This window comes from Medicago sativa, chromosome 3 (assembly GCF_051527215.1).
Source record: "Medicago sativa cultivar Bolivia chromosome 3, Bolivia_mono, whole genome shotgun sequence".
Taxonomy (NCBI): domain Eukaryota; kingdom Viridiplantae; phylum Streptophyta; class Magnoliopsida; order Fabales; family Fabaceae; genus Medicago; species Medicago sativa.
In genome coordinates, this window is record NC_140751.1 from 75007173 (window position 1) to 75151351 (window position 144179).

A 144179-nucleotide genomic window follows, 5' to 3' on the forward strand; every position below is an offset into this window, starting at 1 on the left:
ATCAAGACATTTTGAGCCAAGAATTAAAGGAAACAGGGTAGAGGAAATTCGCTAAGCAAACTAGAAGCTAGCTTGGCGAAGTAAATCTGAGAATTATTGAATTTTTGCAGAGCTAATTTCCTTAAAGAATCGACAATTTCTTAGCGAATTATGGCGGTTTAGTGACTCATGGGTAGAGCTGACAAAGACTTCAAGATGAAGTAAGGTCAATTAACCAAGTGAGCTACAATTTTGCTTAGTGAATTCTAGCTTACTCTACTACTATAAATAGAGCTCAAACCTCTCATTATCAGAGATACACTTCTGATACAAGTACAAAACATAGTGAAATACAAGGTGGAGTGTTGTCAATGCTTGAGGAATCAACACTTGATTGATGTTATTTCATCTTGGTTCTCATCAATTGTGTGAAGTTGGTTAATTTATCTTCTTTTTTTTTTTTTTTCAAGTAAATGTAACTAACTATGCTCTAATGTATTTCTTTACACCATGACGTTATATATAATCTAGTTATTAATTAATATCAGTGTAATTAACTATACTATGCTCTAACTATTTACCCCACTTTATAGTGAACAAGCATCGGTTGGCGATAGCAAAGCCACTCAAAAGTTTATATAAGAGATAATGTAGAGATACTTGGATAACTTAATTCAAAGGAAGGATATACTTAGAAGAAGACAAATGAGTAGTAACTAAAACTAATCTTTGTATCATAAGACTAAGACTTATTCATTTTGTGATCTATTTAAATTTAACAAAATTGTTTCACATATACGATAACCAATAACTAATAGAGAAAAAGAAAAACGACATATAAATTAATGCAGAAAACTGTGTATAATATTGAGTGCATAGCTATTGATGAAATGGCTAGTTATCTTGTATTCACTATATATAATGTGATTAAAAAAACCTGAAAAGTTAAAAATAATGAAATTTATAGTTGTACAAACAAATGTAAGATGAGGATGGAAAAAATAACATGACCAACTCTTTTACATTAGTGCTTGCTGATTTTCTATTTATAAGACTTGAAATAAATTTGATGAACCTTGACAGGGAAAACGAAATTCCACCATTTTCTTTTCTGATTCCTGTTGAAAGCTTTAAGAAGGAAAATCAACTGATCATATGGTCAACAAAATAGAAAAGACTCAAATCCTTCTCTAGATTGGCTTCCCTCAATGCTACTTGAGCTTCTTCTAGATTGGCTTCTGTAGAAGTTTTGTATTCCAGCATGAGGAGCTTTTGCTCTATCAAATCCTTCTCTAGCTTCTTGACATGCCTTTCCAAGACAATATTCCTCTGAACCAAAGCTAGATCAGGTGATGCAGTCTTCAGGTTGACATTGGTGAGGAAAGTCAGATCCAGATCCCTTGGATGAACTCCTGAGGGAATGAAGTCTGTAACTTCTCTTCCTTTGATACTTGGAGGATTTTGCACCCATGTTCTCAGGACCTTGACTTCCTGTAAACTTACATCAATACCCTTCAGCCAATCTTGAAGCTTCTGCTGAGCTTGATCTTGAATATCTATGCAAGTAGATTGGAATGCAGACAAAACATTGTCAACTCTATCCTTAAGTCTGCTCCATCTCTTCTCATAGCTCTCTGTATGCACCAGATCAGCTCTTGCTTGAATCAGCTGAACCAATTCATGTCCAATGCTCTCACACACATTTTGTAGTAATGTAGAATCAAGGAATATAGTAGGTGGGGGTATTTTTGTAGGTTTTGGTTTAGCTACAGGTACAATTGCTTGGTTTGATGATGATTGGCCATTTGTAGTTTGAAATTTTTTGGTTGAGGGTTGATCAAAGACAGTCTCAGCAACTTCAGAGGATAAGGAGTGATCAATCTCCATATCAGTTGCCTCTGATGTGGTTATGTTTGATGAAGATGGTTGATCAGGATTAGATTGTGGATTGATGTGATCATCTTCAGAGTCAGAATCCATAGATGTGGCTATGGAAACTAATTTGTCAGAGCATGTTGGTTTGATGAAGGTTTTATGTGAGAGTTGATTAGAGCTAGTTGAAGAGGCCATTTGTAGGTTAGGTTCTTGGTGTTGGGGGCTTTCTGAAGTAACTTCTTCATTAGCAACAGCTTCAGAAGCAACTTCAGAGGCTTTTTGCGAGCTTGGGCTAATCTCTGGTTGAGATGATGAGGCTTCAGCAGTAACCTCATCAGGCACAACCATGTTGAGTGGTTGAATAACCTGAGGTTGGAGAGGATGGTTTGGGGGTAGTTTGCTAAACTTGAGCTCTAATAGTTTACCTACTCTAACCCCAATAGGTTTGTTAGGTGATACAGGTTTAGCAGGCTTTGTGTGTAGTTTGGATGTTGTTGATTGGCTTTTTATGAGTTTTCAGCTTCTTTACGTTAATCATCGAAATTATTGTAGAAATTTGTTCTCAGCTTTATGTGTGAAGTTAATATCAAATTTCAGGAGGTGTCACAACTATGAAGCCATTTCTTAAAAAATTCTTCCCAGACATTCTTAGAAAGGCAGCTGGTACTAAAGTGAACATGTATTGTGTGTATGATAGTCAAATATTGACATTATTCACATCTTCTCTTTATCTAGCTGGATTTGTGTTGTCCCTCGTGGCTAGCAAAGCTACGGGGATGTTTGGTCGGAGAAACGTCATCATAATTGGTGGTATTGTCTTCCTTGCTGGTGGTGCCATTAATGGAGGTTCTGAAAATATCCCTATGCTTATCTTGGGTCGTGTTCTTCTTGGGTTAGGGGTCGGTTTCACTAATCAAGTAAGTCAATGGATATAAAGAAAATTGAGTGTCGTCTCTGTCCTAAATTTAGGAAATCGTTGACCAAATCACGTGAATTAAAAAAAGTTGATAGTACTATTAAATTTATTAATAGTTTATGTAATTTTTAGGAGTAGAAGTTAGTAGTACCATTATTTATCACAATAAATAAGTAAAATAAATAAGGATATTTTGCAAGGAAATGATTAACGCAATTAAAAATTAAGTCTATTATTCCCTCCTTGAAAAAAAAGTCTATTATTCCTTATAATCATATTATTATTGTTATATAAATGACATGTTGCAATTGGAAAAGGCTGCACCATTGTACCTATCTGAAATCGCTCCACCAAAATGGCGAGGCGCTTTGAGCACAAGATTTCCATTCTTTCTAGGATTTGGTATAATTGTTGCAGGTTGCATAAACTATGGCACTGCCAAGCACACATGGGGATGGAGACTCTCTGTTAGGAGTCCCACATCGAGTATATCAAAGTGCTTGATGTGGTACTTAAGCCTTGAGGTTCTCCCACCTATTGGACTAGTTTTTTAGGTTGGGCTCTCCTCACGGGCTTAAGTCCTAACAATTGGTGTTTTCATTGAGAGTTGGACCACGGAAAGGGCTACCTATAGGCTGGATTAAGGTGTTCAGCCGAATACTGATAGGTGAGTGAAGCCGCCAAAAAGGAAAGGGCTACCATCGGGTCAGTGCCGATAGAGTGAAAGCCGTGGTGGACGTCGGCTCTTAAAGGGCATGGCAATGTTAGGAGTCCCACATCGAGTATATCAAAGTGCTTGATGTGGTACTTAAGCCTTGAGGTTCTCCCACCTATTGGACTAGTTTTTGGGTTGGGCTCTCCTCACGGGCTTAAGTCCTAACAATTTCTCCTCTAGCAGTTTTGGACTGGAAACTTGGTGCTAATGCTGCTGATGCCGCCAAACAGGAAAGGGCTACCATCGGGTCAGTGCCGATAGAGTGAAAGCCGTCGTGGACGTCGGCTCTTAAAGGGCGTGGCAATGTTAGGAGTCCCACATCGAGTATATCAAAGTGTTTGATGTGGTACTTAAGCCTTGAGGTTCTCCCACCTATTGGACTAGTTTTTTGGGTTAGGCTCTCCTCACGGGCTTAAGTCCTAACAATTTCTCCTCTAGCAGTTTTGGACTGGAAACTTGGTGCTAATGCTGCTGATCACCAAGTCCTCATTCAGTGGCAGGGACTCTTTCCGGAAGATGCTACTTGGGAAGCTTTTGAAGACATTCAAACCACTTACCCTGAGTTTCACCTTGAGGACAAGGTGTTTTTTGAAGGTGAAGAGGATGTCATGGATCCGATAATTGGGACAGATATAAGTGATGATGAGAATGAGCCCCATACCACAACTCAGAGCAAAGAGGAACAGAAACAGGCCCAAGTATCTCAAGGACTACATTCTCCCGAAGAAGCTCTAGAAGGAACTAGATGACTCTCTCTGCTAGGTGGCATAGTTAGTTAGAATGAATGAAATGCATGTGATGTAATATGATAGACGTTTGGCAAGTGCACCAAATACTATCGAAGTAGTAAAAATATCGATCCCACGAAGACTGTTTTTAACTTCAATAATTCAATTGCGTTATAGAAATAGGATGTGTAAAGTTTATTTTGGTTTGCCACTAGGCAGTAGATTTGGTTTGATTTTATGAAATCAAATAAAAGAAAATAGATTTGATTAAGAAAATATGGAGAGAGATGAGATCAGGTCTGTCGAATCCTCTATGTTTCCCCTAATAGGTTACTGCACCTATTATTACTAATGATTCTCTAGTTTCACGATAGTTAACAAATTAGCCCTAATCAATCCCTTGAGTTAGGACCCTCTTCTTAAACTACAGCCCCTAATTCCTTAGGTGGTCTAATAATCCTTGAAGGTTTTATGAACATTAACCTAATATCACTAGCAAACGATTATCCATTCCTAGACTAACCATGTTTATTAGAACAATTCAATTAGGTCTAAGTCGAAAGCTATGGTCAGTAGTCATTCGTTCTCACAAAATCATGTTTATATTTGATCAGGATATAAAAAGCATTAAGAACAATTGAATTGAATAAAGACTAGAAATTCATTAATAACTAATAGAGTTTCACAGCAACATATGATCAATTAGGGTTACATAGATTCATCTCTGACCTAATCTCTAAGAGATTTAGCTACTCATAATTGAGTTTACAAATAGCATAATCAATGAAAGAATTAAAACATACATAAACTGGGTTAGAGATGATGAAATCCTCTCCGCTGCAGCCTTCTGGGTGTTAAAATTGCACTTTAGCTCTCCAAAATCGTAATCCCCTTTGTTTGAGACTGACTTCAGCTTAAATAGGCAAATCTGGATCGCCCAAAATCGTACCACGATGGCACAATCGTACCACGATGGCTTCATTAAACCCTAATTTACTTCAAAGCCCTTCTTGAAATCGTATCACATTGGATGGATCGTATTGCGATCCAGCTCCTTCAAAAACATGCTCTCTGACTTCAAGAAATCGTATTGTGATGGTGAAAATCGCAATACGATTGGCAGCTTGCAGTTGTTCCAATTTTCTTGCTCTTCTTGCTGCTTAAACTTGCTTGTGAACTCAAAAATATCTTGAAAAAGACTCTAAAAATAGTGCATGACTGACTGTCATCATAATATTCTGTATTGATCCGTATCTTTTGTGTAAGGACAGTACTATATATGTAATGATTGCATAATGAATGAAGGCAGAGAAAAGTATTAAGAAGTTCTTATCTTTTAGCATTGTTAGTTTATAGGGTTAATAGTGTTTTTCACCCCTGTAATATAGGTCATTTCCGGTTTTCGCCCATGTAAAATTTTCGGTTTGATTTGCATCCTTGTAAAACTTTTTTTTTGGGAAAACACCCCTCCTCCATCCAACTCAGCAAATTCGCTTACGTGGCGCTGATTTGGCAATTTTTTCATTTTTTATTTTTTTTAAATGGCCAGGTGTAAAAAAAAATTTCCACATCTGATTTTTATTTTAAAAATATTAAAAAATAATTTTTAAAAAATCCAAAAAATCATAAAAATATTCAGTTTTTTTTTCCAAAAAATTAAAAAATATAAAATAATTTTAAAAAAATAAAAAACATAAAAATATTCAGTTTTTTTTCCAAAAATAATTTTCAAAAACTAAAAAAAATCCAAAAAATCATAAAAATATTCAGTTCTTTTTCCAAAAGTTTAAAAAATCGAAAAAATAATTTTTATAAAATAAAAAAAATCAAAAAATTAAAAAAATCGAAAATAATTTTTAAAAAATAAAAATATTCAGTTTTTTTCCCAAATTCGAAAAATAATTTTTAAAAACTAAAAAAAATCCAAAAAATCATAAAAATATTCAGTTTTTTTTTCCAAAAAATTTAAAAAATCTAAAAATAATTTTTTAAGAATTCCAAAAAAATATTAAGATTTTTTTTCAAAATATAAAAAAAACAGAAAAATAGTCATATTTTTTTCCAAAAAATTTAAAAATCGAAAAAAAAAACTAGATTTTTTTCATAAATTTTAAAATTATAAAAAAACTATTAAGATTTTTTTTGGAAATTTAAAAAATTAGAAAAAAAATCAGAAAATATAATCATATTTTTTTAAAATTAAAAAGATTTTTAAAAATTCTGGAATTTAACTTTCAAAATTACAAGAGGTCAGATTTTTTGAAAAAAAATCTGAATGAAATGGAGGTTTTTATAAAAGTCGTGGAAATTCCATTTTGCCTATAATTAAGCTCTTCCTTAGAGGAGGTAGAAATCATAAATCATAAATCTTATAAAATCTTTCCACAACGATGGCAAAACCCTCTGATATTATTTGAGAATAAAAATTCTTATTATAGCCCCAAAATGGATTTTTGTTAGAATCATTAGGCAAAAAAAAATTTGTGGAATGAAATGATTTTTTTCCCAATATTTTATTAAAATTGTGGTATAAAATTTTCGAATAAAAAATCTGAATTTTTTCTATATTTGTATACAGATTTTTAAAAAAAATCAGATTTCAAAAAATCTGACCTCTTTTGTAATTTTGAAAATTAAATTCCAGAATTTTATAAAAAAATTTAATTTTAAAAAAATCTGATTATATTTTCTGATTTTTTCTAATTTTTTAAAAAAAAATTCGATTTTTAAATTTTTTGGAAACAAATATGACTATTTTTCTGTTTTTTTATATTTCTGAAAAAATCTTAAAATTTACTCTGAATTTTTTTAAAATTATTTTTCGATTTTTTTCATTTTTGGAAAAAAATTGAATATTTTTTGGATTTTTTTATTTTTTAAAATTTATTTTTAAATATTTTTAAAATAAAAATCTGATTTGGAAATAATAAAAAAATAAAAAATGAAAAAAAATGCCAAATCAGCGCCACGTAAGCGATTTTGCTGAGTTGGACGGGGGAGGGGTGTTTTCTGGAAAAAAAATTTTTACAAGGATGCAAATCAAACCGAAAATTTTACAGGGGCGAAAACCGGAAATGGCCTATATTACAGGGGTGAAAAACACTATTAACCCTAGTTTATATTATCTTATCCTTAGCCTTCTCATTCTCTGTCACGATCCAAACCCACAACACTCTAGCTTGGACTTGCAGTTGTGCCTGCAGCTGTAATAACCATTGGTGCCTTCCTCATAACTGACACGCCCAACAGCTAGAGCTGTCAATTTGATGGGGCTTGAAATTTTCAGCCCCAGCCCACATGTAGAGGGGGTTTAAAAAGAAGAAGAGAAAATTGGCCCCATTTTACATAGGCTCCAATACCAGTAAGCCCACATGGCCCACAAGCCCCAATTTTCAGATTTTTTTTTCATTTTTTTTTTTGGTAACCTGTTCCGGTCAACAGCAAGGTCAACGCCGAAGCTACAGTGGCCCGCGGCGGCTCCGGCGACCCATGGTGGTGGACCGGAATTTTCCGGCAAAAATGTGGTGGTTGACGGCGGCCGGCACAGTGGCTACCGGAGCTCCGGTGGTGGTTGGTCGGTGGCCGCCGGCGCCCCGGCAGTGCACAGTGGCTGTTTTTTTTTTACAGCACAAAAAAAAATTAGTTTTATTATTATTTTTTTGCTTCAAAAATCATAAATATAATTAGTGGGCCTTGAAACCCCTGACACTAAGCCCATAAAAAAAAATTAATTTAGTGGGCTAGGGCCAAACAAATCTATTTCAACATGGGGCCAACATTAAATGGGGCTTGGTGTAGGCTTTTTATGTGGGGCTTTGTATTTTGGGGCCTAATTGACAGCTCTACCAACAGCTTAGTCGAACGTGGTAAGATAGAGCAAGCCAAAAAAGCATTACACAAAATCAGAGGATCTTCCATTGATATTGAACCTGAGTTAGAAGAACTTATTAGGTCAACAAAAATTGCGAAGTCAGTGCAACAAGAGCCTTTTAAAACCATTTTCAAAAGGGAGTATCGACCTCACTTGGTAATGGCGATAGCAATCCCGTTTTTTCAACAAGTTACAGGGATCAACATTATTGCTTTCTATTCACCTAACCTCTTTAGATCTGTGGGTTTGGGACACAATGCTTCTTTACTTTCTGCCATTATACTTGGAATTGTTAACCTTGCATCTATCCTCGTCTCTTCTACTATTATTGATCGATTTGGTCGAAGATTCTTGTTCATTACCGGGGGTATTATCATGTTTGTCTGCTTGGTAAGTGAAATCATTAAGAATCTAACTATATATCCTTATTATGAGTCGTACCAACAATTGCGTTCATTTGTTAAGAAGTTAAAAAAAGAAATAAGTAACATGTTTTAAGATATAAAAAAAAAAAAAATCAATTTCTAAAATTTTAAGATATTGAATGCACCGTCTCCAAAATAAAAATTCTTTTTTAAGGCATTTGTTACATTTTCCTTTATTAATACTCTATCTGGAAGTGCTTGTATTTTTTGGTTCTAAATATAATTTATCAAAAAACATACTTTCATGACGTCTTTTCTAAAATACCTCTTTTGTATCCGCTACTAATTAAAATAATTTGTATGAACACAATGAAGCTTGCGGTGTCCATTGTGCTGGCAGTGGTAACTGGTATTCATGGTACAAATGACATATCAAAAGGCAATGCAATATTGGTATTGGTTTTACTATGTTTCTATGCTGCGGGTTTTGGTTTGTCGTCGAGTCCTCTAACATGGCTAATTCCAACTGAGATTTTTCCCGCAAATATAAGAAGCACTGGACAAAGCATAGCTGTTGCTGTGCATTTCATAATGGTATTTGTGTTATCGCAAACATTCTTGACTATGTTATGCCACTTTAAGTTCGGGGCATTTTTGTTCTATGCTGGTTGGGTTGTTGTGATGACTCTTTTCATTATATTTTTCTTGCCGGAGACTAAAGGAATTGCTTTGGAGTCAATGCACATCATATGGGGTAAACATTGGTTTTGGTATCGGTTTGTTAAAGGAGAAGATGGAGAAGGAAATCGTCCATGAAGTTTGTATGCAAAAATGAAAGAAAAAAAATGTTGATGTAGTTTTTGAAACATTATATACTATTTCTTATATTAGTGCTATATTTTTTTAAAAGTCAATGTTGTATAGATTTGATAAAATCCTATAACTCATAGTTGTTAGGAGTTCACTTCTGTTAAAAGTTAGGTAAGAAGTTTCCTATAACTCATACTTAGCATTTGTGAATGTATATAAGTTTAACACCGCAATGCAATTAGAATGTAATTTTCATAATTGAATAAACAGTTTTTCACTTTCAATAATATTCAATTCTCCCGCATGCATTTGCCTCGTTTGTTTATGACTGAATGCTTGTGTTCAATTTTACGAGGGGATCCAGGCGTGATCGATAATCATCACGTTGGGTATACATTAAAAGCATACACGTTCAAAAGATGTAATTCTGAACATGTGTTCAAAGATGTAATTCGATCAATAAAGGGTGGATGAACACAGACATTGTTTTAGTTCAATGCCCTAAGGCGCAAGGACGGATCTCTTTAGAGACCCACAGGTGCCATGGCATCCCCTAAGATTGGTATATATGTGATTTTAGGCATAGATATATCACAAATTTTCCTTGGTTGCAATGGAAGGGGTGCCAAACTTTCAGCGAAATTGTGCAAGTTTGAGTCCTGCCTCTGTCTACTTTTTAATAGTTGTACTGTAATTTTTATATTTTATTCAAATAAAACATTCCTATGGGGAATTGAACTAGCAACAACCACTAGACTGTTGGTTACTTATTGTTTCTTCATGAAACTGTTTAATTTATATTACATACAATTTTGGTACCCCCAACAAATTTACTCAAGATCAGCCACTGCTAAGGCGTGAATTTCCCATCGTGAGTTGGTATTCTGCCTAACATATCGAGAAGTGAAGTTGCGGTTGGAAGCAAACATACCGAGGAGTAAATGATTATGTTGTTTAGATTTCATTTAGCCGTTAGTGATTCTAGATTTAGAGTGGCATGAATTTCCACCTCCGTTTTAAGTGCTCGTTTGTTCGAGCGTATAGTTCGTTGGTCTGAACTTTTGTTTAATTACATGGAAAATATCAGGTAGAGAAAAGCAATATGTATATTTCTAGGATTTTGCTCGTAATCTGAATTCGAGGATTTACTTGTTAGTTTAACATTAGTACCTCTTTAGTTTTTCTGCATTTCATGTTCGTGGGACTGGAACGGCGTGGCTTTGCGGTTGTTGTGAGCGGTTGATTTGACTGTACCTGCAGACACTCAAGTCGGTATTGAGTTTCAAAGAGGGGGTTAAGACATTAGAGAGAATCTAACATTGGGGACTGCTGAGAATCCATTTTATACAGTGTGGAGGTGGAGGAGCCGTTGTAAGCCACACGTACGGCGTCGACGGTTACAGATTCATGGTAATGGTAATCGTCGAGCGAGATTCGCGGGAGCGTGGGGGAGACATTACCATTTAGGTTTGAATGGGTCTACGTCTTGCTACGAGCACCCCCCCCCCCCCCCCCCCCCCCACGAGGAGGGGGTGTGTTGTGAGTAGTCGCACAAATGATTGATTTGGATCATTTTGGATTGGGCCTCTGCAAATGGGCTTGGGAGCTCTTTCTGCTCAATATTTTCTTCTAATTTATAGTACCACCTTCCTTGTTTTGTGGCCAGACACAATTGTGATGAGTTAATTGCTATTCTTGATACCATCTGGACAATTTCTCTCTAGAAAAATAGCAGTGCTTCCCATTAATAGTCAATTTATAGCATATCAATTACCTTATTCGACACTTAATTATGACTTAATAATATAACATTGCTAAACTTTGATGTTAAAGAACTTTTATAGTTCCAGTGAGTATAGCTTAATTGAAGGATATTGTATTATATATGCTGAGGTTGGGGTTCAAACCCTAAATTTTTCACATATTCACTTTAAAATGTATGAATTCTAACTGTTAAGACTACTTTAAAAAAGAAAACTTCCCCACTTTTACTAAATAGAAAATAAAGACTTACACCCTCCGGTCACATATATAAGCAAAAAAAAGACATCAATCTTTGGTCACAAATATAAGCAAAAAAAACCACAAGCACACTTTTTAAGACTACTATTCCTAATATACCCCTTGTTGAAAATCACACCTTTTCCCATGACACGTTTTCATTATGCTTTTACGTCTTCCCCTTGCTGTTGCGGTACATTTTCCCATAACACCCAATATTATATTATAAAAACACATTTTCCTTTGAAGCCATTTACAGAGGTTTTTTTTGCTGTACACACATCTTCTTCTTTTCATCTTGGGTCCCTGGAACAAAAAGTTTATAAAAAATCAAGAAAGAAAGAAATAAAAAGAAAACTCATTTGAATCAATTTCAATGAAACTAACTAACTTACCTCTAAATATATCACCAGCTTCACTTCCAAAGATATCATGAATGTTGTTGTCTAAACCATGGCCACCAGTGACATTTCCAACATCATTTCCGCATTCATCTTCAAGTGACGGAGCAACGTTCAAGTCGAAAATGTATTCTTCATCGGAAGGCTGCACATTTAAGTCGATGGGTAACATAGCTCTGTTTTCATTTACCGGCGACCTATCGGCAACTCCGTCGGAATCATTATAAGGTTCGTTCAAGTCAATATCAAAAGCCATATTGAAGAACACTCATAGATGGTGATAGTGAACATGTTCATAAACTATTTATAGGAACATGATATGGAATGAAAATTAAAGTGTCATTCAAATGAAAATTTTGGCGCCTACACCAAATATTTGGTGTTTATAAATATGATTTGAAATTGTTTCAAAAATTGAAAATGGGTGAAGTTTGAAATAATTGTGTGGTTAACTTACGGCTCTGCATATTCTCATGTGTTTGAAATAACTCGTTCAAGTCTGATTAATTGATGTTTCCAACGGAAAATGAGTAGCTTACGGCTGTGCATATTCTCACGTGGGAAGGTGTAATAACAAGCTCCTGCAAAGTGTTAATTTTAAGAAAAGGGCAATATAGTCCATTTAACTTATGTTTTACACAAATTCTAGAAAATTAATTACACCTAACTGCATTTCTTAATCACCGTGCAAGCTGTTTTTTTTGCTTATATATCAGACCGGAGGGTGTATGCGTTATGAATTGTATTAGCATCAGGATATAATATATTACATGCATGTGCATATAATGAAGTGTCAACTACTACCAAACAAATGATTTATCAATAAAAGATTGAATGATTGCCATCACGGTGACACACAAAAAATGACATCACATATACATTGCGTGCCTGTACCATATAACGAGTAAAGCAAGGAATACTAAATTAATAGAAATGTTTGCTTGGTCGCAAATGTTGGATTAATTGTTTAATTAATCAATTATGGATTGACAATAATCAATTATTATAAGTTAATATTATAATATAAATAATGGTCTATTGTGTTGAGCACTAATTAGTTGATGAATATGTGTGATTGGGCTATTCTTTTCTAAATGGACCGTGATGGGTTGGACCATTTAGCTAAGCCCAATGAGAGGTCCCTGCCCTCAGCCGTTTAACTATTTAAACGTCATCCCATCAGACGGTTAAACACTGTTGACCATTCTGAACATTCTGGTGCTAAACGGAATGAGGGTAGTCATCAGGGGCGAATCCCTTTGTATTGGTGGGGTAGCTTTGGCTACCCCAAATGTTTTATTTTTATTCAATAATTAAGTGTATTAATATAGTTAGCTACCCCAATAATATATTTTTAGCTACCTCAAACAAATTCATTTACAAAAAATTAGCATAAATTAAAAGGCTAAAAAATTATTACTTGACTAATAAACTTATTTGTTTTATTTTGACATTCCGATCTCTAGAAACAACTATAGTAAACACATTATTAGCAATAAAAATTATCAATTGTCAAACAAAATGAACGATAGTTGAATACACATAGCTTATTTGTTTACGTCAAAAAAGAAATTGTAAGTCTATTTAGCAAATATTCAATTATGAATATATTCAATTATTAAACATATTTAACTCTTAAATTTAATATATAAATTTTTAAAAAAAAATCTTAGCCTCAAAAAATTTCTTTGTATTTGGCCCCCTCGTGAAAATTACTCTAGCTTCGCCGCTGGTAGTCATCCCTCTCATCCTTCCGACAACCATCCTTCATGAATCCTAAATCTTAAAAGGTACACAATCTCTTATTCCTTCTTTCTTGTCTTGATATGTTATATTTTGTATCTAATGATCCATGGCTAAATCCTTAAACTTTTATCAATTGGTATCAGAGCCAATTAGATACATTTTATGGCTATTTTGTTAAATTCTACGTTGTTGATTAAACATCTTGATCACGTCTGCTTTTTTGTTAATTGAACTGCACATGGCATGAACTCTGTAACACAAATCACTTTATTTTGTATTATATCATGAATTCCCTGTAATCTGATTTGTGATATGAATCATCAAAATTGAATCCTAAATTTTTTGATTCTTATGTTGTTGATTTAGTTTCAAAATATCGTTCTTTTATTTGAGACTGTTTTGAATCATGCGTAACTGCCATAAACCCAAATTTCAAACTAAGAATAATCAATTAAATTGAAAATTGATTAAGGGTTTTTTTTCTTCTTCTTCTTATGAGATGTATAGCTAACGTGCTGCTCTAAATCAAAGCGAATCGTTTGGTATTATATGCAAAACCACATCCAAACATTCTGAATTCGCTAAGAACCCTAATGTTGTAATTTTCGACTTGCTTTACGATTCACAAAAATGATATGTGTTTTCCCTTTGTCTATCAATCGTGATCAAAACGTATTTTGAATCGTCGAACTTCGCTGCGTAAATCACCATATTGTATCGGGTCCATTGGCGAGTCGTTTTGACCCGAATTCAACCCAGAGGGCGAAGAAGATTAGTGGCACGTATCAAGTCCAAATATTCCAAAATTTATTATTTTTATGCCAATTAAATACTAATTATTATTCTGATCAATTTGGCATAAATTTTGGAATTATTTTGACAACTATAAATATTTTATATATTATTATTATTATCTGGGAAAAAAAATTGATATCTATAATTTCATATTCGTGTGTTAATATTCCTTACTCTTTATGACGTTTATGAGAAATCTCATTCTCTTAAACTTGAATTCTCTTAAACTGAGATTGATGTGTCATTTGAGGAATGGAATTTTAAACCCATAACTGACTAGTAAATGTCGACATATTATTTTGAGATAAAAATATAATTTCTCTTGTACCCAAAATATTCGGAAGATTTGATTTATTCTATACCCTTAAAATTTGGGATTTAAATTACTTTATGAAATCTCTTAATATTTGATGTAAATTAATATGAGAATCATATACTCTTTTAAATTATATATTCTCTATATTTGAGTCTAAAATATTATATGTGAAAATACATTTTATAGTAATAACACATGAAAAATTATGAAAATTCTTAGACTCGATATTATATATTCTTGCATCAAATATTCTATATAAATTACTATATTGTGGGATTTGTTGATACCCTTAACTATTTATTAAGTAAAGAATAATTTGACTATTATAGCATATATATTCTTGATTTGTAGGTTTCAAAATTTTGTTAAATCTTGAAAAGATCGTATCAATTAAACTGAGAATATTTCTTTCAAAATCATATATTCTCAATATTTGAGCCTACACTATTTTGAAATTTCTCTCTTATATTAGTAACACTAACTATCTAATAAATTAAAATGTTGCTATTGTGAATTTATAGAAGGCTCAATTTTATTAATTCTAATGCCAAATATATTGAATTTAATATATTCTTTCTTGCATATTATCTTAGCATAAAAATTCAAGTTGTTTTAGTTGAACAATCTTCTGCGACACATACAAATCTTGACATAGTCTCTGATTCTTGTCACAAATTGATCTAAAGGATCCTAATAACAATTTATTTTTAAAATGAGTATAGTGAATTGTATATTATATATGCCATTCATTATATAAATCTGAAATTGGCATATTTCTCTTTAATATACATTATACTTTCTACTATACTCTCTAATCTAGACCCGTAATTTACTACTCTAAATTTTGTGACAAATATTATTAACACGTCTTGTTGCAATTAAGTACTTGGATCACAATAATATTATACTGAATATTTTATATATATTGAATGATGCATAGTTGCATTTTTTTTTTATGCTAAAATTCTAACTATGAATTATATTTGCACGCCTCTTTGTTGTTTATCCGTTAAATATTATCAAAACAACATATTAAGAATTGAGGCAATTTTAAAATATTTGTCATCCTTACATCTGAATTCTTATATAAATCATATTGATTTATAATTAGAGTCTCACATACGTTTATTTATAATTGCTTATTCTGTATTCATGAATATTTTGAGATGACTATATTATAAGATATTCTCATTAAGTCATCAAAAGTCATTGGCTCTAAGCATAAGGATGAATGTCACACACTGCGAGATAAATCGTGATTTAATTATTTTTATCCTCTTGTGACTTATCGTATATTATTGCACACATGAAGACATTTATTCATTTTTCTCTTTTATTGTGCAATTATGATATCCTATGTAGAAGTGAAATCCTTTTTCCAGAATATTCTAAATAGAACTCTATAATTATTATATATTATTACTATAATACTCCATGTTGTATTTATATTCTAATTCTAATTTATAGTGGGAGTATTGAAAAATTTATTCTAAGAGTTCTACTCTGGATATAATAGAAAACTAATTGACACACTTGTATTCTAAATAATAACTCTTGTTATTATACTATTTCAAATAAATAAATTCTAAAGTCATATTTATGATGTGCTAATTTAAAATATTGTTAAGCATGTCTTTCTATTATTTGAATTTGAATATGACCAAAGTTGAGTAAATTAAGTACAATTGTTTATGCATGATATTATTTTATCATATTCTCTTAAGCATAAACTTTATTGATTTGTGTAATTGTAATCTCACCTATCGTGGATACAATTATGCAAATTTTGTCAAATAGATTAGCATTATATTGGTGACAGTCATACCCTATCGGTGTGTTGTTATTAATATAATTGCTATTATTCAATGTACCTTAATTTTTATACTTATGTCAAATATAATTAGAGTACCCTATGAATATTTAAATTTTTTGTGACATAAGAATTGTACATTGTGAAGATATAGTTCTTACTTATTATCCTTAAGATCCTTGAATGAGATTAATATAAGTAAGTTACTCTATTAAAAGACATGTAGCAAACTATATAAATTTTGCAATCCAATGTTAGTCAAATTGAATTAAATTTCTACTTAAATGTTATTTTATATATATTTTGGATTGCTACTATCCCTTTGTTATGTGAGTGACGGACATACCCTATCGGTGTAACGTTACTTAACATATCATTATGTGATAGAGAAATAGTTGAATATTTTATTTAAAATATCTTTCAAACCTTTTAATTCAACTACCATTATCTATTCTCTATCAAGTGGGAGAATCCTTGATATGTATTGTGTAACGTGATGGACATACCCTATCTGTAACGCCCTCCTTTTTATTTAATTATTTTAATTAGTTTTAGAATATATTTATATATTTATATGATGTATATGAGGGATACATGATTTGTTGAGATTAGATGTCTTTTTATAATTTAGTTAATATATTTTGTTGAGCGATATTTTGTTATGTTATGTGTTGGTATTTACTAGCATAATATATTTGTTAATTGTTATAGATATATATTTATTATTTGGTGTATTATTATATATTTAGTAGAGAAATATTATTTATTAGAATATGAGGATTATTAGTGTGAGTAAAATTGGAGGTTAGAATAGAAAGAAGAATAAGTTGTTGGGCCTAAATAGATTTGGGAAGAATATTTTAGTATTATAAATAGAGAAGCTTAGGTTAGAAAGAGTTTACCAAAAACCGCTTTTTGGAAAAGAGGAGAACAAGAAAGAAGAGAAGAGAAGAGAAAAGTCAAGAGAAGAGGAGAAGACCTTAGGAAAGAAGAACGCTGCTGCTGATTCAGGAATTAATCTAAGGTGAGGGTGAGACTATCTTACATTAATATTAAGTTGTTAAATCATTAGATTACATCTAACAAGTTGGGGAGAGTTTGTGAGAATTTGAGAATTAGGGTTTTGAGAGAGATTTGATGATTAGATGATGAAAACTTGTTGAATTGATGTAGAAATTGTGTACAGACCTTAGATAATCTATAGGATGATTATTGGAAGTAGTTTTGAGGTTAGCACCATGAGATTAGGTGAAACTTGAAGAAAATCTGCATTCTGCCCGAATTTTGATATTAAAACTGATATTGATCGGTGCGGAATTAGTCTTAGGTGTAAACACGAAAGTTGTAGGTATGGATGTTAGCTTTCTAATGCCGTTGGTCTCAAGTCAAAACGATTTATAGAACTTGAGTTATGGTCAAATTACTGCACGTAGGTCACAGTGAATTTTTATGGACTTTCAGCACAACTTTTCCGAATTTAAAATGAAAACTGGTATTGATCAGTACAGAATTGGTCTTAGGAGTAAACATGAAAGTTTTAGATAATTTTGTTAGCTTTCTAGTGGCTTTGGTTTGACGTGAAAATGATGTTTGGTCTTTGAGTTATGATGAAAATACTACAGGGAGGTTGTAGCGAAATTGTACGGTGACAACATTCTCTGTTTCATGTTTTTGTGTTTTGTTCATATGTTTCTGTTTTGAATTGATCCTTGTTGTAAACATGAAAGTTGTTGATATTTGTGATATCTTTCCAATAACTTTGGTTTGACATGAAAATATGTTGTGGATAATTTATTATGTTTTTACAAAGATACATAGTGAATTATTGTTGATGTTTAAATACGATGTTATATGAAGTTGTTTATGATTGATGAATATGATGTTTTAAGATGTTGTTTATTATCATTTGATATTGTTATATTATGATATGACATGAATTATTTATGTGATCCATATGTTGTCAAGATGCTAAGATGTTAAAATGTTAAGACGTTAAGATGATAAGAGTTGTTAAGTCGTCGAGTCGTTATGAAGTCATCAAGTTGTTAAGATGTTATGTTGTCAAGATGTCAAGATGTTAGGATGTCATAGATGTTCATGAAGTTGTCTAAGTTGTACGAAAGTTATGTCGTTGCATTAGAGTTGTGTCGTTGCATAGTCAGAGATAGGGGCTTAATGCCCGACAGGTCCTTTATGACCTTAGAGATGGGGGCTCAATGCCCGACAGGTCCTTTATGACCTTAGAGAAGAGGGTTTAATGCCCTGGTGGTACCACATGCATAATGAAGATGTCTAAGATGATTTAAGATGATTTGAGAAGTAGAAGTTGCATAGTCGAGTCGAAGTTGTTAAGATGTTGAGATGTCAAGTTGTCATGTTGTTAAGATGTCAAGTTGATAAGTTATTAATGAAGTGCTATGATGAATGAAGACGAATGATTTATGATAAGATGTTACGTGAGTTATAATTATGTTGATATATGAAGTTGATTACGAATTTGATTATGAAGTTGTTTTCGGTAATGCTATGTTTTGATAATAATACTTATGTGAAATTACATGATGATGCTTATGATTATATTTGATATTAGGTGTTGATGCTTATAAATAATGTTTGATGAAATGTGGTGACGTTTGTGATTAATATTGATGTTATGTGATGAATGTTGGAGACTATTATTTGATGTTATATGATGATGTTAAGATTAGTAATTGATGTTATATGATGATGTTAAGATTAGTATTAAGATAGTTTTACGACCAATATAAGAAGATTAACGACACTAGTTAAGGAAGTTTAAGTTGTTAGATATGATTAATGAATTATAAGATGTTTAAGTTGTTGAATGTACTTTATATGATTTATATGCTTAATATTATTGTTTGAGAAATCTCACCCCTCTGCTTGGAAATGTTGCTCTTCGTATGGGTAACTTACAGGTAACCAGGATTAGTTGCCGTCGTGAGTGGACTCCTCACAAGTGTGTCTTAGGTGCTCTGATACGTAACAGGATGAGATTATGTCTTCTATTTCTATTCCTTACGTATTACTTATGGATTTTTATGAATAAATGTTGAACAAGACTTATGAGATTTTTATGTTGAGGCCTGCGTGCCAAAGATTATTTTTATTGTTGAACTAATTTCTGCTGCGAAGTTTTGAATTACTTATGTTAAATGATTTTGAAGAATAAATTGTTATTCATTCAGTTTATGAATTTTTAAGAAGTGTAGCATTCCGTTTAAAGTGAAATACTCTGATTTTTAATTATGAATTTTTTTTTACGTTGGGAAAACGGGGTGTTACACTATCGGTATGACATAATCCTTGATATGTATTGTGTAACGTGATGGACATACCCTATCGGTATGACGTTACTTAACATAATCATCCTTTTGTGGGTAAGAAAAATACCTTATTAGTTTAACTATCATTCTTCAACAAGCAAGGAAAATTCTACATGTCAATTAACTATATCTCATAAACAAATATATTTATTTGTTTTATAACTCTATATAAAATTATTGTAGAGACTTATATTGAGGATATTAATTATATTCTTTTCTCATAAATTATTATACACTTCCATATTATTTTATATCATTGTAAACTCATTTTGTAGAAGCAATATGTCAAAATCCCAAAATTCTAAACCATTATTCTAAATAATTATAAATGGTATATTTGGGATATTTAATTTTACTATATTTTGACATATTTTATATTATTGCTATTCTTTAATACTTATGGAAGCTTATGACTATTTTCTCTTATATCCTCAGTAACAATAAAATATAAGTCTTGTGTACTTCCGCTGCGTGTAACCTAATCTTTTCTCAAATGTGTGTAAGTATAATTGTAGCATTTGAGTTTTGAGTGAGTTACTAAAATTGTGAATAGAGTCTCATATCCTATTTTATAATACTAGAGACTTATCTCACTCACATGATGATAAACCTTTTATATATAATCATCATACTCAGTTGTATAAAGGTTACTATATTTATGAAATTCTTTGAAATTTTATTTGTGAAAGGGAGATTTTGTGTTATAAAATTCTTAAATGAAAATTTACATTCTCCTTAATATTCTAAAAGCAGAATATGTGGTTAACTACGAAACCCAATTCTTGATAGTATCTGTCATTGATAAAATATGTATTTATGGGGTTTCATATTATCCTTGAGTTACCACTTGTGTTAATAATTCTGTTATCCTCATGTGCAAAATATGTGGTTGAGTTCATGAAACTCTATTAGTTAAAATTATATAATCACTTATGTTGATAATCTTGCACTCAAGTATCCCACTGTTGAATTGAATATTACATTATTAAAATATTTTTATATATCAGTGATCACTAATGAGAATCCCACTTACTCTTTTTTTATATATATATGTGGGATCAGTGGGAGTGTGTACACAACACTATATACTATGAGCTCAAATAAGATAAATGTGCACACAATATTATACACATACAATTTAAAATTCTCATCATTGTCATATACTCTTGTGCACACTATAAAATATGGCATAGCTTAAGAGACTTTAAACTTTAGTCTCATTCTATTATATTGAGATATATATTAAAATTCTTTTAATATCAATAAGCATCATAATTGGATGCTTAAGTCAATTTTGTTGGAATATGCACAATAACCTCTTAGCATGCAAATATATATTGTGCTTCTCTTTTACCAACATTCTACATTTTATAAGGTCATAAATAATAAGTACAATGTATAATATCGATACTCCTATCGAGTATGATATTGTGTTCTTGAAGTACTTATAAACTGAGATAATCATAAATGTTCATTCATTATTGACATTCTAGTGGCCATATTAATCCACATTTTATTTTCTTTAAACTAAGTGTCTATGTTGATCCAATTGGGAGATTCTTGAATTTCCTATTTTCTTATGGATTTTCATAGTCACATTTTTTTTTTTTTGTTAAAACTTGGATTAATTGAATGTCGTAGAACATTTATTGATTTTGACTAAATGTAATTACTCTCTCTTTATAGGTTATCCCTATAAGTAATTACTATTCTTATACTTATATGGATATATGACTTTTATGGAATTGAAAACTCATTGGCAGAACCACTAACCACAGACTTATATAAATGAGTATTGTAACTCATAATGATTTGATTAAGTCTATGATATTTTGGGTTAGTGGGAGTTTGTTATAGCATTTTTTAAAATGCTTGGGCCATTTTTTAATGACACATTCTTTAAATTCAAACGTGTCACTATAAATTCATCATTTGTTAGAAAAGTGAGTCTTTGATCTGTATGATTTGTTTTCCCTATCGGATTCAATTTCTGCAGCATTAAAGCTTACTTCTATTTTGAATGATCAGTGTTTTGACCATACATATAATTTTAAAAGTTAAAATTCTTTATGACAAGTGAAATTCTATATTCTTTTAGTAATTGAGTATTGTCATCCAAGTGGGAGAATGTTGGATTAATTGTTTAATTAATCAATTATTGATTGACAATAATCAATTATTATAAGTTAATATTATAATATAAATTATGGTCTATTGTGTTGAGCACTAATTAGTTGATGAATATGTGTGATTGGACTATTCTTTTCTAAATGGACCGTGATGGGTTTGACCATTTAGCTAAGCCCAATGAGAGGTCCCTGCCCTCAGCCGTTTAGCTATTTAAACGTCATCCCATCAGACGGTTAAACACTGTTGACCATTCTGAACATTCTGGTGCTAAACGGAATGAGGGTAGTCATCTCTCTCATCCTTTCGACAACCATCCTTCATGAATCCTAAATCTTAAAAGGTACACAATCTCTTATTCCTTCTTTCTTGGCTTGATATGCTATATTTTGTATCTAATGATCCATGGCTAAATCCTTAAACTTTTATCACATATTCACTTTAAAATGTATGAATTCTAACTGTTAAGACTACTTAAAAAAAGAAGACTTCCACAATTTTACTCAATAGAAAATAAAGACTTATTCGCTATAAATTGTATTAGTATCAGGATATAATATATTACATGCATGTGCATATAATGAAGTGTCAACTACTACCAAACAAATGATTTATCAATAAAAGATTGAACGATTGCCATCATGGTGACACACAAAAAATGACATCACATATACATTGCGTGGGGTGGCACTTTGGTGACATAATGTCACCGTGACATTAAATCTGAGCAACACAACACACACATTTGTGTGGTCCAGATTTAATGTCACCCATACAACACATCTGGGCCACACAACACAACCCTTTGTGTGGCCCAGATTTAATGTCACGGTGACATTATGTCACCAAAGTATTATCCCATTGCGTGCCTGTACCATATAACGAGTAAAGCAAGGAATACTAAATTAATAGAAATGTTTGCTTGGTCGCAAACACAAATAAAATATGATTAAACACATACATAAATTGAAAAAATAAAGAAAAAAAGTAATTAAATGATGTGATTAAATTTTTTTTCGTATATTTTTCAACATTTATATAAATGTATCTAAACATTTTTTATTTGTATTTATGTGCAAGTAAGACTTGCTCCTAAATTGATGAAGTTGGTGCGTATGATTGACAAGAAGATATGAGTGTCCGTAACACACTTTCTAATATACTGTTTTCAACGAGAAACAATTCTTTAATAGATAAAATAATAATAATAATAACTCATCCTAATCTATTTCATTCACATAGGCTGATAGGCGCGTTTAGCAAGAGATAATGCAACCCCTTAGCCTATACATATACTCCTCCGGTCCTATTTATAAGAGAAATTTGAGTCAACAAAAGTGGATGTATTTGGTCCAATTTTTTAAGCAGATACATTAACTTTTGTTGACTAAAATTTCTCTTATAAATAGGACCGGAGGGAGTACATTATTTTCTCCACTTCTAATTATGATACCCAGCACAGAGTAAACTAATTCTGCGATTCATACATACAAGTCTAGTGCTATAATTAAGAACCTCTATATTTGGAAAATGGCTGGTGGAGGATTCTCTATGGATACACAAGTTACTGCTTCCAATTTTGGTGGCAAACTAACACTCTCAATCATCATTTCCTGCATAGTTGCTGCATCCAGTGGCCTTCTTTTTGGATATGACATCGGAATTTCAGGTTCTTTTGTTATATTCATGAACGTATAATCTTATATTTGAACTACGTTATCTATCTTATTGTAGAAATTTTTTCTCAGATTTGTGTGTGAAATTAATGTCAAATTTCAGGAGGTGTCACCACCATGAAGCCATTTCTTAAAAAATTCTTCCCAAACATTCTTAGAAAGGCAGCTGGTACTAAGGTGAACATGTATTGTGTGTATGATAGTCAAATATTGACATTATTCACATCTTCTCATTATCTAGCTGGATTTGTGTCGTCACTTGTGGCTAGCAAAGCTACGACGATGTTTGGTCGGAGAAACGTCATCATAATAGGTGGTATTGTCTTCCTTGCTGGTGGTGCCATTAACGGAGGTTCTGAAAATATTCCTATGCTTATCTTGGGCCGTGTTCTTCTTGGGTTAGGCGTCGGTTTCACTAATCAAGTAAGTCAATGGGTTTTAAATAAATTTGGTACCCCATCCGTTCTAAATTTAGGAAATCGTTGGTTAAATAAAAGACCCTTTTGAGAATTTTTTTGTTTTTTTTTATAAGACTCATTTGTTATTTCCAATTATATTAATTATTTCTTTACCTATATATACTCTTATTTATTATACTCCCTCCGTCCCATAATATAAGCAAAAAAATCATCATTTTCTTTATCCCAAAATATAAGCAAAAAAGACAAACTTTTATCCTATTTAATCTTGTTTTTTTAAAAAAATCTCTTTTCCTCAGATTTAATCTTATTTTTTTGTAACTTTTATCCTTAAAATTTGATGGGTCAAAAATACAATTAAATCTAAACTTTAAAATAGGGTACTTATAACTTTAAAAACTGGAAAAGAGATTTTTTTTTAAAATCAAGAATACAAAAAAAACTTTTATCCTTAAAAACTTTTAATCTGTCAAAAACAAGAATACAATAAGATTAAAATTTTAAGAAAAACTTTTATCCTATTTAATCTGTCAAAAAAAAAATAAGGTCTTATAAAAAGATACAAAAAAAAAACATTCTTAAGAGCTTCTTGTATCTATACTATATATATATATATATATATATATATATATATATATATATATATATATATATATATATATATATATATATATATATATATATAGACACACACACACAGAGAGAGAGAGAGAATACATAGTTTTTGGCTAATTTTTTCACTTTCAATTATACCCTTAAACAAATTTGACTATAAGAATGTTATTTTGTTGGTGTTATTCAAAAAAATAAAAATTTATATTATATGTGTTATATTGTTGATATCATTGAAAAAGATAAATATAGTTTCTACAATATGACAATAAAAATATTTATTATCTATACATATAATTTTAATCAAATCAAAATATTTTTAATCAAAATTTATAAAAAAAAATATTGTTCATAGTTTATATGGAATAACGTAATAAAAAAAGCGGAAAAACGGACACGGAATGTCCGTCTAAACTCTAGTTTAAGTATAAAGGTAGTATAATAGAATGTGATGTTTAGGTTATCCTTGAAGAATTACGGGTAATTTACACAACGACTAATTAAATTAGCCGCATTGGTAAATTTGAGAGTAGTACCCAACAACTACTTTTTACTCTATTCGCAAATTTATTTATGTGGCTAATTTTTATTAGTTGTTGAGTAAATTAGTCACACTTCTTCACGGTAATCTAGAAAAAACCATAAAAAGATAAAAGGAAATTAAACAATTATACTTTTGAAAATATGTCAAATAATTAAGATAAGAAAATCAAGTCTATTATTCCCCTCCTTAAAAAAAGTTTATTATTCCTTATAATTATTGTATTATTATTAGGGTTATGATAGGGCACTAGTTAAGGATTTAAAAATAGAAATAACCTATAAATTTTGATGACATATTGCAATTGGAAAAGGCTGCACCATTGTACCTATCTGAAGTTGCTCCACCAAAATGGCGAGGCGCTTTGAGCACAAGCTTCCCATTCTTTTTGGGAGTTGGTATAATCTTTGCAGGTTGCATAAACTATGGCACTGCCAAGCACACATGGGGATGGAGACTATCTCTTGGACTTGCAGTTGTGCCTGGAGCTGTAATTACCATTGGTGCCTTCCTCATAACTGACACGCCCAACAGCTTAGTCGAACGTGGTAAGATAGAGCAAGCCAAAAAAGCATTACATAAAATCAGAGGATCCTCCATTGATATTCAACCTGAGTTAGAAGAACTTATTAAGTCAACAAAAATTGCAAAATCAGTGCAGCAAGAACCCTTTAAAACCATATTAAAAAGGGAATATAGACCTCACTTGGTGATGGCATTTGCAATCCCCTTTTTCCAACAAGTTACAGGGATAAACGTAGTCACTTTCTATTCACCTAACCTCTTTAGATCTTTAGGTTTGGGACACAATGCTGCTTTACTTTCTGCCATTCTACTTGGAGTTGTTAAACTTGCATCTATCCTCATCTCTTCTAGTGTTATTGATCGATTTGGTCGAAGATTCTTGTTCGTTACTGGGGGTATTATCATGTCTATATGCTTGGTAAGTAATCATTAAGAATCTAACTATCTATTCTTATTATGAGTCGTACCAAAATTGCCCTAAATACATTTGTTAAGGAGTTAAAAAAAGAAATAAGTAATAAGTTTTAGATAGAAAATATCAATTTCTAAAATTTTAAGATGTTGAATGCATAATTTCTAAAATAAAAATTATTTCTTAAGCATTTGTTACATTTTCCTTTATAAATACTCTATCTGGAAGTGCTTGTATTTTTTGGTTTTGAATATAATTTATCAAAAAACAAACTTTCATGACGTCTTTTCTAAAATGCCCTTTCATTGATATAAATTTTCAATTATTCTTTTATTTTCATGGATCAAGTTCTTATGAAGTACACTTTTAAAAACGCTCTTATATTTTTATAAGATAATAAATTTTTAATAATTGTGAAAGTGGTTTTTTTATTTATAATCAAGACAAGAGGGAGTATATTTTTAGTGTTTAAAATTGTAATATACTTGTATCTGCTACTAATTAAAAATAATTTGTATGAACTCCATGAAGCTTGCGGTGTCCATTGTGCTGGCAGTGGTAGCTGGTGTTCATGGTACAAATGACATATCAAAAGGCAATGCAATATTGGTATTGATTTTACTATGTTTCTTTGCTGCGGGTTTTGGTTTATCATGGAGCCCTCTAGCATGGCTAATTCCAGCTGAGATTTTTCCCGTAAATATAAGAAGCACTGGACAAAGCATAGCTGTTGCTGTGCATTTCATAATGGAATTTGTGTTATCGCAAACATTCTTGACTATGTTATGCCACTTTAAGTTCGGGGCATTTTTGTTCTATGCTGGTTGGGTTGTTGTGATGACTCTTTTCATTATATTTTTCTTGCCGGAGACTAAAGGAATTGCTTTGGAGTCAATGCACATCATATGGGGTAAACATTGGTTTTGGTATCGGTTTGTTAAAGGAGAAGATGGAGAAGGAAATCGTCCATGAAGTTTGTAAGCAAAAATGAAAGAAAAAAAATGTTGATGTAGTTTTTGAAACATTATATACTATTTCTTATATTAGTGCTATATTTTTTTAAAATTCAGTGTTGTTTAGATTTGATAAAATCTATAATTCGTAGTTGTTAAGAGTTCACGTGTGTTGAAAGTTAGTTAAGAAGTTTGATAATAATTGAGAGGTTTTAACTAGTTAGCATGTGTGAGTGTATATAATAAGCTTAACACCACAATGCAATAAGAATGTAATCTTCATGATTGAATAAATAGTTTTTCACTGTCAATAATATTCAATTCTCTTTCCTTATTTTCCTTCTTTTCTTTCCTATACACATTCATTTTAGAATTCATCAATTAAGCAAGATTTATCCTAACAAATCAGTATCTAAGCACATTGGTTCGAATCAAGCTTTCGTCAATGGCAAATGAAAGCACATCCTCAAACGAATTCCCTGCAAATATGCTAGTTTTCAAAGAAGAAGAAGAACACTATGATAGATGGTGCGCACATATGAGAGTCATATTCACATTTCAAGATGTTCTTGAGATCGTGAATGATGGAAAACCTGCATCAGAAGCAAATGCAAATGATGCTTAGAGAACAACTCGTCGTGAACACGGGAAGAAAGATGGGAAGTGACTGTTTTTGATCCATTATGTGGATTCAAACATCTTTGAGAGGATCAGGGAAGAAACAACTAAGGGTGTGTGGGATACAATTTGAAACTATATGGTGATGACGAAAAGTTAAAGAAAGTGAAGTTGTAGGCATTGAGAAAACAATATGAGAATATGCATACGAATGAAGGAGAGATTGCAGATTTCTTCATAAGATCGGTGCCACTCGCAAATCAAATGAAGCCTTGTGGTGAAACTATCACAAAATTATAGAAAATTGAGAAGGTATTGAGAGCTCTAATTGCAAAGTTTGATTACATTATGGTGGTCATTGAAGAGTCAAAGAATCTATCTTGGATGAAACTTGAAGAGTTATAATTTTCATTAGAAGCTCATGACATGAGGCTGAAATCGAAAAATTCAGAAAAGGTCACAAAACAAACTTCAAGCTAAAATCTTCAAGAAGATGATGATGCATCAAAAGTTAACAAAGGAAAATAGAAGTGAAAAAAGAAGAAAAGCATTGATGAAGGTTCTAGCAAGAATCCAAAGAATCAAGGTGATTCAAGTAAAACTGGTACTTCTAATAACAAAAAGATTAAGGAGAAGATTGATATGAAGGAATTGGTGGCAAAAATTTGGTCATTGTGCAAGGGATTGCTACTGTAACAAAGATTCTAATGCAAGAGATAAATATGAAGCACCATTTGCACATGCTGGCAATAGTGATTCAGATGAAGTCTTGTTAATGGCTAATACACAGTTGGCACAAGATAATGCCAATGTGTGGTATCTTGACACATGTTCAATTACTCACATGACTAGGAACAAAGACTGATTCGTGGAGCTTGATAAATCAGTAAGAAAAGGAATTAGATTTGCATACAATATATAAGTTACATCTGAGGGTATTTGGAACATTCTTGTGAAGAGGAAAGATGAAGAAGAAGCCATCATTAGTAATGTGCTATATGTTCCTTCTATGTCAAGCAATCTGGCAAGTTAAGGTCAATTGCTTGATAAGAACTACACCATGAAGCTAGAGAATAAGGAACTTAAAGTACTTGATGCATATACAAGACTGATTTTGAAATCACCTTTGTCCACCAACTAAACTTTCAAAATCATGATCAATATTCTTAATCATCAGTGCCTTGCTTCGACAGTTACTAATGATCAGAACTGGATTTGGCATCAAAGATATGACCACTTGAATTTCATAAGCTTGAGCTTGATGCATAAGAAGAAAACGGTGTATGACCTTCCTCACATAAGGTACTAAAACAACGGTTGCGTTTTGGCTAATGAAATGTTGGGGGTGTGAAAATGAAAGCGTTAGGTTGGGGCTGTGAAAAGGAAATTATGTTGAGTTGTAAAAAAATGGGTGAAGGGCTGATGGACTGAAGTCTGATAAATGTTTAGGCCCTCTTTGTGCATTTACTATATCATCCCCCTGTAAAACAAATATTGCTATATACACCCCTGCCACACAAAAAATTGATCCCCCTACAGGCATGGGCCCTAGGTTGTCGCTCCTCCAGCCTATGCCTAGGGTCGGCCCTTTACGGAACATTGTTTTCATGGGCCATAGTCCTACATGTCTCAACTTTACGATCCAAGAAATTTATCAGGTTTCCTGCACAATTCAATTGAGCCACCCCACACTCGTCCATTCTGTAAACCTCCGAACTTGTCTCTGAACTTTGAGGACAAGATTTAAGTGAACCCGTCGGTAATGATAGGATCATGGACACTAGAATAATGAGTCTTCTAGTTTATTCTAGAAGGGGATCTTTTAAGTATACTCCATTTGTTTGTTTGGTAGTATTACTATTGTGTGGTTGATGTACTTATCTTACCATGTTATACGCATCAACTTATATAAGCATTGTATGTCTCATGATTTGGAAGTAAAAACAATGAATGAAAATATTATTTTATTTTATCTTAGTTTTATCTTCTTCTCCTTTAGCTTAGAACCCTAGTTTCTTATAGTTTTATTAATGAAGAAAAATGAATGAAAATGTTATTTTATTTTATCTTAGTTAGTTTCATCTTCTCCTTTAGATTAGAACCATAGTTTCTCATAGTTATGTTAATGATAGGTTTTAGATTCCTATCACTCAATACATTTAAAGGCGATGGTTGACTGTAAGGACTGAAATGGATGTTTACTTTAATAATTGACATGTTTGAATGAAATCATTTTTTTATCAAATTAACTACACTCTCCGGTCATTATTATAAGCAAAAAACAATATTGTAGGTTCATTCATTTAATGATGTATGCGGTCTTTATTATAGACCACATACATCATTAAATGAATGAATCCAAAATGGTGATTTTTGCTTATAATAGTGACGGAGGGTGTATATCTTTTTGAAAGTACAAATTAACTTTATCGAATATTGATGTATTTACCGCTACTAAATGAAATATATTGATTTAAGGGTGATGCAGACAATATATCCCCAATTTTCTCTTTTTGCAATTATTTTTACAAATGGATTTGATAGAAGAAATGTAATGTTTGCGTGGAGTCAGTACTACTAGAAGTATACTCCTTAGAGTAGTTCTCTTCATTAGTGTACATTGTGTTCATTTTTACTGGTCAAAGCCTTCTCCATAATACTAGTAGTGCTTAGTGCATAGTGATGGTAGATGTGGGAGGAAGAGAAATAAGTGTGGATTTGAGCTTTGTAGATTCTGACAGATTATTGTACCAAAAAATAAAATCTGACAGATTCTAGTACTCTTAGAAGTGATTGAAACGGAAAAGAAGGGTGGGAACATAAATAATGGAAGGCAAGGTGGGTTGGGGGCATTTAACTGGACAAACCTGTCGATGAGAATGAAGAAAAAAGGATGATCAAGAAATCAATTTTGTTTTAATTTGGTATATATATTGAAGTTTGCATTTAAGTGAATTTAAGGTGGTTTAATGAAGATAGGTAGCCTTACCTGAAACTGAAGCCCCATCTCTCTCTTAATGCCTTTAATGGCATGGTAGTTGGATCCATCAATTTTTTTCCTACTACTGCAATTTCTATTAAGAAAATAATGCTTTGGATCATTAGTTAAAGAAATAAATATAATAAGAAGTTTTTAGAATTTGTGTTATTAAATGTTTAAAAATGTGAAAATGTTGCTTTTAATGTAAAACATAATTTATTGTGTCTCGGAGGCACCAGTTAACATTATACTCAATCCGTTTTAAAATGAGTGTCGCTTTAGCCAAAAAATTTGTTTCAAAATGAATGTCGCTTTACATTCCAATACAACTTTAATTTTTTTCTTCCAACTTTACCCTCAATAATTACTCCAACTTTTCTCTCTCACACAATTTTCAATGCAACTTTAAGTTTGTCTTGTTCCTATAAAAGTAAGGTTATTTTAGTAAAATTACTATGATATTTGACTACTTTATTCCATTCTTTAATCCGTGTGCAATTGGCTAAAGCGACACTCATTTTGAAACGGAGGGAGTACTTTCTATTTATTCTATTTACGTGACCTAATAATTTTTTGCTAATTAATCTTGCATGGTTCCCTTAAAAAAAATTATTGCATGGTGTAATTTCCATTCTTTTTTTTTGTCAAGTAGCCTAGTGTAATTTCCATTCTATTCCACCTTGTTGTGAATTCGTTAAAAAATCATACCAATAAAATACTTAATGTGTGGAGCAAAGTAATCAAGCAACCAACATCAAAGTGGGTGACAGTTATAAACACAAGCAAAGGTAGAAAACAACGAGAGAAAGAAAGAGAGAACACAAAATTTGTTTACCTAGTTCGGTCCAATACTGACCTAGTCTGGGGAGGGATCAGTCTCCCGTTCCACTATAATGATGAATAACTTTGCAAAAGAAATATCAAAGGGTTACAAGAATAAGTTTTCAAACCTAATTATACCCAAAGTCTCAATCTCTTCACGTGACCAAAAGACTCAATTCTAATAGTGTTTTCCAAGGTGAATCAATCACAACCCTAGTGTTTGTTGCCAAGAGCAAAGTCTACAAACCCTAGTTTTCTTGTTGTCTTCTAAACCCTTGTTTTGTGGCTCTCTACCTTTCTCAAAGTTATCAGATACAAGATTTATATTTATAGAGAAATATAACTCATTTGGAACGGATATTACGCTGAAGATACGTTTCTTTTTTTTTCTTCAGTGAAAGAATATTTGCATCAAATCTTCCTTCATACGATACAAAAAAATATTTATTGTCCATAAATATATTTTCAGCACAAAATATATTTGAAACAAATCTTTTATATTTTAGCAACAATATTCTTCATCCAACAAATTTTGAGTCATACTACAACACACCTCATTAAATTAGTCTCCATCAAAGGAATGCGATGAATTCAATTGAGCCAATTTCTTTTTCCCTGTTTCATCATTAAAATATACCAACAGTTACTTGGCAGCTTTTCCATTTCATTCTTGTTTTTTAAATAAAAATTCTGTCTTTCAATCGAAAATTGCTACTCTCATGTTTCCACCTTATGTTTTGAAGTTGCAAGTTAGCAAGGTTAATTTGGTTCTTACCTACAAAAAAAGTAAGATTAATTTGTTTCTTTTACCCTTATGAACTCAAATCTTTTTTAAATTTAAATTTAATTCTACATTATAATTCTAGGAGATTTGAAAACTAACCATATACTACTTAAGTTAAATAAATTTTCTACATATTTTTTTAAATTTAAAAATATACAAATTGAATATTAAAAGTAAAATTTAAATGAATTTAAATAACATAAATATTACTAGTAGTTGTTTAAACCCAAAAGTTGCTTTCATTCAGTATTTGTTACTGGGTTCAGTTGCGTAAAAGAACATTGTATGATGTTACATACAATTAGGGACCTCATATTAAAGCAAAGTTGTCTGGTTCTTGTGAGGAAGTCAGCATATGGGCTTGATGAAGCTGATGTCGTGGGATGACAAATGGGCAACGGTTGTTTCCAAGATTTCAAATATCAGTAGTCCCCTAGTCCCTCCAGTCCTAAAGTGCATTTAATACTGAATTTTCATTTTAAATTAAAATACTCATTTAGTCCGGGCAGTCTACGACAATTCGGAGGTCCTGATATAATCTTGACAACTTTTAGTTAAAAAGAATTGAAGAAAAAAATCAAACACCGCATATAGGGATAGAAAACTAAGTTGTAATTAAATAGTGGGAAATGCTAAAGAATGCCCTTAAACATTGGTTAAGAGAATACAAATAGTAATATTGCATTGAAAAATGGTAAAAAGTAACGACTTTAACTTTTTTTAAAGTTGAAATATTGTTGAATCCATTGTAAATCTACTATTTTTTGTTTTCTTAACAAGTGTCTTGCACTTGTTAGCATAACCCTTAAATATATGACAAATGGTTCAAGCATGACTTTTACTTACAGATAAATAGACATTTTTATATGGGCAACACATAAATGAGTATTTAATTTAGTGACGAATTTTGTCTGTAAGTAAAAGTTTTTTTTTATGGACGATGCATAATATATGTAAGGTCCGGGGTTCAAACCTCGACAAAAAAAAAAAGGTATATTTGGTTTGTGTGAGTTGGTTGCACACTCATTTTTGTTATTTTGACATGAGACTCTGACTATTGAAGTGCTTTAATGTTAGAATTTTTTTTATATTTGACAAAGTTTTTAAATATTTTTGTACGTTTATTTTTAATGTACCCAATCAATCCAACCTAAATCGACTTGTTGTTTATCGGTTGGTTTGGTTTGAACTTTATCCCAAAAATGTGTAATCCAGCCCAAACCAATTCATATATTTTTTATCGGATTGGGCAACATGTTAACTCAAAACCAAACCAAATCAAACCGGTCATTGAAGGGCCCTAGGAGGAAATACAATTTAGTTGTAGTAATAAGAAGTATATTTTTTTAATACAAAAAGAAATATATTTAAAAAAAATGTTAAAGAGTGCCCTTATAGCACTTGTTAGCATAATCCATAAAAAAAAATTGTGCTTCACTCGTCCCTTTTTATACGAACGTATAACAAAAATCACAGATATTATATAAAATTGTTGGACTAAAATTTTTGTCTTAAATGTATATGAAGGGAGGGAATTGTCTCCCGTGATTTTTTCTCATGTGTGATCATGTCTCTCTATTAGGTGAGATAATGTGTTTTAATACTACATTCGTCCCTAAATATAAAACCATTTTGGCCAAATCACAAAAATTAAAGGGGGAGGTAGTGTAATTAATGGTTGGAATTTAGTGATTGCAGAAAACCAGAGAGGATCCTCTCCGGTATATGACTATTACTAATTGGGTCATGCTAACATGTACCATTAACGCACATGTTAAATATTCATCAAATAGTTATATTTATTGAGAAATACTAATTTTCAACTTTTAAAAAATAAATGGACACAATTTCCAATATATAATTTCTACAATTAGTATACTAATATGTGCCACCAGAGATGGAGTTAGAAGGGGGACCAACAGAGGGCACAACCCCCCGACCTTTTTAAAAAAAAATGCTAATATGCTATTACACTTTTCGGTCTATACATTTATTTTTTGTGAACTTTATATGATATTGTACATTGACCCTTTGTTTAGACTCAAGATAATGGTGACCCTTTGTTTAGACTCAAGATAATGGACCTTAAACAAGTAAGTTTATAAACTTAATTGCACTAATCCTTAACAACAAAACGGGAAGGTGTGGTTTTGTTTGCAATTTATAGAAGAACCATAATCATTAACTAGAATCCTAAATTATGATTCCTCATTGCGATTTCAATTAAAAATAATGAATCGCTACCCACAGTTTTATTTGCGCACTCTCAACCACTAACAACGATTCACTGGTGGTGATTTCGTTTTCCTTTGTTTTCATTTTCACTGTTTCATATTATTGTTCTATGCTATTCCAAAATCGCTTTAGTCTTATAATTCTTTAACAAGCCTCAAACTACTACTCAACTTTCTTATGTCTTTGAAATATATATTAATTTTGAATGTATCTTATAATCTCTTAAATATCTTGTATATGTTGTGCATTTAAAAATTTATTTTTCTTCACTAAATCATACTTTCAACTCGGTCCCCCCAAAGTTTAATTCTCGGCTTCGTCCCTGCATTAGGTCATATGTTAAGATTTCTTATTAAATTAGTCTTTATATACAAATAGATGCATTCAATGTTACTTTTCATATTTCAAAAGACAAATTTATAATATTAATAAGAGATATATTTGAGGGAAAAAAAAGAGTAAATGTATATAAAAAATTTAGATGATCATATATTTAAAGACAAATAATTTTTTATAGAAATATACGTATCAAAAGTCGTACATTCAACTTTTTAAAATTGACATATTGTGTTTTCCAATGTAAAGTTGCTCTTTTTATGTTGTTTAACATGTGTCATTAGGGCACAAGTTAGCATGACCCATAGTTTTATAAACAAATAAAGGAAATATTTAGAGATGGAGTAATTTTTTCCTCAAAATCCATGGTGTAACTAGGACATGGAGAGAGAAAGAACAATAAATTTGCTTTCAGTATTTTCGGCAACTCATAGGACTTGGTTGGTTTAATGGGGGAGGGTGTTGAAAAGCATTTAAAGCTTTATGGGGTGTTTAATAGCATAGGTCATCTATGGGCGTGGTTCATTTTAATGGCTGAAGAGGGTGTTGAGAGCTTTAAAGATTTTAGTTTTATGAGAGATCTAATTGGGGAAGTTGGAGTTATTATCAGCATTAAAGTACCATTGCATTCAAAACTTCCCCTTCATCTATCTGCTTACACACCCACAACATTAATGACTATGTCATCCCTCTTCACTTCTCACCGCCTTTCATAAGTGTCCAACCTTGCCCTTTCGGCTTTCTAGCACGTACCCTCTCTCAACTAAGGATGTACGGATGCTTATATTGCGTTTTATTTCGGTTTTGAGTGAAAAACGTTTGAATAATGTTAACAAATGTCTTTAGGGCATTGGTTAATCATATAAAAGTGGGGGTTTAAGGGTAATAGTCACTTTGGTCTCTGAAATTGTACTCCCTCTGGTCACTATTATAAGCAAATTTTAACTTTTCAGATTCATTCAGTAAATGATATATGTGGTCTACAATATAGACGACATACATCATTTAGTGAATGAATCTAAAAAGTCCAAATTTGCTTATAATAGTGACCGGAGGGAGTAATGAGTAGTCAAAATAGTCCTTCAATGTATCAAAACTTCAAAGTAGTCCATGATTGTGCATTTTGTTAGTCAAAATAGTCCTTAACAAAATGCACAATATACTTACTTATTGTCATATTGTCATATTAGTCCTTATTAGTACATGTTTATTGTCATTTTAGTCCATATATGAAAAGAGTTATTGTGAACATTGAGAGATTATTTTAGTGTCAATGACTATTTTGACTAACATAATGCACAATCAGGGACTATTTTGAAATTTTGATACAATGAATGACTAAAATGACTAATCATTACATATTCAGGGACTAAAGTGACTATTATCCCTATAAAAGTAGTAGTAACTTTTATATTGAATATTGTGTATTTATGATTTTTATATGTGTTTGAATTGTACTTTAATAATAAAATTTCTTTTCGTGAGTTCCTTAAACAATATCTTTAAAGCACTTGTTAGCAAAGTCCAAAAACATTTTATGATCTAAAGATTAGAAGCATGTACAGTTAAATTTGGTTTAGATAGCTTATGTGATAATGGTTTTGTTAATGAATGTTTTCGGTGCAGTCTTTAAACACTTCAAGTTTAGAAATTATCTTCTAAAAATAAAATATGTCAATTTTTAATGCATTGAATATACAAATTTACATATAAATTTATAATTTAAGGTCCTTAAATACTTTCGGGGGCATTCGTTAGCATTTCTTATATGAGAAATATAATCTGCTCCAATTACGTTTAGTCTAGATTTGATTAGTTTTTAGTCGATTTTTTTTTTAAGAAGCAAAATGAACCCACTTAAATTGGTATCAATGAGAATCGAATATGAGACCTTGAAGAGAAACATATTTCAAGATCACAAGCTAACACAACGATCAGCCCAAATGGGTTAATTTTTAGTTGATCTAATTTACAATTGTAAAAAGTCTACTAATACAAATATCATAGAAGTGGTTTTCATAAATAAAAAATTAAATACTATGATATGATAGATAAATTAACCCCCCGGTAGGAGTAGGAGGGTCATTTAATATAGACCCGGTTCAAAGGTAAACCTTACTATTTATAGTATATTTAATAAAATATTATTTTGTTTTTCATTTTTTGTTACTAATAATGGTAAAGGTTCACCTTTGGTCCATTTTTCAGAGGTTCATATTAAACAAATCTTAGGAGTAATTTTATTCTAATATACTCTCTTTACCCCCAAACCAACTGACCTATTTGAAAATAATAATTTGAAAATGATCAATACATTTCAATTTTCAATATAATATTAATTACATTTTTTTTTCAATTGTATTAGTTGTTCAGAGTTAAGCTCTTTTTTCCATTTTTCCTCTCCATTACTATAGTTTGGAAGAATTTAAAAGTGTATATTTTATAATTGAACCCACAAAATGTCACATTATTGTATTTATATTTCATAAACTTTGATAATATAAAAAATGGAGAGGATCTTGATTCCTCTGTTCAACACCACCCAGATAACTCTAATTTGATATCTTCTGCTTCACATTTATAATAAAGGTGAATACACAATACATGACAGTAAAATTTTAGTAAAAATAATATTTCATCTCTTTAATTTGTACGTTTTTCTTAACATGTGTCAATTGGTCAACTTTGTAAATTCTTGTCGGATAGACAAAGTATATGATGTAGTATATAATGTAATGCTTTTTCTTTGTTGCCCATGGTATCCTTAACCAAAAGCCAAAGACTAATCCTTCGAGGTATGAAGATCACTTAAAGGTTAATTTCTTTGGACCCAGTATAATGTTCATTTGAGAAATGTGGATGAATCATCTCCTGATTTTTACGGACAAAAAATGCTTATTTATTTAGTAGGAAAAAAAAAAACCACATCTAAGACTTTCCCTCGAAGCTTAGTAAATTAATTAATCCTGAGCCAACATGGGAAAATACGTTATAGTACGTAAGCAAAGGCCTTCTATTTGGACTTTCAACTTTTACGCACATTAAATTCTCCTTTGCAGTTATACCAGTCCAAGGGATAGACACATTAAATCCTATATAAACACCCAAGTATTGTGCTACATTTGATCACCAACAAATAAACACACACACAACCACTATCCACCATTTGTTCAAGCCATGGTATCCTTATTCAAAGCACTGTCCATGACTCCAAGAACTGAAGTTAAAGAAGAATTTGAAGCATCAAAGAAAAGAAAGTTTGAGGAACCATTTACTGAAGAATTCTTCAAGGATCAAACAAATTTAGAGAAAAGGAAATCCACCTTTGATACAAAGCCTCCCCTAGAGACCATGTTTCCTTCAAATAATTGGTGTCAATACCTTGGTATTCAGGTATATGTTGTATAGTATATATATTGTCAAACTTTATACAAAATTCCAATGATACCATATCTTATGATCAATCTTTAATTTTTTTTATGTGCAGTCAGGGAAGATACAGTTGTGTAACACAAGACCCGATCGGACAACGATAGAAACCTCGAAACGAAGCCTGCGACAACCTTCTTCTGATCACATGAGCTTAGACCTTGAGCTAAACTTGACATGTGAATCACAAAGGAAAAACAAAAACAGTGATCAGAAGAAGAATTCTGGTAATTCTCCCAAGAGTTTGACAGAACATGATGATCTTTGTATTGAATCAAGCAAGTTTAAGAAAGATTCGGGTGGTTTAAACGGTTCTCAGTCGTGGTTGTCGACAACCGAAGGAGATTACAAAGAGATGGTTGCAACAGTTTGCATGCAGTGTCACATGTTGGTTATGATATGCAAGTCATCTCCTGCTTGTCCTAACTGCAAATTCATGCACTCACCAGACCAGAACCCTTCAAAATTCTTGAAGAGCAGATGCAGCTTCTTCTGCTCTAGTTAGGAACCTGCAGTGCAGAATGCAGATACTGCTCATGTAGAAAATTTCAGCTTTATATACATCATGGCATGGACCAATCCTATGTTATCTATCTAGTTCTTTTCTCCTTATTCCCTGTTAAATAGATGAAGTTTTCTTAGTGTATAATCATATCATATTGTACTCGATCATCTACATTAATCCACGTTGACAGAGCAGAATATTAGTAGATTCTTCCAAGATTTGAAACTAACCAAGACATTTTTGTTAATCCTTAAAATATTAATTGTTACTCAAGCAACAAAATGTTCAATTTGATTAAATGGAAAAAAAATGTCACGTATGAAGCAGGTAGTGTGACAGATCAGAACTAAGTGTTGCGATATTATTAAAACATTTAATTATAAGGACCACTTCTACATTTTGCGGGTGACGATTCTTCAAATAAGTAGTTTTGATTACGTGTTGTTATGGTCCTCATGTATAGTTTGATTATTTTCTAGCAAAATGAAATTATTTTCACATCTCCATAGTGCATCAAAACACACTAACTTCATTTGCAATATTGCAAGCTTCTGCCAGGACAATAATACTAGAGAAATATTGAGAAAATGTGCTTCTGTATTCTAAAGCATCTTCTGTACAATAATACCTATAATATACTGATTTAAGTTTCAGTAAATTAACCAAGATTATCACAACGATCCAAAGTCCCTACAGAATACAGATACTAAAGGACAGCAAAATTTAACAATATGGCAAATGGTAGGTTTGAAACAGAAAAGTTAGAAGTTAGTGCTATTATTATGGAGTAATATCTACACATAAAGATGGTCACAAGTGCTCTGATTTATGAAACATTCACATTAATATTTTGATAAGTCTATATAAAAAAAAAATTGTCAAATATTTCCAGTGGTGTGAGTTACTTTACTTCCAAGTTCCAACCACCCAACTATTGACCACTCTCCAAACTTTAATAATGGCTTTGCTTAAATCTACTACCTCTAGTACATTTACATCCACATTGAATGCATATTGGATGTGTAGCCTCATGCTCATTTATGTTCTTTGCTCCATAAATGCTGAGGGAAAGGAATTGAAGAAGGGAAGAGGGATACACAATCCATAATCCTTACGTTATCCACTTGAAAAGCCATATTTATGTGAGATATACATCAAAATCTCATGTTGGAACCACCATGTCAGCTGCATTTATGAATTGTTTCATCTCATGAGTATATGGTTGAAGAGAAGAGATAATATTTTGCTGTAATTAGACTTTCCTTCTGTTTCAATTAACCTAAGGTAATTCCACGTAAATATGGCCGGGGATGCTTGCAGCTAAAGCAATCATTACTAGTACTTGGAAATTTATGTGTAAATTATGTCACATCTCTTGTTTGCCCATGGTTTTTAAATCAATTTATTGGTTATGTACATGTTTATAAATGATAAAATTGAGAAAATGTGTTCAATTTGGTTTCGGTTTTCAAAATTTGATTAGAAAACCAGCAAAATGTGTAAGGATGCATTTTGTTTGTAAGTTGTCTTCATTTTACTTGATATGATTTTAGTAATAATAACACAAATTAACCCACTTGGGTTGGTCTGGTGGTATTGATTTGGAACCTAGGAGTGTGCTCCTCCTCAAAGTCTTAGGTTCGATTCTCCTTGGTGTCAGTTTGAGTGGGCTAATTTAGCTTTCATATTGTTTACAGCCTATACTCAACATTAGCTTTCATATTGTTTACAGCCTATACTCAACATCAACTATTGCATATAAAGTCCAATGATGAGACCTAAGTAATAAAAATATGAAAGAATCATAAAACGTGACCCAAATATCAAAGATTTCTAAAATAGACAAGAGTATTAGCCGTACCTTTTTATTAGTGTTCTTGTTGAGAACTTCAGATGATGGACCACTGCAAGAAGGCTCCTTGGACGGTGGCGCATGACTGGAATCTCCGTCTTCAATCCCAGGTGTAGGGGTGTACCCGCAAACACCCCGACACTCAAGTTAGTATGTGTTTGAGGCGTGGTGGCTAGGTTTAAAATGTAGAATACCTTGGTGATAAAGTAAGACATATATTTCAAAAAGAAAAAAGAAAAAAACTAAGACTTATACACCTTCCGGTCATTATTACAAATAAAAAATTTCTTTTCAGATTTATTGAATAACTGATGTATCTGACCTATATATAAATCAGATACATCAATTATTCAATGAATCTAAAAAAGAAATTTTTCTTATAATAGTGGGATGTATAGTCTAAGAGATGTGTAAATGGCATCAACCATAAGTTGGACTTCATAGTATGATGATTATGGTGTTAGCGTCCAAACTTGTACCTTAGACAATAGTCTCTATGGACCACCATAGACATCGTGATTTGCTCTATATCAAACGGTTCTAACTTGATCATACGGTCCTAGTATGTTCTTCAAGAATGCCTCTCGGGCAAGTTCATATGATTGTCCACCTTTGAGTGAGTGACTTAGGCTTTGTTTACGAGTTTGGGGGGGGGGGGGGGGGGGGGGGGGGGGTGCAGGAGCAAGTGGAAGAAATAGGGGATATTGGAAGGGGAGGAGTTTGGGTTTATAATACAAAACCCTCATCATTTGGGGAACTAAAAAATTGTATCGGATGAAGGTTTATATGAATTCTTTAAATTTAATTTATGTTGTTATAATATTCTTAATATTAAAAATATATGAATCATAAGCAATAATTTATCATTCTCTAAAAATATACTCTAATGCGAAAAATTTCTCCATTTTTCTCTATATTTCTCACCCTTGAAAGTCCTCCCTTCCTCTTCCCTCCAAACTCTCAAACAAAGTCTTAGGTGATCCGATGGGATGATGGATTGGGCATTGGCCTTGTTCGAAACAATCAGGTAGAGGTTTCAAATCCTGCAAAATCATGTGAAATGTCATTCTTTTAAACAAATAATCTTGCCGGTGGTAATAGAAATCTACTATCTTTTTTTTTTTTGGTACAAAGAAATCTACTATCTATCACCCACAAATCTAATGGTGGTATATAGGCTCAACCAATTGTGTATCTGTTAATGCAATCTCCCCATCCGTATACAAGATTCTCAAAATCTAGAAAAAAAATGTTACATTCATAATCAAAATCTAAAACATTGCAATAGATACCATTAGATGTCCACCTGGGTTTGCAGTGTTCATTCTTAGTGATAACTTACATAATCTTGAATAATTGAATCTACCAAGATAGAGTAGACTTTGGACCCACAATTATAAAGATCATAACTTTGTGTTTTTAACTTTGTACCAATAAATCATTGAAGATGTACTTGAGATAGTAGGTAGACACAGTTACCAAATATCAAAGCATCTACATTTGAAATTTAGAATGTCGGTTCCTATATCAAGATCCTCTTAACTTGCAGAGTACTACTTTACAATTACAATGAAAAGGAGTTAGAGAAATTTGACATAGGAATCACCAAGTAGTTATTGCATAATTTTTAAATAAAGCAAGATGAGTAACAAAGATATGCGTCCCAGATATTGGACAAGGGGTATGAATCTATTAATAAAGCAATCAAGCCCTGAACTCACAACCAGCAGAAAAACAATTGAAAGTTTTCTTACGGGATTTGGTTCCTCTAAAATCAGCACATAGTAAAGTGAGAAAATGAAAACACACTCAGGAGTTGTTCTACACACGTGCATGTAATATCAGCTTTTGATTTATTTAACAATGGTTGATATTACACACTTTACACTCTAATTACGTGTGTGGTTTAGCTTTTACAATCATAGACGCACGTTTGCAATGCCTTTATGCTGTATATTTATGAAGCTAAAAATCTTAGCTTCTATTAGACGTGTGTCTACGAAGCACGGACGCTTCTCAGATTAGACGTGTTGCGGTGTCCACATGTGTCGTGTCCGACACCGACACATAATTACACTGAATTATGTGATTTTCTCAAATTATTAGCAGTGTCGGCGTGTCCATGTCGTGTTCGGTGTATGTGTTTGTATATGTGCTTCATATGTCTACTCTCATTCGAGCCGTGAAAAGAAACAATCGTTAAATTGAGTTGCTAACTTTAGAAAAACCGGAACCACAAATCGTATACTCGATCAAGTGAAACTTAACATACCACTGTCATTGTCTTACTCCTATTTCCAAGTCAGCAACCATAAAATCTCCCAAGAAAATAATGCAATCAGCATCTCTTATAAAAATCTTTCAATTCAAACACAAAGGGCACACCACCAAACAGACAATTAATTAGTTATCATATAAGTTTAGTACTAAATAAATCCGAAAAATTATAGTTGGAGAACAAATAGAAATGCATTTATTTGGCAAATCATCAAGTCTTTTCGGTGTACAGTAACAAACTCCTTATATATTAATTGATAGGTCCCAAACTCAACTCCATTTTTTGACACTAAAATGAAAGTGACATACACAAATGGATATGGAGTAACGTTTTGATCCCTAAATGTGTAAGAGGGTGTATCAATTCACTACAGTCCTTAAATGCGTTGAAATAGCAAAAACAGAGTAAGTTTTTTGTTAGTGGTTTTGTGGACTAATTTGACTAATGGAGTTGACATTCAAGGATTAAATTAATTAACGAAAGATAGATAAATCAAATTCACTAAGGACAAATACATCCAGGGGTGTTTTTAAAATTATGATACATTCAAGGATTATATATCAAGAGCGCTTGACATATTCAAAGACCAAAATGATTGTTTCCTCGATAAATATGCAATCAAGGACAAAGGAGGAATAAAAGAAAGTTCTAATTCAAAAAAAGAAAAGAAAGTAGTGTATTGATATTGATTTTATACATATAGAAGGGAAAAGCATCATCCCATAAATGATCTTCGTGATAATAATCTCTTCTGTGCACAGAGAGAAAGTAAGAAAATGAATGAAGAACAGGTATTGCAGTTCAATTCCGAACCATTAAGCAGTATCTGTTCAATGATAACAATCTCTAAACAATTTCTGTACATCACCTAATTATTTAACAAGTTTTTTTTTTTATCAAAACTAAGTTTTTGCTCCTTATACTATTGGTTTCTAATTATTAAATATAAAAGACTTGGCTAAAAAAAGGCATTTAACATCAATCTTAAAATTCCTCAAAAAAAAAAACATCAATCTTAAAAAAAAAAAATTCTTCACCATACAATCCAAGTATATCGTAGGAGAAATACTTGCGTTGTCATAATAATTTGGACACATTATTTAGACACACATACATCAAAATACATGTATTATTTAATTATTTTCTTTCTCTACCTTTTTTAAATATGTAATTGTGTCCAAATGGTTGTGGCAGTCAATGACTTCCTCCTATTATAGAAGCTTTTAGGCTAAATTGATCCGCCGGTCCCTTAACTTAATTCTTTTATTCATTTTGGTCTCATAAGTTTAAAGTCTATCAAACAAGTCCTTAACTTATTTCTTTTATTCAATTTGATCCAATTTTAATAATTTTTATCCCCTAAAAAAAGAGACCGTTGGATTACGAAGGTCTATGAGATTTTACGGTGCATCACCAGCACCTAATTTATTTACTTTCTTCTTCTTCCCTTATCTTCATCTACATTCATCCTTCCTCAATAAAACCCAGGAAAAAAAATTAAACCTGCTATTTAATCACTACACCACCATCATTGTCATCTTCATCTATCATCATCAACATCTTCCAATCACTCCACCATAACCATCCCATAATCAAAAGAAGAACTTGGATCCTTAATTCAATTTTTCCTCCATTACAACACAACAGCACAACAACACTCGAATCTGTAGATGATAACAGTGAGTTACCAGAATTATTTCATAAATTACTACCTTGGTACTAAAATCACAAAAGGGCAAAACTTCAAAACACAAACATTGAGCAGAATAAAGAATTATCAAACGGAATCTATGGTTCTAGGAGACAGAGAAGTTATGAGGAAGTTGTGGATTTGAGGACACTATTAATCGTATGTGCACAATCCATTTCTTGTAATGATACTTCAAATGCTAACCAATTATTAAACCAGATTAAGAAACATTCTTCTACAACAGGCGATGGAACTCAAAGACTGGCACATTTCGTTGGAAACACACGTGAAGCATATCAAGAATGTTTCTTAATCTGTGGAAGACCCATTAATCCGCAGAATTCAAAAACTTGTGGAATACCCATTAATCAACAAGCAATTCTCAACAGACAACACTGGTTCCAATCCAAATCACACATCAAAATTTCACATAACTATGGTTCCAATCCAAAAACAGAATTGAACAAAACTGACAACAACATCGCCAGATTCAAGCCTCCTAGCATACTCCTCACCATCAATCATAGCAACAACACCTTTTTGATAAAAGTTTGAAGGATTTAGCCATGGATCATTACATACAAATTATAGCATATCAAAGCAACAAAGAAGGAATAAGAGATTGTGTGATTCACGAAGGATAGCTGTTAGAAGGATGAGAGGGATGACTACCCTCATTCTGTTTTGCAGCAGAGTGTTTAGAATGGTCAACAGTGTTTAAACGTCTGATGGGATGACGTTTAAATAGCAAAACGGCTGAGGGCAGCGACCTCTCATTGGGCTTAGCTAAATGGTCCAACCCATCACGGTCCATTTAAAAAAGAATAGCCCAATCACACATATTCATCAACTAATTAGTGCTCAACACAATAGACCATAATTTATATTATAATATTAACTTATAATAATTGATTATTGTCAATCCATAATTGATTAATTAAATAATTAATCCAACATTCTCCCACTTGGATGACAATACTCAATTACTAAAAGAATATAAAATTTCACTTGTCATAAAGAATTTAACTTTTAAAATTATATGTATGGTCAAAGCACTAATCATTCAAAAGAGAAGTAAGCTTTAATGCTGCAGAAATTGAATCCGATAGGGAAAACAAATCATACTGATCAAAGACTCACTTTTCTAACAAATGATGAATTTATACTGACACTTTGAATTAAAAAGAATGTGTCATTAAAGAATGGCCCAAGCATTAAAAATGTTGTAACAAACTCCCACTAACCCAAAATATCATTGACTTAATCAAATCATTATGAGTTACAATACTCATTTATATAAGTCTGTGGTTAGTGGTTCTGTCAATGAGTTTTCAATTCTATAAAAGTCATATATCCACATAGGTATAAGAATAGTAATTACTTATAGGGATAGCCTATAAAGAGAGAGTAATTACATTTAATCAAAATCGATAAATGTTCTTTGACATTCAATTAATCCAAGTTTTAGAAAAAATGTGACTATGAAAATCCATAAAGAAATAGGAAATTCAAGAATCTCCAAAATGGATTAACATATACACTTAGTTTAAAGAAAACGAGATGTGGATTAATGTGGCCACTAAAATGTCAATAATGAATGAACATTTATGATTATCTCAGTTTATAAGTACTTCAAGAACACAATATCATACTCGATAGCAGTATTGATATTATACATTGTACTTATTATTTATGACCTCATAAAATGTGGAATGTTGGTAAAAGAGAAGCACAATATATATTTGCATGCTAAGAAGTTATTGTGCATATTCCAACAAAATTGACTTAAGCATCCAATTATGATGCTTATTGAGATTGATAGAATTTTAATATATATCTCAATATAATAGAATGAGACTAAAATTTAAAGTCTCTTAAATTATGCCATATTTTATAGTGTGCACAAGAGTATATGGCAATGACGAGAATTTTAAATTGTATGTATATAATATTGTGTACACATTTCTCTTGATCTCACATATATATAAACAAGAGTGAGATTTCTCATTTGAGCTCATAATATATAGTGTTGTGTACACACTCCCACTGATCCCACATATATATAAACAAGAGTAAGTGGGATACTCATTAGTGATCACTGATATATAAAAATATTTTAATAATGTAATATTCAATTCAACAGTGGGATACTTGAGTGCAAGATTATCAACATAAGTGGTTATATAATTTTAAATGATAGACTTTCATGAACTCAACCACATATTTTGCACATGAGTATAGCAGAATTATTAACACAAATGGTAACTCAATGATAGTATGAAACCCTATGTATATATAATTTATTAATGGCAGATATTATTAAGAATTGGGTTTCGTAGTTAACCACATATTCTGCATTTAGAATTAAGGAGAATGTAAATTTTCATTTAAGAATTGTATAACACAAAATCTCCCTTTTTTTTCACAAATAAAATTTTCAAGAATTTTACAAATATAGTAACCTTTACATGATAGAGTGTGGTGATTATATAAAAAATTTATCATCATTCATGTGAGATTAAGTCTCTAGTCTTATAAAATAGGATTGAGACTCATATGAGTGAGATTTAGTCTCTAAAATCATAAAATAGGATATGAGACTATACAATTTTAGTAACTCACTCAAAATTTAAATGCTACAATTATAATTACACACATTTGAGAAAAGATTAGGTTACACGCAGCGGAAGTACACGAGACTTATACTTTATTATTATTGAGGATATAAGAGAAAATTGTCATAAACTTCCATAAGTATTAAAGAATAACAATAATATAAAATATATCAAAATATAGTAAATTAAATATCCCAAATATACCATTTATAATTATTTAGAATAATGGTTTAGAATTTTGGGATTTTGACATATTGCTTTTACAAAAATGAGTTTACAATGATATAAAATAATATGGAAGTGTATAATAATAATATAATTAATATCCTCAATATAAGTCTCTACAATTTTATATCTAAAGTTATTAAACAAATAAATATATTTGTTTATGAGATATAGTTAATTGACATGTAGAATTTTCCTTACTTGTTGAAGAATTATATGTTCTCCACTTGGTGAGAATGATAGTTAAACTAATAAGGTATTTTTATTACCCACAAAAGGATGATTATGTTAAGTAATGTCATACCGATAGGGTATGTCCATCACGTTACACAATACATAGCAATGATTCTCCCACTTGATAGAGAATAGATAATGATAGTTGAATTAAAAGGTTTTGAAAGATATTTTAAATAAAATATTCACCTATTTCTCTATCACAGAATGATATGTTAAGTAACGTCACACCGATAGGGTATGTCCGTCACTCACATAACAAAGGCATAGTAGCAATCCAAAATATTTTTGTATATAAAAAAAAAACATTTGTGTATAAATTTAATTCCAAATTAGAATAATATTGGATTGCATAATTTATATAGTTTTCTACATGACTTTTAACAAAGTAACTTACTTATATTAATCCCATTCAAGGATCTTAAGGATAATAAGTAAGAACTATATCTTCACAATGTACAATTCTTATGTCACAAAAAATTTAAATATTTATAGGGTACTCTAATTATATTTGACAGAAGTATAAAAATTAAGGTACATTGAATAATAGCAATTATATTAATAACAACACACCGATAGGGTATGACTGCCACCGATATAATGCTAATCTATTTAACAAAATTTGCATAATTGTATCCACGATAGGTGAGATTACAATTACACAAATCAATAAAATTTATGCTTAAGAGAATATGATAAAATAATATCATGCATAAACAATTGTACTTAATTTACTCAACTTCGGTCATATTCAAATAATAGAAAGACATGCTTAATAATATTTTTAAATTAGCACATCATAAATATGACTTTAGAATTTATTTATATGAAATAGTATAATACCAAAGGGTTATTATTTAGAATACAGGTGTGTCAATTAGTTTTATATTTTATCCAGAGTAGAACTCTTAGAATAAATTTTTTTTTTCCAATACTTTCACTATAAATTAGAATTAGAATATAAATACAACATTGAGTATTGTAGTAATACTATATAATAATTATAGAGTTCTATTTAGAATATTTTGGAAAAAGGATTTCACTTTTATATATAGGATATTATAATTGCACAACAAAGAGTAGAATGAATAACTGTTTTCATATGTGCAATAATATACGATAAGTCACAAGAGGATAAAAAAATAATTAAATCACGACTTACCTCGCAGTGTGTGACATTCATCCTTATACTTAGAGCCAATAACCTTTGATGACTTAACAAGAATATCTTATAATATAGTCATCTCAAAATATTCATTAATAGAGAATAAGCAATTATAAATAAACAAAGGTGAGACTCTAATTATAAATCAGTATGATTTATATAAGAATTCAGATGTAAGGATGATAAGTATTATAAAATTGCCTCAATTCTTAATAAGTTATTTTGATAATATTTAACGGATAAACAACAAAGAGGCATACAAATTTTAATTCATAATTAGAATTTTCGCATAAAAAATGCAACTATGCATCATTCAATATATATAAAATATTTAATATAATATTATTGTGATCCAAGTACTTGATTGCGACAAGACATATTAATAGTATTTGTCACAAAAATTTGTCACAAAATTTAGAGTAGTAAATTACGGGTCTAGATTAGAGAGTATAGTAGAAAGTATAATGTATATTAAAGAGAAATATGTCAATTTTAGATTCAATTAATATAAATGGCATATATAATATACAACTCACTATACTCATTTTGAAAACAGAATATTATTAGGACCCTTTAAATTAATTTGTGACAAGAATCAGGGACAAGTGTCTTAGTTTATATATGTCGCAAAAAGAATGATCAATTAGAAATTTTTGGATATTTATACTAATACAATATGAAAGAAAGAATATATTAAATTCAATATATTTGGCATTAGAATTAATAAAATTGAGCCTTCTAGAAATTCACAATATGAAAGAAAGAATATATTAAATTCAATATATTTGGCATTAGAATTAATAAAATTGAGCCTTCTAGAAATTCACAATAGTAACATTTTATTTTATTAGATAGTTAGTGTTACTAATATAAGAGAGAAATTTCAAAAAATAGTTTAGGCTCAAATATTGAGAATATATGATTTTAAGAGAAATTATTCTCAACGATCCTTTTAAGATTTGACAAAATTTTGAAACCCACAAATCAAGAATATATATCCTATAATAGTCAAATTATTCTTTACTTAATAAATAGTTGAGGGCATCGACAAATCCCAAAATATAATAATTTATATAGAACATTTGATGAAAGAATATATAAGATCGAGTCTAAGAATTTTCATAATCATAACACTTTAAAAGAATATTTTTCATAAGTGTTATTACTATAAAAAGTATTTTCACATAGAATATTTTAGACTCAAATATAGAGAATGCATGATTTAAAAGAGTATATGATTCTCATATTAATTTGCATCAAATATTTAACGATTTCATAAATCAAATCCAAGATACTAAGGGTATGAATTAAAACAAATCTCCTTAATAATATTTTGGGATGAGTAATTCCTTATTGACACAAAGGAGTAAAATTTATCTTCAAAAGAATAATTTAAAAGAGTAAGATTTATTTATTATTTAGAAGGGTGAGATTTATCCGATGAATCATATGAGAGTAAGGAATGTTCATAGAATTTATACACAACAAATATGAGAATATAATGTTTTAGAATATATTTTCATTGTCCCCATATAAAACATCTAGTGTCATAAAATTCCATAAAATAATGCCAAGAATAAGAGTATTAAATAATAACTATTTGGCATTAAAAGGATAGATAAATATGGAATTATTTCCTTCACGCGGCTTAGACACAGTTTTTTTTTCTTTTTAAGTGAGCGCGTGAATACCACGCGCGTGCATCTTCTTTGCTAGGAAAAGGAAAACGGGTCGATATACGACCCGGAATGAAACCCGATTCATTCTCTCGTTACAGGCATCGAAAACACAACGATCGTACATGAGTTTGGTTTAGAATCGATCGATTAAGAGAAGCCCTCGTTCAATTTCACGAAATATTTAAGCCAATGGTGAGAAATCTTTGATTTGAAAATTGAGGGGTTTTAAAAAAAATCGAAAAACTAGATTTCTCATGAATCCGGCAACTCGTTATTGAGGGGTTTTAAAAAAAAATCGAAAAACTAGATTTCTCATGAATCCGGCAACTCGTTATTGTTGTTGAAATTTGGGGCCTAACTCATCATCACAAAACCGGCTTGTAAGGTGAGGATTGCCTCATCTATATAAACTCTTATCAAGAGTCTTATCTATCCGACTTATCTATCCGATGTGGGACTTGGGTTTTTCCTAATACACCCCCGTCACGCCCAGCACTCTTTGGGTTTGGTGCGTGCCGGCTTGTAAGGTTTATCTATCCGACACGCCCAGCACTCTTTGGGTTTGGTGCGTGCCGGCTTGTAAGGTTTATCTATCCGACTTATCTATCCGATGTGGGACTTGGGTTTTTCCTAATACACCCCCGTCACGCCCAGCACTCTTTGGGTTTGGTGCGTGAATCGGTAGGTGGCCCTTGAATTCGACAAGCTCTGATACCATGTTAATTCGACAAGCTCTGATACCATGTTGAAATTTGGGGCCTAACTCATCATCACAAACCGGCTTGTAAGGTGAGGATTGCCTCATCTATATAAACTCTTATCAAGAGTCTTATCTATCCGATGTGGGACTTGGGTTTTTCCCAATAATTGTGATTCTAAAGGTTTGATTGCCAAACAAATAGAATATTTGGAACATGAAAATAGAATTGCTTAGGATACGTTATTCATAAAACCCTTTAAACAATTCTGGCATTTAGATTGAGAATTAAAGCCATATATTAGGGATTAAAAGGAATACACACAGCAACTTACAACACCACAAAAGATCGTTTGAATTGTGGATTTCTTGAAAGAGTCACAACATGCTTTCTTGATAGGATTCAAAATAATTAGAAGCACGTACCAAAAGAAACGTTTACTGTCATGTATTTCTAAGAGAGAACAATAATCAATGTTTATATTTGTTCAAAGAATAGCAATCAAAGAATGATTATAATGAACTGGTTCATACGTTTCAACCAAAATCATGTTTCGATGATAGATTGATGACTACTCAATGTTAAATCAAGCAATAGCCATAAATTGTATCTATTTGGCTCTGATACCAATTGATAAAAGTTTGAAGGATTTAGCCATGGATCATTAGATACAAATTATAGCATATCAAAGCAACAAAGAAGGAATAAAAGATTGTGTACCTTATTTAGGATTCACGAAGGATAGCTGTTAGAAGGATGAGAGGGATGGCTACTCTCATTCTGTTTTGCAGCAGAGTGTTTAGAATGGTTAACAGTGTTTAACCGTCTGATGGGATGACGTTTAAATAGCAAAACGGCTGAGGGCAGGGACCTCTCATTGGGCTTAGCTAAATGGTCCAACCCATCACGGTCCATTTAGAAAAGAATAGCCCAATCACACATATTCATCAACTAATTAGTGCTCAACACAATAACTCATAATTTATATTATAATATTAACTTATAATAATTGATTATTGTCAATCCATAATTGATTAATTAAATAATTAATCCAACACTTTTCTCTTAGGAGCATCACACACCACCACCGCTAACAGCAACAATTTCAGGCGGCGGAGGTACCACTTTCGGCACCGCAACTTGAATCGTTCCACCATCTTCCTTCCGTGAATCACTGATAAGTGTTTAAAAGTGATATATTTCATATAGGAGTTTAGGCATTTTAGTGACTTTTTTTGCAAGATTCTCCATGGAAAACTCCAAATATTATGCAAATATGTCATTTATGCTTTTGAGCCTTATTCTACCCTTTTTGTGCAGGAAAATACAAGCAAGGAGCAAGAAACGTCAAAGTTCAAAGTCATACGCTATTAGCGTGTTCTACGCTATTAGCGTGATCAAGAAATGCCTAAGTCCAGAGAGATACGCCAATAGCGTACCTGGGGCGTGAATCTGGAGCACTTGTGAAGAATACGCCATTAGCGTAAGATACGCTATTAGCGTAATCACTCCAGAGAGATACGCTAATAGCGTACCTGGAGCGAAGCAAAGGAGAAAGCTGTCAAGAAACACGCTATTAGCGTAATTACTCCAGAGAGCCACGCCATTAGCGTGGTTTGGGCGAAGCAGGGCAAATTGTACCAACGTGGCACACTCCTATTGGCCAGATTATAGGCCGACTTACCACGCTATTAGCGTGAATTGCGCTATTAGCGCAGGTACAAAAACACAGGCCCTTTAAATAGCATTCTTACCTCTCTTTTAGGTGACTCACTATTCCATTGATATTTTCATACATTCTAAGAGAGAGGTCAGAGCTATTTCCAAGAGAGAAACACAAAGCAAGTGGTTTATGAGTAGATTCAACTCAAGATCACTTTGGACACGAAGGATCTTGACATAGAATCTTCATCTTTCCTTCATCCTTTGCATAGTATACATGTCTATGTGTAACTATCATCTTCTTTGTAGTATTGAGGTAACAAACAAGCTATTATGTAATCTTTTGATCTTTTAATATATAAGGTTCTAGCTTAATGATTCAATATTGTTGTTATTCTTATGTTTAATGCTTTCAATGAGATTCAAGATGATTTGGACACGAACTCTTGAATCTAGAACTAGAATAACAATCTATCTTATGTTATATCACTCTTGACAAGTTTGTAAACCTTTGATAATTGCTTTTAATCAAGAATTTAATGCTTTCGGATACTTAATCAGGCTGGACACGGTCGATTAAGTTATCCGATCGACTTTGTTATCGTTTAAGGGATTTGGACACGAATGTTTAAACGATAATTTAGAAATAACGATATCGCTTTGGACACGAAGGATGTTGTAGAAATGATTGTGATAATATTGGTTATAAAGCTAGAGTCTGTTAATCGATCGAGAGATTGCTGCTGTTATGCTTGCTTGTTATCTTATACCGCAAGAGAAATAGTTCGATCTCCTCTCGTTTTTACTTTTATGTCATCTTTGGATATAGTGTTACAAACAAACATTTTATAAAGGATACCTTAATGTGAAAGATTGTGAAAACGCTTATGATTTAACGCAACTCCCTGCGGAAAACGATCCTATATATACTCACGTGTACATAGTTATATGACATGTAGAAATTCTACATCAATCACCGAGGACAGAGCAGGTGTAGGGTTGACGGTGGCGATGACTCCGATTTGGGCTCCGACAGCAGTGTTGCTTCCGTTTGGAATGGAATTCGTTTCCATTGTGAGAAGGAAAAGAATGGAATCTCAATTCTCACATGTTGTTGTTGTACGATCTTGGTGGTGATGGTTGTTCTACCTCACTGATTTTACTATTTTGGGTTATGTTTGTAAATGAATCTTATATTTGTTGTGTGTTGAATGTGGATTTTATTTTTGGTTAAATGTTGAATTTTGGGTTATGTTTGTAAATGAATCTCATTGGGTTTTTTAATTTTATTTTATGAAATGATTGAAGGATGAATGAAGATGAAGATGAAGAAGAAGAAGAAGGTAAATAAATTAGGTGTTGGTGATACACCGTAAAATTTCATAGACCTTCGTAATTCAACGGTCTCTTTTTTTAGGGGATAGAAATTATCAAAATTGGATCAAATTGAATAAAAGAAATAAGTTAAGGACTTGTTTGACAGACTTTAAACTTATGGGACCAAAATGAATAAAAGAATTAAGTTAAGGGACCGGCGGATCAATTTAGCCAAGCTTTTAAGCAATAGCTTGCTTTACGAGTCATTGTCAAATTGACATGTATTTGTTTTGGTGAGTGAAAATGATATATATGAAGGTGTATGTTTGTCCACTTCCCTAATGTGATTTGTTATGTATATGTATATATATTTTATTCTATAATGTATGTTTTAATCTAATTCATTTTTTTTATTACAAAACGGAAAAGAGAAGAAGAAAAGAAAAAACTAAAAAAGTTAATTCCTAACAAAAGAGATGTCTAACGCAACAACAAGCAACATGGAGAATAAATCCGGAGGTACTGTATCTTAAAGTACTAATTTTTCTGAACTTCTAGCACCTAACTTAGCCAAACAATCAACAACATAGTTGTCTTCTCGAAAAGTATGACATAAATCAACAATCCAATCTCGACTCAAGAGCTTTTTAATTAAGCTAATCAAGTTACCAAATCTATGAAACATATTAAGTGGATCCTGAACCCACTGAATCACATGCAAAGAATCTGAATAGCAAATAACTCGTCGACAACCAGTCGATCAGCACAAATCAAGACCATGATAAAGTGCAAGAATCTCATCATGTAAAATAGAAGAGGGATTAATATTACTATAGAAACTACGTACAAGAGTCTTCATGATCTCGAATAAGACCATCAAACACTGTTAAACCTAAATTCGTAAACACGCTACCATGCACATTAAGAGAAACCGAGCCAAGAGGGAGGGCTTCCAAGATACACACCTAACTACATCTTGGATGTGAATCAGAGTTCCCAAATGCCATCGAAATATGTCGCAACATGCATGGATACAATTTGAGCTGAGATATCCAACCTGAATGCTTTTAGTTTTATAATCTAATTCATTTGTTTTAGTTTTATAATCAATATGTTTTTGAATTTATCTAAATTTTAGCATTTAATATCCATGTTATTTTTTTTTGAAAGAAATATAGCCACATGTTTTGGGCTTAGTGTTTTCAACTAATTAATGAATGGAAAATGCTACTTCTCAAGAAAAATAGCTTCAAGAATTTTTCAAGAAATAGTTGGCAAATTTTAATTGGATGATTTATTTGTCCACTTCCTATTTTTCAGCCACACCTCCTTGAATTGTGGCAAATAGTGCATTGTGATTGGCTATTCTTTATTCTTGAAGAATTCTTGATGTTATTTTTCTAGAGATATAACATTGCTCTTAATGAATATGTGCCATTAATTTTAATTGATTTTTTTATTAAAAAAAACTCAAATAATATGAACTCTAAATATTAATCTTTAATCCTTTGAAAGAACAGAAAAAACCACTACTCAAAAACATGCTAGACCAAATCAAATACGGCACAGACATATAATTTCAATCTAAAAACATTTATGAAGTAGTGAACCCCATTTCACAACTGCCACTTTGAACTTGAACCAATTTAACATCGACCACTCAAATGTTCCTAAATCATTGAAGTTATATGGCATCCACCAATATTAAATTGGATCAAGTGCAACATTGATGACACATCATTAAAAAGCCTTGGTCAAGCAACATGTGCATGTATTTTTAAAAACCGACAGAATTAGTTGTTTTGCAGCTAACCTTGAAATCTCAAATGCTTTCTTTGTTGAGTTTATGGGAATCATTTTAGCTTTGAAATGTGTCATTGATGGAAATTGGAGACAACTATGAATTGAAGGTGGCTTAAAGCTTGCTTACCTTGGCAATCAAGACACCAAGTATGGTTCCTTGGCAACTGAAGAATAGATGGCTTAACTGCATTCACATGATGAGCTTTATGACTTGCATTATTACACATATTTAAAGAACGGAACCATTGTGTTGATAAGTTAGCTATGTCTGGGTTGACTAATGTGTTCACTTAATGGACATCAACTCCTGTAACTATTAGAGAAGACTTTGTCAAGAATAGACCCGGTCTCCCTTATTATAGATTCTCTTAGTTTTGTCGAGGGTTTGGTTTGGCTCCCTCTATCCTTGTAATTCACTTTTTCTTTGATATATTTTAGACCATCTCTTTTATGGACGCACCAATTTTTATTTTTTTTTTTTAAAAAAATCATATCATATCTCATTTACTTTAATTTGTGAAATTTATAGATCTAATATTTAAAAAAATAGCTTTTACGAGATATAGGATTCGTCTCAATTGTACATTATAATGAAAACTAATTTGATTTTATTTATCCTATAATAATGAACCGTCATAATATTCCTAAAGGCTTAGAAGCCCTCCAGAAAGGCTCTAAGACCTCCAGAAAGGGTCAGGCGCCCTCAATAAGGGCTCTTGAGACCTTGGCGCTCTCGCCTCGAGGCACCTGCCCTTCTAAGCTTCTAGAAACCTCTAGAAACCGCCTAAAATACACAAATACCTCTGTTGCTTGGGAACCAAGCAACCGAAACCCAAGCCCATAGCAGGCTATAAATACTACTCTTGAGAGCATTCTCAGGGCATCCAATAATCAGTCTAAACCCTAGCATACGATTCTTAACCCTAGAATCCTTACCGTACTTTTTGCTAGTACAGTTGGCGCCGTCTGTGGGAAACCGGTAAAACTAACCCGGGCCACACCTTTTCAATCCCTCCAACTCTTCACAGCCTGGCGGTGATCCACTCCTCTTCGCTGATGAGACCAAGGATTATGGCAAAGACGAGAGCACGTTATCAGATCATCAATCGGTGGCCGGAACGGTCGAGATCAGGTTGTACCTTTCTAAACTCTATCATCCGTTAATCCTTTATCGAAGTCCTTATATTTAATAATCATTCCATCATGTTTTGTTGTGTATGGCACCGCATGTTTGGATTTAATTGACCTAGGTTTAATTTATCGCCAAAACTGTTATCGACTGATTTAGTGAACCTAGGTATAATTTCTCTCGAAACAGTTATTGACCTAATTGTAAGCTTTTGCGATGCATGGGAAAACTTTTGTTTTTTATTGGATAACTTTAACGGTTCTGCTTTAGTTTCGTGTATAGGGTCATGTAGCCTATGTTGTTTCTAATAACTATCAGTCTTTTATTGACTAATAACCTATGCACATGGAGCGATAGATTGCAGTGTTCTCTTATCATGTTTTTCAATAACTAGTCTTATGATGCTAGTTTGAATTAATTCCTATGCCTCTAGGATGTATTTAACTTCAGCACTTATGAATATTTTGTGTGCACAGTTCTCTTGTATTGCTCACCACTAACACATAAAAATCATAATAGTTGTTATTATATTTTCCACCATCCGGAACAAAACTTCACTGTTATTTTTGGCCTTATAATATTTATACGGAATAGCAATCTAAGTGCAACGACGACCTTCACTGTTTTTGTTCAGCCGCATAACAGAATTACTCTCGAACATATTTGTTATATTCACTTTACTGCACGCCATTCGATTTGAACTATATCTACTGTCTGTTTGTTAAATTTTTTAAGTAGTTTGTAAAATGTTTAGATGTGACCATACACCAGTTGTGCAAATCTCTTATGTTTCACCTATTTAATTAGTGTTTAGTGACTACGGCGTTTAAAGTATAATTCCCGGAACGGTCGATATCAACTCTTTGATACCACATGTCACGATTTCTTGGTTCCCTTGGCCTGCAACTTCTGCCAGCGATTCAGATGAAGGATCATTTTGGTGAACATGGACTGTAAAGAATTTTCCATTTCGTTTATCCAAGGAAAGCTTAGAGGCTACAGAGAAGAGTTTGTTGTTGTTCTCAAGGCAACGACCCCAAATGAGGATCGACGCGAGTAAGTAATCTAATAAGGAAGTAGGCGAGTTAGTAATCTAATAAAAAGTAGGCGAGTAAGTAATCTAATAAGGAAGTAGGCGAGTAAGTAATCTAATAAGGAAGTAGGCGAGTTAGTAATCTAATAAAAAGTAGGCGAGTAAGTAATCTAATAAGGTAGTAGGCGAGTTAGTTATCTAATAAGAAGTAGGCGAGCTAGTCCTAATTTGAGAGGAAAAGAAATAGAAAAATAACTTTGTATTATATTATAAAATAAGTTCTCATTAGGAAAATCGTTTAAACTACTCTAGGTACCCCGTGGCAGAAAGTAAAGTATAGCATTGTTAAAAGGTCACATGAGAAGGATTCTGGCAAGGAAAGCCTTGGTATTTAAGAGGTCCACGGACCCACCTCTCTTTCCTGGGAACCCCGTTTATGCACCATTTACTTTGCAAACTGAACTAACTGTTTAGTAGATACATAGGTAATGGAGAAATAGAGCTAGAGTAGACAAAATTGACCCACGTTAGAAGAATAAAAATGGGTAGAAGAACTAGTTTCCAGCTTTGTAGGAGAAATTTAAGATAGTGTAACAAAACTAATCAGGATAAACATAAAAACAAGAAAATGAATTGGGCGAGTTAGTTCGAATCTAAGAAGGGAATAGGTGAGTTTCGATTTAAGAGAAGCGACAAAAGTTGAATTGAAGAACTAATTCCAATCTAATAAGAAGAAGGAAAAATATCACAAGATAATTAAGAAAGTTGTGGAGTAAGAAAAGCGAAAAAGAATAGGAAGAGGAGTAAGAAATGTGGGCGAGTTAATAAGAGAAGAATAGTTAGTTCTCATTAAGTATGATGGCATATGATTAACGGCTCCTTTATTTACGATATTGATTTCTTGGAAGTATGGAAGAATTGTTATATTTCAGATAAATAAGGCTTGGGAGGCAAAACAAGCCCACCAAAGGCAAGATTAACGAAAGGAGAGTACTCGCCAAACAACACGACATAATGCATATGGATGCAATTGTCCCGCCATTAAGAACAGGAATATGAAACTCTAAGTTATCCTAACCTTTATCAAACTTTGAGATTTGCTTTGCAGGTTTTTAACGAGGATAAAAGCCTTCTCAGAGTGAAGCCTTCCCTCAGAGTGGGAAGCATGATTAAAGCCTTCTTAGAGAAAAGTCTTCCCTCAGAGTGGGAAGCAAAAGTCCTCCTTCAGAGTAGGAGGCGCCTTCCATCAGAGTTGGAAGGGTAAAATAAAAAGTCTTCCCTCAGAGTGGGAAGCAAAAGTCCTCCTTCAGAGTAGGAGGCGCCTTCCATCAGAGTTGGAAGTGTAAAATAAAAAGTCTTCCCTCAGAGTGGGAAGCAAAAGTCCTCCTTCAGAGTAGGAGGCGCCTTCCATCAGAGTTGGAAGTGTAAAATAAAAAGTCTTCCCTCAGAGTGGGAAGCAAAAGTCCTCCTTCAGAGTAGGAGGCGCCTTCCATCAGAGTTGGAAGTGTAAAATAAAAAGTCTTCCCTCAGAGTGGGAAGCAAAAGTCCTCCTTCAGAGTAGGAGGCGCCTTCCATCAGAGTTGGAAGTGTAAAATAAAAAGTCTTCCCTCAGAGTGGGAAGCAAAAGTCCTCCTTCAGAGTAGGAGGCGCCTTCCATCAGAGTTGGAAGTGTAAAATACAAAGTCTTCCTTCAGAGTAGGAAGCGCCTTCCATCAGAGTTGGAAGTGTAAAACAAAAAAGTCTTCCCTCAGAGTGGGAAGCAAAAGTCCTCCTTCAGAGTAGGAGGCGCCTTCCATCAGAGTTGGAAGTGTAAAATAAAATGTCTTCCCTCAGAGTGGGAAGCAAAAGTCCTCCTTCAGAGTAGGAGGCGCCTTCCATCAGAGTTGGAAGTGTAAAATAAAAAGTCTTCCCTCAGAGTGGGAAGCAAAAGTCCTCCTTCAGAGTAGGAGGCGCCTTTCATCAGAGTTGGAAGTGTAAAATACAAAGTCTTCCTTCAGAGTAGGAAGCGCCTTCCATCAGAGTTGGAAGTGTAAAACAAAAAAGTCTTCCCTCAGAGTGGGAAGCAAAAGTCTTCCCTCAGAGTGGGAAGCGCCTTCCATCAGAGTTGGAAGTGTAAACTAATCGGACAGCCCGCCATCCGGGTTTCTCTTGAAAACAAAAAATAAACGCCGAAAGAATAAACGCCAGGCGTCTCGACATGATCGCCGAAGTGCTTATGTCAACTTTTTAGGACGCCGAAAGGTACCAGTTGATTGATAAAGATTTAATCGGATCTACAAAAGAGACGTAGTCGCTGAAATGCTCACTTTTAAAGAAACGACTCCCGCATCCCATCAACAATCAACCAGGAGCACCAACATGCAGAATGAAATCAAAGCAACGTATAAAATCATTAAATTACTTAACATTCGTGGAAAAAACAAGCCACAGAAGAAAGGGATACCGCATCAAACATAGCTTGAATAAATATTCAAAGTCACAAACACCAAACAAAAGAAGATCAACCGACAAAAGTCGCCAGGACATCACGCCAAATGTTGAGAATCTGAGCCCGCACAGTCACCGGAGCATACGAGAAAATAAGCACGACAAAATTCAAATTGTTGCAAATCGCCGAAGCATCAAAAGTAATAAGATCGTTTATGTAGATCTCCAAAAGCGAATTCAGCAAACAAAACCGACACAAATTTAATGAGGAAACGCCATAAAAAAGTAAACTCGTCACAACGATACAAACCACTTCGCCTTGTTCCAAGACTCGTGCTTGGGGGGCTGTGAGTGATCAACCTATAAAAACAATTCGAATAGATACTCCATGGAGGTGTTTAAAGAAAACGTAAAATCACCCTAGGGGGTTTCTCCAAGTTCGGACGACAACGCCCAAAGGAAAAAAGCATTAAGAAATTCAAACACTTCGCCTTGTCCCAAGACTCGTGCTTGGGGGGCTGTGAACCACCGAAACCTTTCTAAAGACTTAATGATCTCTAGGAGATCCAGTCCCATGTTGTCATCACTTCGCCTTGTCCCAAGACTCGTGCTTGGGGGGCTGTGAACCGTCATAATATTCCTAAAGGCTTAGAAGCCCTCCAGAAATGCTCTAAGACCTCCAGAAAGGGTCAGGCGCCCTCAATAAGGGCTCTTGAGACCTTGGCGCTCTCGCCTCGAGGCACCTGCCCTTCTAAGCTTCTAGAAACCTCTAGAAACCGCCTAAAATACACAAATACCTCTGTTGCTTGGGAACCAAGCAACCGAAACCCAAGCCCATAGCAGGCTATAAATACTACTCTTGAGAGCATTCTCAGGGCATCCAATAATCAGTCTAAACCCTAGCATACGATTCTTAACCCTAGAATCCTTACCGTACTTTTTGCTAGTACAAATAAAAACTACTAGTAACTTTTATTGATAAAACTATTTTTTTCCGCGATTTCATGTCATATTTCACTTATGGTTGAAATTCAATTTGACTTAAAAATAAAAAGGGTTGAAATTCAAAGTTTACCCAAAAGTGGATAAAGTCACGAGGGAAGAATTTAGAGTGATGCTGATAATAGGGGATAATGCTAAAAAAAATTCTTTAATTATGGTAACTACACACTCTCAAAGAGAAAGTAACAAACAAACACTCGTGTCGTTATTCATCATATCTATGGAGTTTAGCACTTCTGAGTCGATGAGAACTCACAACCAGCTATTCATTTTCCATTTCCGATAAATCAAATCAAAGATATTTACTTTCAAGTTTTACTCTTCACAAAATGACGACAATTCTAGAAAGCAACATTTGCAACCACCATTCACATTCTCTTCCCATTTTCTTCAACCCCAATCCCGGAGGGGGAGGCTTATTTCTCGAACCCTCAATTCCCGATTCCTTTGTTCGTTTCATTTCGTTACGAATTCCTTCATCGGAATCAAATCTTCACCACCGGCAACGGCGAAGGGTTCCGCCGGTTGGTTGTTTTTTGTCGGTTAGTTTACCGAATAGTACTACTAATCTTCCCGCCGATTCAAAACCGTTTGTATTGCAAAATGGTGAAGATGTTTCTGATAAGGAGACGGTGTCAAACGGCGTCGTTTTGGATAAAAAGGTTAGGGCTAGAGAACGCGGTGCTGTTAATAATACTACTAAGCATCTTTGGTCTGGTGCTATATCTGCAATGGTTTCTAGGTATATTTATTGCAATTCAACTTACTATTGTTTGTTACTCAATTGTATTTGTGAGACTAGTTGGAAGAATGTATCAATAATAGAGCTTATGTTCATAAGTTGATTTCAACTTAGGCTCTGTTTGGTCAAAAATTGCGAATGCTGCAGCTGATAAACTAGCTTGTAGCGGATAGATGCAAAGCTAGCTTATTGAATTTGCAGTGTTTGGTAAAATTAGCAGTTGAACTAGTTTATATATTTGCAGTGTTTGGTCAAATTAACAATTGAACTAGCTTATAAATATGAGGTGACATAAAAATGATATATTTGATTGATAATTTTTTTTTTTCTTTCAATTCAGATAAATAATATAAGCTATAAGCTACTTGAATTAGCTTATCAAAAACCATTATAAGCTAGTAAAAATAAGTTACAAGTTCATGAGAAACTGATAGTTACCAAACGAGTTTTTTTTAGTCAAATGAGCTTACAAGACGTAAGGTATAAGCTCAAAAACATGTCTTATCAAAGAAACCCTTATTTTTATCGGCTTGCAGAAATAGCTTATGAAAACAGGTTATAGTTTATATGCAAAAAAATTAACTTTTTTTGTTTGTTATAGAAATAGCTTATAAATAAGCGCTTATGCTATAAGCTGCAAATTAAGTTGTTTATCTAAATAGGGCCATAGTCTATATGGGTCAATGCTTGTAAATTGTTTGAAACTCTTACGGTAGATGTTGGTCTTTCTAGGTAGAAGTTTATGGTATTACCTTCTCTTCATGATTGCGATACTAATCCAATGGGTGCGGGTTAGGCAAAAAAATAAGGAAAATGCATATTAGTGCCTCAAAACTCCACTTATATTTTTTCTGTGTTTTGTTGTAAAAAAAAAAAAAAAAAAAAAAAGAAACAAGAAACACAAGTTAGGTCACTGTCTTAGCTGTAAGGATAGGGAGAACCTTGAACTTCTTGTCGAATGTGGTGACGTTTGTTGTCGTTGAAGCTTTAGGCAAAATCTAAGTGTTGGTCCACCGTAGACCACATGAAACACTTCTCCATCCTAGTAATCATCTTGATTTAATGGTGAATATTCTTCCACATTTGATTATTTATTTAGAAGTACTATCTGAAATTCTGCTAAATGGTTTTTTTATTCAGAACTTGTGTTGCACCACTTGAAAGACTTAAGCTGGAATATATTGTTCGTGGTGAGAAGAGGAATATCTTTGAGCTTATTAAGTCAATTGCTACAACTCAAGGTTTGAGAGGTTTTTGGAAGGGGAACCTTCTAAATATTCTGCGAACCGCTCCGTTCAAAGCTGTTAATTTTAGTGCTTACGACACATATAGAAAACAACTACTTAGATTCTCTGGAAATGAGGAAACTACCAATTTTGAGAGGTTTATTGCTGGTGCTGCTGCTGGGGTTACTGCTACTATTATTTGCCTTCCACTTGATACTGTACGTGGTGATCATGATTTATAAATTTTTTTAATATCTTTTACTGCCCAATTGAATAAACTTGCACATGAACATGACTATTGATCTTGGTATGAAACTGTGAACAAATGAAAAATCAATTGAACATTTTAAGTTCTTTAACTTTCTTTAGTTAAGGAGACATTTGGAGTTTGGACTTTGAGTTCTTGTTGATAACTTCAGTGTTGTGCTTAACACTGTCCTTCAATAAAGCATGACGTTTCTTTCTCTCTGTCTATCTTGTTGTGCCCCCTTGTATCCATATATGTTCCTCTGTTTTGCATAAATAGTTTAATAAAAAAATAATAGGTATAATTTGTTTCATATGGACACAACAGTGAGTCCATGTGATTATGGGACCATGTTAGTAGCTGAAATCAGCAGGTCCAAATATGTTTGATATCCTGTTTGAAGTACTTCCATAATGGTATGTGTTGTAAGAAAATTGTTGTAACATGCATTTATTTGGTTCCTCCAACCAGTGTCAGAACCTGAATCATGTAACATGCATTTATTTGTTTTTGTTACTAATTAAAACAAGTGCACACATTCAGCATAATCACTTGGCAAATTTACTGTGTGTCTTATAGATTCGGACCAAGATAGTGGCACCTGGCGGAGAAACTTTGGGTGGTGTAATTGGTGCTTTCCAATACATGATTCAAACTGAAGGCATCTTTTCTCTATACAAGGGTTTAGTACCATCACTTATAAGCATGGCTCCTTCTAGTGCAGTCTTTTATGGTGTATACGATATGCTAAAATCATCTTATCTGCATTCACCCGAAGGAAAGCAAAGAATCAAGAATATGCATAAACATGGGCAGGAACTGAGTGCCTTTGATCAGCTAGAGTTGGGGCCAGTAAGGACATTGTTGCATGGGGCTATTGCTGGTGCATGTGCAGAAGCTGCTACATACCCATTTGAAGTGGTGAGGAGGCAGCTTCAATTGCAAGTCCAGTCTACTAAATTAAGTTCTTTAGCAACTTTTGTCAAAATTGTGGAACAAGGAGGCATTTCAGCCCTCTATGCAGGACTTATTCCCAGCTTATTACAGGTATTAAATTCTTAACTTCTTGTCATACTCTAGTTACTTGTGTTTTTACTGTATTTATATTTATCAATTTTGAATTCCTATTTGCTGAGGAATTATAACTATTATGTAGTAATCACCATTCTGTTCATATTGATTATTCATCACTACATTATAGTAGTAACTACTTAAGTTTTAGATGTAGAGAATGTGATTAATGTTCATATAGGGTATTGTTTCTTTTTTAAATCTCCATTTTACATTTTACCATGTGCTGATCACAGGCTAGCTCTATATGGTCTTTCTCTGATTTCCTCAACACAAGAATGTCATGTTTATGAGTTTTTTGACTATTGCTATTAGGATAATTTTCCCCGTAAAATTTCATAAGATCAATTATATATTCCAAAGCAAAAACCTTTTTATCATGGAAATGTATTTACTAGGGACCATGATATAAAATCTATGCGGCTTTATGATTGCCTTCCTCTGGTCTAAACTTCGATCTTAAATAGAAGCATGCTTCCATTTAGGCAAAATCGCTCTCATGGTCAAGGTAGTCGGAGTCTTTTTCCTACGTAGGATCAGGGAGGTGTCACAAGATTGCAAATCGCGGAATTGTAACATGGATCTTAAGATCCTACCAATTTCACAAACATATTTTATAGATAAACAAATCAAATAAAAAAAAACTTTAAATCACACCCAAAATACTATGATACTGAAACTTAATTAGGATCATAAGATTCATAACATAAAGCCATACAAAATTCATAAATGCCACAAACAAACTAAAGCCATGGATATAAAACGTCAAGGAGAGAGAATATAAATCAGAGCAGTGCAGAGAACAGAGGGAAAGGGTCACACATCAAACGGGTTGCTGCCTTGTGTGAGTCTATGCATGCCTGATGCAAAGGGTCGTGCATGCATGATGGGAAGGAAGCACGCAGCAGCAGTGACGGAAGACAAAAGCAGAACTCAAAACAGGGCAATTCAAACATGAGAGGGAGTACGACAAATGGACAGTTTTCACAAATTAATAGGCTTAGTGATTTAATTTTTTTCGACAAATTAAGCATAGTGACATGAAAACTAGCTGTGGCACCCTTTCATGTCTCGTGTGCTTAAAACATGATTTTTTAATGCTAATCTTCATTTTAAGGAACCAGGTTGTGGATCCGATCTGTGGATAACTGCTCTGTGCAAACGAAAAAACCTCAGCGAGCGCGCATGATTCCACCGGTTCTACGGCTCTCCATGACAACCCAGCCGCTCCTACCAATTTACATTTCTTAGCATGCACTATTTCACAAACACAGCGAAACCTAGCATGGTCGCAAAGTCGCACCATTCTACACTTTGACTTGCGATTTGACTACCACGATTGCGGTCCTTTAAGTAATTTAATTGCACTGGATCAGTCTTTTATGTTTTTTCCCAACTAGGTCCTTTAACTCTAATAACATGCACACCGTCAGCGGCGAAGCTAGCCAAAATTTTCTGAGGGGGCCAAATATATAGAAAAAATAAAAAACTTTTATGAATATTATCTTGACAATTTTCGTTGTTGACAAAGTTCTCTGTGTACTTACTATAAGGATTTAAAGTGCCAAAACAAGAAAAATAAATTTATCAATCAAGTGATAATGTGTTTTCTATCATATTTCTATTAATAATTTTCACAAATAAATTTATTTGGGGTGGCTAAATCTATATTATGAGAGTAGTTAAACACAAACACACTAACTTATAAAAAAATTAAAAAAAAAAAATGTTATAACTATGCTTCACCCGTGCACACCGTTGACATTTTTTGAGTTTCCGTCCATCTCCATTAAAGAAAAAGGTCTATTTAGTTGTTTGATGTTGATGGTTGATGTAGACGTTATGTATTTATGTGAACGTGACCACTAAATTATAATCTTGACTCGTTATTTTATTTATTTTTTACAAAAATAAAAATAATGCTTGTGGTTATTCCCCTTCAAAGAAGCCCAGTTTTATAATAGAAAAGCCTCCATCATTTTTATCCATTTCCACCCTTACACTCACCTCTAACCTAACCAATCAAAACCATCCACCTTGAAATTGAAACTACTCCATTATCCGCCTGTACTCCATAGTCATCAGCCCCAAAAATCGCTGGGAAGATGAATGAAAATGAGTATGATTTTACAAGGATATTCAGTGGAAGTTGGAGGGGATTGTTGGTGTTGCTAGTCACAAATTGCAGAGACTGGTGGTGAGATGGAATGTTTCACGATGGTGGCAGGGAGTTTGGACCCACGGGACACGGGGCTCCAATGCCGGACATGAACCTCCCTTTTTTCTCCATATTTCTCTGCTTCTTTCTAAAGCTATTGCTGTTGCGTTCACTCACTGTTTGTACCGATTCTTTCCGTGTAAAGGAGGATGATAGTTAGTGATGGAAGTTCACGGTGCATAGATGGTGGGCTATGGGTGAAGATGAAACTCCCTTCTAACAGTCTCGTCTATACCTCCCCGTATTTTGAGTTTTCTCTCTTTTTCCTCTTCTCTCTCTCTCAAACTCATATTTCTGTTTCTCAGTTTCTGTTTTTGGTAGGAGTATTGTGATGAGGAGTCAGGTCTGTTGGTTGCTTTCTTTGAAAAACCCCTCTTTGCTTCCCAGCGATGGGAAAAGAAGCAAAACTCTGATTTGGTTTTTATAATAAATTTTTTGGAAATGTTGGACTAGGATATGGTGTAGGAATAAGCACGTCGTCAAATCGTCAAATTAATAGTCACGTCAGCATCGTAACGTCCACATGGACACGTTTTTATTGGAGTTGGATGGAAACTCAAAAAGTCAATGCCGTGCATGTATTGAGAGTTAAGGACCTTCTTGCAAAAGAATATAAAAGACTAATTTGACACAATTAAATAACTTAGGACCACATGATGAATTTTTCCTTTCATTTATTTATTTTTCTGATTTCATGCTGCTTATGATTGCTTTCTTCTTAACCATAAAATTTTAATAAATTTGTTTTGATTTCTCTTTCTCAGGTACTTCCTTCAGCATCAATTAGTTACTTTGTGTATGAGTTTATGAAGATTGTTCTCAAAGTAGAGTAGGCACTGAATAGATGAGATCATCAGTTTTATACGGATAAGAAGTAGTAACCTGATTTATAAGCGAGAATATGATATTGTTGTTGGAATGGTAATTTTCAACTTGCATTGGCTATATTTGATGTTGGCCTTTGAGGTTGAAAACATAATTTTGGTCTACCACTCCATACTTCTGAGAAAGTCATCACGGTACGGACGCACAGACTCTACCAGCAGAAAGCTTTTGGACTGGCTTTACAGTCAATATACCCAGGCACATAAACTTAGTTGCACTCTGCCAGATCCTGATTCTAATGCTTATTCCGTCTACACATATTTGTTAACTTCTTTTCCCATTTGCAGTTGGTTTTTATCATTAGTATGGTCTGTCCAAGCAAGCAAGTTCCTTTGCTTTAGGTTTTAATTCTTAAAGTAGCTTATCGGTTATTCTTGGGCATTTTTTGCACCTAACTGGATACTCTACTTGTGAATGCACGTGATTTTGAAGTTTCATGAACAGAGAAGGTTTAGTAAAATCAGGTAAATAGATATCTCACTATACTGTTCTGTGCTTGCTACCGAGAAACTTATTCACATGTATGGTTGCCGAATACATGCCACTATATCACAATAAAGAAAGTTCAAAATGAACAGTTCTGTTTGGGAGAGGGAAGTGTTTAGGAGTTAGATACAATTTCATACTTTCTTGATTGTGATTGGTTTGTGTACGTACCCCCTCCAATCCATTCCATGTGAAACCAGAACATTTCAAAAAATGAATGTCGATTGAAATGCAATAAGAAAGAATTAAATAATGGAGTTGTTTTTAATATGGAAAATGGGGACACTTAAAAAATAAATGTTGATTATTGAAAAAGGAAAACATTTTATGCAGTTATTTTTGGAACAGTGATGTATGATGTAAGATCATGGTTGATACTTGACAGACTCCGGTGTAGTCACTCATATGTGAGAGTTGCATGTGTAAGATCAAAGATATATGTAACACAATCATGAAGAAGATGATAGTGTTTTGTATATGAGAATTGCATCAATTGTCCAGGTCAAAGCCTCAGGAAAGGGACGACGAAACTAGAATTCAGTCTTGTGATCTTGGAGATGGATTCAAGAATGAAGTGGATAGTATAGAAAACATTTAGGAGGACCAAATTGAATCTAAAGTTTTTATTTCAGTTTGTAGGAGTTTCATATTTTCCTTTTTCTCCAACTCTTTGGTAGAGTTTGTTAGAAAAGAAGCTCTTGTAATTAGTCATACATTAGTAGGGGCGTCTATATTTTGTTACCCTTCACAATTATGATGATGTTACTACTTTGTATTACTGTTCCAATCATGAAATATTTCATCTTTTATTTAAAGCTTTTGAGGGGTTGTTTATGCACCAAAAAACATGAATGAATCTATAAAAGGAATCACTATGCAAGCAAATTTGAATATGACATTTCTCTAGTTTATGCACTTGAATTCACTATAATGATAAAAAATTGGATAGGGAAAGCATATGATATGAGTGTGTAAATAAAAGTTAAGAGCTAAAATTGGGGTTCAAAACTATATTCATCAATCTTTAGTAGCCTGTTACATATGTAAAAATGAGGATATTTCTATCAGGAAGAATCAAATTGGTTCCAGAGTTTACAACACTCACACATCTTGCGCATAAACAACTTGTGCTAGACTTTGATGGCATATGAAAATGGGGATAATCTCATATTCGTTATCCTTTTGATTTTCTACTCAAAAGTTAAGCACCTTGTCGATAATCACTGTTGTGGTTTTTGGATTACTCCAAATTAAACAAATTGAATCAACAAAAATATAAAGAAAGTATAAAGAAAGAATATGGCATTACTACCACAAAACATGTTCAACAATTAGCCAGATACATACTTCCACCATTTGTAAATAGCATATCCATATACCACGGTATAAACAATCACCCTCAGAGGAGAACATGTAAACCTGGATCATAGAAGAAAATTCTACAACAAATTATTCCATCAATTTTATTTTATAATACTATAAAATAAATTTTAAATTAAGGGAAACATACTCTATGTAAAGAGAACCCTAAATCTTATTGAAGATCTACCTAGAAAACACTCTATGCTCTTTTAGAATATCATCAAGGTCATAAAATTTACGTATAACCTAACAGCTGAGTCTATGCTCTTTTGGTAATCCATTTCATGGCCACAAATATAAAAAGTATAAGTATGTAACAAGAATTAAACAATAGATTATTAGTTTATTTTAAATGCTAGTGTTGCCTTGTCAGGGCCGATCTTAAGATTTTTGGTGTCCTGAACGAATCAATAAAGATGTTCCCTTTTAATTATTCGAATCTCTTTCTTCTTATAATTGTTGTTATAAAAGATTCATTTATAGTCAAGGTTCTTTAAAAAATATTTTTAATAGAATTAATCAAAGTGAGTTAAAAAGAAATATATCTATCTAAACCTAATTACTAAGTAAACAAAATAATTTTGGTACCCCTAAAAAATGATGTCTTGGGTTGTCGCCCCTCCTGCCCACTCCAAGGCCACCCATGTACCTTATGTCACTTCACCTCTTTAGCTCTATTGGATGTTTGTATTTAAACATGACAATATTGTGTCTCATTTATAATCAACCAACATTTTAACAAATTATTTTCTTCTCTCTAAAAATCTTACCTTCTAATATTCATCTCATAATTTCTCCTTTGTATCATGTTCTATTCTAAATCATGATAATCATTACTAGTGAGAACTAATTGGACTTCATCGGTTAATCGCTAGAATCCATTTTTCTTTGTCAAAGTATAATAAGTGTACTAATTGAACTCATTTAAAAAAAAAAAACACTAATTTTATCCAAAGTCGATATTTTCAAAAGGAATACAAATCAAATAAATTGAATTTCCTTCCATCTAGAGTTTTTTTAAAGGACCTTTAACCCGAAGTTATTACAGTGGCACCATAATTTTGTTGAAGTTTCAAGGCGTAACTTTATCCAAATCACGATTATTCATTGTGATTCTAGCAATCTCACCGTCGATTTAAATTGATTCATCAAAATCTAGTCTACAAGAGTATATATAAAGAATATAAATGAATTAAGGGACTCACTTTAGAAATACAGATCCATGAGAAAGAGAAGCTGCTGATCTTTCCTCAACAGTAACAGGATAAGGCCAACGAGAAATATCACGGTTGAAATAATCCCAATCAGGCAAAAGAACACCAGAAATTCCAACAATACCCAACACATAGGTAACGAACATCTTCTTGAAAGAGTATGTGCATATACCAACTACCAATATAACTGCTGCTAGCCAAAGTATAGAGGTTCTTAGAGCTGCATCATTTGCCATGGTTGTGATGAGATTGATATGTCACCAACCAATATTATAGACTTTAGGAAATAGATTCAATTTAACTTAATTGTTGATTTTGGTTACTTGTTATGAGTGCCCATGCTTACAATTACGGTAGTGGTAAGGCATAGTTAAGACGTATGTATGAGCTTTAAATGCAAACTCAACGGTCCCTTCTATAAACTCTTTAATTAATTTAATGTGCTACATCATAGTTGCCGACTTTGCATTTGAGTTGCCAAGTGTTATTTCCTTCCTTCTTTGCTCTCACCTCCTTCTCATACAGCGTTAATGCGTGTGCACTAAGAAAATTTTATTGATAGAAATGTCCAAGGATAGTCAAATTGTTCAAAGCTAGTTGCTAACATGCACACTCAAAACCCAATCGACGTCTTGAGAGAGAGAAATATAGATAGGATTATGTGATAAATGTCATATATATATATATATATATATATATATATATATATATATATATATATATATATATATATAATCATGTGATAAAAAGAGAAGGATAAAAAGAAAATAAAATGTTTAATGTGTGATAATTAGAGGTGTTCAAATATCGCTTACTCATAATTTTAACATTTAGGTTTGTTTATATCCACACATTTTTATGGTAAATCAATCCTTAACACATTATCTTTTTATCTCTTCAACACTCAACATATTTTTTATTTTAAATAAGAATGGAAATACAATTTTTTATTTTTTTTGGTGGTGTCCGAGGTTCGAACCTCAGACCTTGCATATATTATGCATTGTCCTTACCAACTGAGCTAAACTCATGGGAACACAATTTCTTTTCTTTATTGCAGCGTAGGGAGATGTTGTGAAGTGAATATGTGTTTTTCTATGTTTCGTGGATGAGTTCTGATGACTCACTAGTGTCTCGATAATGGAGCTTCAACTGAGGGGAATAAATAAATCCAAAAATTGAAATTAGTTGTGCATCATGCGCCACATTTTTCACATTACAAATATGCTTTGTAAAAATGAGTTAGATCAAACATAAAAATCTAATATGATATCATAATATATCGATTGGATCATCCACTATATACACACATACATCAAACCCAAAAGTTTATAGATAGCAACACCCTTTCCCTTATAGCCGATTTGATAATGATGAGTTATACATAATATAAAAATGTAATAATGTAAGAGATTAATTAAATAGATTATTTGTGTTGAGTTATGATGAGAACCTACCACAACAAAGCATCACATTGGGCTCAACAAACATTCAAGCGGTTTGGACACTGTGGAGTATGGATCTGCTATGTTAAATTATTAAAATTAATTTTTATATTTAATAATTTTTTTAAAATAAACTTTTTTTTTGTTTGTTTATTATAACAAATAAATTATTAAAAAACCAATTACCAATAACACTTTCTAGAAATTACTAAAACCAGATTCTCGTTTGAAATAAGTTTTAAATTTTGTGTTTCACATTCTCATTCTTTTTTAAATGTGTAACAAACATGTAAGAAAATTTCTTTTCTTTCACAAACGGACTATATTTTCTTCATTTATATTTTTCTCAACCCTCATATTTACATTCATTATGTCTTATTCTTTTTTTTTTTTTACCGAATCTTATTCTTTTTTTTTTCATCACTACATTATGTCGTGTATTATTATTTTTTTTAGGAGTATGTCGTGTATTCTCAAAAATTAGTCATATTAGCATTTAACACCATAGATTAAATAGTTTAACTTGTTTAAATTAAATAATAAGTTGTAACAAAAAAAAACTAAATAATGAGTTAGAGGTCTTAAATTCAAATCTGATAAAGAAAAAAACTAATCTATAATTCGTAGTAAGAATAAGGGGCATAAATCATTATCCATCCATCCATCCAAATAAATGAATTAATTCTGAAATAATGGTAATACTGTATTAGTAAAATCCGAGTAGCCTCTTGCCAATCTTAGGTTTTGTGTATAGTATAAATTATTATTTTTATTCTTTGATAAAAGAAAAAAATTAGATTAGGGGAGGCACGCTCCATACATGTTTAAGAAGAACAACTTATTTCATTGAAGTGCATCGAAGAGTCATCATGATTTTGCAAAAACTATAAAATATAACTTTTGAAAATCACGATGACTCACTTTTTTTTTATATAAATTGTGGTGTCTCATTGTGATTCTTAACACAAACCCACCATGATACTAAACATGCATGAAGATTTACAATTCAATTGACATAAAAATCATCAATCGTGAAATATCAAACTGGAACGCAAATCACGCATAATGTGAGCAAAAAGTGTAATCATATGCGCCAATCGCAATTGGCTGCAAATATTATTTTCTTGTAAATGGTTTGCAACCAATTAGAAAAAGAAAAATAAAGGAAAAAAAAAAGTAGTTAGCTTGCTTGAATTTGGTAAGACCGGGTGAAGTGGAGTTTCCTCTTGGGGTAAAGGAAGGTCAAAGAAGTTTTCTCTTGGTGATTGTAAGTAGGTTATCAATGAACCATCACACAAGTTATTACTAATAGATCCCTATTTGTCAAGGTCCACTCCTGTTTAATTTCTTCATCACGTTTCCTAACTTAATTAACTATACAATAATTACTCATCAAATATGTGAATGAACAGGTAGTTTTCAATTAGTGAAATGCATTATCTATTTTCCATGTCATCGAGTGTTTCTTTTCCCTTAAATCTTGTTACGTACAAAAATGTTTGCAGACGGTATATTTTTCTTGTACATTTACGTATATAATGTATTTTTTTTAAGAATGTCCTCACAGTTGAAAGTTAGTGATAAAATTAGAGACAAAATAAAATTAGTCTTTAATACAATAGGATATATAAATTTAATTACGTTATAAACATAAATTCACACTTAAACATGTAACCTCAAGGTACTGAATTTGGATCCTCTTGGAAGACGATTGTTGTATTAACTGATACTCCTTTTGTTCCTAATATTTGGTCATTTAAGAATTGAGTACACATATTACGTAACGTTTGATAAGTTTAGACTATTTTACCCTTATTTCATGTAATAAAAGTAAGGGCAAATTACACTTACCTCCCCTGAGGTTTAATGAAATAGAATAAACACCCCCTCTAGTTTTCAATTGAACACTAACTACCATTAATTGTTTGATTAGTGACACATTCCACCCTTGCTTAACGCCTGTCTCTTGACAGAATTAGAGAATCTCTTTTTCTTAAAAAATAATAACCAGAGATTCTCTTTTAAACGGGGTTCCGCCACACCATTGACACCTTCCTCTGCAAGAGTGCTAAGTTTCCCCAAATTTTGAGCTAATTAAAAATATGGGTTTGATGATAAATATCAAGATAATCTCAAAACTACCGGTATCAGTGCGAGAGCTCTGAATTAAAAACACACAAAAGTGCATTTTATTACAAATTTAGTAATCAATTTCTATTATCAAATTTAATCATGAATTACTGGTACATTCTGCACCAAATTGGTTATTGTTTCAAACACATAACATATATCTCGAGTATTTCCAAAAGAAAAAAAAAAACATATATCATGAGAAAGGAACAGCGGCGTCCAAAATTTCAGAGTTGTTCCAAATTTTAATGCTCGGGAATCATGGAAGAAAGCCAAGACTATTTCAGATTCTAGGTATAAATTTTCGACAAGAATATGCTTCTTTTTCTTTCCTCTCTCCATCTAACTGATGTTTAACAGTGTTAGTAACAAGGGAGGTAAATGTGAATTGAAAACTAGAGGGGGTGTGTGTGCCATTTCACTATATCTCGAGGGAGGTCAATGTAATTTCCCCTAAAAGTAAAATTCATTTAATGCTTGCTTTCTGTTTTTGGAAGTGTACAAAAGGAAAAATCTCATTAATTGTATTTTAGTTTCTTAAAAAAAATTAAAATTTTCCCCTAAAAAAAACTAAAATTTTAGGACAAAAATAAAAAGGAAAATGCTAGAGTTCCCGAAAACAATTCTCACGAGATTATTACAACGGTGGCCAAATCTTCGGGAATCCTTCGGGATGAATTTTAACGCTGTAAATAGCATTACTGAAATAAAAAAGCTAAACTGACTAAAGATTGGCGTTGGAAGGAGTATTGTTTGACACTTTACCTTTTAGGTGATGGGGAATTAATTTTTGTTTTCATCGTTGTATTAGTCACCTGTTGCATAGTAACATAATTAAGAGTAGTCACTTTTTGTATTAGTCACTTGTTAAAGAAATAAATAGAGTTGAAAATTTGAAAAGAATAAAGAGGAAAAATATCAAAATTTTCAAAAGGATCCTATATTTGGGTGGTGGACTGTTTAAGGGACGCTATAGCAAAGGCTATTGTTGTTTTGATATCGATTGGCTTAGTTTGCAATTGATATTTGTAGCCTTCATCCTCTTAGCCAGAGTAGACCAAATCATGTTTGGGTTCAAAATTTCCGTATAATTTGCCTGCCATATTAGAATCTTTTTTTCCCTAAAAAACTAATAGAAGGAGTAGTTATGGATTCATTAACCACAAATTTTAAACTGTTTTAGTCATATTTATATTATGTATCAAAATATCATTTTGTAATTTTGAATGATGTTGCATTGGTACGATGCTACTATTTAGGTTTAAGTTTGACCAAATGAACCAAACCATTGTAGGCTTTGTAAGGTATTAGAAGGAAGAAGATACGAATCCATATTAAGTTGGAAGTGCGTCCTTAAAGCTTGGTGAGAATACCCTTTATAGGAGACAGACAAAGAAGCATATTCCTAGAAATTGCGGTAAAATAACAAGACAATTAAGTAGGTAACCTCGAAGTCCGTTTTTAACTTTTTATGGATGTATTGGTTGGAAACCCATTTTAACAAGCAAATCAGTTGTTTAGCTGACACTGAAATCAAACATGGATATTATATATTGAAACTATAAAGTTAATAATCTAACGTCACTGGTCCCTTATATTCTCTCATTTGAACACACAATCTTAGTCCCCGACAAGATCCTTTCTCTTCAAAGATCAAAGCCAAATGTGTGTTGTGTGTATCAATCGTTTACTAACAAATACAATTACGACATGGTAAATAAAAGACAATTTATGAGGTTTGAGACACATGAACAAGAAATTGGAAAGGAATAATACGTGTTAAAGAAGAAATTAAAATTAAATGGTCTCTCTCATAAACACCTTTGTTGTTCAACATAGATGTAGACACTTGATAATTAAATTGAATAAACTTAGGTTTGACAATGTGTAGCTTATGTTTGAAGCAACATGAGTAAACCATTTGTGTATTGTACTATACTAGTAGACATATTTAAGCATGGATGTATAGATATTTTAAGGTTTTTGAAAATACTGGTTGGTCTCTTAATTTACATCATACTAGGAGCAAATTTATTTAATCAATTAGTCTATTTAAAGTTTGATCCTAGTCAACATAATTTTCCTACAAATTCAAATATTCAATAAGGGACCTATACAATTAAGCCAACTCGATAACCAAATATGTATATATATGGGTTTTGTTACAAGCCACCCTTTGGTGGTGTCTTTTAACAAGTCACACCTTAAGGTGTGATTTTCACTTTTTAGTTATAACTTTGCTAAAAGACACCTTCATAAAAGTAAGTTGGTGTCTTTTCGCAAATGCTCATAGAGTAACTTGATAAAAGACACCTTCATAAAAGGTGTCTTCTATCATAACCCTACACACACACACACACACACACACATACACATACACACACACACACAATTAACCAAGCTGATTGAGCTCAAGTGATTAATGAACTTTATCAAATGACGAATTTCAGCATAATCTAAGTTTGATTTTAGGGTGGAACAATTCTTAGTCAAGTCATATTTATCTCATGATCGAACTCCGGATGATCAGGACATTCCCTGAAAGGGTTTACATCGAAAAAGATATGGGAGTCATTTTAAAAACATCTTAAGATTTGGATGATACAATTACGATTGATTGCACATTTTGGCCAAGTTCAAAAACATTTACTTAATTTGTACTACGCGTTAACCTTTTAGTTCAATTTGTATCGAGTACATATAAAATGTAGGAGTATACCATGACTAAGAAATTATGCTACAGAACAAAATGCACAAAGACAAATGTTCAACAAACGCCATTGAAGGTTTCTCAACCGTGCAAAGAATTAATGTCTTAAGGGTTAAAAATAATTTGATGCAAATTTGGGAGTTATAATTTGATGCACCAAATTCTCCTTCACGCCTCCAACTGCACCACCCTCCGAGTCAAATACGTCACATCATGATTGATGTCATTTTCAGACAATTAACTATCTCGACTGCAACCTTGGGTTTGTCCTGACTTTTTAATCTCTGAGGCTTTCTTTCACTCACCAATATAGTTTACTATACCTAGCTATTTTCAACCAACCAATTACTTAGATTTTTTCGTTTACCTGTTTTGATATTCAGATAAAGTAATGTAGCATGTGCCTATATTTTACGTGCCAACTTGACCTGCACATATACATACATGTAACTTCTTAATTGGTGTATGTTTGATAGTGTCTCCGTAGGGCCAACAACGATCAAGACAACTTGAACAAAGTTTGAGACTCGATTCAACAATTGATTTGTTTAATTTGGTTCATGAATCAAATGAAATGAACTTGAGCTGAAGATTATGTTCGTTAACTTAACGAATTGAACTTGAGCTATATATAGTTCGACTCGTTTGAGTCATGAGGCGACTCGATTATATATATTTTTATGTTTAATATTCCTATAAAAAAAATCAAGTTATTTCAAGGGTGAAACTACGGTAGAAAGCAACAAAACTCATGTGAAATAGACATTTGTGAGGGGTTATCCGAGGAGTGAGATGTCTCGTAAATCAGATCATCACAAATAAATTGCGAGGGATAAAACTTGTTCAATTGGCCGACACGATTTCTGCTAATTTGACAGCATGTTAGTTTGATCGACACAGTTTCACAAGGGACTTACTCTTGTTAAACGACATCCATCTTTTTTTTTTTGGTCAAGCAACGACATCCAATTTTTATTAAAAAAAAATATAGGATTAGTCTTTTAAATTATTTTAAAGCTATAGCTATAAAATTAATATTTAAGTGAAACTTATTTTAAAAAATTATTTTAATGATTTAAAAAAAAATTAAACACTAGATTTTTTTTTTTTGAAGAAAAACACTAGAGATTTTTTGTAATATTAAAATAAGTATACAAGCTACAATAAAAATAATATATAAGAAATAAAACAATACATGAATACAGCATATTTTTTAAGATAAATCTATTAATATAGTTGAAATAAAAGAAATAATAATGAAATATAATGGTTTGATTCAAGTCTCGGATGATCAATTTTAAATGACACGAAATTAATATTATAACCAATAGAAATTTGATTTGGTTAATTTATTTTGGTTTGAAACATGAGAAAAAGACCAATTTAATTAATTTGTTTGGATCTTTGGGTTCATTGAATCATTAGTTTGATTCTTATGCCACTTCCAACTCTACTCACATATGTACACAATATATATATACTATTTGTCTTCTTGAATTACAATAAAAAAACATGAAAATTAAAGAATATTATTAATTGTTTTCATGGTACGTTACTGTGGCTGAAATGATTCTTTATGAAGACATGAAATCCAAGAAGACAGGACGTGAGTGTTTAGATGCCATGCAAACAATGACGAAATTAAAAAGGAAACAGCCTCCTCGTTGCGTGCATGGGAGGGATACCTTTCGATAATCAATCAACCATTCAGTCGCCACGTGTTACGTAATCTATTTTGTAATTTTCGACCCTTTACCTTTATTACTTTAGTGCCATCCTAATTGAATTCAAACTAAAATATAGTATATGTACATTATTACCTATTTTGTTCTCTTTTGTTTTTTTCATCAAACTTTATTATACGTAGATTTTTCAAATGTTACAGAGAGGGAAACATGGGAGAGAAAATACCTTTTTACTCTAATGAGTGATATGCAAATAATACCTTTTTACTGAAAAAGAGATCATGATTAAAATAAAATAATAATAATAATAATAATAATAATAATAATAATAATTGTAATAATAATAATTCTCACAAAATAATTATAATAGTAATAATAGTACATTCAATTGATATATAGATACACATTTACCGGCATTTGGGGGGAGTTGAGTATAGGAATCATAAATTAACTAAGGATTGTTTCTCATCATGAAAAAATAGTGTTATATCGACACACACAAAAATCACAATATATATATATATATATATATATATATATATATATATATATATATATATATATATATATATATATATATAGTTCGGGTACCCCACATGCTACGAAAACTTTGTCAAGTCGAACCACAATGGACATCACTTCTTGCATTTAAACATAAAATACCTCTTATTAAGTTGAAAGAGATCCAAAACATCTCATTCGAGCGCTCTTTGACCCATATTATCATTATTATTTATAAGGGTTATTAAATAATTAAAATTATTGTTCCAAAAAATTATAGGTTACATCCCCTAAAAAATTGATAGGGTACACTGTTATGCATTAATTCAAAAATACAAAGTGTGAACTGTGAGGGGGTATAGTTGTCAAGGCATAAGAAATTTAGGTTTAAAAAGATAAAAGTGTGTCAAAATCTTTTATAAACCTAATAAGGATTGCGAACTGTCATTTTTTAATCAAGATAAATTAATGACAAGAAGCAACCAAAAAGGAATGGATATATAAATAGGATACACCAGCCCTCATTTTAATTAGGAATAGGAGGTAACAAAGGAAAGAATAATAACAGCATAAATTTGGATATAGCTAGTTATTAGTAACACACAATGGGAAGGTCCCCATGTTGTGATGAGAGTGGCCTAAAGAAAGGACCTTGGACTCCTGAAGAAGATCAAAAGCTAGTTGAACACATTCAGCAACATGGCCATGGAAGTTGGAGAGCACTCCCTAAGCTAGCTGGTTTGTATATTTATCATGCCTCTATATCTTGCAATAACTATTAATATATGGTTTCTCTTTTGACTTGATAACTCCTCATTCATATTTTTTTTTCTTGCAATTTTGCAGGTCTTAATAGATGTGGAAAGAGTTGTAGGCTAAGGTGGACCAATTATTTAAGGCCTGATATTAAGAGAGGAAAATTTTCTCAAGAAGAGGAGCAAACAATTCTTCATCTTCATTCAATCCTTGGAAACAAGTACGTACTTTTCATACCATAACTTTAATTTATTTATTTTTTTTTATCATTAATTTTTCCTAGCAAATATAACCAAAGATATCAAATCTTAAAATTCACCACCAAAAAAAAAAAATCTTAAAATTATCTCCAATACTATCATTTGAATTATGTTATCACTTCATTTTTTTGTTTTTTTTTTTTGTTAATTTGTATTTTTAAGTCTCTAACACTTAAAAGATGAAATTATAAACTAGATACGAATTTCGTTTATGCTATCTCTAATTTCCGTTGAAAATTCAACTCGTTTAACATCGTAAACTTAAAACAAGTTGAATTATCAGCAGAAATTAAAGATAGTACAAATTAAATGAAATTCTCTAGGCATTTGTTTTGTAGTTATATTACTATGAATTATCATTATTACTTACTTCTATATGCACCTTTAACAGATGGTCAGCAATTGCCACACATCTACCTGGAAGAACAGATAATGAGATAAAGAATTTCTGGAACACTCATTTGAAGAAAAAGTTGATTCAGATGGGTTTTGATCCAATGACTCATCAACCAAGAACTGATCTTGTTTCCACCATACCATATCTACTAGCTTTAGCAAACATGACAGAACTTATGGATCATCATAATCAGTCATCATGGGATGATCAACAACATGCTGCAATGAGTAGTTTACAAGCAGAAGCAGTTCATCTTGCAAAGTTTCAATGCCTTCAATATTTACTCCAATCTTCAAATTCTTCTATAAACATTAATAATAATTCCTATGACCAAAATGCCATGATCACAAACATGGAACAACAACAACCCTTAAGTTTATTAAACACAATCTCTAATGTGAAAGAGAACATAATAATGGACTGTTCACAACTGGATAGTACTCATGCAGCCTCATTTTCTCAACCACTCCACCACCAAAGTGTGCTACCCCACTTTTTAGACCCACAACAAGTCTCTTTCAGTTCACAATCATGTTTGAATAATGAACAAAGTCAAGGTGGTACTATTACCAACTTTGCAACAGTTGATGAAACATCATCATGGATTAATGTTCCATCTTCTGCTCCAATATCTGTTCCTCTAAATGCTATGGGGATTTCAGCAGGAGATGCAAGCAGCTGCACTTCTAGCTATGGAGGAGGAGGAGGACCCTCTCCAGTATCTTATTGGTCTGAACTTTTTTTTGAGGACCCCATTATGCATGATTTATCTTAATATTCAATTTCTTTGAAGTTGAATTATTGTGTGTGACTGTGTGGTATGCCTCTGTCAGCTTATTGTTTTTTTTCTTCTAATTTGATTAAAGCACATAGGTCTTATTATAGAGTTATATATATAATATATAGATGTGAATGTCCATTTTAATATATTTAAGTAATACATGTTTTGTACATAACTTTCGGACAGTCTCCTAGTATCACTTTCTCAGCATTATTATATATGAATTGCCTTTGCTTAAACAATTTTTTTTATAGGCAAATGTTAGCAGTGCCAATATTAGTAGTTATGTTAGTTTACCAGGATCGAACTCAGTACCTCCTCCTTCAACGTCCTTTTGCTCAAACAAGTTTGCCATTGATTGTTTTAACTTCTAATTTTTGCATTTAATTTTTGGATATATGGTCTAATTTTTTAGACCATATATCCAAAAAATGGTGTAGGAATAGTTTTAAATTGCAGTTGCAATCGTGATTTTATGTTGCGAACCTTCATATTACAGAAAAAATATGAATAAATAAGGCCGACGCAATTTGCAACTATGGTTGCCGTTGTAGAGACCTCTAAAACTATTATATTGTGGTCACAATCGCAGTTGCGTACTTCAATTAAAAACTATACTAGGAAGACCTGTAGAAGAGAAATGAAGGTCAAGGTTACAAGGTTTCTTTGAATAAAGGGTTAAATATGTTTTTGGTCCCTATAAAATTGGGACCTTTTAAGTCTAGTCCTTACTTAATTTTAATAGTTCTTTTAGTCCCTAAATTTTTTTCTGCACTCAGTATTAGTCACTCCTCAATTCAAATTTGTTTAATTTGTGCTTAAACTCTTGAGTTTGTGAACAATTTTTTGCAGACGTGTTACGAACATTACTAAAAGTTCCTCTGCAAAAAATTGTCGCAAAATTTGATTTTTATGTCCAGATTTTGTTAATTTTATCTTTAACTTTTGTCGTTTTAAAAAATTCATATTTAATTCGTTTCATGTTAAAAAATTCTAAATTTTAGTAAATGAACCTTTCATAGTGTTCTAAACTTGTCTCAAAAAAACCGTTCAAAAATTTAAGAGCTTAAGGATAATTAAACAAACTTTGTTGTAACAGGGACTAAAATTAGAAGTGGTTTTTTTTTGTAGGGACTAAAAAACCTATTAAAATTAAGTAAGGACTAAACTTACAAGTTTCTAATTTTATAGGGACCAGAAATATATTTAACCCTTGAATAAAAGAACCATATGGATTTGCTTTATATATTTAACTGCATAATAACCATTAAGGGCTACAAAACAAAACCAAATGCTAAGAATATTGTTTTCTCCAACTCAAGGGACATAGTAAAATTCAAGCGTGTACGTAAACCAAAATACCCAAAAAAAGAGTCTTAAAGGGTCAATTTATTGTAAATCAGCAAATAATATAAGTACAATATACTGAACAATTCATAACAAAGCAGTTAATGCCCTGTCATGTTTGGAGAAAGATAAGGAAATATTCTTATCTTTTTAAAAAAAATATAATTATGTCAAAATATATTCTGTTATGAGATCATGAGAATGAAAATATATTATGAGATAATTTAAGACTCTTGGTGTTCACTATGGGATGAATGTCTGCGTTGAGTTTGGAACGTAGTGTTTCTTAATATTGCTGGAGAGACCTCAAAATTCTTTATATTGTGGTCAAATTATAGATGAGGACTGCAATTGTGAACTATTGTAAATAGGGAAATGTGCGCGGGTGCTCGTCTTGCATATCTTATAATGTTCTTTGTTGCTCTTTCATGTGTCGCCGATGTTAGGGTTGTTTGGTTCAAGTGTGAGTAGTTACGTCCCACGATTATGAATTTGCAAAACGCTTAATACGAGAAGTGGCTCATATACCTATTTTTAAGGTTTTTGGTAAGATGCAACATCTCCCCTCTATTGTGGTACTAGAGCATTGGTTTGTTGTTGTTTCTGACGCTCCTCAGACACTTCAACAAGTGGTATTATAACTCTGGTTCGACTTGGCGGAGGAGCGGGAGTGGATCCTGGGATTCGATCTTTATATTGAATATCTTTTTGGCGGTGTACTCAAGAGGCAATTTCCATTTATGCCAATGGGGTGCAATATAGGATGTCGGAGACTCGCACTTGAGAGGAAGATTTGTTTGGCTCGAGTGTGAGTGGTTTAATCACATTGACTATGAAAGGACTAAATGCTAGATATATAAGAGATATGATCCATACACCTAATGTTAGGGTTTCGAGATTGTTGGGTTCAAGTGTGAGTGGTTAAGTCTCACATTGTCTATTAACGAGTTAAATGTTGGATATATAAGAGATGTGGTATATATACATAATGCATTAAGATTTTAGTTGGAGATACGACGTCTCATCGTTACTCATGACACTCCCTCGAACTAACAAGGGCCCTTTTCTCTTATTTTTCTAGAGGTTATCATTTGATGGAGATTTGGCGTCTCGTTGTTGCACCTGACGCTCCCCCAAACTTTCCAAGAAGAGAAATGATATTTGTACAACCATTTTGGTACAACTTTTGTACAACTTTCTCTTTCATACTCACATTATGTTTTTATACTCTCTCTTCCTTTTTCTCTCTCTATTGTTTTTGACCAATGAGAAGAGAGAACAACAAAGTTGTCGCAACGGTTATACCAAAATGGTTGTCAAAATATCACTACTCTTCCAAGAATGGTACTTTTCTCTTAGTTTTCTAGGGGTTTCCATTTGTTGGGGGCTTTCTCTTTTAGTTGTAATGGACTTTAGTCTTCCTTATATTTTTAATATATAATTATATAATTGGTTTGACTTTTCAAAGAAAAACGTTGAAATATCATGAGTAAAAGCCTAGAGTGATAAAAACTCAAATACCATTACTATTGAGCTAGCACTATTGTTCTTCAGAGCAACCAAACCTTCTATAAGAGAAAGGGAAAGGTTTGAAAGGGATTTATTTAGACATTTAATTATGATCAAATTAGTGATAGATCTTATCTAAATTAAACCACATTATAAAATCTTTGAAATATGCTACTGTGCAAGAAATCCAAAACCACCGTACAAGGAAATATATTTAAGGCAAATGGCTGCTTAAGGCCAAAAAAAGTCCTCTATATATTTTCCATTGTGAGCAGTTAGATTTCATATATTTTCAATCAAAAAGTTGACTACTAAGCCTTTTTTTTAGTTAAGAAAAAAAACACTTTGATTAAATAAAGTCATAGCAACGAATCTGATGTGTTACAGATGTACATGCACCAGTGGACTTGCAATTAATTAATTAAACCTACCTTTTTGGAGGTGCCTTGTCAAAGGGACTTATATCATTTCCATTGGTTGAGGTCAATTTTGTCATGGTTGTCAAAGTAGCAAAGAAAATCACGATGTGGTTAGGTTTGTTCTCCTTCTATACTCTCATAATTTAAAATGTGTAGTGAAAATTTTCATTACCTAATCCTACCCTATTAATTGTGTACTACTTAAAGATTCTTATGTCATTGCAATTATGTTATGTTAAAAATATTTTTTTTTTTAACGTTTAAACTAAGCATGTTAGACCCTTGCTGCTGTTTGATTGATGGATAGAAACATAGGCAATTATTGTATATATAAATTAATGAAATAGTGGTAATACCCTTGGAGTGATGTGTGTCCTGCCAGGGGCAACATCGGTGAAGAAAATGATGCAGGGAAGGTAGTTAGAACAATCATATTCATAAGTTCAATCATTCTAGGAGTTTTGTACTCTCTTCAGTATCGGAACATAAGCTATAGAAATATATACTCTCTTCAGATATATTAAAAAACTTTATAAAAACTTGTATTTTTCAGATATATGTTCTTAATAATCTGACATGCGTATGGATTGAAGAGAGATGTTTAGATATATGTTTTACATATATATATATATATATATATATATATATATATATATATATATATATATTATTTTATTTTATATTTTTCAGTCTTGACATTAAATTTATCATTAAACTTTTGTTAATGAAATTATCGTTAATGTAAAAAAAATTAGTCAAATGGAAGATAGATCAGATAGATGATAGTCACATCATTAGAGTTAGAGAAAGATTTAGAAAAACTATAAGAGAAACTATTAAAAAATATCTAAAGATTAATAAGTCAGATAGAATTATGATTTTTTTTTTCTTAATAAAAAACAATATATTGAAAAATAAGAAATGCCCATGTCTCTTTGGACATGAGTTAAAAGGTTGTAGGGGAAATTGGACATCCACTTCTTAGTGAGCTCAATAGCCGGTCATCAAGCTAGAAAATTGCTCTTCTAATATAACACAGAAAATTTTGAAATACTCTCAACGGTAGTTAACCGTCGCTCGCTAAATGCACCAACGGTAGTTAAATGTTGTTGCGTTCTGATTTGCATTAGAATAGCAACATCATCTCCCACACTTCTCGAAAACACAAACCAACATCTTTTCATTTGTTTAACATGTCATTTGCTTAACACAATAGAAAAAGATAGATGCATGTAAAACAATAGTAGACGACAATTTATAGTTTTATTTCATCTTCATTCAAATGATAGTAAGTAAACACAATTAAAGAAGCCTAACATTACATTCTCCCTAAGGATGTTGTGTTATTATGATGTTGAATTTTATTTAATTCATGGAAGTTTCTGAAAATGTTGGCATTGAAGTGTCTTATTTAGTGTAAAGATTTACTAGTCTCTTTGAGAAAACTCAAAAGAATGGAGAGAAAATGTTTTGTATTATGTCTAATGAGCTAAATAGATTCTCATATCAAATTCCTTCATATAAGATGAGTAATAACGAAAAAAAATGTGATTCAATATATTATTTTGAACTTCATCATATTTAGGGATGTCAATGGGTATCCGTGGGTACGGGTAGTATGATATCCGTCCATACCCCGTTGGATAAATATGGTACCTGTACCCGTCCCCATACCCGTGCGGGTATCTCTATACGGGAAATCCACGGGTATTTAGATACCCACGGATATCCGCGGGTACCCATGAATTTTTGATTTTTTTTTTGTGCAAAGAAGAATTCAACTTTTAATTACCTACAAAATTCAACTTTTAAATATCCATACAAAACATATTTCATTCAAATTTCATAATCCATACCATAATCCAACAAAAATAAGGATTCTTACATAATCCCAAGCAAATTCATCATACCAAAAAAGATTAAATCAATTCAAATCCATAAAACAATTAGAAAGCCCTAAAATTAGTTTATTCCTCTAAAATTAGAAAGCCCTAAATTCTAAAATCATAAACAAGTAATCATTATAAGGAGAAGAAGAAAAGAAAAGAGATGAAGAGAAATTTTTGATGCTCTTGAAACCACACTCTTATAAATATTTTAGTAATTTACGTAATTTATTAACGGGTACGGATACCCGCAGGCACGGGTATCATCAAATCCATGTCCGTGTCCATAAAGTAACGGGTAGGTAAATACCCGTTTAATATACCCGCGGGTACCCGTTTAGCTACCCGTCCCGTGCCCATGACTGATTTTATCCGCGGATACCCGCGGGCACGGATTTTTTTGCCACCCCTAATCATATTGCCCTGCCAACTGACATGTTCCAATATATTAATAAACATGAATTTGTTTCTCAGTTTAGCCTTATTTCCTCATGTAATGTTGTCTAAGAAATTATTAGTAAAGTGTTTGTTAATAGGATTAAAACTGGACTTAGAAATTATCACCCCATATCAGTCCAGTTTTATTCCAAGCCGTATCATACACTGCAACAATATTGTGGTTCAAGAGTTGGTGCATGTTATGTCCAAAACTAAGAGTAAAAAAGGTTTTGTGTCTATTAAAATTGATTTGGAAAGATCTTATGATCGTTTTAACTAGAAGTTTGTGGAGAATTGTTGGAGGAGTGTAAGTTTCCTCCGCAAATCATTCAGATATTCCTTCATAGCATTTCGTCCTCGTCTTACAAAATCATGTGGAACAATGACAAAACTGATATTTTCAATCCCTCAAGAGGTATTAGTCAAGGTGATAATCTTTCCCCTTATCTTTTTGTCATTTTCATGGATAGACTCACCCACATGATAGCTTATCATATAGAAACAGATTATTGGGTCCTTATGCGTGTTGGAAGGTATGGTTCTCAAATTTCTCATTTACTTTTGCTGTTGATCTCCTTTTTTTGTTGGAGTCTCTTTTTTTTTTGTGGTGACCGGGGTTTGAACCCCAGACCTTGCATATATTATGCATTGTCCATACTAACTAAGTTAAGCTCACGAGGACTTTTGTCGGGGCCTCTATTGAAAAGGATCATTGTGTAATGCATTGTCTTGACTCTTTTTGTCAAGCTTCGGGGCAAAAAATTAATATGCAAAAAAACCTCATGTATATTTTTCCAAGAATGTTGATACTCAACTTCGAGTGGATATTTTACACATACATGTTTTACTCAGGTGAATGGTTTAGGCAGACATTTGCGGGAAAACCATGCTCCTATTAGGAGTTCGAGGGGCCATTTTAATCTTATTGTTACCAAAATTCATAGTAAGTTAAGTGGATGGAAACAACAATGCTTAAGTTTGGATTGTAGCATCACCCTTTCTAAAATGGTGCTCAGTTCGATTCCTTACTATCAAATATATAGTATGTTTAGATCCCGGAAACCATTTGTGACGACGTTGATAAAATCCAATGTGTATTTGTGTGGGGTGATTCTAATCATGGTAGTAAAGCTCATCTAATTAGTTTGGATGTTTGTTGTCTGGCTCAAAAGGATGAGGACCTTGGTTTCAATAAATCCTAACACATGACTAAGGATTTTCTCATGAAGATGATTTGGAGACTGCTCAAGAATTCGAGAGATCTTTGGTTTAGAGCCATGTGAGGAAAATACGGCAAATTGGTGATGGTTATAATACAAATTTTTGGTTGTACAAGTGTTATGGAGATTTAATGTCTATAGCCAACAAAACCTTTGAGGACGTTACCTTCTCTGTTAGGGATATTTTAATTTCGACGGGAAATTAGGACCTTAATTTCCTTAACACTAATTTAGCAGCTGAGATTGTTAATCGAGTTATCACCATTTTGACACCAATTGATGCAGATGGTCATGACACTATTGGGTGGATAGGTACCGATACCCATCATTTCACTACTCAAAGTGTTTATTCCTTACAACGTCATAATTGTCCGATAGTGGAAGGAGACCGGTAGAGCTTTGAAAGTGGCATAGGCCGCATCACATTCAAACTTTTATTTGATTAGCAGCCGATAAGTGCATTCTTACTAATTTTTTTAAGTAGATGGGGCATTGGAATTTCTCCCTTTTACTAAATTTATTGTAATGGAGATGAAATTCTTCTTCATGTGCTCTGTAATTGCGTTCACGCAACCCATGTATGACTTCATATTGTTCCCCGGTTTTTGTAACTAATTTCTTTTCTTTTGAAAGTAGAGATTGGTTTTTCAACATCCTCAGTAAATAAAAAAAGGGTTGAAACAAACACAACAATATCGAAAACCATTTTCATTATGACATGATGGATTTTATGGAAAAGTGGAGAAATAGTGATATCATTGAAGAGAATTTTCAAAGACCGTTCAACCCCCACTTAATGATCCAAAGATTAGTCAAAGACATTGAAGACTACAATTTGGAGCCTATTCATAGAGGGCATCAGGTAAAGAAGATTTTACGCATAGGTTGGCAGAGACCGCAAGATGGATAGATCAAAGTTAATAGTGATGAGGCTTGCAAAGATATGGGTAGATTGCAGGGTGCGGTGGTCTTTTTCGTGATATAGACAGAAGATGGATCAAAGGTTATGCTAAGAAGATTGGAGTTTGTGATGCATTACTTGCTGAGAAGTGGGGATTGTACTTGGGCATGGAAATGGACGGAACATTTATCTCACCTTTATAGTGCAAAATGGCTAGAAGATTCTGGTTGACATGATCTCCGACAGTTTTAAGTTGAATGGGAATATCCTTATTGTAGTTCACCGTATCCGACAATTATTAAAGATGAAATAGAACAAAATCAATCATACTTTGCGCGAAGGAAATATAACTGCTAATTGGTTTGCTAACTTTAGCATTTCTATGGATAACTTTGATTTGTTTGCTTGGGATCTTGGAGTTTGTTCCTCTCAAGGTCTCAAGTTTGATTCCCCCTAGTGCCAATTTCGGTGGGCAAGTCCATACAGAGCTTTGCTCCGGCTTTAAATAGGGCCCCACAAGTGTGTGGTGGGATTGGTCCCCTCGAATTAGTCGGTTCTTGGATCGGATACCGAGTCATCAAAAAAAAAAAAACTTTGATTTATTTGCTTTGGAGACCCCTTCAAGTGAGCTTTAAAAGCTTATTTTTTTATGATATTTCCGATACGTAGGAATATTTGCTTAGTTTCATACTTTTTTTATTGGACTCTACCCACTTTTGTACCAAAAAATAAAATAAAATCCACAAATTGAAAAGAAAATAATAATAATAAATTGAAGAGTGTAAACATAAAAGAGTTTAATTGGGGTGCACTGACTGTGTAAAGACACTTTACACAGTCAACCAATAGAATGCTGCCAATTCATTTTCTCTTTTAATATAATTAATTGAATTAAAAAATAAAATGAATTCCATCGATGACATTCTATTCCGACACCGTTGTCCACCGCTTGAACCAAGCCCCAACATCCTTAAAAGACAATTGAAGGTTTAGAATACCACTTTAACTCACAACCACGATGGTATTGTTTCCTTCAGAAAAATACCATCTCACACCGCCCTTTTTCTTTAAAGAAAACAAAAAAAATTGTGATACTAGATTCTGGCCCTCCAGTTTTTATAATCAGATGTTTTTATGTTGCCGAAGATGTTGTATGTGCAAACATGATGCTATCGTGAATCTGCTAAACCTCTGCACATCCGTTTGTTAATCAGTAGTGTTTGCAAAAACTCCACCGTGATTGACTGATTGCCACCGTTGCTGCACTATAACTGTCATGGAGGATGAACTGGAAGTTTTTGTCGACGATTAATTAATTTTTTAGTATTAATCTCATTAAAACAGAAAATGAAATGGCAGCATTTTATTGGCAGCATTTTTCGGAAGAGTTTAATCGGGGTGCACTGACTGTGTAAAGACACTTTACACAGTCAACCAATAGAATGCTGCCATTTCATTTTCTCTTTTTATATAATTAATTGAATTAAAAAATAAAATAAATTCCATCGATGGCATTCTATTCCGTCCACCGCTTGAACCAAGCCCCAACATCCTTAAAAGACAATTGAAGGTTGAGAATACCACTTTAACGCACAACCAAGATGGTATTGTTTCCTTCAGAAAAATACCATCTCACACCGCCCTTTTTCTTTAAAGAAAACAAAAAAAAATTGTGATACTAGATTCTGGCCCTCCAGTTTTTATAATCAGATGTTTTTATGTTGCCGAAGATGTTGTATGTGCAAACATGATGCTATCGTGAATCTGCTAAACCTCTGCACATCCGTTTGTTAATCAGTAGTGTTTGCAAAAACTCCACCGTGATTGACTGATTGCCACCGTTGCTGCACTATAACTGTCATGGAGGATGAACTGGAAGTTTTTGTCGACGATTAATTAATTTTTTAGTATTAATCTCATTAAAACAGAAAATGAAATGGCAGCATTTTATTGGCAGCATTTTCCGGAAGAGTTTAATCGGGGTGCACTGACTGTGTAAAGACACTTTACACAGTCAACCAATAGAATGCTGCCATTTCATTTTCTCTTTTTATATAATTAATTGAATTAAAAAATAAAATGAATTCCATCGATGGCATTCTATTCCGACACCGTTGTCCACCGCTTGAACCAAGCCCCAACATCCTTAAAAGACAATTGAAGGTTGAGAATACCACTTTAACGCACAACCAAGATGGTATTGTTTCCTTCAGAAAAATACCATCTCACACCGCCCTTTTTCTTTAAAGAAAACAAAAAAAATTCTCTTTATATAATTTCTTTTCGTATATACTTTTACAAAATCAATATATTTTTCCTATTAAAGAAATCATCAATACCATTTTATAGATTCGTGCGGAGGGAGTGCTCGGGGCTGCTTTCTCATGTTCACTTGCAAGAGGTTGCTATTGATTCGTGGTAGTGGCAGTTGGACAGGAGTGGTGTATTGTTTACTTTGTTCGTTGTGTGTACCAGTTTCTTACTAGTCATCAAGTGCTCATTTCAGATGTAGATCCTGAGTTGGTGTGTGATCGTTGTCGTGCACGATCAAAAATAAGTGTTTTAAAACAAGTAGTACAAGGTAGTTAACCTTGGTCGTCTCTCGAAGATTTCTGATTTAACAATTGCCAATAACAAGAACAGCAGCTATGAATTCTAAAATATAAATTGGGGGGTTTTTGTCTGCTTCACAGAACAATTTGCAAATTAGGATGATGAATTCAATTAATAGAAAAACAATCCACTGGTTTTAGAAAACTTTGTTTATCATCTATCACAGGTTCTCAGAAAATATTTGTTAAAGAGTTTATGATTTGGTTGATTATAAAACTCTTTTTTTTTTTGAAGGAAAAACTCATTTAACAAGCGAAATCCAGTTTTATAGAGAATTCGTTTGATTAAGCATCATACGTGTTCAACTAACTATGGTGATTGATAGACTTTTAGCAAGTGTACTAAAAATGCATCGAAGTAATAAAATTTATAAGATTCGTATCCACAGGGACTGTTTCAACTTCTACTCGGTAGTAACGTTATTATTAAGGATGTATGTAAAATGGGGGGGGGGGGTGCACTGAGGCAATAGATTTGGTTTGCAAATGTAAATAAAATGGTTAAGGAAAAATTGGTTTAAGAAATAATATGGAGAGATGACTAGGTCAATCAATTCATCTGTTCATCACTCATTTTAGCAACCTGTTTCTAAATTTTACGAATAATATTCAGTTCAAGACAAATTAACAAAATAGCTTAGGTCAATCCCTTGATCCTAAGCCCTCTTTTATAATTATAATTCCCTAATCCCTTAGGTGAACCTATAATCATCAAAGGTTTTAAGTCCGTTAATTCAATTATCACAACCTAACAACGCTCCATCCCTAGATTGTCCGTTAGATTGAACAGTATAAATATGTCAGAGTTACACGCTAGTGTCAGTAGTCATATAAACTCTAGAATCAATTATATTGGGTCAGAATCATAAAAGCATTAAGAACAATTTATACTGAATAAACTAGAATAACATTCATAACAATTAAGATTTACAGGTTACATAAACATGAGCTAGAACATAATCATCTCTTGACCTAATCACAAAGGATCTAGCTATTCATGGCTAAAGCATAAATAACTAATATGAAAGAAGGATTCATTACATGAAATTGGTTACCGGATGTGAGTTTTGATGGTCTCCAACCTTCTATCCATGGTTCTTGCTCCAAAAGTCTGTTTCTTTCCCCAAAATTTCGCTCCTTCTCCCTGGTGTGCAGCTGGGCTTTTATGTAAATAATGCTGTGACTTTTTACATCGCAGTACGATGGAGAGCGTCGTAGTACCATGGCAGATCTACTTTTTACATCGTAGTACGATGGAAAGCGTCGTAGTACGATGGAGAGACTTTTTACATCGCAGTACGATAGAAAGCGTTGTAATACGATGGCAGATCTACTTTTTACATCGTAGTACGATGGAAAGCATCGTAGTACGATTTTTCCAGTAACAAAATGACTCCAAAACATCCAAAATCGTAGTATGATGCCCAGAAATCGTAGTACGATGTCTCCTTTGCTTGTACATGTGAAATACACCTTCTGTAGCTCAAAAACTCATGCATAATCATCTGAACTCTACTAAAATTACATAGAAATCAATAACAAAATATGCTATATGACCTAGTGTCATCACAACCCCAAACTTGCATCGTTACTTGTCCTCAAGGAACTTACTTTAAAAATGGACTTTAACAGTAAAATAACACCTACCTCATCAATGGTAAATCAAAAGTTCATCTTCTAGTTAGCATTAGTGGGCTAACTTGCTTGCCAGAACTTTCATTCCACAACTTCACGCAACATCATTGAAAAGGTTCACACAGTTGACATACTAATCACTATATTACCAAAACTTGAAAAGCTTCTAAACATCAATCAAAGTTACATTACAATACACACTTTTAAGGACTTCAGGGTGTAACGGGGCTAAGGTCACAGGTGGGATTATTTGGGAAGTAGGCTTAAAATAACAAATTGGAGTTAAGCATTTCCTACTTACTTTGGCAATTTGGAAAACCACAACCTGAAATAATTTGCTTAAATTTGAGAACTAGAGAACACAACAGAAGTTCTGGATCACTCAATTTACAAGTCTTTGTCTCAATTTATTTCATGTTGATTTTTTTTTTTATCAACTTGATTGATTTTTTTTTATATATTTTTTTTTTCATTTTTTGAATTGAGACAATGTGATCTATTTACTCATGTTCTCTATATCCCTCACCCCAAACTTAAAATGTTGCTATCCCATGAGCAACCCCAAACTTAGACTTTTGCAAACACATAATAATTGCCTAACTCCAAAAATTGGGTAAAAATCCTAAGGTCTCTAGGCTTGTAATATGGTTTGTCACCGAAACAACGGGGTCTAACCTATTGGTTCAAAATTGGCTTAAAAATGGGAAAAATTCAATGCAACAGGTAGGCTTCAAAGGCTCAAGGTACAAGCACTTTGCCTTAGTGTGTAAGTAACGTAACCAATTGACATAAAGAAAATTCGCAAGTCCCAGAAATAGTATTAGCATGGAACACTCATATTTTATGAAAATTGAAAAACAAATATTTGGCTTTGGAACTTACTGGCTGAGGTTTATGGAAGTTGTCAAAATTCACACTGCCGTACACTTCAACAAAGGAACCTCATGCAAGCTCTACCTCCTTGAACTTTTGATAAACCATTGATGAACAAATGCTACTAGACTGGTAAAATTCAAGAAAAAAGCAAATTCATTAATAATAAACAAGTGCAGATGCAATTACAAAACATAGGGGAATACAAAATTCATAACACTAGCAGCAGTCACACACATTTATTTTTTTATTTATTTATTTTTATTTTTTTTGAAAAGAAGTACCAACCAAATAAACGAAATTAGAAAATATGATGGGTTGCCTCCCATCAAGCGCTTTCTTTTACGTCATTAAGCTTGACGCCTCAACCACTGTTAGGGTGGCAAATATGAAAGAAAAAATATGTCATCCTTCTTCTTCCTCTTGTTTGGTAGGAATTCCATGAACTTCATACAAAGTAGCAGATGCTCCCATGAGCTCACAGTGAATCTTTTGGAAGTAAAGTTGTCCCACCTTAAAGAAGGATATGAATTCATTTGCACATGAGTTAGTTCTTCAGACCCCATTTGCTGAGACTTCAGGTAGAGACCAACACTCATCACTTGTGGACTGTCGTCCACCACAGTAGCCTTACACTCAGTCTCCATCTCAACCAACTTTTGCTGAGACTCATATGCTTTCTCATCAAGATCACCACACTGAACTTCAAATTTTTCAAATGAAACTTGATTTAATATCAAGAAATCATCTAAAATATTTTGAAGCTGAGTATTGTAATCGATGTTGATACGCTCTTTCAGCCCTTCACAATCCGTACCCTGATGATTCACCTCATGATCACATCTTGCATTAAATCTTGAGATTTGATTGTCCCATTGTTCTATCTTCCAAGAAAGCAGATGATTTTCATACTCCAACGAAACAATCTCCTCTGTGTCATAAAGGCGTAACCTGTCTACTAACCTGTCTATCATAGCTGCAAAACTTGGATAAACTTTTTAGCAGCAGAGTACAATGAGGTAAACATGAAGAGCATAAATCATAACATATTTTTTTTCAATTTTTTAATATATAGACAAAAAATGTAAATGACAGAAATCCTAAACAATAACGAAATTTCCAAGCTGAAATGATTCAACAGTCCCCGGCAACGGCGCCAAAAACTTGATAGACTTTTAGCAAGTGTACTAAAAATGCATCGAAGTAATAAAATTTATAAGATTCGTATCCACAGGGACTGTTTCAACTTCTACTCGGTAGTAACGTTATTATTAAGGATGTATGTAAAATGGGGGGGGTGCACTGAGGCAATAGATTTGGTTTGCAAATGTAAATAAAATGGTTAAGGAAAAATTGGTTTAAGAAATAATATGGAGAGATGACTAGGTCAATCAATTCATCTGTTCATCACTCATTTTAGCAACCTGTTTCTAAATTTTACGAATAATATTCAGTTCAAGACAAATTAACAAAATAGCTTAGGTCAATCCCTTGATCCTAAGCCCTCTTTTATAATTATAATTCCCTAATCCCTTAGGTGAACCTATAATCATCAAAGGTTTTAAGTCCGTTAATTCAATTATCACAACCTAACAACGCTCCATCCCTAGATTGTCCGTTAGATTGAACAGTATAAATATGTCAGAGTTACACGCTAGTGTCAGTAGTCATATAAACTCTAGAATCAATTATATTGGGTCAGAATCATAAAAGCATTAAGAACAATTTATACTGAATAAACTAGAATAACATTCATAACAATTAAGATTTACAGGTTACATAAACATGAGCTAGAACATAATCATCTCTTGACCTAATCACAAAGGATCTAGCTATTCATGGCTAAAGCATAAATAACTAATATGAAAGAAGGATTCATTACATGAAATTGGTTACCGGATGTGAGTTTTGATGGTCTCCAACCTTCTATCCATGGTTCTTGCTCCAAAAGTCTGTTTCTTTCCCCAAAATTTCGCTCCTTCTCCCTGGTGTGCAGCTGGGCTTTTATGTAAATAATGCTGTGACTTTTTACATCGCAGTACGATGGAGAGCGTCGTAGTACCATGGCAGATCTACTTTTTACATCGTAGTACGATGGAAAGCGTCGTAGTACGATGGAGAGACTTTTTACATCGCAGTACGATAGAAAGCGTTGTAATACGATGGCAGATCTACTTTTTACATCGTAGTACGATGGAAAGCATCGTAGTACGATTTTTCCAGTAACAAAATGACTCCAAAACATCCAAAATCGTAGTATGATGCCCAGAAATCGTAGTACGATGTCTCCTTTGCTTGTACATGTGAAATACACCTTCTGTAGCTCAAAAACTCATGCATAATCATCTGAACTCTACTAAAATTACATAGAAATCAATAACAAAATATGCTATATGACCTAGTGTCATCAGTGATGATCAAGCGTCACCAAGAACAAAGTTAATATCATAACAAGATTCGATCAACCCTTTTCGCAAGCGAAAAAGAAAGCATATATAGTTTCTGTTCAAATTAATTTAAACAAGCGATGAATTAATTTGAACAATCTCAAAGGTATGAATATGAAACAGAATAATTAAGCATCAATTGTACCAAATTTATACACATAAAAGAGACACGAAAGTTGATATATGATCAGAGTAAACATAACAAATTGCTATTAAAACCGAACCTCAAGAGTCAACAATAAAGTTCCTTCACCAATGGATTGAAAGAGATATTAGTTCTCCATAGCAAGTGGCTGCCTTAGGGTTTCTATTTTGGGAACAGTGAAATGAGCAGCCCTAGCTATGTTTTTTAGTTTTTATATTACATGGGAAAAATGGACCTGGGCCGAAAAACATAAGTTGTCTCGAAATTAATTATTTAAAATAACGTCTGGAACAAAACGCAATTATTTGACTCATGTGCGCTCCGAACTGGGTTCTGGCCTCAACATGAAATTTGTAGCATTTTCTCTTAGCTTTCCAACGCATGGTTGCGGGCCTCAAAACGATAAATGCAGCTCCAGTTATTCCCTGCGCAATGAAATGTGTCAAATTACTGTTTATTCGAAAAATACGTAGCGAAAATAAAATAAATGCAAAACTAAACTAAACTTAGAAAACACATTAAAAACACTAAAAAATTAAGGGAGAAATCATAGAATTTCCATAGCATAAGATAGAAGAAAGTACATTAAAAAAGCACTGATCAGTGTGACATAAGAAAGTTTCTCTGAAGGTTTCTGTGTTTGCGTGGCGATTACTTCAAAACAGATTTGCCTACTAAGGATGATTGGTTAGGCGTGGTGTTCTTTAGGCTGATGATTACTTTTGCATAGCAGGTTATGGTGAGATGGAATCGATCAATCATTTGTTCCTTCATTGCAGCTTTTTTGGTTCTCTTTGGTTTTTGGTTTGTGCCTGGTTGGGGTTTTCTTCGGTTGACCCACGTTCTGTTTCAGATCACTTCATTCAGTATGCCATTTTGACAAGTGGGTCGAAAGCGCGAAAATGCTTTTTGCACTTAATTTGGTTTACTCCTATGTGGGTTATTTGGCAAGAGTGTAACGAAAGAAACTTTAACCAAAAAGAGAAATCGCATTTCAATTGCTCCATAAGGTCAAATATGTGTCTTTGTGATGGCTGAAGTATAATGATGCTTATCTCATGTGTTTGCTGGTTGGTGGCAGTGTCTTTTGATTGTTTGGGTGTTGGTTAATTGTTTTGCTTTGTTTTCTTTTTCAATGCCTTTGTCTTTTAAGGGCGTGTATGTGTCTGCTTCTTTTCGGCACACCTTATGCTATGCTTTTTTGGTGTTTAATATATCCCATTTTCACTTGTTAAAAAAAAATATTTTATAGATTGAAAATCATATCGTGCATCCTTGGCTAAAATGATAAGTATCATCTTCTATTTTATATATTTTTTTAGGGGATCATCTATATTTATACTATATATAAAGAAAATAACCTCTTTCAGCTCTTTTGGGTTGCCTTTTTCTCTTTCCAAAGATGCCCTTAATTTCAATACAAATAACACATGTAACAAATAGATAAGAATCAATTTAAATATTAAAATAAAAGTGTAACAAACACAAATGTTCAGTTTTTTCCTTTATCAATTAAAAAGTGTAACAAACTAGATAAGTGTATTTATACTTACTTTTTTATTATCTCAATTATACTCTTAAACTACCCCTTTCAGCACTTTTGGACTGACTTTTTCTTTTCAAAAATACCCTCAATTTTCAATGCAAATAACACATGTAACAAATAAATATGAATAAATTTAAATATTAAAAAAATGTAACAAGCACGATATAAATATATATATATGTCTGATTTTTTTTCTTTATAAAAGTGTAACAACTTTTTCTAAAGAAAAAAATCAGACATATATATATATATATATTTATATCGTGTTTGTTACATTTTTCTTTATAAAAAATCTATATATATATATATATAAAGAAAAATCATATTATAAAGAAAAATATATATAAAGTGATTTTTTAAAAGTCAGACATATATATATATTATAAAGAAAAAATCACGATATATATATATATATATATTATATAAAGAAAAATCATATTATAAAGAAAAATATATATGTCTGATTTTTTTTCTAAAAGTGATTATAAAAAATCATATTATAAAGAAAAATATATATAAAGTGATTATTTTGTTTAAAAAAGTGATTTTTTTTTTCTTTCTAAAAATCACTTTAGAAAAAAAATCTTTTATAAAAGTGATTATTTTGTTTAAAAAAGTGATTTTTTTCTTAAAAAAGCTATAACAAACGGGCTCTAAGGGTATAACTGGGATAATAAAAAATCACTTTTTTAAACAAAATAATCACTTTTAAGAGTATTGCATCCGTTTGTTACAGATTTTTAAAAAAATCAAAATCTAAAAAAAATCTAAAAACAGCTTCAAATGAGAAGCTGTTAAGAGCAGCTTCTCAAATAATAGATTTTTTTTAGAGGAGAGAGAAAATATGATTTAAAAGATTGAACTAATTTTGTAACAAAAAATCTTTTTATATAGTTGTATCCAAACAAACTAGATTATTTGTTTAAAAAAAGTGATTTTTATTATGGTAAACAAACGCAAAATAGATTCTGATTTTTCACAAAATCTCTAAAATATAATCTCTAAATTATTTTATGTCAAAATCACTTTTATTTTAATCCGTAACAAACGGGCCCTTAACAACTTCTCATTTGAAGCTGTTTTTAGATTTTTTTAGATTCTGATTTCTTTAAAAAAATGTAACAAACGGATGCAAAACTCTTAAAAGTGATTATTTAAAAAAAGTGATTTTTTTCTTAAAAAAGCTATAACAAACGAGCTCTTAATCTCTTTGGTAATTCCTACGTAAATGACTCATTGTTTTTTCAACTATGTATGAACTGCAAGTTTCTCCAAGAGGTGGTTATGTTCAGATGTCCTTCCATAACACATGCTGTTATTGCTTCTGCAATCTGCCAGAGACCGAGTTTAAGTTCTTTATCTCTTACCAACTTTAAAGAAGCTAGAGAAAGAGAAAATGTTACTCCGTGCTTCATTGATTCATTGATGAGTTTGAAGCGCTTAACTTGTCTTGATTTGTCCTATTCAGGCATTACTGATTGGTTGCTTTACTCTCTAGCACTTGCAGCTCTTCCTTTGAGGAAACTTGTCCTCCAAGGTTGCTGCCAATATACTTATACCGGTATCTCTTGTTTCTTGTCAAAGTGTCGATCTCTGCAGCATCTAGATCTTCAACGTGCAAAGTTTTTGAATGATCGGCATTTCAACAAGCTGTGTGCATTTCTTGGTGATTTAGTGTCTATAAATGTGAGTGGTTGTAAAAAGCTCACCAATTCAGCCTTCTTTGCACTCCTTAGGAACTGTCCTTTGCTCAATGAGATCAGAATGGAGTCAACAAATATTGGAGTAGGTTCAATACCGTCCGCGGATGTGGTTGTATACCATCAAGTGAAGTCTCTCCGTTTGGCTCACAATTCAGGTTTACAAGATGAATGAACACATCAAAAGGTTTGCTTTAATGTTTCCAAGTATGCAATTTCTTGATTTGTGCAATTGCGGTTACGTATCTGAAAAAACTATTTGTAAAGTGTTAAAGAGATGCTGTAAGATTAGGCATTTGAACTTTGCCTTCTACCCACAACCTAAGCTATTTTTGATCAACTTTGAAGTTTCCAAACTGGAGGTGCTGAACTTGTCACACTCAAGAATTAACGATGACACATTGTATGCGATCTCAAAGAGTTGCCCTCGGCTTCTACATCTGGACCTGGAAGATTGTGATCATGTCACGGAGAAGGGAGTGAGGCTAGTGTTAGACAACTGCGTACAACTGAGAGAGATTAATTTGCAAGATTGTCGTAAAGTGTCTGCTGATACTGTTGCCAAGATGATACTTTTGAGGCCATCATTGAGAGAAATAATTGCACCGCCTCATTTTATTCTGTGACAATGATAGGAAACTTGTTTGCTAGTATTTTGGAACTGCTATGTTCGAGCTAAGTTTTTTATGTTTCAGATGTTACTTTTCTTAGATTTTTTTTGGTTGAAAATGTGAACTTCCATTTGTTTTATTTTGTTACTGGTATGTGCATGATAACTGCACAAATATTCATTTAATTGTTATTATTTGAATAATAATACATTTCAGAGTAGAGTTCATAAAAATACTGATTTTATTACATAAAATGTGAACATTCCTTTTGACGTGCTAAATTGTTGAGTGTTCATTGTATTTTTCAAGTGGATGATTCTATGAGAGAAATTTCCAAAATATATTTGGAAAGTTGCAATGGTTAAAAGAGACCTTTTATAGAAAAGGTGTAATGCTTTACAATTGAAGCAATGTAACCATTCATGAACAAAATCTTTCAAAGGGTTCTTTCCCTTTCCCAAAGGACATAAGTTTCTCTATAAATAGAGACACTTTGGAGGCAGAAAAAAGATAGAGAAATTGAAAGAAAAAGAGATAGAACATCACATTCTGGTGAGTCTAAATTCTGCCGAAAATTATACAAAATCATAGCTTGAGCTGCAATTCCATTGCTCTTAGCTTGTCTTAGTTTTCCATGAAGAGTAATATATTTTCATTCAAATTAAATGTACGACAATTTTGATTTCGATCATTGATGAATAAATTTTAGTTTTCTTTTCATTTTCCTCGCATCGTTCTCTATTGTTATAGTGACAGGAGTCTAATTATTTTTGTATGGAAATAGAAATCAATTGTCTTCTTCGGGAAGGAAGCTACAAAACAAGAAGTGATGCATGTAGCAGACACATGCTATATGTTCCACGATACAAAGGCTCCCCAACTGATACATGTAGCAGACTCGGTGCAAAAAAAAAGGTTATTAATGATTTGATACAGACCAGTACCTACTTACGAACAAGAAGCAACAATGCTAACAAATCGTGAAGCTCACCACACCCATTGGATGCCCAACATATTTTTGGTGCGCTACTGGGCGCCAAACAAAAATTAAATACTAGCACTTTTAAATGAGTAACCCCTTGGAGTCTGAGATGTTACAACGATCTTGTCATGACCCTTGTTTTTACTTGACAGAGACGGAGAAAACAATTTACGAACCCTTACTTCTGTAGTATGTTTAGGGTCTTTCTCACTATCTCATAGCAACTTTTCCTTTCTTCCAACCTCTGCACTGTTGATATTAGGCCTTTTGGACGTGCAAGGTGTTGATGAATTCTTAAATGCTACTGAAATTGATCAGTCTGGAGTTTGATAAGTCATGCAATGCATTCTTTTAAACAATTTCTATTATCATATCATTTTGAGATCGTTTCATTATCTTGAATTCGTTCTCCAGAAAAGTCATCCTTTGCTCTAATTCCTGCTCACCAATCTGTTTTTTTTTTTTTAAGTCAAAATCAACATCAAATAGCAGCCAAGCAAATTGTCGAATGCTATAATTCATGCATAAGGTCAAATACTATAATTCAAAGTTCTGAAAAATCAAACTTTATACCTGGTACATCTGGTACAAATAGCAGCCAAGCACAGTTCAAATAGTAGCAGAAAACTCTAAAGTAAATACAATCTGTACCATTTTGAAACTAAAGAAAATTCTAAAGTAAATGCAATTTGTCAAATACTATAATTCATCATGTTAATCTTGGAAACTATACATCACTATGAAACTAAATTAAATTCAATAGTAAAACCAATAACACCTATTTGGAAATTATACATCACTATGCAATTAGTGAAAAGAAAAGAGAAAAAAATTAGAAACTAATCTCGAAAATCATTAAAGGATCTTTCAATATTACCCGGAAGAAATCACAAAATTAGTAAGAAGATCGCCAAATTACCTCATCCAAACACACTCTAAAGGATCTTTCAATACTACCTAGAAGAAATCGAAATAAAATCACTGTTATCCTTCTTTTCATTTGATAATTAAAGGCGATGTAACAGAGTTATCACGAGCATCCATTGATAAGCGCTTCGAGTTATTCTCATTGCTTATTTCGACCATGATTATAGAAGCTTACTAATGTTGGAGTATGAATATGGAATTTTGAAAAAATGAGTTTCTGATATATTTTCCTATCAGTGCATAGGCATAATCTTACTAAAGTGCAATCTTCATTGTTCAAGTGTTGCACAATCTTCTCCAACAACAATTTTTCTAACAAACTCGTCATTTTGTCATATAGACTATTTTGTAACGGTGTTTTAAAAATAACTGCAACGTACTCTACTCTAATAGATATCATGTAAAACTTGTTTGCACTATAATGCATATCATTCTTTGTATAAAAAATGATATACTTATTACTTTTTGTATTATTAAGATTGATTATTTTTATGGATTCTTTAAATAATGGACACTTGTTAGCATGCTATGTAATAATATGACATTAATCTTATCATTCATACTACATAAGCCATATAATTATCTATATTGTCAAATTTTTGACTAATTCAATTCTTTGGTCAAGGATCCTATAATAATTTTGAGGACTGCAATTAGTAAACATTTTCAACTACTTGATGAAGGCTCTAAGAATTTTGGGTCATTTTTAATTAAGCTGCCACTAACGTCCAATCAAATATAATTTTTTACTGCAATAATAAATTATAGAATTTTGTCCAAAACTTTAAGTTTAACTTTTGATATTTTGGAGATTGACTAAGGTGTTGATTTGAGAAAACGAACTAATATGTTTTCAACATGATTTAATGACCAATATTTCAATAGTTAACAACAGATTAATTAAATTATTTTACTTGTTAAATCATTTTTATTGGACACTTATTTTTTTTTTAGAGTTTAATGGATATTCACTAATTGTGTGAAATAGATTTACACTATCATCCAATAAGAATCACGTGAGTGATTTCCAAAATAATGAAATCATATGAGATTCATTGGAAGATCCAACGATCAATTATCGCTAGGCGCCCTGACTATGGGGCTAAACACCCTAGTTTTGCATAAGGTGGGTGCTCGACCCCGCCCTGGGGTTAGATGTGGGGTTAGACACCCTACTTGCGTGTAGCTTGGAGCGTTAAGTAGGCATAAATTGTGTTTTTGTAGTTTTCTCATGTCTTTGGGTTTCAATTGGTGTGTCTCTTTATAGATTTGATCGAGATGTGTTGTTTCATGATATTACTTTATTGAAACTGAAGAAACACAACTCTTAATTCAAAAATCTCATCGTATATGATTGTGACTCTTGGTGAAAGATTGTTTTTTCATATGTGAAATAGTGTGTCTTGTATTACAAAAACATTGTCCTTGTACATCACAAAGCACATGAATTTGGACTATCTTATTAACCAATTATTTGTCATTTTCTATCTCTAAGTTATCATTATCTTCCTTAATAAGAATAGTCTATTCTTATTTGGATATCATGTAAAACTAGTTTACACTAATAATGTATCGCATTTTTTCTTTGTTTTTTAACACGTATAAATAAACATTTACACGTCGCTTGAATTAAAATAGGATGGTCTAAACTCACAGGTTCAATCACGCGGAAGAGAATAAACTCCTACAAATTGGTAAATCAATGTTCGAATCCCGGTTAGGAGGGGTATTCACCACTCTACCCAATAAGTATGGAATATACTCCTATAGGGATAACTTATGTAAAACAAATAAAATGGATGGTCTAATTTTCAAACTATTTATTTTTAAAAACAATATTTTCCTTTTCCATTTCATCCTTTTCTTCTGTCTTTCTCATTGTGTCTCTCAAAGAGTACAAGACAATCTTCAATATTTTTATTTTGTCTTTGTGAAGCTTAAGGTTGTCGAAACATTTAACACAATAAATAATAACATCATAACATAAGCATCCTACGTTTCCTTTGTCTCACACAACACAATCTTTTTATAATTATTATCACTGTCTTCTGAACAGTGGAAACAAACACAGTATCAATGAATTCTTCAACTCTAACAAAGTTGAATCCTTATCTTGATTGAATTTAGCTGAGTTTAGTTTCATTCATCTATATCTTTTTCCTTTTCTTGCTGTTATCACCACCTTGATGACTTTCTGCACTTGTTTTTGAAAATTCTGCTTTTGATCACAGAGTTTGTGATTTCAAACAAAAATCATGGATAGGCTATGCTGTTTTAAATCTTCATACTCTCAGGTAATAATGCAATTTTTCTGTTAGCTATATTTTTTTTATGTGATTCTTTGCATGAACCATTATCTATTGTTTATTGAGTTTGATGAAAAACATGTGTTTATATTCTCACTTGTTATTGGAATGGAAATTGGCACAGATTTTCAGGAAAAAGTCAAATTCTATTTCTAGTTCTAGGATTCATATTCCTATAAAGAGAATTACTATATTTGAGTTTAACTAAATCATCAATATTAACTTATAATTTATCTTGGACTCCATTATTTTCCTACCTAGAACTTTGATGTATTATTAGTATTAAACTTGGTTAGTAATTTAACTAATTTTATTTGTTACAAAATCATCATACAGATGATATGGGAAAGAAACTGTTTTGATAAGCATTTAGAGGACAATTAGCCTAAGATGTGGAGTTTGTATTTTTCCAGCTTTTTTTTAACCTATTTGAACTTATATACCGAGTACCGACAAAAGCACATGTGATGTTGTTTAGAAAAGCTTATAGAAACAACTTATGACATGTTCATATGCTGTTTTCATCTTATTTCTATAAGCTTTCCAGGATAGTTTATAAAAATAGTTTATAGCTTATACAGAAAAAAATGATTTTATTTGATCTTTTGTTAGGAATAGCTTATACATAAGCACTTATATGATAAGTGTTTATGTTAGGAGTGCTTAATTAAACTGTTTACTCAAATAGGGTCTTTGTTCTGAAATCAAATACTACTACTTTTCCTTTGCATGTCCCTTAAAACTGGAAGGAATATTCGAATTTTCTGTTTTGATTGCTTTACAGCTTGTAGCGTCGCGTCCTTCATCCAGCACTGGTAAGGGGAAGAATTATGAAGGTTCAATAAAGTATGGTTTCAGCCTGGTAAAAGGGAGAGCTAATCATCCAATGGAGGATTATCATGTTGCCAAGTTTGTGCAGTTACAGGATAAAGAATTGGGTTTATTTGCTATCTATGATGGTCACCTAGGAGACCGTGTACCCGCCTATTTACAGAAACATTTGTTTAGCAACATTTTAAGGGAGGTTAGAAATCATTATATATCTTTTATGCTAGTTTGATCAAAATTCACATTAGAAAAGTTATACTCCTCTACTATTGTGCTTATTGATTTAATGTCTTAGGAGGGATTTTGGGATGACCCTACTCTTTCTATCTCAAAAGCATATGAGAGCACAGATCAGGCTATTCTATCACATAGTTCTGATTTAGGGCATGGTGGATCAACAGCTGTAACTGCGATATTGATCGATGGAAGAAGACTATGGATAGCTAATGTTGGAGACTCGCGAGCTGTTCTTTCAAGAAAAGGGCAAGCAGTACAAATGACTATCGATCACGAACCTAACACAGAACGAGGCAGCATTGAGACTAGAGGTGGTTTTGTCTCCAACTTGCCAGGTACTTTAAACCATTAATTAAACCTGAATTCTGTTCCTAATGATGAAGCAATTGACACATCCCAATGCATGCTAAAGTTAGCACTGTGTAGAATAGAGATAGTTGACATCAGTGTTGTTAAAATGTAGCTCGAGCGGCACTATAGAGCTATAAGCCTATAATGTAGCAGAACTTAGACAAACTGCTATTGTTCCGCGATATACTATTTAGTACAAAATGTTGTCTATTAGGGACTATAGAGGCGTTATAGTACTGTTGCGTAGTGGAATTTGAGCAAATTGTTGTTTTCCGTGATCCGCAAACATTACTTAACAAATTAATGTTGTTGTTGATGCTAGGTGATGTGCCAAGAGTAAATGGACAACTGGCTGTTTCTCGCGCATTCGGAGACAGGAGTCTCAAGTCACATTTGCGATCAGACCCGGACGTACAAACAACTGATATAGATGTTGATATTGAAATGCTAATCCTTGCAAGTGATGGAATTTGGAAGGTGAAATAGTTATTGTTGATTTCTTGACTCTTGCTTTTAATGCTCAATATTATTAAAAATAAAAATCATTTGCATGTGTTAAACTAGGTAATGGCTAATCAAGAAGCAGTGGATATTGCTAAAAGAATGAAAGATCCACATAAAGCAGCAAAACAACTAGCAGCTGAAGCAATAAAAAGAAACAGTAAAGATGATATATCTTGTGTTGTGGTTAAATTCAGATGATTATATCATTTACATCATGTGTTGTGGTTAAATTTCTTTTTTTATTAGATTTTATTGTTGGGGAATGTTTGATTTCATTCCATCAAGTGTATCAGAATCTTCTGTATATTATTATTCTTCATAAGGCATTGTAAAAGGTGAATATGCTTATAGTTATTGATTCCATTATAGCAAGTGTTTGGATTGAGATACATTGGTTCTTTCCAAGGTTGTATACAGCATTATTTGATAGATACATACGATTTTTTTCTCTGGTCCATTTTCCAAAGGGAAGGAGAAGCTCAAGTTGAGCATTTTAAAGATTTTCCATGATCCAGTCAAGGTAGCTTTTGGTACAAAGGCATTTTGTACAAATCATTTCATAGAATGAATAGAAGCATCTCTGACTCTGACTGAAGAATAAGACAGTACCACAATTTTTGTATATTACAGGAGATAAAATATGTTATACTTTGGTCCAATTTAATGCAGACAAATCTCTTAAAAATGATGAGCAACTGTAAAGATTCTCTCTGTGATGGTTCATGGTTAGCTAATTTTGAACACTTCACAATCAATTATTTTATTGTAAAAGATGAATTTTAATTATAAGTTTAATCACCTATTGAAAACTTCATTCAAACTAAATCATTTTATCTTCTAGAGTCTTGATGTCAATAAAAAAATTTCTGCTTAAAAAAGCTAATATATAGTTACAAAGTATATTTATTTTAACAATTATTTAATAGCATAGTCAATATTGTTATCATTTTTCCTATTTCTTGTATTAATTGAACATCTGTTTATTTACTCTATTTTTACAATTGTACAACTTTAGGAGAGTAAATTGTAAATTAGTATGTATCTATCTCATATTACAACATCTCCAATGGTCAATTTTTAGAAGAGTTTCATGCACTACTATCAAGTAGTCTCCACAATGTCACGACATATTTATAAAACTCATACACAAGTTGCTCCAACGATTAAGAATTATGCAACTCTTAAATAATTCACACTTTTTTTTACTTGCATGAAACAGTATTTTCTTTCAATTCTACCGTCTCTTAATTAAGCTACTTCAACAAAATCTATGCAACCCAATTTCACCTCATACAGATTCATTCTCATATCAAAAACCATGTTCGATACTCCCACCGGAGATACTCTTTGCAACAAAGAGGATTGTTTTCCATTTTCAAATTTTCATATCCAAGTCTTGGTGAATAAAAAAATATATTAAGAATATTTCCTCTTAAGTGGGACAAGGTGAATCTACTTAGGTTAATTAGGGTTCAGTGTAGTTTTCCGGTTCCTTAAATCGTTCTCTAAACTATTAAAATCAATTAAAGAAAGTCATCAAACTATTCATTTGTCCCTTCTCTTTATACCTTCAAGTCCGAATGTTCTTTCGTTTTCATCTTGGCTGCCATCTGATCCAAGCTGCTCTTCCTCACCCAGGTAATCGTCCTTACTCAGCCTTTTTATTAGGGTTTAGGGTTTTTGTGGTATATGTTTGATTAGCGGGTTTAGGGTTTTTGTGGTATATGTTTGATTAGCGAACAAGTTTTCTTCATCGTAGCAGGAGCCGTAATCCTACAGTTGTAGCTTGGTAGCTGCTATGGTTTGATACAAACGAATTGTCCTTACAAATGATCAACTAAATTGTTTCTCTATGTAGCCAAAAAAAAATAATAATAAAGCTTTACTCAAGCTATTTCAAGTGGTTTACAGTCATGTTCTCGTGTCAGCAGGACAGGGATTCAGCAAAGGAAATAACTCCCAAATAGGTTTTTTTTGACATATTTTAATTAGATTCATTATTTTTGAAATTTTACAAATAAATAAGTTTGCGTACATGAACATCGCAGCCAATCATTGCGGGCAGGATTTACAATCATTTCATTCCCAACAAAATTAAATTTTTATGAACTGATGATCAAAACATTTGACCTTCAGGTAAACCTACAAAAAGTCAAAGAATTACAGATTTCAGGTCTGAATTTTTCCGTTTAAACTATACACATTGAAGTCAATTTTCTAGAATGCTGAATGAAGTATTTCTTGATCATATGGACAAAAAAGGGACGATTACATCATTCAGTAGTACAATTGACTATACTAAGCGTGAGGCTCAACGATGTGAAGATGATTACACAAGAGTACATGGCATAACTTGCCGCCAAGCCTTTAATAGGGTATACTTCACAGGGAAAACTGTTTGATAGTCAACTTACTGGTGCATCGCACGGCTGGTGCTTTCTTCTCCAATCGAAACTGTGGCAAGGGACTTGGAAGCCCATGCCTTAGCATTCATTGCTCCTTCCTGCAGATTACTTCTCTTGCATGGCTCTTTCAAACGGTAAATTGACTGTATTATTCGCTTCAAATAAACCAAAGGATGTTCCAGCAAGCTCCATAATCTGACATTTTGAATGACCCTTCCCCAAGCATATTGAATACATATAAGCAGTGTAGGAAAAAACAGGTAGAGTAATCTCAAAGCCACAAATGCAGTGGCCAGAGCCAAATAAGTTTCTTGACCCAATAAATTTTCTGGAGACCTAGCCCATGAAAATGGACAGCTTTCTGGTTCAGTGTCCACGTGATTCTCATTAGCTGATGGGTGCCCAATGTTATCAAGGGATAGCTGATCAAGTGAATCAATCTTTATTCCTACAATGACAACCAAATAATGAACGAAATACAAGAAATAGGATGCAATGATGTGCTGTTGCAACTGCATAGCACAAAGAACATTACAACTTCATTTTACAGACTATCCCAATATTGCACATGACCTTCCTATGATCCCAACCTCCCAAGGCCTAACTGTTTCTCTTTTATCACGTAAAAGACACAGTAATCACTTGATTGCAACACGGGACACCAAGGCACAATCAAAGCAGGTCAATGAAAAACAGTAAATATTCAATCTCAAGTAATCAACAAGCTGCTGAGAACAAGGTTATAAAATTGAAATTTGAATCGTGAATCGGAACACCTACTTTCTATGTCGTGAATTGAATCTTAGTACTTAAAAATAATATAAAATAGTTTTCATGTGAAAATATTTTTAATACAAAAATATTAACATTTTGGCGAACAAACAAAAAAGAAAAAATAAAAGAAAATGTACATGTACATGTACGGCCCAATACAGCTTGCCCATTCGAAAATAAAATATAACATCAAACAGAAAAGGAAAGAGTTAGGCCCAATACCCTCTCTAACCCCTTGGAAGAAAAAACCCAAGCCTCGCTTTCTCCCATTACCTTATGCAAGTGCCTCCCTTAGTTTGAGCACTGTCTACAAACAAGACACGGGACCAAAAATCATAGACAGGTAGAGGAGGGAGGGGCACAAAGCACTGGACAGGCAGAATAAAAAAATTTGTGTAGGAGGGACAGGGGACAGGACACTAAACTTTCTTTGCGATACTGACAAGGGTTCTTTGGAGAGTTTTAGTCTCAGCTATTTCCGTCCCATTTAAGAAGTTTTTTGCAAAAAACATCAACCCGCCTGCCTTTCCAGAACCAGCTATGTGCCCAGCCTGTTTCTGAGCTTCACTCGCAAAGGCAATCGAATAGACGACTCACATCATAATTGTAATTCATGGATTCAACAGAGATAATCGTGATTCACCCTACAATTGAGGTCCAAAACCAATTCAACTCGTGATTTGCAATTTATTATTTATATGCTTACACATTTCATACTACATTTCATGTAAGGACATTTCAGCCAATGCATTTAAAATGTTATAAACTCATCTTATATTCCCTGCAAATCCCCCGTCAGTATTGGACATGAGCTAAAATGAGTATGAGGGTTTTTGTTTCCCGTCATTCCCCTCAAAAATATTTAACCAAAGATTTAAAATTATCTCTACCCTCCCTTTCTCCCCAACAAAAAAACTATGTAATGTAATTGTACATGTGTTTATTATATTTTGAAAGCTTTATAAATGGATTAATCTCCTTGATCAAATTTAAAGTCCCTAAAATGAATTGACTGTGTCTTAAAAGACTGCCAAGTAAAAGTTGCAGACTCAGATAATAGGAAGAAAAACAAAGATATAGAACGCAAATCTCGATGTATGGACAAGGTACAAAAAAGTGCCCCTTACTTACCAGTAACATCATTGTAGAACCCTACGAGAGAGCCAAGAGTACGAGATCCTTGATACCGAACGCGCATGGTAGAATTCAAAATGAATAATGTTGGGAAACCATGGACACCATACTTGGATAAAGTACTGCCAAAATAAAACTTTCATTAAAATGAAAGAAGCCAAAAATGAATGAAAGAAAAGACAAAAACCACTAAATACACAAACCTCGGCCTAACTGATGATTCTTCAATAGCAAAATGAGGAATAGTAGGATGTAACGAAGAAATAACAGAAAAAACCGGTCTAAATATCCGAGAGAAAGGACACCATGATGCATAGAATAGCACAGCCACATACTCATGATAATTCTTATGAACCATATTCAGTGCCTTCTGCAAAGAAGCCTCATCTCCCTGCACATTAATTTAAAAAAAATAAAAAACACATCTTCCTTAGAATTAAAGAACACTCTCCCTCCACTGCACATAATCTAAATTATTCATTTTTTTCGTCAAATAGCCTAGTGGCGATAGTCACACACATTAATCGGGTTCGAGAACGCATCCCAAGACATCAAATGTCTTGCAGCTGCCAACTGAGTTGTAACTACGGGACGCATATAATTTAAATTTGACCGAAACAGTATGGCAGCATAACATTTTCACTGATTCATATAACTATAAACAATTTCATATTAATAATTTATAAAAGAGACAAAAATATTATAAATTCATAATCAAAAAAATTAAATTTTTAAAATGGGATTAGAAACAAAGAGGAAAAGGGATACCTGGGTGACACCAACATAATGAATTGATCCAAGAGAATCAGAAAACGAACAAATCGAATCAGAAAACCCTAAAACGAAATCCGAAAGCGATTCCTTGGGACAAACGGCGGTGGAGGAAAGAGATTGAGCGGTCCCACAACAAAGCAAGATGGCGAAAACGATCTCCGATCTCCAAAGCCTCATCCTCGTCCCTTGGATGATTATTACTACGAAACGAAAATTGGGAACGAAGGAGAAAAATTGAGATGGAAATGAAACCCTAATTGGATTTGAAAAGGGAAAATGAGAACGAGAACAAAAAGAGGGTTATTGAGATGAGATAATAAGATGTGACGTGGTTTAACCTTATTGGATGGATTAATTATTTAAATTTAAATAAAAAAAATAGAAAATATTATGGAAGAGGGTTTGGGGTTGGTTTGTTGGGAGATAGAGGAAGGAGAGGAAGGTGATGGTGGTTAGTGGGAGTGAGTGTGATGATCGGTGGTGGATGAATTGACAATGAGGTTGATACCAATCTTCATAGATACATGATACCACTATGGTAAAATGGTTGGTTGGTTTCTAATCTTTATTTGACTTTCTTTTTCTTTATTCTATTCTATTCTCTAGCTAAAATTCATTATTTGTTTAAGGGCATCAAATTAATTTTATATATACCCTACCCTTTATTATATCATAATAATCAATCTATTTGTAGCAAATGTCTTAATATTAGAGCAATCAAATGGATTGGTCTGACGGCCACCTCAACCAGTAGTAGATTTGTATGTAAAATCGTTCAATCTATTTATTAAATGGATTGTCACAATGAAGTTTGATCTATATTTTAATATTATAATTTTATTTTAAAAAATCAAATTCATCGTACAACAAAACTACTTAGTTTTCTCACATATAGCAAAAATGATTAAAAAAAAATCTTTTTTTTACAACACAATATTTACCAAGATAAATGTGTTATTCATGTGAAAAAAAATTGAGAAGGTAGCACCAACATTATGCAAACATAAACTTAGTAAAACCACGCCATATAAATTACCATACATTAAATAAACCACGCGCGTTCATAAACTGAGTAAAATGGTATTTGAAACATCCATAAAATACTTTACTTGTATGATTGATACAACTAATGCACGTATCTATGCAGATTTTGGATGATGTCGCAGTGAACCTCATCATAGGATTGTCAATCTCTCAAGGTTTCACCATCATTTTGGTGGTAATTGATCGCCTCTCCAAATACACTCAGATCACATTGTTGCCTTAAAGTCATATTACACGAGCTCCAAGGTTTTTAAAACCTTCACGCACATTGTGGTGAAGTTGCATGGTATTTCAAAGAGCATTGTTTTCGACAAGAATCAGGTCTTTACTAGTCATTTCTCGCAAAGGCTGATTAAGTTGAGTGGCACAACCTTAGTCATGAGATCCTCCTTAAATAGATAGATAATTAGAAGCTTTAAACAAATTTTTGGAATTGTACTTATGTTGTTTTACAGGGTCAAACCCCAAATCTTGGTCAAGATTACTCTATTGGACGCAATACTAGTATAATACCTCCTTAAACTCAAGCACACACTTTGCCTCTTATATGCAAGGGCTAAGAAAGGGTAGTAGGGTTAGAATCCTTAATATACTTATGAAGAACGTTGTGCTATAAATAGATGAAATGAATAAGGGATTGGTAGGCAATGATTGGTGAATCTCAATCATTAGCTCAATTATTCCCTTGTACTTTGCTTATTTCCATGAAAGAACTCACACGTGCTTGCTATTTGAGTCTATCCATTCATGAATTGAGCTTTCCACTATTATTCTGTTTACTGTTAGATTGCATACTTCATCATAACAAGCATAAAACTTCTAACTTGGTGTTGGTTTGAAATCTAAGAGGAAGGGTTTTACCTATGAATACAATCAGTGATGTTTTCAACCACTTTATTGTCTTGGTGTTGTTGACTCTTAATTGTGTGCAGTTTTTGCTTGTTTGTTGGTTTCCTCTTTGGGTTGAGTTGTACTTTTGTATGAGTGTTGTTTGTACTTTTGTTTCCTCTTTAGCACACCTCGTTAATACTCCCCCCGGTCCTATTTATAAGAGAAAGTTATGTCAATAAAAGTTAATGTATCTGGACTTAATTTTTAACCAGATACATCAACTTTTGTTGACCCAATTTTCTCTTATAAATAGGACCGGAGTAGTAGTTTTTTAGTATACACTCTCTCTCTCGTTATTATAAGCAAAAATCTACTTTTTAAATTTATTGAATAAATGAAGTTTATAGTATATACCTCACTCAAATAATAAACTTAGAAAATAAGTTTTTGTTTACAACAGTGACCGTTTAGAGTATTTCTTTTATCTTGTTTAAAGAAATACACACATCTACGCTGGTTTAATATACGTTTACACTTATTTTTCTTAAAAAAAAACGTTTACACTTATTTAAATACATATCTTTCAAAAGGAAGTGCCCAGATTTATTAACGATAAAATTCAAATATGATGATGGAAATGTTTTGGAGTTGGTACATTTTGTCACCATTGAACGAGCCAAAACCCAGTGCACGGGGTTTATATGCTATGTTTGGATATGTGTCAAAATCATCATCTTTCTCGCATCCTGATAGCATTTGACATTTTAAGAAGTTGTGGCTTGAAGCTTCTGTACGACCGTGGTGTCATGATTTGCTACTTTTTCAAACATTATGATTTCACTTGAAATGAAGTTGAATGTAAAGTGATTGTGGTTTCTTTTTATTACATATTTGTAAAAATGAGTTTAATAATAAATATGATCGGAAGAATTATGTTTAGCGTCAAAAATGATAAATCATAACGTCATGTTATAATTAATTTTAAAAACAAAATCAATTATACTGAATATTTCAAAACTACATTGAGCCATTATAATCTTGCAAAAGTTAAATAGCGCATTTTTTGTAGATTCGGATGACTCGTTGAAATTTTAATTAACCAGCTATGATACAAAACATTAATGGTCCAAATCAATTCTACACATCTATAATCAATTTTGACATCTTTAAAAGTAGAATCAAATATAATTAACTTGCTAATACCAACTGAATTTGGGATCGTGATCGTGGCAGAAAAGTCGTTGTGACTTTGGTGGACAAGATAGGAGTGAGACATTGTGATTTGGTGCAACCAATGTACGATAGTATTGAGAACTTGCCGTTCTAAAACGTTGACAAGTACGACTTTCATAGGCCTCTTGTGGTGGTATAAAATAGTTTTGCAAGTAGTAATTTATTTTAAATAAACCATCAATTTTGTCCCCAAATATTAATCTCCCAAATTTAGCTCATAGAGTATATAAAATAACAAAAAGTCCTTAACAGTATATGAAATCCATCACTTTATCCCCTACAGTATATGCAACTTGATCATATCAGGCCATAAAATCTTAATAGCAGGAACTAGAGTGACGGATTTAATTTAATATACTTCAAGAACTACTAACAACATTTATACACTATAAGGACTAAATCAGAGAGAATGATCAATCATTTAGAACTAAATTGATGGTTTCATTTAATAATCATAGACTCCATAGTTCAACAGCAATAATTCACGAGACGGTGAAAAGGTAAACTGGGCATTAAACATTAAATAAAGGAGCACAAAACAACATCAAAAAACTGTTGTGCAAACAGGCATATTCGCGTCAAATACTAAAATCAACACCAGGTATGACTTTTAAATTATGAAATTTGGGGAAAAATAGTTCCTTCTTCATTTGAAGGATCAACCAAAAATTCAATGTATTGGTATTGCAGAGAATGAAAAAGAATGTTCTAAACTAAAATGGACCTAAAGGAAAATTTTACTTGTAAAATAAAAAAAGCCGTCTGAGCTCTGGCAAGAAGCAGGAGAAACGTCACACCAGAACCTGCACAGTAACCTCGGGAATTGAGAAGCCACCAGCACGATCAGCTGAATTTATCAACAAATAATGCGCCTTCAAGTATCTGTCTGTTTGGTCCCAAAAATACAAGCAAAATCAGTAAAGGAGGAGGGAAACAGGAGAAACTATTAGCTTCAAAAATAAAGCATGCAAGTAGAGAACAAGAATAATTCTTATAGTACATTTCCTAGGGTGGCTATTTAGTTAGCAAAAGAATGTTAAGGTTCATAAGCACAATAGTCTATAAATTTGCCTAATGCATAGGAAAGGATTATGGCTTTCCAGTGATTCCAACACAAGATCTTAAAACATGTTATTGTTATTCACTAGTAAAACTTATAATACATGAATTATACTTATCTAATTGGCTACAAGCCTAGAACATGGCATAGAAAAAACAACAATGGGATCTATATGATGGCATAAGCTACTTTCAGACTAACTTTCCAAAATTCAGATTATTAAAAGAAAATACTTTTATTTCATAATGAATGTCAAATCACTTAGATCAAAGATCCATAAATAAAGATTAACAAACAAAAAAGAGCCATAAATAAACGAATCCTTTTAATACTGTAAATATTACCTTTTCTAAGCTATCATCCTGAACTGGAAATTGATAATATACAAGCAGACTCTGCAAACTACCATACATGTTTTATTTTGAAACATTGTTTCATGCACTACATCTGAATCTATCTGGCTGCTACCGAAATTTAGGAAAACCCATGGAGTCGGTTTGGAATAGTTCAGCTTCACTTTGAGCCACCTCTGATAAGCAAGATTTGTTTCCTTTGCTGACACCATCATCATTTTGCTTGCCAAACTGGTTTAATATACTTCCACCAGGAGGAACAGATTCTGATATCCCTTGCATGACTGTAGGAGATGCATATGCATCTGGTGCAACAACATTACTGCATGAAACAATTCCCAGCTGAGGTTTCATGCAACCAGCATCAACATATTTGAGTGCACCGAAGGTTCCAGCTGCTATGTTATTCATATCATCATGAAAAGCAGCAGGGTGCTGATTCCCGGCAACAGTAAATAAATTACTCTCAGAATTTCTATTCAACAGATTGTCTGCTGTGAAAATTTGGCCATTCATGGAACTGCTTTTCTGTACACAGCTTCTCGCAACTTCATCTGTTGGAGGAACATGATTAAAATTGTTAGCTGCATAAAGATCGGTAGTAAAATCAACTACACCAGACACAGATGCATCTTGTGGCCAAGCACCAAAAGAAATATTATTAATGTATCCATTGGGATCCCATGTTCTCTCATCAATGGCTGAACTAGATAAGTCATTATAGAAAAAATGTCCCTCAGCAGAGTCCTTCAGCACAGAAGTTTGTGCTACATCCATACTGTGTATAGATGTATGGTGATGTTCATTCTGGGATGGGGCAAAAGAGCCTTCAGAACTAAACTGAAGTTCACCATTAGTAGAAATATCTTCAATTCCTGACTGATTTCTACTAGAAATAATTTGTTGATTGTCGTTCTCAACTAGCTTTCCACCATTTTGCTCCATGCCCACCACAGAGCTAAGAAGATGTATATCCTCTAGATTGCTACCAGCAAACATTTTCTCTTCAGAATTTGGAACCAGTATGCTGCTTTCAGAACCTATTTTCTGAATGTGGTTTTCCACTAATGTGGAGGAAGGCCCAAGCCCATTGCCACCAACATGTACCTGCTCATTTCCATGGGGAACAGTTTCACAGTATCCTGTACTTTTATCCTGACTATCAAAATTACTAACACTGCCTTTTATGCATGTCACAGCATTTCTTTCATCTGAAAAGCGATCAATACCAGAGCCACTATTGGAGATAGGAGCTGTGAAATCCAAAGGAATGCCTGGATTCCGTGCAGTATCACTAGCCTTAAGAGCTAACACCAATTTCCGATCAAAAGTCAGGTTACTACTGAAATTCCTGTTAGAAGCGTTCAGCTTTCTAGTTCCAATTGATGACGACATGGTGGTCTGCTTCACCTGATGAGAACTTGCATAGGCATCAATCTTCATGCCACCTGTAGGGATTTGACCAACATTCTGCTGCATCATAAAATGAGAAAAAAAATGAAACATGTTCCTTTTGTTATTGGATCAGAAAAATAATTAACTCTGCTGCAAAGGAATATATAGATTACATGCAGCATCAATAGCCACAATAGCACCAACCAATTCCTCATTACATACATTATAAACTCTGTCCTCCGAAAGAAAACATCCCTGAACTGAATTTGCATCATTCTTGGTGTCCTTCAGTGGTGGCCCAACATCAGTTGAATGCTCAGGGACTCTAAAGGCTCCGCTAGTAATATTGCTTAGTTCAGAATACATAGCCAGGTCACCATTCAAATTCCCATCAGAAATGTTTAGATTTCCAGTTCCCATTGATGATGATATGGTTTCCTGCTTCTCGTGATGAGAACTTGCATTGCCGTCAATCTTAATGCCACCTGTAGGAACGTGAGCAACATTCTGCTGCATGTATAAAAAGAGGAATAAGTGAAACATGTCGCTTATGTTATTGGAACAGAAAAAATTTAAAAATTACAACTATTAGCTTACATTTGCAGATGCCACATTGATATTACTGGAGAGCTGCTGACTACCATCAGTATAACAAGATTGTAAGTGGCCTATGTCTTGAACACCGGACAAAGAAACCAAGTATGAAGAAACATCCTTGTATGAGTCAAACTGGCGTCCATCAGGGCTGGATGGAATCAAATTAAGGAAATTACATGAGAATGGAACACAAAGAATAGTTCTAAGCAATAATCAATATATGCAATAATTGTGCCAAGAAATTTCAGGTTACAGCTTCTACAAAGTAAAATTACAGTAAAACTCATTTCTGGTCCCTGCAAGTCACATACAAATGCTTGATAACTTCATTCCTTAAGGATTAATATTAACAATTTATTCTCAAACTTCAAATTTTCATCCATCTTATTATTGTGGTCTTCATGGAAAATGATGAGCTTTGAGCTGAAAAGACGATGCTAGCTAGGGATTTGATGTTTGAGTGAATAAACAACCAAATTCATTCCCAGGGGATAAAATTAACAAAGAATGGATACATTTTGAAAGTTATGAAGATATCGAGGAATACAGGTTTAAGAGAAATTACAGCATTGCAGGAATGGAAACTAAACTAACAGAGCACCATAATCTATATAATTCAGAGATCATATGCAAATTGAGATACAAAAGTAGTTCATATCATGTCATCTGTGAAAACTTGGATATAGTAGAAATCAAAATATGCATGTAAGTAGATTGAGGTTCATTAATAATAACTAACATAAAAAAGAGAACAATAATCAGTTACAAACTTCATTTAATAAGGGGAGCCATAGATGGTATTACAAAAGGAAATCATGGATACTGAAATAGGTAATATGCCCAATGCAGATTAAAGCTTGAACAATTAAAGAACACAGGCTGCAGACAACTTTCCTAGGAAGGATAAGGGCTGAACAAGGGTTAGCGATGCCACCCCAGCCCCTTCCTTTTATAAAAATTCAACCCATCCACCTCATACCAAAAAGATAGCAAACACAAATACTCTGCTCTTTTTTCTACCTACTAGTATTCACATTATACTGCTTAGTAAAATGCAACTTAAAACAAAAGCATTGTGAAAGAAATACACACTGGTATAAACACTCTGTTTTTCCCTTATTATATTGTTCATAAACTGACAGAAAACATAAGCAAAATATTAGAATGTGACCAACACAACAATATAGTTTCAGCAAACAAGGAACATCTTCAATTCTTTTTTTTCTTAATAAAAGACATTAAATAGAAGCTATGTTGCCATATATGGGAGAAACTTGATCTATGCTTTTTTATGTTTTTGATAGAGATCTCTCGATAGTGCCTACTCAAGATTGCTTAATTTAATTTTGTTTGTGTGTATTGTATATTATTCAATTTCAATTAAATTGCTCTTTCTAAATTCTGTGATCTAATAAGGAACAAAAAAGCAGTTAATTTTTCAATCCATATCAAGTATCCTTATTACTTCTGTAGTTATTAAACTCGGAATGACCGTTTGAACAAGTGAACTTGGTCCTACTTACCAATTATATAGGATATGCATGCAAACAATTAGAAACCAAATTAACACATCCAAGTATTGAAAAACTTAATGAACTCGCCGGTCCTCGCTGAACCAATCAAGTTAGTTGAAAAGTGGTGAGTTCCACATCAACTAGAGATATGGCCTTGGCAGTGCTAATAAGGCTTGGAGAGTCTCCTCCTTACACGACAGTTTGATGGGGTTAATTAGGGCTTAAATCCAGGTTCTAAAAGGATATCAAAGCCTATCATAGGTCTCTTATACTTATTGGGCCAAGGTAGTAAATACCACTCACATTATGTTTAAGATATCCAGTTTTGGGTGAGGGTGGTGTTGAGATGATTGTTATTCCACCAGAATTAGTCCACCTTCAGATGTTCAATCCTAACTGGGAGGGGTGTGTTGAAAAGTTCTAAATCAGTTGGAGATATGACACTCGGTAGTGTTTATAACTTATAACGCTTGGACAGTCTTCATATAAGTTGGTTTTGATTGTTGAAAACTGTCCACGGTTCGATATATGACACTCGGTAGTGTTTATAAATTATAAGGCTTGGACAGTCTTCATATAAGTTGGTTTTAATTGTTGAAAACTGTCCATCATCCTAAAGGACTAAACCTCTGCTTTTGGAATGCCATACTAAAATATGCTTCTAAGTGTCTCTCTTCATTCACTTCTCTTCACACAACTCCGCAAGTAGTTACCACTCTCTATCAACAAACAGCATGCTTTATTGTAAATCTTATCTCAACTAATGCACCAATGCCTATCAGTCTATGACATTATAGTAAACAAACAACATAATCTTAAAGTCAATGGAACTTCATAAGGTAAAAGATAAATGTCGACTGAATTCGTTTATCAATTATTATTAATGCGCTTAGTTGTATACCCCAACTTTGTAAACTTGTGTTCTGAACTTATTATAGCTAAATGTTCTAATTCTAATAGTTTATGTAACTTAAATTTACATTGAAGATTTAGTATTTGTTTTATTCAATTTGATTATGCAAGGACCTTCTTGGTTGAACTAATAAGCCATTGATCCGATGCCCTAGGCTAATGATAACCAGTCCAAATATAACTATGGTTACACAATGAAAAACTACCAAAAAGCACACATTATTATTATTGTTATTATTATTAATAATAATCAAGGCATTAACAATAGAACAAGAAAGTAATAAAATGTTTAAATTTTTGCATTGATTTCCCATATGAACGAACTAATCAATCAAATCATTCATAGTAAACGGGGAAACTTATTCGATTTACAACGTCCAAAGCTAATACTTGCTAGAATCTAGATCCACATTTTTAACATCCCACCAGTTTACCTCTTCGACATCACAAAGTGCCAAAAGGCACTGACACCTTCCACCTCCTTAACTCTGTCTTAGGTATGTCTTTCACCATACTGTTCATGTCTGGTATTTAAGTTAAATCTAGTTATAAACCTAATACACATAGTTCGATTCTTTTTCAATTAAATCAGCTCCACATTTCAAGTTTATATTTCTCATAATAATCTAATTTAAACTCTATAATCTCTCTCTAAAACTACAGATTAATGCAATCTTTCATTCAGAAATCAAACCTAACTTTAAAGGGAAGATAACACTATAAACAATTCAGGCGGGAAGACCTAAATTCAGATCCAGCTATCACATGTCATAGTTTATTGAAACTCAATTATTCACAATCCAACTCTCAAACTACAAAGCACTGCATAACTCTATACAATTCACAAGCACGTACACAAAAACAACCTAATGAAAAAGGAAAAGCAAACACATTGTTCAAACTAATCAATCAGTAATTCAATTCAAATTCAAATAAGAGGCGATAAAAAAAGAGTAATTGAAGGCAATGAGAAAGAGTATAAACCTTGAGTAACGGCGACAAACCACAGAATTATGCTTCCCTCTCCTCTGCACTATAAGCACAAGCTTCCATCCAGTTGGCAACAAATCAGAAACAGCATTAGCATCTACAATCCTCCTCTTCTTCCTATCACTCGCCCAAACTCCACCCAAACTCTCCAAAAAACCCTTCAATTCCGCCTCTGTATTCATTCCTTGTGTCCTCTTTATCAACTCCTCCACAAACGGATCCCCCGCATCATCTAAAACAAACTCCTTCTTCTCCTCAGCAGTAACCATTTCCGTATCCGCATCCACCTTCTTCTCAGTATCCGTTTCCATCGCCTCACAGATGGCTAAAGGTGTCTCCGGGACTGGAGTCACGTCCCTACTAGGCCGCCCACGCTTCCGCTTCCTCTGACTTGACTCCACACCACCAATTGAACCGTTCTGAATGGATAACGGCCTGAATTCAATCTGAAGCGGAACAACACGGTCATCATTCCCGCCACGAAGCGCTTCAACACCGAATAAACCCTGGAGAAGATCAATAATCCTCGAATTCTCTTCATCATCAGCAATGCGAGAATTGGAAGAAACAGGAGCAACGGGAGCAGGAACCGGAGCGGAAGAGTTCGGTTTCCGAAGACGGAGACGAGAATACGTCTGTTTCCGGCTACCGGCACTCTCATTGAAAACGGAACGGTCAATTTTAGGGATAACGGAATCGTCATCGAAGCGACGGTTACGAGCGGTGGAGCTTTTGTCAGCGATATTGTTGAGCTCGAGTTGAGAAAAAAGACGGAGATCAAGAAACGGAAGAGTCACGGTGGTTTGTTTGGTGATTTCCGCCGTAACCGTTGCGGTTTCGTTAATGGTTTCCGCCATAACTGAATCTCGAATTGAGGGAAAAAAAAAATAAGAGAAGAGAATTGAAATGGTGCAGAGTGTGTTAAGTTTCTTCTCTTCTAAATAGCCTTCAACTATTCAATATTTTATTATTATAAAATTATTATTTTTATTATTATAAATTTGACAAAAAAAAATTATTATAAATTTGAAAATATTAAAATGGAATTTTTTTTATGATATTCAAAATAGGGATTTTTTTGGATAAATACAACGTTTGGGATTTGGAAATTATTAAATGAGTATTTCTAATTTCTATACATTGAATCAATATTAAGTTTAGACAACGTTTGGGTAAAAAAAATATTTTTTTAATCATTGTGAATAAAAGAAAATTAAAAGTTTTTGACTCAACTCCTTCAAAAAAAAAGTTTTTGACTCAAGAATAAAAAAAAAATTCTTAGGAGTGGGATTCATGAACGAAATCCATAGTTTCCTAACTAGTATTTGGTGAAAAAGGATATTTAATTGTGGTTTTCTATTTATTTTATTTTAGAAGAAAAAACATATTTTCCATTTATATGAAATAGAATTGAAGAATATTTTTTCGGTCAAAAAAAGAATAAGTTAAAGAATATAAAATTTTGGTCAAATAAATAAAAATGAAAAGGATGAAAAATTACAAAATTTAATAATAAATAAAGGTAACGTATATTTAAAAATAACTGTGGTCAAAAAATATTTAAAAATACCTATGATTCATTGAACTCGATTACAATATGATATATATCATCCTTCAAAAAAAAATATGATATATATCATTTTACTTGTACCAAAAAATATATGTTATTTTGCATTATTCAAAAAACCAATACTCTCTAGAAAGAAAAAGAAAAAACAATACTCAATTACTTATGAATGATATTTAAAAAATAAGAATATCAAAAATAAAATTAATAAAAAATACAATCACATAGGAAAACAAAGGTTCGAGTATTTGTTGAAACAATTATTAATCGGACGTTAAGATTTCGGATCATCACAACTTATTCTCCTTATAATTGAAGTGATAAGAAGAAGAAAAAAAACACGAGTTACAATGTCTAACTAAAAACACAAGTTACAATGTCTAATTAAAAAAGCACGAGTTACAATGTCTAACTAAAAACACAAGTTACAATGTCTAACTAAAAAAACACGAGTTATATGTTTAGAACATTATAAAAAGTTTATTTGTCGAAAAATGTGCTCAAAATTTGATTTTAAGTCCTAATTTTTCTTACTTTTATCTTAATTTTATTACGTTTAAAAAAATCAAAACTTTATGGATAATTGAGTAAATAGCCAGGATAAAAGGTGTGGGTTGAAGTATTTTTATAGGAACACAAACATGTCATTTTTAAGATGATGAAAATGAAAGTTGATAACTTTTTAAGGAGGAAAACTTATTTAACACATAAATTTTTAATAAAATAGCATCAGCACCCTATATTCAATTAAACAACAAATGCACGTTCTCATGAGCTTAATTCAGTTGGTAGAGACAATGCATAATATATGCAAGGTTTGTGGTTCAAACCTCGACCACCACCAAAACAACAAATACACATACACTAATTCATTACTATTTGTTAATTTTCTTTCTTATTTTTTATTTATTATTTTATTGTTCTTTTCTTTTTTGAAATATATTTTGTTATTGTTCTATTTCTAATGGCCAACATGTACTCAAATAAACACCCATAGGAAGGATAAATATGGTGATCTAAATTTAAACTTTGGACTCGACATAAAATATCTTCATTATCAAACCATTGGGTTGTAACAACGAGGACGAATATGTTAGTTGTTAATACTAAATATATAATTTTTTCAAATTTATAATTTCTTAACATAAAATATAACTATCTGCACCCAAAAAAAAAACTACCTTTATACAATAATGCACTAAAATAAGTGAACTTGGATATTATATTGAATGCATATAATAATAACAGGAATAATAATAATGGTTAAATAAGTTTTTTTTTGCCCTTTTTATCAAAAAACAAAAGTTTTATGTCTCTATAAAATTATCAACTTTTGTTTTTTAGTATTTGCAAGTTCGTGATTTTATTTTCTGCTAAATTCAACTTTCTTTGGTTTAGTTTTTCTTAAAGTTTTAAAATTTTGAATGATATTTTGCAATCATGTTTAGAATATTATAAAAAAAAGGGTTAATTATGTTTCTAGTCCCTATAAAATAGCGACCTTGTAAGTTTAGTCCTTACTTAATTTTAATAGCATTTTTAGTCCCTATAAAAAAAAATTTACTTATAATTTTAGTCCCTGCTAAAACAAAGTTTGATTAATTATCCTTAAACTCTTAAATTTTTGAACGATTTTTTTGAGACAAGATTAGAACACTATGAAAGGTTCGTTTACTAAAATTTAGAATTTTCAGACATGAAATGAATTAAATATGAATTTTTTAAAACGACAAAAGTTAAAGATAAAAAGTAATAAAATCTGGATGTAGAAATCAAATTTTGCGATAATTTTTTGCGGAGGAACTTTTAGTAATGTTCTAAACATGTCTGCAAAAAATTGTTCAAAAATTTAAGAGTTTAAGCATAAATTAAACAAATTTGAATTGAGTAGGGACTAATACTCAGGGCAAAAAAACAAAATTAGGGACTAAAAATGCTATTAAAATTAAGTAAGGACTAAACTTACAAGGTCTCTATTTTATAGGGACTAGAAACATAATTAACCCTAAAAAAAATTATAAAAAGTGTAACATGGAATGAAAATGTGAATTTTGACAACACCAGACGTTCAAGATAAAAAGTAATTAAAATTTAGACCTAAAAATCAAAGTTTAAACTTAATTTTTTGCAAAAAAAAAAAATTATAATGTTTGAAACATATGCATAATATATGCAAAGTGCGAGGTTCAAACCCATGACACCACCAAAAAACATATGCGTGGAAAAAAAAATCAAAATTTAAGGGTAGTTAAATAAATTTGAATTTCTAAAAACGCATGCTAGTAAATTGTATACATACAACAACATGCCATCTGTTTTATGAGTACGACCAACCACAATGCATAATTTTGTAGAGACAACAAACTTAATAACAACAACAACAACAATAATAATTTCTATAGTATTTTCTTGTCAAATATTGTATTTTTTTTTAACAAATGGGATGCAAGTTGAAGAGCCTTATAAATAGGCTTAAATAGTACATTGGTCCCTGCAAATATGGCCCAGTTGAGTTTTGGTCCTTGTAAAATAAAAATTCAGAAATCGGTCCCTGCAAATTTTTCTGTCTTTTAAAAATACCCCTGGGCCCACTGAAGCTGCATGGTGGCACTCCGATGCTGATGTGGCACATGCTGACTGTGCATAATTGGCCACGTGGCATCTGACGTGGCATATAAATTAATTTTAAAATGTAAAAAATCTGAAAAATTAATTTAAAATTTGAAAATTATAAAAAAATTCGAAAAATCTAAAAATAAATTAAAAAATCATAAAAAATTTCTGGAAAAAATCTAAAAATTATAAAAAATTTCCGAAAAATCTGAAAATAAATTAAAAAATAATAAAAAATTTCCGGAAAAAATCTAAAAATTATAAAAAATTTCCGAAAAACCTGAAAATAAATTTAAAAATCATAAAAAATTTCTGAAAAAATCTGAAAATTATAAAAAATTTCCGAAAAATCTGAAAATAAATTTAAAAATCATAAAAAATTTCTGAAAAAAATCTGAAAATAAAAATTTTCGAATATTAAATTTTAAGAAAATATTTTAAAAATTCTGAAAATTGTGTTTAAAATAAATATTTTTTTTGAATATTATATATTCTGAAATTTCTGAAAAAAATATTTTTTTTAAAATTAGAATCCACCAGTGTTGTTTTGATTTTTTTGTAACACCCGATTGGGTTGGCATACACTTTGTGTGGATTAACTGGGTTAGATTTATGTCCCCCCAGTTTTTTTTTGTATTTATTTTTTCCTTTTTTTTAATAATATATATATATGAGCACCTGACATAGACTGGAATCTGCAAGACACTACAACTCTATTGGACTGTCTTCTATTCCTTTTTATGTCGTTGGACTCTTGGCTTATCAAAAAAAAAAAATTAAATTTTCATAAAAGAACAAGAAATTAGATTTTTTTAAAAAATTTAAAAAAATAGGAAATTTATCTTCAGATTTTTCTTTCAAAATTTAAAACTATTAATTTATTTTTTAAAAAAATTTAAAATACATTTTCCAAAATCTGGAAAAAAATTTAGGATTACAAAAATTGAAAAATAAAATATTTTTTCCAAATATTAGAAAAAAATAATTTTTCATTTTTTTTTAAATTAAAAATATTTTTTGTTTTGCAATATAATTTTTATGATTTTTAAATTTATTTTCAGATTTTTTGGAAATTTTTTATAATTTTCAGATTTTTTTCAGAAATATTTTATGATTTTTAAATTTATTTTCAGATTTTTTAAATTTAAATAAATAATTTTTTTAATTTACGAAAATTAATTTCTGAAAAAATTAAAAAAATATATTTTAATTTTGAATTTGTTTTTATAATTTTCAAACAAAAATTCTAATTTTTTTTAATTTGTAAAAATTACAATCCGTATTTTTTATTTAAAAAAATAAATTTTTCTATTAATTTCCATTTTTTTCTATTTTAAATTTTTTTTTATAATTTTCGGATTTTTTCAGATTTTTAATTAATTTTTCAGATTTTTTTTTGGATTTTAAATTAATTTTTCAGATTTTTTACATTTTTTAATTAATTTATATGCCACGTCAGATGCCACGTGGCAATTATGCACAGTCAGCATGTGCCACGTCAGCATCGGAGTGCCACCTAGCAGCTTCAGTGGGCCCAGGGACTTTTTTAAAAGACAGAAAATTTTGCAGGGACCGATTTCTGAATTTTTATTTTACAAGGACCAAAACTCAACTGGGTCATATTTGCAGGGACCAATGTACTATTTAAGCCTTATAAATATATTAAAGGCAGAAAAAAGGACAACAAAGAGAGGTACCAAATCAAAGCCCTCTTCAGGTTCATAAAACGAAGAAAAATTAGGGAAGACCTAAGATATTTTTAGCATAGTCTTCCCCAATACAATGAGGAACATCAACCCACAAAGTATTAGCAATAACAGTCACACCCTAGTTGCCCATTTTGTCTATACAATGATTACATTCTATGTAAATATGAGTCACTAAGAAGTTCGTGAAGGATGTTAGAAGGATGCAATTATTCTATTTATTTCTTAGGATCCAAGGCACAATAGATTGTTTCTTGAAGGCTTAGACAACAAGCTTCGAGTTAGACTATAGCCAAAGGTTTATCCAGCCCTTAACCGTAAAACAACCAAGATTAAAGGCATTGTGGTCTCTGAATATGCCTCCATAGGGTGTTTAAGCTAGGGTGCCAACTGTTGCACCGTTTATATTACATTTAACCTAATTTGACATGGGAAGTGGGCAAACAACCTCCTTAATGATAGGAGATTTAGAAGGGTGAACTTTGATGTTGAAAGCTTTCAAAATGACCAAATTCTATATTGAAAATATAGGATGTCGTCTTAGTATCATTGAGGTCGGAGTTCTCCAATTAATTTTCATTTTTTGAAACCTAGCATGGTTTCTAAAGTACCATATAATATTAAGAATATTGATGATGGCAGTAATGATGACCAACTTGCATTGAGGTGTCTAGTTTTTATTGAAAACCTCCAAGCTATCCAAAAAAGATTCAAAATTAATTTCAGATTTAATGATATTTGCAATCCAGTTCTAGATTGAGGGTGCAAAGCGGTGTCTGATGAGGAGATGATAAGAGTCTTTGCCTTGATTGAAGCAAAGGGACCAAACCGATGGCAACTTACAACCTTTTTTCTTCTAAGAGTATCATATGTGGGAAACTTGTTGTGGAAGATTCTCCATACCATGATAGATTTTAAAGGAGGGATAGAAATGTTCCAAATATGTTTAACCCAAGCAACTTTTTGATTAGTTGATGCACAAAAGAGATATGCATTCTTGTAGGAAAGATCATATACCGTGTGCTCCCAAAATAGTTGGTATTCCTAGTGGTCTAAAGGAATTATAACTCTACTGTAAGATTGAAGAAGGTTAGTATATGAGTCAATCAAGTTTTGTGGAATTCATAAGTGTTAGATATAATCTATTATATATTTCTTTGAGCTATACTTATGAGGAATTTGGAACCATAGAGGTGATGGGGTTCTTCGTATTAGAAATCATAAAAAAAATGAATGAAGTTTTCCTAATGAAAACGTTGTTGAACATGATGAATAAACCAAATGATCTTTAGTGCAAGGTCATTTACAGTAAGTGTGGTAGAAATAATGATCTTCAAGTTTCTATTACTTCCCAGCCTTACGACTCCCCATATGGAAAGCCTTGGCTGGTATTTGGGACCAATTTCAGAGACATACAATCTGGCAGGTGGGAGATGGTCAATGAATAAACTTTTGGCTTGATAGTTGGATGTCTGACGATCATTGTCTTATGAATCTTTCTACCCAACAAACCATTAACATGACGCTTACTGTGAAGGATGCTCTAACGAATACAGACGAGTATGATATCAATTTTCTCACCACTCATCTTGTAACACCCATACTAGACGTATCTAGAAAGTCTAGCATGTGCGTTTATTTAGTACTGGATACATTAAAAATTTACAACATGAAAACTCACAATGAATATCTTATACAACAATGTGCGTTCGTACAATAATAAAGTAACTCGACTTTTCTAAAATATGATAAATGTGTCCTTGCATATCCATATCATCCTGCAGCGGGTACGAACGAACACTTGCTGATATATCCATTCGGCTACTAGCTTGATAATCCAACCTGTTTATCTGAAACAAATAAGGATTGGAATGAGACATAATGTCTCAGTGAGTTCCCCTAAATCCTAGGCTATAGGCAACCTCAGGGGAAACCTACGGTCACCACGTGTCTAAAATACAACCTGCCGGTTGATTATACGTGTGTGGGGACTTGCATACTTAGACGGTCGTGCATACTAGGGCCGTCATAGTCTTATCTCACTGTTATAGGCTTCACTTCCTATACGTGTCATGGCGGTCAAGGGGAAACTAAAACCGCAATGCCAAGAGTACGCTCTACGTACCGAGGCCTAATTCTAACATATTCATGACACGGTTCTAAACCGGACGATTAGGGGAAACCTAAGATCGTCATCGGCATATCTTTCTCTATTTGCTCTAATGCAAAATACGATGTTTCTAACAACGTATCTTATCTTGCTATCATACTAGTTTTGACGATCTACGTCTATGTTCTACTATTCTTGACGATCTACGTCAAGGCTCTACTATTTCTTGACGATCTACGTCAAGGCTCTATGACATAACATAATATATCTAATAATATGCACAGTCAGATTCATTCATAAGTTAGCGTTTAACAAACAAGCATTATCTGAGTTCATTTTACGGAAAGCCCCGAGTGGAGTAACCCCGAGCGCCATCCCTATCTATCCGATGGAAACCTATCTAAGGTATAACCAACGGCACTCCTGTAGTGACGCGCGGGATCCTTACGGCTAACCCCATTTCACCTAATGGAAACCTCTTGAACCAACCTAGTGTGGACACAAGAGACACGACCACTACATCTTACTTACTAAGTGACATGCGGGTTCCTTACGGCTAACCCCGTTTCACCTAATGGAAACCTCTTGAGCCAACCTAGTGTGGACACAAGAGACATGGCACCTTTAACTTTAAAGTCTGGGTCTATAAATATGCATGAGTATTAAATCTATACTAGCTATCTCTTTTACCTCGGATGCCTATACGATCCAACTAGAGGTAAACTACATGCTTGTTTAACTTGCTATGTGAAGAGATATCTAATCAGTTCACGTCTTGCCACACTCGTATGGCACTCTAGCTTCTATGCGAAGAGAAAACTCTATGTCACTTCGCGGCTTATCAAGCTTACAACTCATGTCTAACCTTCTATTCTATTCTTTACTAACTATTCTAGTTCTTGACAAGCTATGTCAAGGCTCTATTTTCATCCCATGCCTAGCTCTTTGCTACCCGAGTAACTCGGCTAAACTCTCTTGAATCACTCTTGCCACTCATGTTAAGATTGCCATGATTTTCTTTTCAAGAATCGTTCGATGTTATGTGCATTGCCTAGATGTTGTTTTGGGGTTATAAAATTGTAAAACGTTGAAAGAAAAGCTTCGGAATGCACCACGGACCCTGAACTGGGCCAACAGGCCAAAGCAAGTTGGCCAAGTCCAGAGAGCTGCGCTAATAGCTCAGCTGGGGCGTGGCTCATCCTGTCAATTTCGCTATTAGCGTAGATTTCGCTAATAGCGTGGTTCATCCTGAAGAATTTCGCTATTAGCGTAGATTTCGCTAATAGCGTGGTTCTTCGGGTCTGAGGTACAAAATTTCCAGTTTTTGACCCAAAACTCATTCTAATGGTTCCTGCAATGCACCAAAACATCCAGCAACATATATATACATTTCTAAACATATTCCATGGCAAACTAACATGTAATTGACAAGATTTGCTCAAAGAGGCATTAGGGTTCAAAACCTCTCATAAACATAAATCAATCCTTTAAACATGGAATTACACAGCCCAAAGGGTGGTAATCTATCTATGGAACTCACCTAACATGTTCCTTGCAATTCCTCAAGCATCTAGCATCAAACCCTAGCTTTTGATCCTTAGCCCTTTTTCACCAAACCATGCCTTAATCTCTTCCTCTACTTGTTTCTTGCTTGCTAAGCCATGCTTGATCATGATTTGGAAGAAGTTTGGATGACTTATAGAGGAGAGGGAGGCGCAATTCTTAGAGAGAAGGGGGAGAGAAAGGTTTTCCAAAACCTAGAGAGAGAAGTGAAATGGGAAAATGAATATTTTGGCCCCAAAAACACTTATATACTCCCTTGTGCGAGTTTACTTAAATGCCCTTCGTCTTGGTCGCGCTTAACCTGACACTGATACATAAACCCCTGCTTGACTGATATTTCATAAAAACATCTTCCGTCGTACTTGACGTTCTATAACACTTAATCTCTGATATCTAGCTCATACCTGACTTATGCCATTAATAGACATTTCCATGATCATTTGTCCTCTGACGCGTCTAATGGGTAATATTCTGTTACTGTTAAGCGGGATATTACACTCTACCCCCCTTAAAAAAAATTTCGTCCTCGAAATTTAGAAATCATCTACAATCATCGCAACTAAAATCTGTCTCCTTTGGTTTCTGCTGTACAATATCTGATCAAAACCACTCTAGGAAGGTTGAAGAATACTTTTCTCCATAAATCATGCAATTTATCCTCTTTCTTATCCTGCATATGATTGAATATGGTCTCTTCAATCTTACTATCTTTATCAAAATCACAGAACTGTCTGAGAACATAGTGATTAAAACTAACTTTTGTTATAAGAGGATTGCTTGTCTCGGATCTATTCCTTCTCTGCTTAGCATGAACTCTGCATCTACGTAACTTTCCTCTATCTGAATCACTCAGGATTTGCCTTTAAACTGGAGTTCTACTGATATCCAGGTTTGCCCTGCAGTGCTTACGTGTATCTAACACATCTTCCATGTATACATCTTATCATGCATACATAATCTGTTTTACCGCACATTGCGATTTATGCTTCTTACTGATGCTACTTATCTTGATGATTCTACTCATCTCTAATCATAATCTTATGAAACCTGTCTACCCTTTCATAATATCCCTGTACTGCAATTCATGGGTGACTTGTTTTAGCTTAACATGAAGAAGTAAAATCAACTACACTGATTCATCTGACAATCCATTAAACTGTCTTGCGATTCACATGCTCTTGAAACTTTCTACTAAGTCCATTTTCACTTGCATTGAACACTCTAAGCACAAATATGTGCATCCCGTACGACATTAGTATTACATGGGCATTGCCATTCATAAAACAAACATTATCTTCTAGTATTGGCATACTTTCTAGCGCCATTGCTTGTTAGTTAATAACGATACTCATTCTAGCTTTTGTTTCTAAGAGTTTCTAAACTTTGGTACATAGGTTCTTGGAACGAATAAATACATGACTAGAAAAATATCATTTTAAAACTGAGTCTATACTAGTACTGCAGAACCACAGGACGAGTCTCTATATCTGAAAAAAAAAAGTTTTATGACTCTCCTTCACACTTGTCTCTAACAAGCTGGTCCTGAAGTCTGTACGTCTTAAGTGAGCTTACTCGCTTACGACGTATCTCATCAGTTTTAACAATGTGAAATTTCATGTTTTTAAAATAAACATCGTTCCCAAGTTCCTCAATACCAATCTTATCTTTAAAAGTTATAAAATCGTGGCTTGACACCATTCTAGAAAGTATCGTTATCATTTAACAAGTATGGTATAAGAGGGTATGTACTTCGTGAGGCATAACTCATAAATCATACCCCATTAACATAGCACATACTCTTTCTGACTAACCAACAGCTCTTCTACGAATTCGACATCACCAAAAAGGCAACTCGATTAATTCATCTGTTTTAACTCTAGTCTTTCTCATCTTACCTGAGTGAAGATGCTTTCTTTAAACTTTTACTTTAATCATTACTGGCTGCATAAGCATCTATACTTACTTACATAACGAGAACTCCTCGCTTTCCACATAATACTTTTCACTAAAGCTGCATTGCTATCCTGAACTTCTTCACGAAGTTTCTTACTACCAATTTTCCATGTTCCATGGCTACTGTTCGCAACTTAAGTAATTAACTTCCGTTGCGCTACTCTGATTTCCACCGGTTGGCCTCAACCAATACTCTGATCCGTTGAGACGAGTGACTTTATTCTTCTTCTATTATTACATTAATATCTGCTTGAACTCTGTTCGATACTTCTATGTTGCATGCTACTCTGCAACCTCGTTCTACTCTTTGCTGGTAAGATTGAATCTCAAGGAAACTTACCCCTGGACATATCAATGTCTTACTTATTCTTATTCCTGAGCAACTTAACTCAAGGAGCACCTATTTGCAATTACATAACTACTATTCCATGAAATGCTCTTACAACCTCCCATGGTAGGCTAAGCTTGCATTCGGACATACTTCCTTATGCATCTAACATTGTAGCTTCGTATCTCGCATACTATGTTTTGCTCAATCCTTCCTATGCTTGCTCGTTACTTTTTCTTTCTAATAAAATTTCGTAAATTAGCACACGGGTCATTGACGTTGATGATTTTCAACTATATAAAACATATACTGAATCTAGGTCCCAGTCGTTACTCTAAAATCCCAGGACGAGTTGATAACACGTATGTGTCATCAAATCTTAGTCCTAGTGAGTTTAGCCCAAACTACGCGAGTCGTAACAAACCGGTACCTACAAAATTTCATTTTGAATTTCAAAAATGTCAACTTCAACCACCCATATGCGTATGTCTTTCTAAAATCATGTAAACTTTACAACTTAGCATCCTAACGAGCCTTCGCAAGTTCATCAAGCAAAACATAGATTCGAGGGGTACTCATAACTTCGCGAAATCCAACATCCTTGTGATTTCGTATGACTCTGCACCACTTTAACCCCTTACTTAATGCCTTCACATCTGTGACTTCCATTCTAGATACTGGTGCCTCTAAACTCTTGATCCAAACTCATTCTCATTTCTTGACACATTAACTTCCAAAGTCACGTTAAACCGAATCGATCTTCGTTGATGGTTGCCCATGCCTTTTTCCCTTTTTGAAAACTTTAGGGGGGTGATATGCATTCGTCACTCAATATAAAAAAAACAATTTTTCATCGCATAAAAGATGGTGAAGACAACTCTCCAATAGTCACTGCATTCCCTAGAGACGAATTGAAAATTTCGCTCCGGGTTCGCTATTGATGAGTTTCTTCAGCTCAATTTTTCAAAACACACTTTGCATAAATATATTTTTTCTCAAGTAAATCAATGCACATCAGTCATTCCCAAAATCTAAAATATATTCTACTACATATGCATGGCAAGCATCAACCTAATTCGATACAATTCTCGGCACTTTAGAAACTGATGCTTCATTCCTGATAACCTAAAACTTTCACTGAATCCTTTTCTACTACGAGTAGCTTACTCTCTGCGTTACCGCTTAACGTAGCTTCCCGAACACTAGAACCTTGTTCACTTTGAACATTCAAGTCCGTAACTTCAATAACATAACACTAATCCTGAGAGTCCACTAATTCCGTCAACATACGTCGACTGCTCTCTATCTTGTAGCCTTGCGCTTACTTCCTGGAATACAATTCCATTCTAACTATGACCCTTACTGAAGCTTCAGGTCCTGCTGAGATATTTCCATATCCTTCACTTACGGGTATACGAAGTTTCATTAACAACTTACCCAGCACTTTCGGAACGACCCTTCTCAACATTGTCTTACATTGCCGGAGGATTCATACTTCTTACTTGCTTAGTTCACCGGCCACCTACTGGCACGATCAACTTCTTACTAATACTCATTCTGAGTTCTTGCTTCTAAGTTCACACTTCCGGTGAATCTTCATCACATACTTCGTTCCTCCAGGGTCCTATTCAGCTCTCAGGCATCCATTCTAATCGTCGAATGCTAAATTGAGTTGATCAGGCTCAACTAACAACAACAACTAGAACATTTACCCGGAACCCAATGGTCCCACTACCTTTGTTGTAACTTAATGACCCAAGGCACGATCTGAATCGACCTGCTCTGATACCAAATGTAACACCCATACTAGACGTATCTAGAAAGTCTAGCATGTGCGTTTATTTAGTACTGGATACATTAAAAATTTACAACATGAAAACTCACAATGAATATCTTATACAACAATGTGCGTTCGTACAATAATAAAGTAACTCGACTTTTCTAAAATATGATAAATGTGTCCTTGCATATCCATATCATCCTGCAGCGGGTACGAACGAACACTTGCTGATATATCCATTCGGCTACTAGCTTGATAATCCAACCTGTTTATCTGAAACAAATAAGGATTGGAATGAGACATAATGTCTCAGTGAGTTCCCCTAAATCCTAGGCTATAGGCAACCTCAGGGGAAACCTACGGTCACCACGTGTCTAAAATACAACCTGCCGGTTGATTATACGTGTGTGGGGACTTGCATACTTAGACGGTCGTGCATACTAGGGCCGTCATAGTCTTATCTCACTGTTATAGGCTTCACTTCCTATACGTGTCATGGCGGTCAAGGGGAAACTAAAACCGCAATGCCAAGAGTACGCTCTACGTACCGAGGCCTAATTCTAACATATTCATGACACGGTTCTAAACCGGACGATTAGGGGAAACCTAAGATCGTCATCGGCATATCTTTCTCTATTTGCTCTAATGCAAAATACGATGTTTCTAACAACGTATCTTATCTTGCTATCATACTAGTTTTGACGATCTACGTCTATGTTCTACTATTCTTGACGATCTACGTCAAGGCTCTACTATTTCTTGACGATCTACGTCAAGGCTCTATGACATAACATAATATATCTAATAATATGCACAGTCAGATTCATTCATAAGTTAGCGTTTAACAAACAAGCATTATCTGAGTTCATTTTACGGAAAGCCCCGAGTGGAGTAACCCCGAGCGCCATCCCTATCTATCCGATGGAAACCTATCTAAGGTATAACCAACGGCACTCCTGTAGTGACGCGCGGGATCCTTACGGCTAACCCCATTTCACCTAATGGAAACCTCTTGAACCAACCTAGTGTGGACACAAGAGACACGACCACTACATCTTACTTACTAAGTGACATGCGGGTTCCTTACGGCTAACCCCGTTTCACCTAATGGAAACCTCTTGAGCCAACCTAGTGTGGACACAAGAGACATGGCACCTTTAACTTTAAAGTCTGGGTCTATAAATATGCATGAGTATTAAATCTATACTAGCTATCTCTTTTACCTCGGATGCCTATACGATCCAACTAGAGGTAAACTACATGCTTGTTTAACTTGCTATGTGAAGAGATATCTAATCAGTTCACGTCTTGCCACACTCGTATGGCACTCTAGCTTCTATGCGAAGAGAAAACTCTATGTCACTTCGCGGCTTATCAAGCTTACAACTCATGTCTAACCTTCTATTCTATTCTTTACTAACTATTCTAGTTCTTGACAAGCTATGTCAAGGCTCTATTTTCATCCCATGCCTAGCTCTTTGCTACCCGAGTAACTCGGCTAAACTCTCTTGAATCACTCTTGCCACTCATGTTAAGATTGCCATGATTTTCTTTTCAAGAATCGTTCGATGTTATGTGCATTGCCTAGATGTTGTTTTGGGGTTATAAAATTGTAAAACATTGAAAGAAAAGCTTCGGAATGCACCACGGACCCTGAACTGGGCCAACAGGCCAAAGCAAGTTGGCCAAGTCCAGAGAGCTGCGCTAATAGCTCAGCTGGGGCGTGGCTCATCCTGTCAATTTCGCTATTAGCGTAGATTTCGCTAATAGCGTGGTTCATCCTGAAGAATTTCGCTATTAGCGTAGATTTCGCTAATAGCGTGGTTCTTCGGGTCTGAGGTACAAAATTTCCAGTTTTTGACCCAAAACTCATTCTAATGGTTCCTGCAATGCACCAAAACATCCAGCAACATATATATACATTTCTAAACATATTCCATGGCAAACTAACATGTAATTGACAAGATTTGCTCAAAGAGGCATTAGGGTTCAAAACCTCTCATAAACATAAATCAATCCTTTAAACATGGAATTACACAGCCCAAAGGGTGGTAATCTATCTATGGAACTCACCTAACATGTTCCTTGCAATTCCTCAAGCATCTAGCATCAAACCCTAGCTTTTGATCCTTAGCCCTTTTTCACCAAACCATGCCTTAATCTCTTCCTCTACTTGTTTCTTGCTTGCTAAGCCATGCTTGATCATGATTTGGAAGAAGTTTGGATGACTTATAGAGGAGAGGGAGGCGCAATTCTTAGAGAGAAGGGGGAGAGAAAGGTTTTCCAAAACCTAGAGAGAGAAGTGAAATGGGAAAATGAATATTTTGGCCCCAAAAACACTTATATACTCCCTTGTGCGAGTTTACTTAAATGCCCTTCGTCTTGGTCGCGCTTAACCTGACACTGATACATAAACCCCTGCTTGACTGATATTTCATAAAAACATCTTCCGTCGTACTTGACGTTCTATAACACTTAATCTCTGATATCTAGCTCATACCTGACTTATGCCATTAATAGACATTTCCATGATCATTTGTCCTCTGACGCGTCTAATGGGTAATATTCTGTTACTGTTAAGCGGGATATTACACTCTACCCCCCTTAAAAAAAATTTCGTCCTCGAAATTTAGAAATCATCTACAATCATCGCAACTAAAATCTGTCTCCTTTGGTTTCTGCTGTACAATATCTGATCAAAACCACTCTAGGAAGGTTGAAGAATACTTTTCTCCATAAATCATGCAATTTATCCTCTTTCTTATCCTGCATATGATTGAATATGGTCTCTTCAATCTTACTATCTTTATCAAAATCACAGAACTGTCTGAGAACATAGTGATTAAAACTAACTTTTGTTATAAGAGGATTGCTTGTCTCGGATCTATTCCTTCTCTGCTTAGCATGAACTCTGCATCTACGTAACTTTCCTCTATCTGAATCACTCAGGATTTGCCTTTAAACTGGAGTTCTACTGATATCCAGGTTTGCCCTGCAGTGCTTACGTGTATCTAACACATCTTCCATGTATACATCTTATCATGCATACATAATCTGTTTTACCGCACATTGCGATTTATGCTTCTTACTGATGCTACTTATCTTGATGATTCTACTCATCTCTAATCATAATCTTATGAAACCTGTCTACCCTTTCATAATATCCCTGTACTGCAATTCATGGGTGACTTGTTTTAGCTTAACATGAAGAAGTAAAATCAACTACACTGATTCATCTGACAATCCATTAAACTGTCTTGCGATTCACATGCTCTTGAAACTTTCTACTAAGTCCATTTTCACTTGCATTGAACACTCTAAGCACAAATATGTGCATCCCGTACGACATTAGTATTACATGGGCATTGCCATTCATAAAACAAACATTATCTTCTAGTATTGGCATACTTTCTAGCGCCATTGCTTGTTAGTTAATAACGATACTCATTCTAGCTTTTGTTTCTAAGAGTTTCTAAACTTTGGTACATAGGTTCTTGGAACGAATAAATACATGACTAGAAAAATATCATTTTAAAACTGAGTCTATACTAGTACTGCAGAACCACAGGACGAGTCTCTATATCTGAAAAAAAAAAGTTTTATGACTCTCCTTCACACTTATATACTCCCTTGTGCGAGTTTACTTAAATGCCCTTCGTCTTGGTCGCGCTTAACCTGACACTGATACATAAACCCCTGCTTGACTGATATTTCATAAAAACATCTTCCGTCGTACTTGACGTTCTATAACACTTAATCTCTGATATCTAGCTCATACCTGACTTATGCCATTAATAGACATTTCCATGATCATTTGTCCTCTGACGCGTCTAATGGGTAATATTCTGTTACTGTTAAGCGGGATATTACACATCTTCCCCACATAACTGTAAATTAGTCGATGGCAATCCCAGCCCTCGAGGAAACAAATGGACCAGACTCCATTGGATGGAGTGGAACCAATACCCTTCAATTCATTGTTCAAAGTGCTTATAACCTTCACACACACAAACACATAGAGAGAGAAAGAGAGAGAGAGAGAGAGAGAGAGAGAGAGAGAGAGAGAGAGAGAGATGGGGATTTGGAATAGTTTGTGGAGTTAGAAATGGCCTCACATATTTAAAAATTTCATGTCAGTAACGTCTCATGCACATTTCCTAATGCATTATTGCAGAAAGTAGATGGGGAAGTGGAATATCCCCTTGTCTCAACCTTGCGGAAATGAAGATGAAGCAATCATCCATGTTTTAAGAGATTGCGAACAATCAACCTGAGTTTGCCTTATGTTAGCGGCTTCTAATTACATTACTAATTTATTTTCTTTGAATTACAGAGATTGAATCTTTAACAACCTCAACAAGAAGAAGACGGAAGCACACAAGAATGAGTGGCAAACTATCTTTGTGGTAACATGTTGGCACTTGTGGACGTGGAGGAATAAAAACATTTTTGAAGAGGAGTCTCATTGCCCCTTTAATCTAACACATGTGATTATCAAGATAGCTATGGAGATTGATAGTTGCAAACAGACACACATAATTGGATGACTTCAACACACTGACCCTGTTTTCATTGGTTGGAAGCAACCCTGAGAGGATTAGGTTAAACTCAATCGTGACAACACACATAAAAGCTCAATTAGCCATTCAAGATATGGCGGCCTTCTCTGTGATAGTAGTGGTAATCTTTTGAATAGTTAAGCTCGTAATATAGGTTTCTATGGTGCGCTCTATGCGAAGATGTGGGCCATATAGATTGGTATGTATATGGCTCATAGATAGGGGATCACACACCTACAAGTGGAGAGTGACTCAAGTTTGAGTCAACATGGTAGCAGGGAACTGTAACATTAACATGAACGTTCCTACCTTGATTCGGCGCATCCATGACCTAAAAAACATGAATCAACAAGTTCAGATCAACCATACATTGCGTGAAAGAAACAATTGACAAATTGACTAACTAATTTCAGTCTATCTTTAGACTCCTTTGATTTCTATGTTATTGAGACTCATCCTAACTAGTAACTCCTTTGATTTATATGTTGTTGAGACTCATCCTAAAGAACTTCAAAGTCTCATTTTTTGTGATATTTTCAACGCTTGCATGTCTTGAAATGTTCATTTAATTGCTTAATTTTTCTTTTCTTGGGTTGTACCAAAAAAAAAAAAAATACACCTCAATGAATATATGCCTAAACACTATACATTTGTTCTTGTTTTACGACTATATAAAACCATTTTATTTTATTTTTAGGGGAAGACCATTTTACCTTATTGTCTTATTCTATCAAATATTATATATCGATCGTGTATGTTAACTTTGCAAATATATGGTGCATAAAATAAAAATCAAACAAACTATTTTATTTATTTCAAACTGACTGATAACGACATAAAACTAATATTTAAAGGATTTCATTTGTTAGTGTAATTCCTTTTAATACTTGTATCCAATCACATCACGCCATGGAGATACTTGTGAAGATGTTATATGAACCAACTAAAGAAAGTGGTAATAAAGATCGAATACACAAACAAGTATATCTGAAATTATTTTAAGAAATGCTTCCCACAAACAAAATTAAATCAAGTGATCTTGGGTAGCAAATGCTCCCAAGTATTTTTCTCTAAGTAAAAAAAAGATAATTTTTATAATGTTCAAATATCATAGAAGCACGTGATATTTTCGATAAAATATGCATCTAGACCGTACAAATTGTTAAAAAACACAACATCCAGACGACACAAATTTGATGAATTTTGCAAACACTTATATCCATAACTGATGTTGATATTAAGGGCCAAGGAAAACAGTGCCCTAAAGATAACTTGAATTTCATCCAGAGTACTAGTTGTCCAACCCTATCATAGTTGATGGGTTAAGACCAAGACCACACTTAAGTCCTCAAGACAGAATACATCCTTCTTCTGATACCAAGATTTGGGGACCTCCCTGCTGTTGATGTTTTCTTTTACTATTCTAAAATGAAATTTGACTTTCTACATCCAGAATATAGAATGCATACCGTTAAAAATCTTAACTAGGAACAACAAAGTATGTAGAGCAAGCAAGACATAAACAATGTTAAAAACTAAAAGGAAACCACAAACCCAAGTTACTTGTTGCAAGTAATTTGATGACCTAACAATCAAAATCATGCTATCAGCAATGAAATATGAACATACATATCTTTTTAATTGTGAACTGCATCACATCACATGACACATGTGCGACATTACAATCATGGCAGTATCTGCGACCACATTGCCGAATAATTTCCATGTTTATGAAAATCATGAAAGATACTAATGCAACAATGCAATGTAATGTGTGCAAAGACAGAGGGCACGAGACTTCAAGGTGTTCTCCATTCTTCTGTGTTAGTAAATTGAGGGACCTTCAGGTAGCTAAGAAGATTTTAGCACAGTAGTGAAATGGATATAATGGGGAGATAAGATTTAAGAAGAGGGGTAGGGAATGCATCATCGGTTACATTTAATATAAATTTATAAACCAAACTCATGCCAAACTAACATCAATATGCATCGCAACAACTGCAATGCTAGAAATTTTGGTAGTAGTAAACGCTGACACGTTATAGAACTGTTGACTGGCTTCATAAAATAGGCAAGAGATTGTGCACAAAATGCAAGTTACATAGTAATGCTCACACAAGACATCACGTAGCTAAAGCTCTAAAAAAACTGTAATGCATTTGCAGCTTATGCGCCCTAAAAAGGTTACAGCTTACAAACTAGTTTTCGTAAGAAAGTTAAAATCATTGGCTAATTGAAGCATCCTCTATAGTTTTTCAAATGTGCTGCAAAAACTAATATAGAATTGGGATCTCCAAATACCGATGGAACAACCTTCAGGTGGACACCCTTCAACTTAAGTACTCTTTGTAACATTGTCGGCACTGGCAGAAGAACTTGCTGAAGGAGCTGGTTCAGAACAAGCCTTGAGGACAGCTTCATTCTTCCATAAACAAAAAACAAAAAATGTACCATAACATTAGCCATTGACAGTCACAATTATTGTTCAATATTTGGAAACAAAGAATACATGAACAAAAATAAGCGAGTATAGATGAAATACAACAACAACAACAACCAAGCCCTATCTCACTAAGTGGGGATCGTCTACATTGATCAAATTACGCCATAATGTTCACTCAAACCATATCTTGGTCCTACTCATTAATCTCCAAGTTTTTCCTAATAGTTTCTCTTATAGTTTTTCTAGGTTTTCCTCTGCCTCTAGTGATCCAACCATCCTCCATTTGATCTACTCTCCTAAGTACAAAATCTACAGAACTTCACTCTACATGCCCAAACCAAGCTTATTTTCCACCATCTTTACTAAATGCTCATCATTTCAACCACAGCCGATAAAACAATAAACAGAGAAATTACGTGTTATTGAAATTACCTGCCACACACGGCGAAGACGCTTCTTGGCATTGGCTTTACGAGTTGTGGTGAGTTTGATTCTCTTCCATAAAAGTCCCGAAGAATCATGCTTCTTCACTACCTCCATCACCCGTGTTCCCCAAAATGCGCCACCCATCTATTTTATTTTACCTACAAAACAAACCAGATTCAATTAAGATTTCATTTCACACAAAGATCACCCAGTAGTCAGAAGCAATTTGTGATCAAACTGGCGGTATATCTATTAACTAACATTCATCAGAAATACATAATAATCTTCATAAGTTTGTTACACTGGTAATAATCTATGAAGCACGGACTCGAACACGGACACCTGACACGACACATACAGACACCTCGTCACCGCTAATGTAAAAAACTTAGGACTGATACCGCTACACATATATTAAAAATTATGACGCGGACACTAATACATTTAAAACTAAAATACCATAATACCATAAATCACAATCTGCAACATTTTTCAGATAAAATTAAAGGAAATAAAAAAGTAAATTAAAGGAGAAAAAATAATAGAGAAAGTGAGAAACAGAGAGAAGAAATAAACCTGTGGGAAGAGACGAAGAAAGCTGTGTTGTTGATGTGAATTGCTCAATCGCAGGAAGGGTTTAGGGTTGAGGAGGCTGTGTGTGTTGTTGTGATTTGCGAAAGGTTTACACTTCTGTTTGGATGCTCAAAGAAATAGAGGAGAGAGAAATAAGAGAGAAGTTGGGGAGATATTTTATGTTGTTTGGATGAGCAGAAAGAAATAAAAAAAGAGAGAGAATACTAAAGTTTCTTTTCACTGGTTTGGATGAATAGAAAATTGAGGAGAGAAATTGATGAAAATATTAAAAGACAGTTTTATCCTCGCAACTAAAATTCAAAAATGGACTATAGTTATTTTGGTCCTTAAATTTGTAACGAGTAGTCACAATAATCCATGAATATATCAAAATTTCAATATAGTCTATGACGGTGTACTTCAATAGTCAAAAGAGCCTGACGTTAAAATAGTCTCTCAACGACATTGTAACATAATTTTTTCCTTATAGAATGGATTGATATGACAATAAATAAGTATAATGAAGGATTGATATGAAAGTATC

The 144179-nt window shown here is 33.0% G+C and overlaps 10 protein-coding genes and 1 pseudogene across 18 annotated transcripts; 7 read left to right on the plus strand and 4 right to left on the minus strand.

The window, feature by feature from the left end:
• The first annotated feature begins 8444 nt into the window (after positions 1 to 8444).
• Positions 8445 to 9365, plus strand: LOC146940164 (sugar transport protein 5-like). Its single transcript, XM_085753800.1, has 2 exons — positions 8445 to 8474; positions 8825 to 9365. Exons 1-2 carry the CDS (start codon positions 8460 to 8462, stop codon positions 9263 to 9265), a joined length of 456 nt encoding a protein of 151 aa, XP_085609926.1. The 5' UTR covers positions 8445 to 8459; the 3' UTR covers positions 9266 to 9365.
• Positions 9366 to 23120: 13755 nt separating this feature from the next.
• Positions 23121 to 27274, plus strand: LOC146940165 (sugar transport protein 5-like). The gene is made up of 4 exons (XM_085753801.1): positions 23121 to 23471; positions 23582 to 23901; positions 25364 to 25993; positions 26519 to 27274. The coding sequence occupies exons 1-4, from the start codon at positions 23333 to 23335 to the stop codon at positions 26957 to 26959; spliced, it is 1530 nt and encodes a 509-aa protein (XP_085609927.1). The 5' UTR covers positions 23121 to 23332; the 3' UTR covers positions 26960 to 27274.
• Positions 27275 to 37824: 10550 nt separating this feature from the next.
• Positions 37825 to 38854, plus strand: LOC146940166 (uncharacterized). The gene is made up of 2 exons (XM_085753802.1): positions 37825 to 38108; positions 38203 to 38854. Exons 1-2 carry the CDS (start codon positions 37893 to 37895, stop codon positions 38647 to 38649), a joined length of 663 nt encoding a protein of 220 aa, XP_085609928.1. The 5' UTR covers positions 37825 to 37892; the 3' UTR covers positions 38650 to 38854.
• Positions 38855 to 61612: 22758 nt separating this feature from the next.
• LOC146940167 (putative mitochondrial adenine nucleotide transporter BTL3) lies at positions 61613 to 68307 on the plus strand. Its single transcript, XM_085753803.1, has 4 exons — positions 61613 to 62200; positions 63341 to 63644; positions 64253 to 64720; positions 67727 to 68307. Exons 1-4 carry the CDS (start codon positions 61788 to 61790, stop codon positions 67793 to 67795), a joined length of 1254 nt encoding a protein of 417 aa, XP_085609929.1. The 5' UTR covers positions 61613 to 61787; the 3' UTR covers positions 67796 to 68307.
• A 1008-nt stretch (positions 68308 to 69315) lies between these two features.
• Positions 69316 to 71274, minus strand: LOC146940168 (peptidase). Of its 2 annotated transcripts, none has more exons than XM_085753804.1 (2): positions 70901 to 71267; positions 69316 to 69752 (listed from the first exon to the last, which is right to left on the minus strand). In XM_085753804.1, the coding sequence occupies exons 1-2, from the start codon at positions 71143 to 71145 to the stop codon at positions 69665 to 69667; spliced, it is 333 nt and encodes a 110-aa protein (XP_085609930.1). In that variant the 5' UTR covers positions 71146 to 71267; the 3' UTR covers positions 69316 to 69664. The 2 variants fall into 2 exon arrangements, with proteins under 2 accessions (XP_085609930.1, XP_085609931.1); XM_085753805.1 differs by having other exon boundaries at positions 69480 to 69772; positions 70901 to 71274.
• Positions 71275 to 79904: 8630 nt separating this feature from the next.
• On the plus strand, positions 79905 to 81756 carry MYB93 (myb domain protein 93). Its single transcript, XM_085753806.1, has 3 exons — positions 79905 to 80118; positions 80227 to 80356; positions 80788 to 81756. Exons 1-3 carry the CDS (start codon positions 79986 to 79988, stop codon positions 81566 to 81568), a joined length of 1044 nt encoding a protein of 347 aa, XP_085609932.1. The 5' UTR covers positions 79905 to 79985; the 3' UTR covers positions 81569 to 81756.
• Positions 81757 to 95428: 13672 nt separating this feature from the next.
• LOC146940170 (uncharacterized) lies at positions 95429 to 100878 on the plus strand (annotated as a pseudogene).
• A 3888-nt stretch (positions 100879 to 104766) lies between these two features.
• Positions 104767 to 107455, plus strand: LOC146940171 (Protein phosphatase 2C family protein). Its single transcript, XM_085753808.1, has 6 exons — positions 104767 to 104903; positions 105004 to 105066; positions 105863 to 106102; positions 106202 to 106478; positions 106817 to 106971; positions 107059 to 107455. The coding sequence occupies exons 2-6, from the start codon at positions 105028 to 105030 to the stop codon at positions 107194 to 107196; spliced, it is 849 nt and encodes a 282-aa protein (XP_085609934.1). The 5' UTR covers positions 104767 to 104903; positions 105004 to 105027; the 3' UTR covers positions 107197 to 107455.
• A 1620-nt stretch (positions 107456 to 109075) lies between these two features.
• APRL4 (APR-like 4) lies at positions 109076 to 112622 on the minus strand. The gene is made up of 4 exons (XM_085753807.1): positions 112080 to 112622; positions 111515 to 111702; positions 111309 to 111433; positions 109076 to 109851 (listed from the first exon to the last, which is right to left on the minus strand). The coding sequence occupies exons 1-4, from the start codon at positions 112260 to 112262 to the stop codon at positions 109409 to 109411; spliced, it is 939 nt and encodes a 312-aa protein (XP_085609933.1). The 5' UTR covers positions 112263 to 112622; the 3' UTR covers positions 109076 to 109408.
• Positions 112623 to 115765: 3143 nt separating this feature from the next.
• Positions 115766 to 122927, minus strand: LOC146940173 (uncharacterized). Of its 8 annotated transcripts, none has more exons than XM_085753816.1 (5): positions 122009 to 122927; positions 118599 to 118746; positions 118224 to 118508; positions 116598 to 118076; positions 115766 to 116075 (listed from the first exon to the last, which is right to left on the minus strand). In XM_085753816.1, exons 1-4 carry the CDS (start codon positions 122869 to 122871, stop codon positions 116718 to 116720), a joined length of 2655 nt encoding a protein of 884 aa, XP_085609942.1. In that variant the 5' UTR covers positions 122872 to 122927; the 3' UTR covers positions 115766 to 116075; positions 116598 to 116717. The 8 variants fall into 8 exon arrangements, with proteins under 8 accessions (XP_085609942.1, XP_085609941.1, XP_085609940.1 ...); XM_085753815.1 differs by having other exon boundaries at positions 115766 to 116079; XM_085753814.1 differs by having other exon boundaries at positions 116598 to 118079.
• Positions 122928 to 142321: 19394 nt separating this feature from the next.
• LOC146940174 (uncharacterized) lies at positions 142322 to 143770 on the minus strand. Its single transcript, XM_085753817.1, has 3 exons — positions 143639 to 143770; positions 143069 to 143220; positions 142322 to 142615 (listed from the first exon to the last, which is right to left on the minus strand). The coding sequence occupies exons 2-3, from the start codon at positions 143204 to 143206 to the stop codon at positions 142529 to 142531; spliced, it is 225 nt and encodes a 74-aa protein (XP_085609943.1). The 5' UTR covers positions 143207 to 143220; positions 143639 to 143770; the 3' UTR covers positions 142322 to 142528.
• Between the last annotated feature and the right edge of the window lie 409 nt (positions 143771 to 144179).

Excerpts from the sequence above, each read along its gene's own strand:
- LOC146940166 (XM_085753802.1), top strand. The coding sequence starts at position 37,893 with ATGGTATCCTTATTCAAAGCACTGTCCATGACTCCAAGAACTGAAGTT. Across the intron at positions 38,109-38,202 it reads GTCAATACCTTGGTATTCAG|TCAGGGAAGATACAGTTGTG; the intron begins GTATATGTTGTA and ends TTTTATGTGCAG.
- LOC146940171 (XM_085753808.1), top strand. The coding sequence starts at position 105,028 with ATGGATAGGCTATGCTGTTTTAAATCTTCATACTCTCAG. Across the intron at positions 105,067-105,862 it reads TTAAATCTTCATACTCTCAG|CTTGTAGCGTCGCGTCCTTC; the intron begins GTAATAATGCAA and ends ATTGCTTTACAG. Across the intron at positions 106,972-107,058 it reads CAAGTGATGGAATTTGGAAG|GTAATGGCTAATCAAGAAGC; the intron begins GTGAAATAGTTA and ends GTGTTAAACTAG.
- LOC146940174 (XM_085753817.1), bottom strand. The coding sequence starts at position 143,206 with ATGGGTGGCGCATTTTGGGGAACACGGGTGATGGAGGTAGTGAAGAAG. Across the intron at positions 142,616-143,068 it reads GTCTTCGCCGTGTGTGGCAG|AATGAAGCTGTCCTCAAGGC; the intron begins GTAATTTCAATA and ends TGTTTATGGAAG.
- APRL4 (XM_085753807.1), bottom strand. The coding sequence starts at position 112,262 with ATGAGGCTTTGGAGATCGGAGATCGTTTTCGCCATCTTGCTTTGTTGT. Across the intron at positions 111,703-112,079 it reads ATTATGTTGGTGTCACCCAG|GGAGATGAGGCTTCTTTGCA; the intron begins GTATCCCTTTTC and ends ATTAATGTGCAG. Across the intron at positions 111,434-111,514 it reads GAATCATCAGTTAGGCCGAG|TACTTTATCCAAGTATGGTG; the intron begins GTTTGTGTATTT and ends TTATTTTGGCAG.
- LOC146940165 (XM_085753801.1), top strand. The coding sequence starts at position 23,333 with ATGGCTGGTGGAGGATTCTCTATGGATACACAAGTTACTGCTTCCAAT. Across the intron at positions 23,472-23,581 it reads ATATGACATCGGAATTTCAG|GAGGTGTCACCACCATGAAG; the intron begins GTTCTTTTGTTA and ends GTCAAATTTCAG. Across the intron at positions 23,902-25,363 it reads GCGTCGGTTTCACTAATCAA|GCTGCACCATTGTACCTATC; the intron begins GTAAGTCAATGG and ends CAATTGGAAAAG.
- LOC146940173 (XM_085753810.1), bottom strand. The coding sequence starts at position 122,871 with ATGGCGGAAACCATTAACGAAACCGCAACGGTTACGGCGGAAATCACC. Across the intron at positions 118,747-122,008 it reads GTTTGTCGCCGTTACTCAAG|CCCTGATGGACGCCAGTTTG; the intron begins GTTTATACTCTT and ends GATTCCATCCAG. Across the intron at positions 118,512-118,598 it reads TCAATGTGGCATCTGCAAAT|CAGAATGTTGCTCACGTTCC; the intron begins GTAAGCTAATAG and ends TTATACATGCAG.
- LOC146940167 (XM_085753803.1), top strand. The coding sequence starts at position 61,788 with ATGACGACAATTCTAGAAAGCAACATTTGCAACCACCATTCACATTCT. Across the intron at positions 63,645-64,252 it reads TTTGCCTTCCACTTGATACT|ATTCGGACCAAGATAGTGGC; the intron begins GTACGTGGTGAT and ends TGTGTCTTATAG. Across the intron at positions 64,721-67,726 it reads TTATTCCCAGCTTATTACAG|GTACTTCCTTCAGCATCAAT; the intron begins GTATTAAATTCT and ends TCTCTTTCTCAG.
- LOC146940168 (XM_085753804.1), bottom strand. The coding sequence starts at position 71,145 with ATGGCAAATGATGCAGCTCTAAGAACCTCTATACTTTGGCTAGCAGCA. Across the intron at positions 69,753-70,900 it reads CATGGATCTGTATTTCTAAA|GTTTACATGTTCTCCTCTGA; the intron begins GTGAGTCCCTTA and ends TCTATGATCCAG.
- MYB93 (XM_085753806.1), top strand. The coding sequence starts at position 79,986 with ATGGGAAGGTCCCCATGTTGTGATGAGAGTGGCCTAAAGAAAGGACCT. Across the intron at positions 80,119-80,226 it reads AGCACTCCCTAAGCTAGCTG|GTCTTAATAGATGTGGAAAG; the intron begins GTTTGTATATTT and ends GCAATTTTGCAG. Across the intron at positions 80,357-80,787 it reads CATTCAATCCTTGGAAACAA|ATGGTCAGCAATTGCCACAC; the intron begins GTACGTACTTTT and ends CACCTTTAACAG.